The following is a 108,266-nucleotide window of genomic DNA, read 5'->3' on the forward strand; positions in this document are numbered from 1 at the left end:
GAACGATTATAAGTAAATCATCTACATGATGAAAGCTCTAAACGTGCAATGCAACAATCAAAAAGCGATAAATGAAAGCGGTAAAAGAAAGGATTTGGAAAGAAACCTTCGAAGCGGGCTTTTATATATTCAAAAAGGAGTTAGGAGGCTTTTTGGCGCTCCTTCCCACTACACGTTCGCTCGCTCCTTTCCCTAAAAATAAATATTAACTATGGAAATCAAAGAGATTTCCCTTCGACTTGTTCGAGTCTCAAGCTAAAGGCTCGTGAACTCAAGAACTTAGTCGGATCAGCTCTCGGAGAGATTTCTAGGGCAGAGAATAGCTCAAAAACCCAAGAATACTCAGCAAGAGGGTGGAGAAATGCTCCAAATGTGTGGAAGGACGAGCCAATGACGTCCTATTTATAGGATTGAGGCGCAGTACGGCCTAAGGAGTCAATACGGCCTGTACTGAGTTTTTGAACTACAATACGGTCGTACTGAATTCGGTACGGCCATACTGAAGTTCAAAAACTTCAGTACGGCCGTATTGATTTTATTATGGCCGTATTGTAGTTCAAATGGCTCAATACGGCCGTACTGAACCTCTAGGAGGGCGTATTGAGCTCCAATCCTCACATACCCTTATTCTAAGCTACTCTAAGACTTCTAGACCTACAAAGAATCATCCTAGGGTCTTCCAGGAGTCCTTCTGGCTGACTTTCCTTCGGTCTTCGAGAGTCTTTGAATCTTATTTCTGACCCGGACAATTTTAGAGGTCTACAGCTGCCCCCCCTTTACTTAGTCGAACGGCTTTTTTGGTGTACCGGTTGACAAGTAAAGGAGTTGACCCAATTGTCCGGGGAGTAAGTCATCCTTCCGACTTGTAGTGTCTTCAGGTGGGAAAATTGTTGAGTAGCCTCTCTAGGTTGAGTTTGCCCTCTCCAGGGTGAGTATTAGTCGTCGCCTCTCCAGGCTCGTGCATACCTTGGTGTTTCTGACGACCTCGGTAGCGTGAGTATTAGTCGTCGCCTCTCCAGGCTCGTGCATACCAGCGTGTTTCTGACAACGTTGGTAGCGTGAGTTTGCCCTCTCCAGGGTCTGCATGCCTCCGTGTTTCTGACGACGTTGGCAGCTGCATACCTCCGTGTTTCTGATGACGTCGGTAGCTGAGTATTAGTCGTCGCCTCTCCAGGCTCGTGCGTACCTCAGTGTTTCTGATCACCTTGGCAGCTTGAGTTTGCCCTCTCCAGGGTCTGCGGTTTGCCCTCCCCAGGGTTGCATACCTTCGTGCTTCTGGTCACTTTGGTAGCGTGAATTTGCCCTCTCTAGGGATTTGTGATGATTTTGTCTCCACAGTCCACGATGCTTCTTCGACGGTTGTTTTTGATTTTAGTGCCGCTGAGGGCTGGATAACGCAGGGATCCGTCTAGGGGATGTGCAGTTACTCAAAGGTTCTTGTGTCCCAACTTTCCATTACGTAGTTGGTGCCTACTGGGGAAATTCTGATTCCTTGGGGATGCGGACACAAAGATGCTCTTTCTGAGGTGAGCGATGCCTTATGATTGGCTGACGTCCTTTCGACGTTGGTGGAGTATCCCGATTATCCTTATTCGGGTGACTTTTTAATTTTCTGGTTTTGTTGCCTCTGCGTAGGCTGTTATCCGCTGGGGGATTCTGTCGTATTGATCTTGATTGGCCTCTTCTGTTAGGCGGATTATCTTGACGTTCGGTGTTTGGCTGAATACCGAATTCCGCTTGGGGAATGATTATTGATCTTTTCGGATTTTCTCTTTTTGAAGGAGTGCCTCTGAGTAGGCGAATGGGGATTGAGGATCTTATGTATCCCAGAGTATTATTTAGAAAGCCTCTTCAGGCTTAGCTTCACTCGTCGCTCGAGTTGGAAAGCTATCTTCCACTGAGGAAGTCTAAGTCCTTTGACTCGGATATTTAGTTTGGATGATCATGCTTCCATTGGGGAATCTTGCTGATCTTGCTCTGATAGCTTTTACTGGGAATTCGGCCCGAGAGTGCAAGCTGAGATGTCTCTGGGGAGTATTATTTCGGTAAGCCTCTCCAGGCTCAATTATTCTGTACGATTGTTGGATTTTCTGAATTTTTGCCTTTTTTGTCGATTTCGGCTTTTTTCGGCTTTTTCTGTACAAAAATTAAAGTGCTAAAGAATTTTGAACTCGAAAGTGGAAAATTTCATTAATCAAACGGAATGAAATTTGTACAATGATGATAAAAAGAGTGGGGCACAGCCCGATCAATCAAAATAAACAAAAAGCAGGAAAACACAGCAAATGGCCGGTCTTCATTCCTCTGCCGACGGATCCTGTGGAGGGTCTGGGAAGCGACGATGCAGCTAGACTGATAGGTTGTCAAAATCCTATCTCAGGGCGTCAATGCTGTGCTGCGCAGTGTCGAATCGGGCGTCGATGCTCTGCTGCAACGCGTCGAAACGAGCATCAAAGTAGGCCCTGTCTTGCTGCGAGGTGTCGGCCTCTGTCTGCGAGTCCCCTTCACCCGGGAGCTCGATGTTCTCGAAAAGCTCACTGAAGGTGTCGTGGGTGGTCGCACGTACATATTGCCTCCCTGCCTTAGCAATGATCTTCATATTGAGCAGGGTGGCAGCATTGATAGGCTTGGGCGCCAACTCCCCCGCATCTACACCATCAGGGCACCCCCAAGTCTCGGCGAGTCGTGAAAGAAGCGTAGAGACCAAAATGTATCCTCGCCGAGCGTCGCTGCCCTCTCTTGCCCCCAGATTCTTTATATGCTCGAGAAAAAAGAATCTGGGGTTGGCCTTATGCCCGGTGACCATGCAGTAAAGAGCTAGCAGATCCTGCCGCGTTACTGACTCTGGACTCTTCAGTCTGGCGTGGATAGAGCCGGTGATCAGCTTGTGGCAAATCCGGAGTGCAGTCGGGAGCCGGGTACCCTTTACTCCAGCGTGATAATCCATCTGACCCGTGACCTCTCTCCACATCTCGGTCGGGGTCAGATTATCAGGGCACTCACAGACGGCGTCCCGATATTCCAACTGATCGGCTCGCCGAAAGAAACCAGCCTGGACGTTGAATTCATCCAGTGTCAGGGAGCGGTATCCTTCCTTCATCCAGAAGTCTACAGAGTAGACCGTTGCGTCGTAACTGTTCATCGACTCTGTGACACCGACGGTAGCTAGAAATTCCTTTGTCGCGGTCGGATAGATCTTAGGGTGGAGATCAAGGAGGAACCCCCATCCTATGGCATCGATGTAGCCTCTGACCTCATATTCCCATTCCATTGCCCGAAGGATGTTGAAGTCGAGCACCCTCGACGGTTGGAAGACGAATGACTCGAGGAAATCCAACCTCTCTTGGTGCCGCGCGGTCATTTTAAGTTGCGCAGGGACCCTCTGCCTCTTCCTTGAAGACTCGGCCATTTTTCGGAATCGGAGAGATCTCAAACACACTCACAGATAAAGTATGCAGAGGAATGAAGATGTTGTGATGAATGAGAGGAGGAGGGACGTATTTATAGAAAAAATTAGGCCAGTACGGCCCGTACTGAATTCAGTACGGCCGTACTGACCTTACTGTTGATGTACAAAAGAATGGACCAATACGGGTAGTATTGAATTCAATACGCCCGTATTGGTGTGGACGTTATGGCCAATACGGCCGTATTCATTTCAGTACGCCCGTATTGAGCTGAAAATGTGTTCATGACCCTAATTTTAGTACGGGCGTACTGAACATGGTACGGGCGCATTGTTTTTTCTGAAGTTTATATATTTTTTTTCTCTCTCTTTTTTTTTTTTTTTTTGGAAATAAACAGAGAATAAGTGATCTTCCAGTACACCTATCATCTGTATGCATGTATGCAGTATGATGCACCTAATTCTATTTGATTTATTTTTCAAAAGAATTAACCGATGCGTTTCTTTGCTTGGATTTTGCCATTCATTTAGACGGGCTGTGCGCTGCCGATTTCTGTAACTGAGGAATGATGCGTGTTATATCGAGATTGGTGTCATCAACCCAGTGATCCTTCCCTTCCTTTAGAAGACGTATCAACCCTCCTATTGACCACTATATCTCCATGTTTCCACTAGATTATTCTAAAATCGTTTGGGACAAGAGAAAAGAAAGGAAAGATATTTTTGTTCAAAAGTTTGTGTTTTAGAGGGGATTATTATTGTTTTGAAAACGGTTTTTGTAAGAATGGCTGGCCAAGGTAGGCTCATGTGTTTAGGCTTGTTTGATTAAACACTTATGAAGTTAAGAAAGTCTTGTTATTGACGTTGTGATTCGACAACTTAGATAGTTTCCCTTGAACCTTTCTTTTTGAATTCAGCTCATGGTACCATCATGGATTTCTTTTGCTTTTTGATTGTCCTTATTTTTGCCTAAAACACCCCTTTGTGGCGTCTCAGCGGACCTTTGTTTTTGTTCATTTTTGCAACCCTAATTTTTGCCTAGGTCACCCTTTCGTGGGATTCCTAGCGGGTTCTTTGCTCTTATTTTTGCGCAGCCCCCTTTTTGGGTTTCCTGCCGAGCTTTTTTTTTGTTTTTAGGATTTTGTACTTAAATGATTTCTTTTTTATCCATGATGGCACTTGTCGAGGCCAAGGAAAGGTGCTTCAAGTTGTCGCACACACTTCCACATAAAAATGATGCGGGTTTATTGTTATTAAGACGATTTTAACCTCATTCATGCTTATTCAAACAGGGTTAAAAATAATGTGGTCTAGAAATTTATTGCAAGCAAGAAAAGAAGCAATAAGAACTAATAAAGAACGATTTTATTATAATTCTAGCGGAAACATGTGTCCTATCGAGGCTCGGGGGTCGGGCTATCCCCGAGGAGTGATCTCTAACAGTCATCAGGTCTATATATCCCTATCGGAAGAAGAAGAGCACTTGATGACAACGACCGGCCTTGACGCTTGTGAACCGACCTTCCTAAAGATCTGGCTTAAAGAACGTCGAGAAGGATCTTGGTTCCTCTTCGTCCTTTGATCTTTATTAGGGTTGTATCCTAACCCTTGTTTCCCCGGATTATCCTTAATAATGGGTAGCTCGGAAATTCCTTGGGAATCCTTGCCAAGTCCTTGTCCAGGCAAGTATTCGTTCTTGGTGAGCATGTAGGCTACCTTCTTCATTTCTCGGGGAAACGTTTCGACATTGGCAATCTCCAATGCTTGGAAGGCGGTCTCTAGAGCTTCCTCTGCTGCATCCACGTAAGGTATGGCAGATGGCTTGCTGATGAGTATGTCATCTTCGGCTTGTACGGTCACGAGCTTGTCACCCACTATGAATTTGAATTTCTGGTGGAGCGTAGAGGGAACAGCTTTCGCATCATGAATCCAGGGTCGGCCGAGGAGACAGCTGTACGCGGGAGTAATGTCCATCACTTGAAATTCGACATTAAAGATGGTGGGTCCAATTTGGATTGGGAGATTGATTTCTCCCACCACTTCTCTTTTAGAACCGTTGAAAGCTCGGACAATCATGTTGCTCGGGCGCATTTGGATTCCCTTGATTGCCACTTGATCAAACGTTCTTTTTGGCATCACATTCAAGGAAGATCCATTATCCACCAAGACTTTAGCGATGTCATATTCCTTGCACTTTACAGAGATGTGCAAGGGCTTGTTGTGATTCGGTCCCTCAGCGGGGATTTCTTCATCGGTGAAAGTGAGGTGATCATTAGCCTTGATATGACTAACAATCCCCTCAAACTTGTCTTGGGAGATAGTGTGCGACACGTACGCCTCATTCAAGACTTTCAACAGAGCTTGCCGATGCGGTTCGGAGCTTAGGATCAACGACAACAGAGTAATCTTTGTTGGCGTCCTATGAAGTTGATCCACGATGGAATACTCGCTCTGTCGGATATATTTTAACAGCTCGTCAGTCTCCTCCTCGGATTCTTTATTTTCCTCGGTTTTCTCTTTTTCTTTTTCCTTTCCTTTATTCTTGGGAGCTTTATCATGAAGATCTTCGGGAGTGTAGATCCTGCCACTCCTAGTCATGCCCCCAAGTCCAGCAATGTTAGAGATATCGCTGACGGCAGAAGAATAGATGTCGTATATCCATGGCACAGCCTTATTCGATTCGTAGGGAAAAGGTCTTGGAGCAGTGATCTTCAACGGTGTCGGACCTTCCCCTTTATTCGTCTTGATTACCAACAACGGAGTTGATGTGCGTTCGCTTGGCGCGGTTGTTGGCTTACACTTAATAACAAACGGCGTGCGATCCATTCTGAACATACGCATCGATTAATCCTTTCTTTTTATTAATGTTATTAATGAATTACTAGGAGAGATGTATGCAAATGAATGACTATGAAATGCAAAGGCAATTGAAAGATTTCATAGATCTCAAAAATTCGATTTATTAATCAAAGAAAGTGTACAACTCATTATACAATGCTTCGAAGCAAATTTTTACAAAATGAGAAAAGCCAATAGAAACCCACAGGCGGGTTCATGTTTCTTCTCCATTCAACTTCGGCTTCCTCTACATGACGGGCCATTGCTTCGGCTTGCGTATGGACCGCTTGGCTCATATTATTACTAATCTTTTGAGCGTCCTTCGCCTTTTGAATATAGTAGTTGATCATGACTTGCAGCTCATTAAGCTCGTTTTCGGCTCGATCCTTCTCCTCTTGGAGCTTAGCCATATGTGTTAATCCTTCCCTTTCCTTCTTGCGAAAATCGGAAAGGCTTGCGGTTTGTTGTTGAGCAACTTCCCGCCATTGCTGCGCATCGGATCGAGTCAAGAGTAGATCATCTTGCATATCCTTGATCAACTGTGCCTGCCTTGCGTACTCGGCTTCAAGGCGTGCTATCTTTGCGTCGACATCTCGGAGTTGACTACTCGGTTCGACCTTTGGCATTTTGGATGCCCGAATAGCCTTCTCATTAAGGTTAGCACACTCGTCCTTGAGCCGCTCTATCTCATGGTCTTTTTTCTTGCACTGCCTTTGTAGACCGTAAATGGCGAAACTGGATTCTTCGTTTTTCTCCTCAAGAACTCTCATCTGAGCTCCCATGATTTCCAGCTTCTTGGTCAAAGCATCGACTTGTTCTTGCAGCAACCTCCTTGTAACTGTGGTTGCGCAAGAGGTGGATGGTTGGGGCACTCCCCTCTCGCTCCTCCAAGTCTCATAGTCGGTGGAGACGGATACCCGAGGCTTTCCAAGCTCTCGATCTCCCTCGTAGATTGGTCTCTCCCACGCTCTAACGACAGCGTGCATGTCCCTTTGATGCTCAGAATCAAAGGAGAAACACAATCCTCCAAGCTCCTCTTTAGTAGGAACAATTTGAGTCCTCATAAGTTGCCTCATAACCAATCTAGGTGAATAAGCTATGCAACCTCTGAGGCCCATCAAAGGTACGCTTGGGTAACTGCCGCATCTCATCAATACGTTGCTCGGACGGAACCAAGGACAAACCCATGTGAAGTGCTCAATGCTCCACTGTTCCATCTCTTCCTTCCATTCGGAAGCATAACGGCGGCATACGGGGATCTTCGAAAAGCTCCTCAACGGATCGGGCAAAGTCCCCATGTGACTAGAGGCGTAGAAGTGTGTGATGCTCCACACATATAACAAGGAGGTGCAGCATCGGATAATCTTCCCTTGCTTCTGTTGAGATATGTTGACAGAAAGCAAGGTGTCGGCAAGAATGGCAGGCACGGGACTCTTCATGTGCACGTCCCATGCAAAGAAAGCATCCATAGCGGCATGGTCCACTGTGTTAGCGTGAAAGGGGAATAGGACTGTCCCAAACACGGCTAACGCTAGAGTCTTGTTGAAAGCTAACCAATCTCCCTCACCAGCTAAGGAAGAAAGGTGATCCTCAATCCTAGCGAGCTTCCAACCTTTGATACCGCCGTTCCCCACTAAGGCAGATGATCGTGATGGTAGTTTGACTTGAGTAGCGACCCTCTCCACGGCCACATAATTACCATGAAAAACATAGACCTCTGCTGATTTGGGCCATCGCAGCATGAGCTCGTACTCCTCGAGAGTAGGAACTAAGTCAAACTGAGGGAACTCGAAGCAATGCAGATCGAGACTCCAAAAGTGAACCAATGCTCTCAGAAAGGCCGGATCCACACATATCTTCATCAAATCGAGGACTCGTCCATATGATTTCTCGAACTCAACACGAGCCTCATGTGGCATCAAAGAACAGAGGTGGTCCAACCTCTCGGCACGATATAACAAGAAGTCCACTTTCTTCAACTGCCCTTGCACTCCCCTAGATCCCTCCATGATCTTCGATAAGAATGCATGATATGAGATGATGACGTTGAATATGCATGCATTGTGTTTATTCAACTAAGCATTATCATGTTTTCAGGATGCTCCTAAGATGATGCATGATATTGCTTGGTTTGGATAAATAACTTTTTTTTGGTATTTTATTTTTTGGGTGAAAAGGGAAACTACCTACATGAATGTGATGAGGGTAGATGTCAACACCATGTAATGGAAGATTCTTATTCCTATTTATTCTTATTCTAAAAGGGGAATGTTGTATGTTTAAAGAATGCAATGTGTGCTCAAACAATGTCACATAAACCTATACACAAACAATTCATTCATCCACGAACAGTCACGAGCGAATCACGAGGTAGGGGTATCCTGCAGACAAGTGCATATTCAAGGAGGTTCTAACTTTTCTCACCGGTCTAAGGCCCCCAAGGTGCCCCCATTATAGGGACCCAATCCCTCTCATCGTAAGTCGATGGAAAGCTCCAACGCACTGTCGGACTTGAGTTCATGGTTTTCACCTTGAGTGATGCTTTCCGACAACGGTCTACGGGCACCTATAGACCCATTCGACAACCGGCCGTACTAACATCCACTCCCTATGGCTTTCCACTCATGCCCCCGGGTATAGAGGGAACTGTTGTGTGCAAAGGTTCGTGTGCAGTTTATATTTCAAACAATTGCGAAAATTTAAAGAATCTTATTTATAAACTGATAATAAACTTAAACTATTCAAATATCTTATCAAACATACAATAAAAATAGATATATGATGTTTCCAATAATAACAAAATTTATATTTAAAAATAATAGTAATTGTTATAATTTAAATAAAATATAATTTAATTTATTCTATGGTAATTCTAATAGTTTCGTCTTGTTCGATAATGGTCCTCTACTAGCTAGGGGCAATGATATTTCCAATATTATTTTATTATTTTATTCTCATTTCATTTCTCACTCATCTGCATGAAATGAACCAGATAACTCCATTTATTAAAGAGATGCTGGAGAAATACATATTTTAATTAAATTTATTTTATTGTATGTTTGATAAGATATTTGAATAGTTTAAGTTTATTATCAGTTTATAAATAAATTTGATTAAAATAATAACAAAATAGATATATGATGTTTCCAATAGTTTCCAATAATAACAAAATAGATATATGATGTTTCCAATAATAACAAAATTTATATTTAAAAATAATAGTAATTGTTATAATTTAAATAAAATATAATTTAATTTATTCTATGGTAATTCTAATAGTTTCGTCTTGTTCGATAATGGTCCTCTACTAGCTAGGGGCAATGATATTTCCAATATTCATTGGTACACCAGTATGGACTACTTCTCTGCTATATTATTTTATTCTCATTTCATCTCTCACTCATCTGCATGAAATGAACCAGATAACTCCATTTATTAAAGAGATGCTGGAGAAATACATATTTTAATTAAATTTATTTTATTGTATGTTTGATAAGATATTTGAATAGTTTAAGTTTGTTATCAGTTTATAAATAAATTTGATTAAAATAATAACTTCTTTAGCATGAGAGCTTATTTTAAAATTAAGTTTGTAACTTAATTGATTGATGTAGTTTATATCTAAGAGTTCTTAGATTTTTTTTTTAATTCTCGTTAACTTACTTAAATTAATTTTAACCTTTTTTAATTTAAAAGCTATTATTTTCATATGTTATTCTTTCACTATTATTATTAAATAAGTAAGATATGTTATTTTACATTAATCAAATAGTTTATCAATTAATTTTATCAAATATTTTTAATTTAATCAATTAATTTATAAATTTGTAACTCTTTACCCCTAACTTATATAAATTTTTAATTTATAATATATGTTATCATTTTCGAATTAAGACTTATTTTATATTGTAAAGAAATTTATTTGATCAAAATGTTAGTTTGGACACATAAATTTACTTGCACGTGTTATGTCAGTTTAACTAATAGCTAAATAGTGTGGAGTTTTTAATATACAACCATATTAATTAATTATTATTTTTATTATTATAATAATTTTATAAACTTAAAAATAATTATCCTTTACAAATATACATGTTATTAAAAAAAAAAACAAGGATTTATGTTATAACTTTATACATCCCTTCTCATTTCTTGCACCCTATTGAAAGAAAAATAAACAAATAAAAAGGAGCATTGGTGTGAAGGGTTAGTATAGAACGATAATTGGATAGATACAGAATCATAGGAATTGGGAAACCGACTGTGCAAGCATGGATAACGTTGTGCCTGTTCCTTTTTGTGATGGCTACTCATTCATTGTATATATTCTAAGAAAAATCATACAGCTTCCGAATTCTTTGTTTCGAAAAACATTCCGATATATTAAAATATTAATTTAAATTATAAAATATTAAATTAAATAATTATTTTATAATAAATTTATTAAAAAATGTTAATATTTTAACTTTCAGATGATGATTCGGAAGAAGGATTCGGAAGATATATCTTCACTCATATTATAAATATAAATATAAATATTTAGGATTTAGTGTAAAAATTTCATACGGTCAAGTTGGTTTCGTCGGTGTAATTTACACAAGTCAAATATTTAGATTAAATTAGTCTCGATACTTATTTATACTTTTAACCGTCAACTTTTTTCTAACTTGATTTATTTTAGACTATTAGATTAAATTGGCTGGATTAAAAAATATATTTTTTAAAAATCAAATTTATTTTTTGAGTAAAAAATAAAAATCATAATAATAATTAATTAATATTATATATTATTGTAAAATATTTAGTTATTTTTGTGTAGTCATGAAACACCTATCACTATAAGTTATATCATAAAGAAAAGAAAATTTCTTATAAAATAAAGTGATATCTTATAATTTTGTGGTTTGAGTGGTGAATGTGAGTCATTATCATTATTTTGTAAACACAAGTACGAACGTGACTGTTTTGTTGTCTTCCTTAACAAACGAAACAAAGATGATGAGTCATAGAGTCAAACCATCAAGGGGGTAATGAGAGTGACAAAACTCTCACATCTGTTAATCATAACTCTAAGTTTGTAACCACAACTTTATAAACAAATATAAAAAAGTGAAAGACTATTATTATTGTAGTATTATTATATTTTATCCTATTATTTATATAACACAATACAAATTAATGTTAATTTAGATTATTTCAATTATTAGTTTAACGTGTCAGTCTGTAAGGTTGTAGGTCAGTCTGACTTGAACCAATTTCTCATGTCAGACTTAGCAGGCAAAGGCAAAATGACTTACCTTAAGAATAAGTTTGCTTAGACTTACTCTACTCAATAATTCATGTTTTACATCAAATTTCAACCGCTAAATTAAAATTTTTTAATATATAAATCAAGTCTGCAAAATTTTAAATTTTAAAAATTATTTGATATTTTGTTTCAATAATTCAAATTAACATATAAAATATTTTTATGATTATTTATCAATTTGAATTAACGAAATAGGATATCAAATGGTTTTCAAACTTTAAAAAATGGTTAATTTTATCTATACATTAACAATTTTTAATTTAACATTGTATAATTAAAATTTAATGTAAAATATGAATTATTGAATGAATAAATTTAAGTATACTTACTCTTGTTAAATTTCTCCTTAAATATATATTGACACATACACCAGAGATGATACCTCCAAGTCTACTAAACATGAAATTAATGACATATTGTAGATTCTCAAACTAAACATTATTATCCACTTAATATATGATCTAGCTTCTCAATTTTTTAAAAATATATTAGGTTCTTAAATTTTAAAAATTCATAATTTTTTTTGCTCAAATAAATTTCATAATTGAGTTATTTGTCTTTTATATTTTTTCTAAATGAGTCTATATGATTAATTATGATAAAATTAAATAGTTACGAAAGTTATAATTTGTGCAATTTTGTTGAGTTACAAAAAATTGTAAAAATTTTAAGGACTTAATTACAAGTTCTTTATTATTTTTTTAAAAAAAATTAAGAACCTAATAATGTATTAAGTTTATATTTATTTATAAATGTGTCAGTATCTAAAAAATTTAAATCATAAAATTATTTCAAAAAAATAATATTTTTACATATAGCAATTTATTTAATAATTTAACATTTTCATAAATTAGAAAAAAAAATCAAATAAAATATTAAATTTAATTATGTACATTTAGTAATCAATTCGTATTAATGACTATTATATGAATATTTTATATTTTTTATTATCATGTGCTTATTTGTCAAACAAATTCATTATGAAATAATGGAAAACATATATATCATCTCATAAAAACAAAAGATACATCATAAAGTAAAAAAAAAAAAAAAAAAAAAATAAATGCATAGGTTTATACTCATTCATGAGATACATTCTACGATTCGTGCTTTTGTACTAATTTACAATATAAATGTTCTTCCCTTACCTTATGTTGAAGTGATATTTGCATGTTTTTGCAAATGTTCGATTTCTTTTTCATTCTTTTATGATAGGATTTAGAACAGATATTTGATTTTAATTGGGTTAGGCGAATTCGGATCAAACACGGTGATGAATCCAAATTGATTCAACTAAAAAATGGAATCAATTCGACTGATTTTGAGTCAGTTCAGATTTAAATATGCAAAATTTGAAGGCATGTATATCGAGACTTATAAATTGAATATGAAAGTGAATTAAACACTTATCTATGATTATTTTCTTTTTTAATAATGTTTAGTTTTCAATCAATTTGTTTCGCATTCAAAATTTCAACTCCTAACTTTTTCTTCTTTTTTTTTCTCCTCATTTTTTCAGTTGATCCAATGTTTTTATTTAGTGTACCACAATATTATTCATTTCATTGTTGGCCATTTAATTTTAAAGTTTTCTCACTTATTTGTTCTTATTTTAAGGTGTTTTTTTTTTTTTGTTGGCAAAGAAGATTATATAAGAAAGAGGATAACATGTGCAAAGGATACCCAACCCTTACATAGTCATGTAAGAGTTAATGTAAAAATAAAAAAAATAATAAAAAAAGACCTCAACTAGAACCATAATATTCTCTTCCACCACACATAAATTCACCCCGCATAAAAAATCAAAGCATGCAAAAAAAGAACATAAGAAACCAGAGTCAACGAATAAAGCACTGCAACATCCTAATATACTCCGATACCACCTCGTAGAAACCAAAACTTGCATTATGCCAAATGTATTGTTTTACTTATCCAATTTGATCATATCATTTTTGTAGCTTGCAGGATGCGTCAAAATTCAAGTTGATGAGTGTGATTTAGGAGACACAACCCTAGATGTAGGAACCACTGGTTAAAGGAACACTACATAAGAGGTGATGATTTATTTTCAGCCAACTTCATGCCATGAAGAGAATGTCTTTTGCCATATTGTTGTTGTCAAAGTGAATTCCTCTAAAGAGACCTTTATTTCTACAGTTCCAAATGCACCATGATGTAGCACATCATACCACCTCCACTTCTCGGAATCTATTTTTGAACCCAAGACATTAGAAATCTGATTAAAGTGTTGTATCGAGCATTGAGGCAAGGCTGCATATTTTAATCCATACAAATAGTTTTTTCACACGTAGTGATCAATCACATTACATGTAAAAGGGATATGAGACAGAGATTCTATTTGAGAGTGAAAAAATGAGCATAACATTTCCTCTAAGCTAAACTCCACATTCGTCCTTGTTAAATTACTTGTTGTTGGTAACCCATTATGGAAAACCCTCCACAAGAAAACTGTAGCCTTGGGTGGAACTTTGAGTTGGCAAATCTATTCAAAATTCCCATTTACTTGACTTCCAACCTACAAACTAAACTATGTAAAATCCTATATGATGTGCTGATTGAAAAGTATCCAGTGGGATTTGTCAGCCAATGCCAATTGTCTCCTTTACCCTCTTGCAAATTCATAGTTGATAATACTTGTTGGGGAATTTCCTTTTGCTTGTTTTCCCACTTGAACCAAGGTCTACTTTACTTGAGGTCCCATACCCAATTGTCTCCTTCCCAAGATCTCATATTTGCTATACGTTCGTTTTTTCTATTTAGAGGTTAGACACAATCTTGGAACGGTCATTAAACAATCATCTCTTATCCAATTATTCGTCCAAAATCTAATTTGAGCCTCTTTTCGAGTCTCCATTCCAACTGATTATTAAACCATCTTAATCGGTTGTTTCCACCACAAACTTTTAGCAAATCTCTCCACCATATTGAGGAACTATTATTGGTACCCCTACACTAAATTTTTGTCACCCTCCATATTTGAAATCTAGGACTTTTTCTCTATAGACTTTTTGATAGATGGAACATTTTCCACCTCCATTTTGCCATAAGGGCATCATTGAAACAAGTAATGTCTTTAATCCCCGAAACTTCATGACTCTTGGGGAGACATATTTTGTCCCAACTCACTCATGAAATTTTATGTTTTCCTTTTTCACAACCCCACAAAAACCTATTTTGTATACTTAATTACAATCTGTTTAACCACCAATTTAGGCATTTTGTAAAAGGACATAAAGAATAAAAATAACGATGAAAGCACTAAATTAATAAGATAAATTCTTCCCGCCATTAACGACAACTTGTATTTCCACAAATACAATTTTTTTCTTGAACTTACAAATGATTGGTTGTCATGTTATTTCTCTTCTAGGATTAGCTCCAATGGGAATTCTCAAATATGTAAAAAAATAGCTTAAACAATTTGCAGTTCAATAAAAAGGCATAACTCACTAAAGTCTTCCTCTCCACTCCAACCCCGTCGAACCTACTTTTGGCGAAGTTAACCTTGAGTCCTGAAATCAATTCAAAACATATGAGAATACTCTTTATGATGACCACATTGCTAAGTTTCTCCTTTCCTAATAAAATTGTGTCATTCGCATATTGTAGTATGCTAACTTTAACTTGGTTCTTTCCTACTATGAGACCTTCAAACATGTTTTCGGAAATCGTTGTCCTCATCATAACAATAAGATCTTCAACAACAACAATGAATAACAGCGGTGCTATGGGATCATCCTATTTAAAGCCCTTTTGTAACTTAAATTCATATTTGATGGGTTCTCGTTCACTAAGACTTATACATGCCTGATCTCCAAACATGCTTTAATCCAATCTATCCATTTATTACAAAATCCTAGCTTTTCCATCATATAAAATAAGAAATTCCAACATACCAAGTCATAGGCTTTTTTGAAATAAACCTTAAAGATAAGAAAATTCTTCTTATTCCTTTTTGTATCATCTATAACCTCATTTGTTACTAGCACACTATCAAGTTCATTTTTGCCTCCCAATAACGCACTGTGATTAATAACTACTGGTAATACCCTTTTAACCTCTCTGCTTGGTTTTTTGCTGGAATCTTGTGCATGCAACTCATTATAAGTATAGGTCTATAATCACCCAATGGTTGTGTATCATCGACTTTTAGGATGAGAGTAAAAAATGTTGAGTTAGAGTCTCTTGGAAGCTTATCATTTAAATGGAATTCCTTTATGAATCTTATTATATCTCCTTCATAGTCCTAAAAGGCCATTAAAAATTTGAAGTTAAATCCATTTGGGCCTAGGCTCTTTGAGCTGCCACATTCCCAAATAGCTTCCTTAATCTTTGATTCCTCAAATTTTGCTATCAATTTAATATTATCCTTTGCTGGTATATGATTAAAGACTATCTCATCCAACTTAAGCATTTCCCAATCTTGTTCAAATAAATTTTGTTGAAAAATTGTTTTACCTCCTTCTTAACTTCTTTTGGAACTTCCACCCAAGATCCATCAATATATAGGCCTTTGATTGAACTTTTCTTTCTTTTCCAATTTACCATCAGGTGGAAGAATTTAATGTTCAAGTACCTCTTCAACAACTACTTTGATCACGATTTTTGAGATAAGAGGGATTCTTTCCTTATCACCACACTCCAAAAATTTTCCTGTAACTCCTTTCCTAGCTATATTTCTTCCTTCGTCGGCCCTGTTATTTTCTCCTTTTTGTTCAAATTGTTCATTTCTTCTGCAATTTTCTGATGTAGATTGTGCAAGTTTCTAAAGTGATCTTTGTTCCACACTTTTCATTTTTTCTTAAGTTCCTTAAATTTCTCCTTTAATACAAAGCCCCCCAACCATGAATGTCAATATCCCTTCATGTTTGTCCTACAAATCTCTGAAAATCTTTGTCTTGAAACCAAGAATCCAAGGTCCTAAAAGGCTTCAAACCCTAGTCTGCTATATATTGTGTTTTTAAGCAGGATAGGACAATGATTTATTAAGTTTCTATTGAGGATGAATTGAGTACTTTTAGGCCATGCATTTACAAGGTGTTCTTTCCTTGTCGTCCAATGTTCTTTGAGTATCATATTCTCTATCAAAATATTTTGGTCTACCCTCTTATTAGAAGAATATATTAATAATTAATTTTATCTTTTCATCTTAACATTTTAAGATTAAATATTAAGATTTTTTTTATTGTGATTTGTGACTAAATTTAAGAGCTAAGAACCTATTTATTATTAAAATCTTTTCTAAATCTTTTGAAAAAAATATTTATTTAGATTTTTTAATTTTTATGATACATATATATATATATATTTATATTTATATTATATATATATATATATATATATATATATATATATAAAGTAACTTAATATCAAATCTAATCTAATCCAATCTAAATTAATTGAGTTGGTTTTTTTTAAGTTATTTATCCAAAAAAAACTTAAATTCATCTTATACTAACACAATAAATTACACTAACATTCGATTAAAACTATATGATGAATAATATTGAGACATAAACTATCAATTTTTATTCCTATCGCACACACATATCTATATCTATATCTATATATATATCTATATCTATATCTATCTATATCTATCTATATCTCTCCCTCTCTCTTTATTTATATATATATATATATATATATATATATATATATATATATATATATTATTTTGGTTCCTACATTAAATGCTAATGTATTATAATGTCAATTATCTTAGTTTCTTGCGTCAATGATCATGTGATGAGTTAATAAAAGTGTTGAGTGGCACGTAGATTAACACATTGTAAAATTAATATGGACCAAAGAAAATGTTGGCTTTTAAGGAGTGTGTGCGGTGCATAAGAAGTTTTTTCATGCTTAGAAATAATGGAATTATGTTGTTTTAACACTAAGAAATTATGAATTTTAAAAATTATGATTTTCAATGTTTAGTTCATCATAAATATATTTTTTAAATATTTATATTTTTTACTTAATCAAAGGTTTTTATCATAAAAAATTAGCCAATAATAATAATAATGTGATATTGTTATTGTAGTAAATTTATGTTATATAGAAAATATTCGAATATTAATGTCCAAAGTGATAGGACTTTGTCTTAAACTAAAGTAGCTATATAGTCACGGGTAGTTCAAAGTAACAAAAGGATATTAAAGTCTTTAGATCCAAATCCACTCAAATTCCCCCATTTTTGAATGTAAGTATTATGCATGTGGAACCCACCATAAATTCCCTTAAATCCCCTCTCCTTTCACCTCTAGCAAGCACGGATTTTTTTTTATTTTTTATTTTTTGTAAATATACTCCAATCTGTTCGCCTTCTCCCTCCTCCTCTCAAATTCACTTTTACCATGTAGAGGGTAAGAGTACATTAAAAAGAGAGAAAATATATAAAAGTAAAAAATAAATATAATAGAGAAAAAGGTGAAAAGATACAAAAAAAAAAAAGTGATAAAAAATATTATCTCCAATCTTTTCTTATAAAAAATAAATTATAATATAAAATACACTATAAATTGTTTGTTATAAAAAAGAATTGGAGAAGCATAATTAAAAATATATTGTTTGAATGGATAAAAATATGAAAGAATAATTAAAGAAAACTTCCTCTACTTATTTGATCAAGTAAAAAAAAATATAAAATATTTTATTACCAACTATAAAATTAGTTTTTATTTAATAACTATAAAAATATTTTTTACCCTTACTTTTAATTTTTTATTTTATTTTTGTTATAAAAAATATTAAATTATTTAAGGATTACTCTGTATGCACTTTCTATCCGAAATCATGAGTAAAAAGATAAAATATGATAAGAGCGATCACCCGTGGTTTTGTTTTTTTTACAACTTTCTTCTCAATTCTCCATGTCAACGCAATAACGAGTCTATTTTGTGACATTCCCCCCACTACATTTTTTTAGCATAATGCGTATTATAATTACAAAATGCCACATAATTAGAAATACAATAACCAAAAAAAAAGTGAATTTATAATTTAAGCATTGCCTCCACAAAATTTATATATACAAATATTATTTTCACAATTTAAAATTTCTAGATATGTCACTAATTTTATTTTTATTTTTATAAATGTTTCCTCCCTAAATCACTCCTTTTCAAAATAAACCAAAACATGGTGTTAGAGTGAAAGTTTGATAAACTGATTTTAAATTATTAAACACAAATAAGATGTATATTTAAATTATTTTCATCAATGGGTTTTATATTAAAATGTGTCACGATAAAAGAATGATTTTTTTTTTCAAAGAGGCACGGTTGGAATATCAATTTGGGCGAAAAAATTATCTATGTTAAGAATGCACGCGGGAAAAAAATTGGTTACTGTTCGTTTGTTCACTGTGTCTAATGAGAGAAGTTTATTGCTACCACTCTGCCTAAGGAAGGCGTTATTACTTCATGTACATGCCTACTTCAATACCTTCTGAACACGCAGAATCTGAAAAACGTAGCTTTCAAACATCATCTCACCTGACAACCTAATTTTATCATTATTATGTTTCCCACTCGTCGTGTTCCTCCCTTCGGGCAGCCAAAATTTCTTTTCTGCAAAAGAAAACAGTGTAGCATAGCATGTACATCCACAGGATAAGGATACGTTAACTGAATTTCTTTTCAAAAGCAATCGAAGAACAATAACGGACGAGGGAAATTATATGGATAAATCGCATACCTTCATTTGCAATTTTACATTTAGGAGGAGCTTCAGCATCACAATTGCTCCTGGTGAAAATTTCAGTTTTCTTAGTGTATCTCTTGTAAAAAGTATTGAGAGTGTTGACCAGCCACCAAGCCAAGAGAAAAAGTATATTATATGTAGAAAATTAAGAATAGTCATACTTTATTTTATCTATTTGGCTTTCTTGTTTGTCAGGTTTCTTCAGTAATGATGATATATCCTCGACATGGCCAGAAGAGTCAGCTGTTACAAGACACTCTGTTGCCTTTGGATTTGTGTCCTCTGTGTCTTCACATTCTTGCGCGTGATTCTTGGAAGATGGACCATCTTGTGTTGGATTCTTTTCTGAGGACAATTCATTATCTCCCATGAAAATATCTTGGTCAAAATTTTTTAGTGTGTCTTTTTGCAGTTTCACTTGTCTCTCGCCTTTGCTAACACTTCCCTGCCCTGACATATCAGTAGATGAAGTATCACAATGAAAACCACCAGCTTCTTCAGACTTTCCTTCGAGTGTGTCTTTTTGCAGTTTCACTTGTCTTTCGCCTTTGCTAACACTTCCCTGCACTGACATATCAGTAGATGAAGTATGACAATGAAAACCACCAGCTTCTTCAGACTTTCCTTTGAAAGGCAAATCCGGAGATAAACTTGGGCTGGTTGGCCATGAAGGAACATTGGGGAATGCAGTTGAACAATCAAATGCAAACTTTTCGGAGGTGAAACCGCAAGGAGGAGAATCTGCAAGAGGTGCATCATTTTTTAGTCCACTAAAGGAAGGACTGGCATTGTTACGAAATTCAGGGGTAGTAAAGACCCCAAAAGGATCTTCAATTCTATTATTGGATCTGAAGACTGCAAAATCTGCCTCTAAATCTAGGCGGAATGGATCGGCAACAGAACTGTTATCAACCGAAGCATTTTTTTTTTCCTCAAACTGCCACCAGTCACGCGTACCCAATTCTTCCCGGAGAATAGAGTTTGGGTAATAAGATGGTATTCGCTTTGATGAATTTGGTAAACTTTTGCACTTTTCGTCCTTAGTACTGCACTTATTTCTAGGACTTGCAAAAGCATTTCTATGTTTTCTAGGGCTTACAAAAGCATTTCTATGTTTTCTTCTGTTCTCGCCTGTCAATATTCTTGATGGTGAGTGCGCAGTGGTCTCACTCCTCACTGACATAAAATGCAGACATTCCAATTAGAATAGCTCCTTATGACTATTCATTTGCGTAACCCTAATGAGTTCGCTTTTGTGAGTCTCGGAGAGAGAGAGAGAGAGAAGACGTTATGTTACCGGCAGCGGTTGAGCTTGACTCTTCGCTGACAGAAAGTAGACAAATAGTCAAACACAGGTGACAGTATAAATAAACAGACAAAATAACCATGAAACACAGGATTATTCTGATTTTACCTCAGCAAGCTCGAATTATCCCTTACATCTTCTGGAATTAAATTTTGAGTGTTGAACTTCCCATCTAATCTATAACATTATTGACACCACAAAAACATAAGTAAATGCTCATATGCCAATATAGAGCTTCTAAAAAAAATGCTCATACCTTGCTCTGCCAGCAACATAGAAGTCAAAATCACTCTCTAATTCGTCTTTGGAAAATGAAGACAGTGGCTCTGAACATAAAGAAAAAGAGCATAGAAGTAAACATCATAATGGAATGATATATGTACTATTGTTCCTCACGTCAATATGTGACGGACTCGCATATCAATCAATCAATGAATTCATACATGTCAGATTTTCATTACAAGACATCAGATCAATGAATAAGTGAATCGCATCGACAACTAATCCAGTAGACGAACTTTTGACCTATGACCAGTTACATAAATATGGTATGCTTGGATAGATAAGAAAATAAGATTCAAGTACAAAACAACCACAAGTAAGGCTTTTGTGTTGGAAAAAAACCCGTGACATATTACCCCAAAAGCTAGTCCAGTACTAGATGTAGCTTTTCCCCAAAGAAGATGCCTAATATTTACAACGTGTTGGGCAACAAATTAACGTGACTTGTCCGTGCCATTGGTATTCCAATAATACTTTTAAAACATTGAAGATTCTATTTGATAGTTTAAGGAAGCAAATTGTACCACTCCTGTCGATCTCTTTCATCGCTGTAGCTGAAGACCTGCACAGCCATACATACAAACCATCTTTAAGTAAAAAAATAATTTTACGGGAAACAGGGTATGGTACGCTATAGTCCAGCAATTACCATTTCTTTGGGTGTAGGTCTTCAAAAGCATAATTATCCATTTTGTAGGCCCCACTTTTCAATAATTCAGGAGATTTAGAACCCATTTGAAAACCCTTCTTACCCGAGGCATCGTATCCCATCTCGTTGCCAAATTTCTCATCAAGGAAGCCGGAACATGCTATATTTACACAAGAGGCAGAGAAACATATTTTCAAAATCAAAAAACTAGTCATGTCATTTACTAGAAACACTAACCATCGTGTGACCATGAACTGGGGCCAGCTCTGGTTTTTTATCAGAATCAGATCAAGTATGGACAATACCTAGACAAATGCGGATCGTCCAGACAGGTTTTAATTGAATCATTGACCCAGGAAACCATATTGATACATATTATTATATATGAATGACGCATTTCAGTGGAAAGGAATCTATAAAGCAAGTGATGCGATAGTTCAATCTCTCTAGTGCTGAAAAACCAATGATCCAATCTCTCAAATGTGGTCATTGCAGACAGCCAGGAACTAAGTGTAAAAATTATACAGCTCACGTTTCTTTCCTTCCTTTTCATATTTTACCTTCAATTTTATGTTTTCTTCATATGTCACTGCTACTTTTTTCAAATCTTTTCCGAGGGGGAGGGAGATGTCATTACATTTAATACGACCTTGATATAACAAATAGTTACCCTATTCACAAGAAGTCAGTTGAAGTTACAACAGATGGATGAAGATTTTAGCAACGTGTTAAAGAACAAGGTATTTAAACAAAGCAATAAGATATGACAGAAAAAAGAAAAAGAAAAAGAAAATAGCTATAGATTACCATTCCACAGGTCTTCATCACTATTTTCAGTCTTATAGAAGAATTCTTCACTAACGGAAAGGCCATTTTTGTTAGGAAAGTCATAAAAATGCTTGCCGTTTCCAACAATTGCTGAGCTTCGCCTTACTTTGTTAAACGGGAAGTCCGAAGAACTGATAGGCGAAACCTCGATATCTTGCATCATTGTATCCTATAAATAGTGTCACATTCTATGATCTCAACATCGTTATCAATACAAGACACCCATTATGAATTAAAATAGGCAGAATATATTGAAACTACTGCAAGTACACAAATCAGAGGAACAATAGATCCAAGTCCAACTGTGATCTAATCAAAGTACTAAAGGAGGCAAAAAAGATAAAAGAACGGGGAATGAGGTTCACGAAGTCAAACATGCACGTTGATATCATGGATAAATTGCATTTTACCAAAGGGTACTTTTTTTTCAAGTTCCACAGATTTTTTTATAAAAAAATTTGAAAACAAATTACCCTACTTTGATTAAAAAAATAAAAGCCAATACGGGATGTAAACAAGTTTGTGGGCCTTGCTTGAGCCAATGGTAAGGTACTAAGGTTGCTGTTTTTTATTTTTTTAATAATTAGATTATTAGTACAAAGTATTCACTAACTTTACTGTTAATCTTTATTAAGAAACTTAACTGATCACTCTTAATAGAGTTTCTCCTCCCAACCACATTTTCTTTATCCACAAAACTTGAACCCAAGACTTTATGTAAGGAAATCGAGTCCAATACCACTTGTGTCAATGACTTGTTGGTTAAAAGTTGGTGCTTTGCAACCAAAAGATCATGGATTCAAATGGTGAAAACAGACTCTTTACTCGCCAAGGTAAGGCTGTGTATATGTATACTTTAGGAACCTCATGGATTCAAGTAATAAAAACACGGCTGGCCAAGGTCATGGATTCAATTAGTAAACTAAAACTAGTCTCTTTTAAGGAGGGTAAGTGAAAAGGAATTTTTATTTTTTTTAAGATTATTTGAAAAGAGAGTAACTTGTAATTTTACCCTAATATCTTTTATCAGATCACCGTTACCGGTAATTACTAAATCAGCCATGTCTGCTTAAAAAAGATAGATCCGTTGCCTTAACAATCATGAATCATGATTGTTTAAAATACCATAGCCAAGTGATGACTCACTAAGTCAACTCCTACTGCTTATATATACAAATATGGCTTTTCCAAAGCATTTTTTCCATATATACTTAATTCGTGCATAAATTTCATAACTAAAGATTATGGACTAACTTATGGCTCCACCCATATCAGTGCTTAACAACTTTTCAAACATTTGACATTATGGTATCCTGTCAATCAATAACCATCAACCTCATACTGAAATTTTATACCATGAAAATGGAATAAAATACTGTCTATAATTCACATATAACAATTATGAATAAAAGAAAAGATGTCAATTCTTCAGGCAAAAACTAAATATGGAAGAATTATGTAAGTTTATGTATCACTAATGATTAGCAAATAATATATAGCTTCAGAAGATGCAGATAGCATTACACAAAATGTATGTGCGTGTAAGTGTAGAAAGATGATTTAGATATATGCTTCACCACTTCAAGTTCAATGTCATCCAGCACATGGTTAAGTTTCTTTAGTTTTGATTTCCTTCCATCCTTCTGCAATGGTGAGTATTTGTAAGGAATTCTGCAAACAACAAATTCCCAAACACATTCAAAATAATCACTCTGTCTATATGCCGACAGTCAGTGAAATGCTTGAATGCTTCCAACACTTTTTTAAGGACAACAGGTGAGCTTATATGCTCATTAAATATTGTCAACCCCAATCACACGTTGGGAATACTACGTATTCAAGGTTAGCAGAATACTCTTACAGAAAGAAGGAACGAACGAGTGAACTATCCAAAAAGTATCAATTTAATTACCTAGCCCGATGTTCTGGTGAATGAACTGGCGTCTCTATCCCAACTTTACCCAAACCTAGAAGGATTCAGTTTATGTTATATATGGAAAAAAATTTAAACATACAATTGGATAAACATTGTCATGTATAAAGGTTCACTTTTTCTGAATGTGAAAGTACATCATGCAATCATCTAAGAAACAGGACCATTAAGAACAGACATGTATTGAAACATATAAATTGTGAATACAACACATTAATTTGAGCAACAAAAAAACAAACAGAATGTTTTAAGATACCAAGTTCCTGAGGAAGGAACTAGTATTAAAAAAATTCTGGTTTTGTTGCTACATTTGAAGATCACAAATTTAACTATTATCATCAATTCTTCACTTCCATTATAATATATTATGTTCACGATTAAAGAAACGAAATTCAACCATCACCTTTGTTTCCCACCAAAATTAAAAGGAAAATATATAGGGGTGTTCATGAGTTTGGACAATTCGATAAAATTGATAATTTGAACTAAGCCAATTAAGTTGGTTCGTTTTTTTTCCTTAATCAAATCAAATCCAATCTAAATTAATTAAATCCAACTTTAATGGCTTCGGATCATGGATTTTCATTTTGCAAATCTGATGATCCAAAATTGTTATTATTATTTTATAGTATTACGATTTTATTAATAACACATAAATGCAACACTTTTATACTGCACCAACACTCTAACAATACAATTATAGTAATTTTTTATGATATTATTATTATTATTATTCAATATTAATATATTTTATAATATTATTACTTTATTAATTACTGTGCACTCACTTACCAGTTACATAAGATTCATAGCTAGACTCACGCTGCATGCTCTCTGGCCAATTGACTTTGTCACTTTCTGACTAGTTTTGGAGCCATTGTTCACTTCATGTTAGTCCAACCATTAGACTTAATATTAAAAAAAAATTAACATTTATTTTCACTTAATATATTATTTGCATATTGACATTCAAGTTGAGAAAAAAAAAAGCATCAAAGTTACTTAGATAATAATTGTAACTTAGACAATTTAGTTATATTTGAAAGACTATCTTAGTTTTAAACATCTATCATTTTTTTTCTTCTAGAAAGACAGATTAAATCAAACCAAATCAACCTACTGTTTATTAATTTGGTTTGGTTTGCAATTTTTTTTTTTGGTAAATTCAATTCAAACCAAACCAATCAAAATTCAAACCAATCAAAATTGATTGATTTGGACTTTAGTTTACCTCAAATCCAAACCAAACCAGTCCATGAACACCTCCAACAAATATCCATGCATTTTGTTGATCAGCATATAACAATAATCACAGTGATGCTCCGAATAACACAATATGAAGAAACGTGAAAAGCAATGAGTAAAAGGCAAAATATACCTTCAAGTGAAAAAGAAACATGATCTTCGCATGTTGGAAACTTTTCTGTAGTGGCATTAGACTCGTCATCACAAAGCAAATCAAGAACAGATAATTCCGAGTCTGCGAACAGCGACAAATCAATAGGTGAGAGTGAGAGGATGAAAGTAAGAAGGAAAATGGCCAGTCTGATGATATTTAAAATAATGTTAAATAAATGGGTTTAACTTCTGTGCACTATCAATGAGAAAATTTTTACACTATGGACCAATTAGAAGGTATAACTTTTAAAATATAATTATTGTAAAACTCAATACATTGACCTTATGACTAACAATATAAAATCCATTTACACCGTCGGTTTATACCTAATTTACTAAAAATTAACTCCAGTGTTATATGTCCTTGAAAGCAAAATCGCTGATATAATCTAAATTTTACTATAGCAAGAAACACAGTCCCGATATACGTTTGTTGTATATATATATAATATGTTGCTTACATTCATCAGTTACAGTCTTCCAGTGATTTTGGGGTCCACTGAAAGCAGTATTCTGGTGATCGGGAGCCCTCCTGTCAAGTAAGAAAAAGTATTAATCCTTTGAATGGTGAGAAATAAGCGCAAGTTTGGCGAAACAAATAAGTAGTGGTTGCAGGTTGAATAACCAAGCCAATCCGATTAGAAATAAGCCCCTTGTAATTTCATCACATTCGTCCGAGTCGAAAAAGAAGAAAAAGATCTAGAGAAGCGGGAAAAGTCTGGAAGTAAATAAGGGGTGAAACAACCAAAGCAAACCAATGAAACGTTTGGTTCGTTTGCAGTTCTGTCATTTGGTTTATCTTTAAATTTGTTTTGATTAGTTTGATCCAGAGTTCTAAAAATTTCTAAGCCACAAACTGAACCAACTCAACTAATAAAATTATAAGTTTTGAACCATGCTAATCCAACGCCCGCACGCCAATAGAAAGAATGAAAAAGGCATAATGGACTCAGAAGCAACCCGTGAATGCATGATATGTTTGGCATTTGCTTCTAGCTTTGTTGAGAACACCTTTTATATGTTTGCTGGCCATGGATGTGTTACTATGTGGAGCAATAAGTTAGAAGAAACAAGTGAAATCAAGCATGCAAGTAGGCAATGCAGTCCTTCTCCGACCTCATGAAGAGCCCCTTCGGTCCATTCAATTGCTTTAGGATTAACCAGTAACGTAACAAAGTAGAAGGCTCAATAACAAGAACGTGTAAAAGTAATTGTCACTCACTTATTTGGTGATGTTTCAGTCTGGCAGCACAAAGGTGCCTCTACTTCTGTACACATTCATTATATATTTCACATCTCAGTTCCAAATTGCATTTAAATGAAAACAGTCAAACTTGACAGTTTTTACTGTTGGCTACTGTACTAGAGCACATACTTGCCTCTTCAACTCTGCAACAATTTACAGTAGTAGTATCCAAATTGGTAAACATTGTTGGCTGATTTGTTGAGACACTGCCTGGCATGGTAGAAATACAGACTTCTCCATCATCCCTCCCTTTCATTATTGTACAAGTAACATGGTGGGAAGTAGATAATTTTAGTAAACAGGACATAAGCTAGAAAAGAAACAGACAAGGAACATGAAGCGATCAAGACAAATGAAACAAAAAGAAGTATTAACAACATAATTTGGCCAAGAATCATTAATCCTAATAAATCCTTTTCCCTGCCATATCACTTGGCTTTCCTTCAGGAAGTCTATCAGAACATGAATTTTTTGAGCCTAATGACTATTTGCCAGAAGTCCGGAATTGGCAGCCAGGTTTTAATATAGCAGAAAAATAACCATTTTGGCTAATTGGTGAAACAACAAACATGGGAAACAAAATGAAAATGAGTGGATAATGCAAAGCATCCACGTGCTATTTTCTCAATTGCTCCAAATCTCATGAAGAAACTTTTTCTCTCTATTGTAAATAAATGAAGATCCTTGGTAGGTTTGGAAACATTTAATGCAACAGTCAACAATAAATAATCCTCCATTAGCCAGAAATAGTCCAGGATTCATGAATGATTCAAGCATGACAAGATAGGAAAACTACTTAATTGATCAATGTACGCTCCAATAAAAACAGTGTTTTACAAATCTTGCTTGTCAAGACTGTAGATACTGCAGCAGCAAAATTCAGAAAGAAGATCCAATGCTTACCCTTCGCACAGAATGGATTGCATTGCTGAGCATTCTTTGACAAGTTTAGCAAATTAAGAATGTCCAGAGACCGATGTTCCTTGAGGTCTTGTCCACTTATTCCAAGACTATCAAAACAGTTATCTGACCCAACCATTTGCGGATTCTGTTGTTGACGCTTCCTTTGTTCAAAGTATTGCTTCTGCCTGATGGAAATAAGGAGTTCATTACAATTCCACCAAATTTCAGCATAACCACTCTTCCCAGACTCAACCAACCAAACTCCATAGAGATGATAAGTAACACTAACATCTGACTTTTACCTCTTCTGCATAGACTTCCTTGACTGAAAAATTCCCATCCCAGCGTGAGTGATTAACATGCATCAAATAGATACAATTTTGGACATCAGAAGAAAAAAACGAACATTTTTCAAATTTAAAATTTGCAGTGGCATGTCAAGCCAACTGTGTCTGCTTCAAACCACGAAAATCATATATCCAATTTGCACCAAAAGCAATGACTAGTATTTTCTACTTTCTTTTTTTGCTTACTCAGGAAACTACATGATTTCCATGAACGAGTAATCAATTTACAGAGTAAATCATCTTCTGAATCAATGCAAGTCATCATTTCAATGCAAAAACATTACGTTGTCCTATAAAATACTGTTAATCCTTCAAATAATATATAGGTTTTGTTTCTCCCTAATTATACAGAATGTCGCAATTTGATTGAAAGTATATTGCAGTGTGCATCTAAGAACATTCAAATTTCAGCAAAAAATCAAACTCACAGCAGTGACTTTCCTCCTGGATCCTCCCATCCATTGCAACATCGTGTGTGCAGGACGCGATCTACAACCTCACACGAGACAAAGCAGAACCGCAATGTTCAAATCCATTCCAAATTTCGATTTAAAAATAATATATATATATATATATATATAGATATAGATATAGTTTAAAAAACAAACGGTACTGTCATCGGGAGAAATTCAGAACGCGAAAATGTGATGTGAGAGAGAGATTTTGCAACTACCGAGAAGAAGAAGAAGAAGATGACGACCTGTAACGGCGAATCGAGATCTGAATCTCTGTTTTGGAGCGGAGTGAAGAGAAGATGATCAGTGAAAGGTGGAGCTGAAGAACCTTGTGTTTCTGTGAAACCGAAACTTTCAACTAGAATGGCACCGCGGGAAGAAACTGAACTAAGCAGCTATATAAAGGAATTTTAGTTTATATATTAAAAAACTTACATGCTACATAAAATTTACTCAGGTTATATATTTAATGAGTTCTCTAAATAATATTAATTTTGAATATATTTTTAGTTCTTTAAATTTAAAGTAAGTTTATTTTTATTCTTTTAATTTTAAATTATTATTTTTAGTTTTATAATTTTTAAAAATTTTGTTTTAATTTCTTAAATTACCAATAATACATTTAAAAGTGATAAATTGAAATTATTATGTAATATCATCTGATTTTTACTAACATAAATATTATAAGTAGATTTTACCTTTTATAAGAAATTTACTTACTTTTTCGGCATCCATTGCTTACTCTTTTCAGCTTCTGTCTTATATCAGGCAAACTTATCATAAGTTCTAAGAACCGGAAATACTGGATCAAATTTCCATAGCGTTCTGTTGTACAAGATCCTCTAAAAGAGGCGAGTACAGAGCATACTTGCTTCAATCATATGTTACTGAGACCATAATACTATCATAGTATCAAGAGCTTTCGAGAGAGAGAATGAGAAGTAATTTAGAAATCCATGAGTAAAGAAACATGAGAGTCTTTATTTCTCCAATTTGAACTTGGTTTACAATCTGAGAGAGTGCCTCCTTATATAGACTTGGAGGAGTTCTCTTTATGATAAGTGGCCGACATCTTTTACACTAGGGCCAATCCTATTGGCTAATTAAAGGATAAGCATGAAAGACCTCATGGGTCTAACTCATATAAACTAACAAACTAGTCCGACTAAGATGATAAAAACGAATAAAAGAGAGGGACCCACATGGGTCTGACTCACTCAAGACACCAAACTAAATTACACACTTTATCATACAAATGGTGGCAGATAGTACATAAAGCAGATTCTCATTATTAATCTCCTTTAATGATAGGCTCGTGACTAGGAGAGAGATTCGGATCTGATGCGTCTGAATCTGAACAACTGTTCATCCTTGATTCGTCATAGTAGAGGTCTTCATAGTTTTCTCCTAGGTCATTAGCTGTCTGGAACTGTTCATCAGGAACGTAGAATTCAGTCCTGCTCATAAAAGCTTTGATTCCCTGATGACTTGACTGAGAAGGAATTAGATGATTGTGTGATGAACTGGTTTCATCTCGGCTCTTTTAATGGATCCTTGTGTCTTTGAGATGGTTGATCAATTGTGTCTTATAACTCTGATCTGGAGGGTATGTCTCAAAAGTTCCCCAAAGATAAGCTTCATTTTTGGACCAGAGTTGTCCAGTAGGCTTCTGAAAATAAAAGTGACTGATGATGGCAATGGAAGTTAGGGACTCACATTGTTTCCTAGTCTTTCCCTTTTGGTTACATTGAAAATTGAGAATCTTTTTTAACTCACATCTCCACCATTTCAGAGGTGAAAACCATTCTAATAAAGTCCAGAATAGATAATCATTCTTATCTGGATTTATCAGAATATCATAAGTTGACTGTGTCCTTAAGGCAATTGAGATTGGATTTTGGACAGTTTTACACCATATGGCCCAAAGAGTTGGTTCAGACAGATCCTACCCAATTTCGCAGAATAATTCGAAGATCCCAGAGTGATCTTCTGTAGGGTCAAACATGGATGGAGGAATTATTTTAAATCTTAAAGTCTCATGAAAATAATAAAAATAATGGGCTTTGGCAAACTGGATAATTTCTTCAGGACTGTTTGGCTCAAGACCAGGAGGATATAGCTTTCTGGTTTTTGTTGTATCAAGTAAAAGTTTTACTATGAAAATCAATGGAAAGCTATGGGAGGATGATATTACAAAAATTGGTTTTCTGAGGTCTTGAAAGGAAGTCAGGGATGAGGTTGTGTTTTCCTTTAATGTGTTTAACAGTGAAATCATACCTGGAAAACCAATCTTTCATCCTCAAGATCTGAGGTTCAGGTGGTAGCTTATTCTTGAAATCTAGGATTTTTGGGAATGAGGAATTGTCCATCTGGACTTCAAAATGTTGTCCTCTCAAATAGAAATCAAACTTTTTGATTCCATTTTTTACTGCCAGTGCTTTTTTGTAGGTGGTGTGATAATGCTTCTCTGCCTCTTTGAATTGTCCACTAGCATGTCCACAATAGAATTTCTTTCCATGAATTTCTTCAATGAATACTGCTTCCCAGTAATGATCACTAGCATCAGTCTGGATAATCCTTTTTCCATTCCCTGGGATTTTTAATGCAGGAGGATTTGTACGATTTTCTTTATTTCTTGGACAACTTGAGTTTGTTCCGGTCCCCATGGAGGGGGATCTTTCTTTAGCATCTTTGAGAGAGGACTGGTGTATGCAACAACTTTGAGAATGAAATCCCGAATATAATTTAGGATTCCCATAAATTGTTGAATTTGCTTGACAGTTAGATTTTCCTCAGGAAAGTTGAGTAATTCTTTGGCAATATGGGGTTGAGGCTGATAAGTTCCTTGAGAGAACTTCATACCCAAAAAATTAATTTCTTGTTGGGCTAGCTGTATCTTCTTCTCTGAGAACATGATTCCATGCATATTTGCTCTTTCCAAGAATTTGTCCAAAAGCTTCTTGTGACTCTCCATATCTGTGGAGAACAAGAGAATATCATCGATGTAGATGATAACATTATCTAGGAGAGGTTCAAATATCCCTGTCATTGCCCTTTGGAATAGTGAAGGTGCTACCTTCAAGCCGAAAGGTAAGACAGTCCACTGGTACTGCGCATTGGGTATGCAAAAAGTTGTTTTGTGTCTTTAGCTGGGTTCAATCCCTAACTTCCAGAATCTGGATTTGAGATCAAATTTGGAGAAGATGTTGGATTTTTTTAGCAAAATAGGCAAAGAAGAAGTCTTTGGGAGAGGAAACTTATCATCCCTCAAGAAATGATTGAGGGGTTTGTAGTCAATGACTAATCTCTTTTTTTCTCTGAGTCTTTCTGATCTTTTTTCTACATAGAAAGCTTGACATGCCCAATTTGATTCAGTAGTTTCTATGAGACCTTGTCTGAGCAGTTCCTGACATTCTTGTCTAGCTAGCTTAAGATCAGATGGAGACATGCCTGGGTGAGTTACTTTTGTAGGATTTACATCCTCGTTCAACTTGAATGACAGTTGTATGAAGAAATCAGAATTTTTCCAGAGTGGATTTGGATGGGTGAAATCCTCATAGGTATTAGAACATAAAGATTTTAACTTTATCTTGAATTCAAGAAATTAAAAATATATTTAAATCTTTTATAAATTATATATTTTAAAATATTTTTATTTTATAACATTAAGTATAAAATAGTTCATAATAAAAATTAGTCAATACTTCTAATATTAAATATTTCATACTAATATCATAGTTAGTTAATAAAAAAAAGTTAGTTAATAAAAAAAGAGTATAATAAAATGTAATTTTATATAAGCCTTGTAATATATATATATATATATATATATATATATATATATATTTAAGGGCGATAATATGTCATGCATTATTGTTTATTGAGTAATTTTTAGGCATTTATATATTATAGGATTAAATACTCGGTTAGTTTTTCATAAATATTTGTTAATTTTATCTTTAATCTATCATAATTAAAAGGATTACATCGACTTAAATAAAATATTTTTAACTAAAAGAATTAAAAGATAAAATTTAAAGTATTTAAATTTATATTATACCAATTTCTTAAATATAAGATGATATCATAAATGAATTTATTATATATTAAAATGACAATCAGAATTCAGATTTAAGATTTTGTGTGTATCACCTCAATTCCTTACTCCTAAATCAATTCTAATAATAAAAAATATATACGTTCAATTTTAGAGATAAGGTAAAGTGACAATAAAACTCTTTGTCATTGTAACTGACTCTTGCACTTACATCAGAGTAGCAATTAAATTAAATGAGCAAGCCAGAGAGATTTGAATTTGTGTTTTAGTTAGGATACACATAATCAACTTTTGTCATTCTAGCTCACTCTTATACTCACATCACATCCCGTGTCAAATTTGATTTCTATTATAATACCATAAATATATCCGAATATGTTCCTTTCACATTTGCAGTGGTTCCACTAAGACACCCAAATCTACCATGTGTGCTCTAATTCTACAAAAAAAATGCTAAAATATTATAGAATTATTAGATAAGGATCGCCCTTCAATCGAAATCAAAAGTTGAACGAACAAGGAGTGTAACAAAGATAGATCTCATTTCCAACATGCATGAGCAATGACACCATCATTGGTAAACCTTCCACGTTTCATTTCTTGGCAAACAAGTAATGCACAAGTATAAATACCCCAAATCCACAAACATATGTAAACCATCTGAACAATCTTGGTCTCAAATTAAAATTAATCCAAGAAAGTTACATAGTATTATACCAAGGTAAAAATGGCAGAGGCTAATGTAGTTCTGCTGGATTTCTGGCCAAGCTCTTATGGAATGAGAGTGAAAATCGCTTTGGCTGAGAAGGGTATCACATATGAGTGCAAGCAAGAAGATTTTCAAGCTAAAAGTTCTCTGCTTTTGGAAACGAACCCGGTTCACAAAATGATACCAGTTTTGATTCATAATGGAAAACCCATATGTGAATCACTGAATATTGTCCAGTACATTGATGAGGCATGGAACCACAAACCTTCTCTCCTTCCTTCTGATCTTTACAAACGATCCCAAGCCAGGTTTTGGGGCGATTACATTGACAAAAATGTAAGTCATATGCATAGTTTTACATTTGTATAAGAATGGTCAAAATTAGTTTTTTCTTTGTCCTTTTCAATACTGATTAGATGGATGATTAGTTATAAGTTAAATTACATTTTTTTTTAATTTTGATCTTTTAATTTTTAATTTCATAATTTTAGTTCTTTAATTTTATTAAGTTTATAATTTTGATCCCTTTATAAATATTCAACCATTGATTGTTTAAATTGAAATGTTGGTATAATCATTTGAAATTAATCAAATTACATGATAATTAATATTTAACAATATTTTGGTTAAGTTACATTTTTAGTTTCCATTTTAATGTATTTAATCTCATGTTATCATTTTCACTAGATAAAAAAAATGAAATTAAAAGTAAAATATAACCTAAATATTATTAATATTAATTGTTCTATAATTTATTTAATGTCAAGTCATAAAAATCAATAAATAGACATTTAGTGAGTAGATTAAAATTTACAAATTTTATAAAATTACAAAATCAATAATTAGGAAACAAAAATTGTGAACCAGATATTATACAAAACTAAAAATACAATTTAACCAAAATGATATTTAGCAAAATTTTATAAACTGTCTGTGGCTGCAATTTTGATCACACTATAAGGCTTTTAAGTCATTGTAACTACAATTACGATTATATATAAATAATAATAAAAAAAATTATAAAAAAAATTTGGCAATTTCTCATGAAATCAAGAATGGCAACAAAACTGTAACAGTGATTTGGATTGGAACCACAATTCAAAACTTGTATTTTTACAATAATAATATTTGTTATTTGATATATTTCATGCACATTAACTACTAAAAATATAGGTGTAAAAAAAACCTACTAAAAGTATGTAGACATGACAAGGGCATAAATATTTACTACCTAGTTGGTTTTAGTTTTGCTATTTTTGTAAGTTGATTTTAAGAAGGGTAAAGATAGATTTGGGATTGTGTTTGGTGTAGGTATACAATAGTGTAAAGAGGGTATGGACAGGGAAGGGTAAAGAGCAAGAAGAGCACAATAAACAATTTATAGAATGCTTGAAGACCTTGGAAGATGAACTTGCAAACAAACCATATTTTGGTGGTGAAGACTTTGGGTATGTGGATGTGGCTCTTGTTCCCTTCACTAGCTGGTTTTACACAGTTGAGACATTTGGGAAACTAAGCATTGAGGAAGAATGTCCCAAACTTGTGGCTTGGGCCAAGAGGTGCATGCAAAAAGACAGTGTGGCCACGTCACTCCCTCACCCTCACAAGATCTATGCCTTTGCCCTGCAATATAAACAGAGACATGGACTTGAGTGAACAAACGTTGCTGCTGAATGCATGAGAATGAGATTGTGTCTTTGGTGAATAATAATAATGCATGAGAGTGAGACTAAAGTAATATATTTGTTATGTAAAATTATAATAGTGCGTCTGTGAATTTATGATTTTTAACGTGTTTTGAGCTTTTATTCCATTTGTGCTTCAACTGACTTTTAATGTTGAATTGAAATTTCATTTATGGTGTAACATCGTGAATAAATATGCATCCAAATCAAATGATGAAACTTTCTGGTTCTTCCATGCAACTTCAGTATGAAGAAGTTATTCCATGCTAGTTAACTCATATACATAAAGTCATGTCCAAACAAAATCTCATGAAAGATTTAACAATGTATCTATAGTAACTCGAGGTACTTGAATAAAAGTAACGGGAGTGGGGTTGAATTCTCGGACTACTAATTTTTGGCTTGGCCTAAATAGCTCAAATTATTTTATTTTATTTTATTTTTTATTTGTTACAAAAAAATATATTGAATTAAATAGATCCGGTAATTAGTTTGGTATGACCCATTTGGTTTACCTGATTAATCAAATTAACCCAAAAAAAATTTAAGTTAATTATTTTTTATGGGTCAAACCGGTCCATTGTTTAAGGGGGTGTATTTGAAAACTAAACGATTTTAAGTTGGTTATCATTTGATTCAAGAAGATTATTTTATTTTATTTTTATCTTTAATTTTAATTTTATTTTCTTAAAGCTCTTTAATTTTATTTTGTTTCCTAATTATTGGGAAAAAAATTCAAGTCTCACATCGACTAGAAATTAGGCGATTGAATAGTATATAAGTGGAAAACAACTCTCACTTTACAAGCCGATTTTGTAAAGTTGAGTTAGTCTTAAATCCACTATTTTATTATGGTATCAAATCTATCATAGATTCTTAAAAATTGGTCACCTACCATTGATATATGCGCCATAGGCATGAAGGAGTGTATTGAGAAAAATTCAAGTCCCGCCAATTCTATATCATTAAAAAGGGTTACCTAGGGGTGTATTAAGAAAAACTAAAGTTCCACCAATCCTAGATCATTAAAAAGGGTCACCTATCATTTATTTTATCCACGTACTAAGCCCAATAGTGTTGGACTGGACGTGAGGGAGTTATTGGGAAAAACTCAAGTCCTGGACGTGAGAGTATATTGAAAAAAACCCAAGTCCCACATCGACCAGAGATTAGGCAATTACTTAATATATAAGTGGAAAGCAGCTCTCACATTATAAGCTGGTTTTGTAGAGTTGATTTAGCCTTAAATCCATTATTCTAAGACTAATTTCTAAAAAAAATTAATTAAAAATATTTAAAACAAATTTATTGATTTCACTTTTTTTTTTCATATATGATTTTAAAAAAAAAAGGAAACGAAGTAAAGTCAAATATATTTTCTCGACCTAAACTATGTCTAATATTTACTACGCTGTGTACTAATATGAAACCAAATTATTTTCGAAGTACTAATCAAAATAATTATTTTCTAAATTACCGTTATTCACATTTCACACAGTAATCTACTAAATCGTAAAATCTTTCTAACAATTTCTAACTTCAAATAGGATAGGATAAAATGTATTTTTTTTTTATCTCTCTAAATATAACTTAATTTGGTTTTGGCTCTCAATAATTATATTTTTTTTGTTTACTCTTCATTTAAAAATTTTAAAAATATTGTTTATTATAATTTAATTATTCATAAAACCATTTCAAAAATAAAATTTATGAAGACTAATTTAATGATTTTTTTTTTACATAACTAAAATCAAATGAAATCGTAATGAAGATAAAAATGTACAACGTAACCCACAATTTAGTTTGGGCCAAGCCTCTGAAGAATAAGCCCAATAACCTAGCAAGTAAACCCTAATCGACTATCTCCTTCTATAAATAGCGACTCCACTCTCACATGTACATCATCGGCTGAGAGAGAGTATAGCAGCGGTACAAGGTTTGGTTTCGTTTCATTTAGGGTTTTGGCGTTCGTTACAGTTTCGTAGGCTTGGGAAATAATGTTTCTCTTTATTGTTCTGTTTATGGTGTTTGTGATACGATGTTGAATCTGAAACCGTGCACAATAAGCCGATGCTCTGGATTGAATTATGAAGGCAGCATGGTTGTGGGCACGGAAATTGATCGTATTGGGTCAACATGTCTGCTCTCACTGATGAAAACAATGATTTGAGGGCCTGGTTGTAACCCACATTTATTTCCTCCTTGAACCTTTTTACACTTATGTCTTTTGAAATGATTTTGAATACTTTTGTTTTGAATTTTGTTGCCATTGGTGAATCGTTGAAATGTGAAGATTGGAAATTGTTGATTTCTTAATAATGTCTGCATTAGAATCTGATGATTTCTAGGCATTCTTTTTGTGGTTGGTAATACATTTTTTTTTTTTATCTTTTATCTTTAGTTTTTGAAACGGAATATCTATTTGAAAAATTTTAAAATAAATTTAGTTTATTTTCTTTAAAAAAAAAATGAGGTTTTTAGTTTTAACATCTTAAATTAATTGAAAATTTTTCAGTGTACTGGGGACTTTTTTACTTTAATAAACTGTATATAAAATAAGATATTATATGTATTTGTTTATTTATATAATTTAATTTTATATAAAAACTTAATGGTATAGAAAATTTTATTATTCATATAATAATAATAATAATAATTTTAATAATTTCCCTCAATAATTTTAATAATTAATAGACTAAAAATTTATTTTAGTATCTTATAATAATTGTTTGTTTTAATTTAGTCTAATTTTTATTTTTTATCTCAATTTAGTTTTTAATAAATTAAATAGTTGCAATGTCAGATTTTTATATAAATTATTTAGACGAAGTTAATTGTTAGTCACGTGGATGTCAAATTTTTGTCATGATCAGAACAGCCCGTTCTAAAATTAGAATGGTCCATTTTGTTTTGGTTTTAGAATAGACCGTTCTAGTTCTAGAATGTCACACATGCTGTTAATGATTATATTCATAAATTTTAGATCGTGATGACAATACTTATTAATATATTTATAATATTAAAAATTTTATATATAATTTTTTAAAATATAAATGTATATTATAATTATTTTTTACCAGTTTTTATATTTATAATTATGATTAAAGATGAAAATAAATTAAGTCAGATTATGTTATATTATAATTTAATAAATTTAAATTTAATTTTTGTTAAAAATACATGTTATAAATATATATTTTTTATCATAGATATTTTTTAAAATGTTTAGTTACATAATAATTTTAAGGATTTACTTAATAATAATTTAATGCTAATAAAAATATATAAATAAATATGTTAAATTTTATAAAAATTAAGTTTAATTTATTTATCATATAAAGATGTTTTTAATATGTGATATAAATTTTTATAAGGCTTAAATACGTTTTTAATTCTTTAAATTTAGAGTAAATTTATATTTGATCTTTCAAATTTAAAATTCTTTTTAGTTCTTGTAATTTTAAAAAATTTTAATTTAATTCTTATATTCAAATTTTGTTAAAAAATTTATCAAATATTATTGTATAAAATTTATTTATTGATATTTCTATTAGGGAAAATATCACATTAAATTTTATTGATATTGCATAACTGTCTTAATTAGTCACTTTTAAATGTTATTGGTGACTTAAGAGACTAAAATAAGATAAAAAAATAATTTAAATATATATATATATATATATATTAGAATATAATTTTTATTTTTTAAAATATATTATTTTTTAGATTAAAAAAACTTTTGTATGTGTAAATGGTTTGCTTCGATTTTTGAACCATACTAGTGTATTATGTTGGTTGGCGTTCTAGAACGGCTCGTTTTGAATCTAGAATGGCTCGTTTTGATCTTAGAATGATCAATTTTGCTGCACGCGTTGGTGTTAAATAATGTATCTGGAACGAGTTGTTCTAGATGCAAATTTTACACACCATGAATGCAACTGGAACGAGCTGTTCTGGTTTCAGAATGTGTTGTTCCGGTTCCAGATACATGACAAAATTTGACGTTCACGTGGCATGAACATAGCTTCCACATGGCATCTACGTGGCCAACAATTAATTCCGTCTAAATAATCTAGACGGAAGTTTAACATTATAATCAATTAATTTATTAGGGATCAAATTGAGACTAAAAATAAAAGTAGGACTAAATTGAAACAAACAATTATTATGAAGGACTAAAATAGATTTTTAGCCTAATTAATAATATTACTAATTAATAATAATAATTATAATTTTAATAACTTAGAATTTTAATAAGTTATAATTTTAATAATGTTGTGAAAGTCATTTTAAATTATTAACATTATAAATTATTAAAAGTATAAAATATTAATATTATATTTTATTAAATTCATTACTTCATAAAAATATAATTTATTAATATTATAAATTATTAACATTATTAATTTTTATAATTATAAATTATTTTATATATAAATTTATATAATTAATGTAATTATTTTTCAATTTCGTTCCTGCTAAAATGGTAATGACGTGATATATTAGATTAAATTACCTACAACATTATGAAGAATGTGATTGATGCGCATTTAAGTTCTTGGTTGTCCTTTTTTTTAGTACTCTCAAGATTCTTATTATAAATTGACATGTACATTTTATAAGTTAACTTATTGTGAATTAGTTAGTGGATAATTTGAGATTAACACAAAAGATTTATATTATAAATTGACATGTAGATTTTATAAGTTCACTTATTGTGAATTAGTTAGTGGATAATTTGAGATTAACATATTGTGTTTCTAGTTCCTTGGCTTCCGTCAATAATAATGATGTTTCTTATGTTGTCTGGGTTTTAGAATAACTCATTTAATGCCATTAGAATCATGCCCTCTTGCCTCATCCCTCATGTTTCATAATAACTCATTTGTTCTTGTTGTTTAGATTTGTTGTTTGCCTTCGTTTGGGTTGGGTTGTTTGTTTGCAATTTCTTCTTGAATCTAAAATGTAACCTTATCCCGAAAAAAATTGCAATCTGTGTATTCTAATACTTGATTAGTACTCTATGCTATAGATTGTAATGTAATGAATTCTGAAGTAGATCCTAGGTTGTGTTTCTAGTCCCTTGGCTTCTGTCAATAATAATAGCATTATAAATTAGGCGTGTAGATGTTGGTATGATGTTTCTTATGCTATTTTAAATGTTTATCCGTGCGGGAATGGGTTTCAGAATAACCCATTTAGTGTTGTCAAAATCATGCATGTGTAAAGTTAGTAACTTTAGGGGAACAGTGGCAAAGTATTGTTACTATTGAATAGAAAATCAGTAACTTTAGTGAGAATTAGTGATGGGTGGCTTATTAATTAGGAGTGCAACTAGTAATTTTGATTAGTGATTTCTTAAGTTGCATTTGCTGCTTGTGATGACAATGTGTTGAACGAGAACCAACGCCATGGATCAAAGTTTTGATTCCTCAAGTTTTACTCTTACCTCAAGTTCCACTCTTACTCATTGTGCAAATTTGGGTTGGAAACTTGATTTAATTGCTCATTTTGATCTTTGACAATTGTTGCAAGTTGTCTAATTTTCAATTTTTCCTTTAGGTACGAGAGATAGTAACATTAGCAATTTTTTTGATTCTCACACGGTATATCAATTTTAATCTAGATTTCAAGTTTATGTAATTTTCTTCTTTGCAGTAGCATAATGTATTTGGATGAAAATTAGGTGTTTAAACAACTCTTTTTTGCTAGATCTAGTCAACGGCCACTTGATCAATACTCAAGTTGGATTCAAGTTGGAGTGACGTCAGCTTATGGCATAAAATCTCAAGAAAGATTTTTGAATCCAATTCATATGTCTATAAGATGTCATTGTCTAACTTACTTTCAATTGTACAGCGATATCAATACTATTTTATATTTTATACGGTAGATCTTTCATTGAGGAAAATGCAGAATAATTTTTTCAGGAACATGATTCAGAATGTCTTTGGGAGACCAAAAAGGTATTTTAACATTTCAAGACATTGAAAAAGTGCAAAATGTTACCTTTTTATCCTGATTGAAAAATATTGATGATCCGATCCAACTTTCCCCAAATTCAACATCATCAATATTTTTTGAACAAGATAAAACGGTAACATTTTGCATATTTTCAATGTCTCGAAATGTTAAAGTACCTTTTTGGTCGGATAATGGCTCAAAGACAAGTTGAATTATGTTCTTGAGAGGATTATTCTGCATCTTACTCAATGAAGGATCTATCGTATAAATAGTATGATATTGTTGTACGATTGAAAGTAAGTCAGATAATGACATTTTACAAACATATGAATTGGATTCAAAATTTTTTTTTGAGATTTCATGCCATAAGTTTATGTCGTTCCAGTGTTGACTAGATCTAACAAAAAAGAGCTGTTTAAACAAAGGAAGCATATTGGCGGAAACGTGTAAAAAGAGTTGTTACAGGCCACTTTGCATGCGGTAAGAACAAAACGGCGTCGTTTGGAAAATAAAAGTTGAACTTGTTTCTTTGCAGCGTGTGTGTGGACAAGAAACCCTTAGCGCATGCTCTCTTTGCATTTGCACTGGAATCCTTAGTATAGCTCTTCATCTTCTTGCTTTGCTTTGTCTGTGTTTCAGTCTTCTCAATGTAGTTGTTTCAAGATCAGTGTTACCTTTGATGAATTAGTGGGTAGTTGCACAATTTGTTGTCCATGTTGGATTTACCCTTATGACGGTATATCATGCCAACGCACAGCCCACCCAAGCATAGATGGTGTTAAATTGTGGGTTGGCGATTATTTTCAGTTTGTAATATATTTGAGTTTTCTTGTTGGCTCATTTTTCACTTTCCTTGTGGAGGGAAGGAGGCAGAACGGGTGTTTGTCCATTGGTTAGCACATATTTTTGTCTTCCATTTGAATCAAGCATCGTATATAAAAAAAATGAAATACATAATGTCTTTTTTGTTTTAAGGTATTAATTAGGTATGTTATGACTCTCTGATTGCCTTTTCTTCCATGGTTAGAGAATTAGGGCTTCAAAATGATTCATTTTTAATGCATCTGTGTGATATAGTATAATAATTTATTTATTTTAATATAATGTTATATAATAAAATTTAGATATTTGACATTATTACTTTTTTATTTTTTATTATTTATTTAAAAAAGATTGACTTCCTTAATTCACAAAAAGTGCATAAATAGATTAATGTTATTGATGTTATCACATCTATTCTGGTATGTAAGTCAATTATAAGTTTAAATTAATGAATTTAAATATTTATAATATAAATTAAATTTATTATTTATTACACTTAATTGTTTTTTGTTGACAGAGATTGTCAATTGGGTTTTGTGAAAATGCTATTTCCAAAATTGTAAAATATATTGATTTAGTTGATTCAAATGACAACATATTTGAATGTAAAATAACTTGAAAAATTGAATCAAGTCTGCACTGAAATTTGACTATTTGCATAATCAACAATATAAGGGAGGATTTACTATTATATTTGGAGTAATGCAAGATAAGGATAATTATATTTACTCAGATTTAGTTTAATTTTGCAATACTTATCTTTATGTAATGTTTATTTTTTTTTTCTTTTCAATATATATGTTAAATACATTTAATAAAGCAGACAAAATTGGCATAGCATCTTAGTAATTTGGCATAGCATAGAACTAACTTAATATATTCAACATTAATATAAATCTAAGCTTAATGTCACCGTCTGTTTATTAATCATTGAATTTACACAATATTAAAATTTACATTAACAACAAATTAAAAAGTCTTTTGTTTTAAATGTGACCTCCAATTTTGATGGAAGTTCTTGGAGAAGATTGTTGTTCTTCCAAGTTCCCATGTAAAGGATTAAAGAAACTCTTGAGGTAAACCTTCAAAAACACTTGAATCTCCACGAAGTGATCTTCAATGGAGTGGAAGCCTTGAAGAGATTCGGTTACTCCTTAGCTTGTTGTAGAAGCTTGAGGAACCAAGACAAAGTTTGAACAACTTTGATAGAAACCTTAGACAGAAAATTCTCTACGGTTTTTAGGGATTCTTGAGTGAGAGAAATCTGAAGTTTTATTTCTCAAAATGTTCAAAAGTGAATACAAGTGAAGAGAAAATAAATATATAGGGAGAGGTAGCATGTAGTGTAAGCTAGCCTTAACCATGGTTCATTAGGAACCATGGTAAGGTGTAGCTAACCATCCATGGTTTCTAAAACTTGTAGGAGAAGTTAACATTGACTATGGTTCACTTAAGAACCATGGTAAGGTCAGCCTAACCTACCAAGATTTAGAAACTTGGAAGGCAAGCTTCAAAGCTTGAAGGAAAAGCTAGCAAATTAAAGCTAGCAAATTTCGGCTAAGAACAAAGGTGAAGGCTAGGCGGCCAAGGCTCCAAAATGCTCTATGATTTATTTCAAAAATATTTGATTTGGTTTAGTTAGGTTCATCATATGATGATGAGACCTAGCTAAATCAAATCTATGAAAAATTAGGAGCAAAATGAGTCTAATATGCAAAATTTTGCCTAGACCCAGTTCTGGTCCAATTACTAGTCACACCCTCAAGCATTGCTAAATGTCACCTCTTTTTCTCTACTGAAAAAATAGAAAATGAATGTATCAACAAGGGAGGTTAAATGGAGTTAAACTCTCCAAGTAACCCACCCTAAAATCAATATACAATCACTAATTAAAAGTAAGTAAAGTGCCTCACAAATACAAAGGCAAAATTAGACCTATACAAAGGAACTATGTACAAACATATGAAAAGGTCTTTAAGATCATCTCATTCCTCTTGGTTCTTTTAAGATATCACCTTTTGGATTCATTGGCCTTGGCCATAGTATATCATTCCCTTCCTCTTGAAAAAGATTTGACCTCAAATCTCGAGGGTCTTCATGATTATTGGATACACCTACAAATATATAATACAATTTATTAGAGGTGATATTCTGAACAAATAAATGTGAAAGGTGTATCCTAAAAGGAATCCTTTCATGGAACCTAAAGAAATTAATGATACTGGAAGGTTACAGCCTTAAATGCGCCAAGCGCGTATCTGCCAAGTCTGGCGCATTGAATGCTTGCACGTTTGTAACCCTAATTACGCCCGGCGCGACATGACAGTGCCTGGCACCATACCAGATAAGGGCAACCCTTGGGATTCTACTGATACCGCACCTGGCTCGACTAATTGTGCGCCCGGCGCGACCCTTCAGATGCCCCTTTAACCTCTCACCCCCACTCTCCCACTCTTCACTCACTCAACCTTTCAACCTCTATTCTCTCAACTTCTCAATCTCCCAACCCTCTCAACTCCCTCCCCTCTTCTTTGCAATCTCCCATTCTCACGCTCACTCCCCCAACCTTCACTCTTTTCTCTTAAACGCCCATCTCTCTCAAACTCTCACACTCTCTCACGCTTGCCTCCTCTCATCTTCACCAACCTCTCAACTTCCCCTCTACAATCTACCTACTACGTATGGGATGACCCTCACCTATTCAAGATTGGTGCAGACGGCCTACTGAGGAGGTGTGTCTCAAGAGAGGAGGCCAAGAGTATTTTGTGGCACTGTCACAACTTTCCTTATGGAGGGCACTTCAACGGAGAAAGAACAGTTGCCAAGGTGCTTCAAGCTAGATTCTACTGGCCGACACTCTTCAAAGATGCCCACAGTCATGCCAAGCAGTGCGACAGTTGTCAATTACAGCATTAAAATGCCATTAACTTTTAATTAATTAAGAAAATCGTGAAATTACATCATGTGGGTGCATTTGTTAATTTTAAAGTCTTTGGTTTAAATTAGGTACATTTAAATTAATTTACAAAATAAATATTATGGATGTGTTTGATAAATATTTGTATAATAAAATTTTGTAAAAAAAGTATAATATTTATTGTTTAGAATAAATGGATCTACAATGTTTTGAGTAAATAATGTATCATCATAAAAAGTAAGGGTACGTGGCTACATAAAATATTCAAAACCCATGGTCCTACTAAATATACTGCAATGATGTTGATATTGTTATCTCTTGCAGGCTTTTAAGTGGTATGTGTCCATGTTGATAATAATGACAATTAAAGTAAATTGCTTGACCTAAATATAAACCCTAATCTTATAAAGTATACTAAGGTGGACACTAACTTCTATTTATACTCCATAAAGCCGAAACTAAACGAAGGTGGCATAAAATTATTCTTGAATAAATTGGAGATTTGCAAAAAAAAAATTGAAAACATTAAAGTTTATAAATGTAGGAGGTTGTTAGTTAAAAATATTTTAGATTATAATAGTCTATCATTAATTTAGGAGAATGTGGTGTTTTTTGGCCACCAATATTCAATATTTTTTGTCAAACATTGCACAAAAACTCATACATTCATCAAGTATAACCAAAGAAGAAAGTTCATCCCTTGAGAAATCAACATCATTGGGTAAAGGAAGATCCTCACATTGATCGTTACTGAATTTGTATGCTAAAATCACATGTGAGTAACTAATATACAAAAACACAACCCAATGCAAACCCTAATGAAAATACAAACCCAAAGACTTGTTCTTAACACTAAAATGAGTATCAGTATATAACCAATACATATTGTTATGAATGGTGGACCACTTATCATTTGTGAATGAGTAACTCTCAACTATGGCAATCCGATCAAATTTGTTTTCATATTGTAAGACCTATACCTTTCTTGTTATTCTTCTCACTCATCTCCTTCTCTATTTCCCTTTCAACTCACTTTTTTTCAGTTGAGGAACCTTAAATTCAAGGATTCACATAGATGCTGGATAGTAGAGAAAGTAGTAAGCCTTGAAGCTCGGAGTTGGCTCGCATCACCATTTCTCTTCTTCTTTTTTTTCTTCCCCGTGAGCTCGGAACCGGAATTCTTCTCCCTCCAAGGTAAGGGAAGCTAGGATCTTGGACGGTTGTTTGAATTGAAGTTTGATATTAGTTGGGTTTCTGAAAATTTGAGTGTTTGGAGGTGAGTTTAAGGTTAGTTGCATGTTGAAAGTTGAGATTTTGATTGTCTTGACAGAAGATGTAACATTGATGATTTTTCTTTGAATTTGGTTGCTTGCATGTGGAATTTCTGGTGTTTTATGAGTTCTATGAACAAAATGAGTAGAGATTATGAAGGTAGATCATGTTTTGGGATAAACATTGATGGATTATAGCTAGAAAATGAAAAGGGAAGCCGTGGAAGTGTAGAACCTCTGCACTTGGCGCTAAAGCGCTAAAGGGAGCGCTGAACTGGATGAGAAATTAAGGTGATCAAGATCTGGAGCTATAGCTCTGAGTTGGGCGCTACAGCCCTGGGAGAATGTGAAGTTGGTAGAGGGTTTGAGTTGCAGCCCCAAGTTGGGCGCTACAGCCCCAGGAAGCCCAGGAGAAAACGAAGCTGGCAGAGAGTTTAAGCTAGAGCGCTGAATTGAGAGCTGTAGCGTTGGGGCTATATGACCGAATTTGGTCTTAAGATCTTCATGAAAGTTGTATCCTTGGATGTTAGCTTTCCAATGGCACCAAAATCACCCAAAAATGAGGTCTAGAACTATAGATATGGTTATTTTAGTGAACAGGGGTCAAGTTGTCAGCATTAGTTATAGCTGTTGCGATTTTTATAATTTTTAACAAGGTAGATGATAGAATTAGGACTTGATGTCTTCATGAGAGTTGTAGTAAATCTTCTTATCTTTCATTTGAGATAAGGATGAGAATGATAAGATTAGTATAACTTAATTTATTCTATTTTATGTGAAGGTTGCCATTTAACACTAAGTAATTTGGTTAAGTTAAAAGTTATTTTGGGTGCTTAGGTTGATGTATGTTGTTTATATGTGTAAGTTGGCTTGATAAATGAGTTTTAAATATGTAGTATGAGTTGTATTATGTGATGAAAGTGTTGTGTATTGAGATAAATGATAAAATGTTGATAAGTGTGTTGTGAAGTTGTGTAGTTATATTGGGATATTATATGAACAATGTTGATATGTCATTGAGATGTATGTTTAGCATAGTTTAGTAAACTAGTTGTGTAGTTGAGTAAATGAGTAGAGATGATATGAGTTTAAAAGTTGTGTGTTGACTAAGTTGTTGTTGAGCTGAACTGAGTTGTGTGTTAATTGTGTTGTGATGATGAGTTGTTGATTACTAGGACTAGAGGAGATGTTTTTGAAGTTGTTCATCCCATTGTGTGGATTAAGATAGTTGTGATGCTCTAAGATCCCAATTTGTTGAAAATCCCTCATTAGAAAGTTGTCCCTTGGAGTGGATGATGTGTTGTTCTCCTCTAAGACTTAGTTGATCTCGTGTGTGGGCAAGGTTGAGACACACATGTATGAAGTGACCACGGTATAGGGGTCAGGTCAAGCTATACCGATTACAAGCGGCCAATTCGAGTAAAGTACGAAGTCGAGAACTTAGTTCCTAAATGAGTATCGGAAGGTTGTAATATTTGGAGGATAGTTAGTAGGCTAATCCCACATGTGAATTAGTTGAGCTAGCTAATGCCGTGGTAGGCCTAAACCCAACTGTCCTATCCTGACATGGTACTATACTTCCTTGTTTAAGTGGCAAAGTCTGAGAAACTATTATTGTGTTGTGGATTTTATCCAAATTTTTTGTTTACCAGCAAGCCCAAAAAGGTTCTATGTTGTCGGTTTGGTAGGACCTAGCCACTTAGACTACTCATCCTATGTTGTAGGAGATCTCCGAGTTGAAATACTTGACGACGCATATATGTTGATGAGTTATATGTGTTTATACGTTGTGAAGTTGTTATAAAGTTGTGTGTTGTCTATTTGTTGTGTGTTGCATAATGAGTAAGTTGTTATTGTTGATAGTGATGTTGTGTTGCATGTTGCTTTTATATTCATATGTTGTTTAAGTATTATGTGTTGTATATTATACATTATATCAATGCATTTTTATTATTTTAAAAAAATTTAAAATTATTTTAAAAGCACATTCATATTATAAATTGAGAAATAATAATCTATATATTTTATGTATTTATCAAATAATTGCTTAAAATTATCACTAATTATATTAATTATTTAAAATTAATAATGATTATATTATATTGTTATTTAATTCAAGTAACTTTTAAATAATAATTTTACTTATTGAATTCTAAGACTACTTATTTCGTAAATTCTACCTATAATTATACTATTATATAATGCCTAATTCTTTGTGATTAGCAACAACCAGGGTGCTGAAGAACTAGGCTCTGAAAAACCAGCTAGTATACAAATGCATATAAGCATTAGCAGAATCAAGGTAATCTCTCCAATAATAAATGTATACTATCCGGCTGACAAATGACTTTCATGACTTTTGTGTAGATAGGCTTGACATGTTAAAAAATGATTTAATTCTGTTAATGTTGAACTTCATGACATTTAATCTATAAATTGGTCTTTGCTTGATGACATCAACTGGAGCTCATTTATAAAGAAGCCTGTAAGTTGTTCAAAAAATCAAAACAAAAGCAAGTTTACTATCAAGCCTCACCTTCCATGCATTTTCAAGACTTTGGTCCACGTTCTCTGCATCAACTTTAAGAGCTAGTGAACTTAGTAACTCTGCTTGTTGCATCAATGCGTTTATCTTTGGGTCATCCTTTTTAAGGAATGTTCCTTGAATCTTATCATTTTGGACTGCAAAATCATGATAATCCAAGAGTTGCATTAGAATGATAGGTGACCAATGTTATTTCAGGCTTAATATATAAGAGGTGTTTTGGCTTATTTTCTATTTTCATTTTTAGGTGAAATGTTTTCACTTATAATTTAAAGCTGTCACCTCGTTTTCATTTAGTTTCCTATTTTCCTTATGTTGATTTCAGTTTCACCATTTCCTTCACAAAATCTTGAAAACAGGAAACAAAAAAATGTGATATTTATTATTTTTATAATTACTAGTGAAAAGATATTAACTGAAAATTTAAATTAACATAGTAAACAAATCAAATGGTGCGTTTGTTTCATGAAAATGTTTTACGTTCTCATTGTCAGTTTTCATTAATGATTACAAAAATGTCACAGGGTTTTCACTTGTTTTCTGTTTTCAAATATTTGAATAGGATATGGGCAACATAGGAAACAAGGTGAAAATAATGTGACATCATTGTAATTGTAATTAATAATAAAAACAGAAAACACTTCCACAAACCAAACACACTCTTAATATAGTCCTGCTCTCTTATTTTTTGTTTCACAAACTGCAAGTATTAAGTTCCATAACAATATTTCAATTTAAAGACATTACCATAATCACTAAACTTCAAATTGCAGGCAGGATGCTGGTCTGGCAAGTTGACATTGTGAGAGTTTTGAGCTAAAACTGAAAATGGTGTTCTTGGTTGTTGATTTATTGGAATCCCATTTTGTTTATGTGATCTGTCTCCAAGGTTGATCTTTTCTGCAGCATCAGGGATATGGGATCTCCTATATTGCAATAGGATGACATGTTAACATTCTTCTTAATAGAATTTGTATATTTTGATCCCTTAATTCACCATACCTCATTTTCTTAATAGCTACTACAGATTCTGTTGCTATATCTATATATTTTTTGTCTTCCAATCAGTAAAATTTATACTCAAGCATGGAAGGATATGATATAGAAGGAATAAGTCTGCACACACCCAAACAAACACAGAAAAGGAATGTTAGTTTCATATGATACAAGGAAGTTGTATTTTTAATTTGATATATAAGCTATGAAGCTAAAATAAATTCTCAAATAATTCATAGTGAGGCAATAATTCATTTTTATGATGAGACATTCATTAAGACAGTGAAGAAACAAACAATGGATACAATTATGCAAAGAATTGGGTTTTGAGTCAAGATTTGAACCTATAAATGTATATGTAATCAAATCAAATATTCACATGAGATAAATCTACAAAAACCTTTGTCAAAAATATCATATGACATTGTGAGCATTTTAGAATCTAAAAACAAAACCAGAGGCTGGAAAATGAGAATCCAACTAAGTTTACATCTAATAAGATTATTTATACCTCCCAACTTTTCCCACAATGCAGCCAAGAGATTTAGTAGAAAACGATGGGTATAATATGAACTGTTATATCCTTCAAACAGTCTTTTGGATTAAAATGCTAGTACATATGTTAACAGTCTAACAGCATAGCTGAAGCATCCTTCTTTAAGGGTATAATTATTGACATCAGACTCTAGTTCAATATGTTCTGCATTTTAATTTTTTACTTTAATTGCAACTTTTCTTCTGTTTTCATGTTTCTTCTTGGATTGCAACCACCTAGATAAACTTTGAAACATAAAACAAACTGGGAGAGATTAGAGAAAGTGCAGTTAATGAATTTAAAGATAGAAAAATGTATCCTTCAAACCAAGAAAATAACATGAAGAAAAACGCATTCTTAAATAATAAAATCATTTCAGTTTGAATTTAGGACAATGACAACACCCAAACAACATACCAAATTGAAGACCAGAGAATAAAACACAACATAGGAATTCAAATTGATAGTTTAATAAAGCAAAATAAGATCAACCTTGAAGACCCAAAATCAAACTAAACTAAAACAAATATATTAACCCAAAATCAAGCACTTAAAGTAAGCGCTACAATAACATCAGTGTTTTTAGTAGGTATCCTCTAGCATGCTACAAGATGGTAAACCAAAACAAGCACAAAATTTTGCATCCACTGCATGTCTATACCTCCTTTTCAGTAGTACTTCTTTTGTGTTGCTCTAAAAATCTGACTCCCATCCCCATTTCTTCAAAAGGATCCATAAAAAGCTGAAAGTGGAGAGCAATAAACATAGCTATACCAAAACAATTGATTCACAAATTAAGACAGCAATAAGACCAATTTACCAATTTTAGAAGATAATACTAAATAGTAATAATTCTGAACATGTATTAGAGATGTTCAAATCCAAATCATTACCATTGTAAAAATAGAAATTTCTGAAATTCAAGAAATAACACATCCTACATTACTCTTTTGGAACTCTTTGAAAAATAATGTGCAACAGGATGAAAGAAAACAACACACAAGCATTTTAGAGTTAGAGCTCTACAGCTAGTGAATCAATTAAACCAGATACGATTTTCAAGCGATATTGGGCAATATCACTTTCCAAATTAAGAAAAAAATATTAAATTTCAACTGGTACAATGAAATCTTCCTGTACCAATCAAGTAGACTCAAATATTAAATATTAAATTGAATCAAGTAGAGGGACTTTGACCCAGTATCATGTTCTCCTGAAACCTGTAGACAACATATATGATTTCTCAAATAAACTCATTGCACAAAAGATGATGATCCAAAATTCACACCTTGGTTCCAAGTAAGAATCTGTTGGAAAGACGAGGACTGAACAATGGCTGAACCAATCAATAATGTACAGTGGTAAACTTCAATCAAATTGTGTCGGCATCACTACACCAAGCAACGATGACTTAACACATATTTTTCAACCAAAACTTCATTATAACAATGACTTAACACATTTTATAGCATTTAATACAATCCTTCATTACGCAAATAACCGAGACAAAACTTTAAATCTAATTAAAACAAACACCACCAAAAGTAACGAAATAACTGTATTCAAATTTTGTCCTTACAAAACTAAATTTTGAAATTTAATTTCGGTTTCAGCTATTGAAACTGCGACCACGCAAGGCAACACAAAACAAACTAAAAAATGTGACATACATACCCAGCGACAACTCTTGTTCAGCTCTCCTCCTCCTCTCTCCAGTTGCGGGCTTCATTCACAGTATTGAAAATCAGAAAACAAAGGTAGTTAGGGATTTCACAAATCGGAAACGCGAAGAGAAAGAGAGAGACGGTTACCGATTGAGATTGCAGTGATTCTGGCGCGGAGGTGGATGCGTGCGACGCTTTGTTCTTCCTACCTGGGAGGGGTTTGCGGAAATGAGGGTTTTGCGAAAATCGAAAGCAAAAAGTTGAAATTGAAACGTACCATGCTTGCGAGAAGCTAGCGTGTGCTTCACTCTCGCCATGGGATTCAGTGGAAGAAGAAAACTAAACGAAACGAAACTTCACTCTTCCGAATTGGTTTTCTTCAGTTTCGCCTCTTGCTCTTGCATTCTGTTTTCTCTTCTTTTTTAAATTTTCATTTTCCCCAAATTTTTCCCCAAAGTACCCCTGCCTCGCACAAATTGCCGGACTTCGTTTTAAATTTCTTTTTTTAAGTTTAATGTTAATAAAAAAATTATTAAACTTTCTGGCGGTTTAAAATCGCCAGAAATTGCCAACACTCAGAAATTGTCAATAATTTGTAGCATTACCATCCTTGCGACAAAAGTAACACTTTTTGGCGGTTTATGGAAACCGCAAAAAAAAAACCGTCAGTAATTACCTATTTTTTTGTAGTGATAAATAATTGTTGATTCTTTTATTTTAAAACTATTCATAAGTAGCTGTTTGTAAAAATAATATATCTTTTTTTTAATAAAATGCACAGGTCTAAATTATATATATATAAATGAGATATGACAATAAAATTTTGTTATCTTTATTATTATTTTTTTATGTATTACATTTATCAAAAGGTAAAATAAAATTTTAGTCTCTATAAAAAAAAATTGATTTTACTCATTAAAAAAATTATCTTATTTTCATCCTTTTAATTTGAAAATGCATTAGATTCGGTGTTTGAAGTTTTTTATACAATACCTTATAATCAACAATAATATATAAGTAAAATGAATGAAAAACATAATGCATCTTCTTTAAGTTTATTAATTATTTAATAAAATAAAATATATCATTTTTAATTAAAAATTTAATACATTATTTAGATTATGAACTTTTTTTTTGTAATTTTTAATTAAGTTTCTAAACTAAAAATATTTATAATTGAATCTTTCATCTTTTTATATTTATTAATTTAGTTCTCAAGGTTAAAAATTTGCTTACAAATTATGAAATATGATCTAGTTTTTTTTATCCTCATACATACACATAACCACATCATATTACTAACTATTTTACATATCCTTGTCCATGTATAGAAAATTTTAATTAAAGAGTAAAAATTATCAAAATCTTTAAATCGTAAAAATTATAGAATAGTATAAAATTTTAATAAATAAAGATGAAAACATAATACACATGAATGATTACATAACATATTAATCTAATATGGTTGTTTAGGTATAAATTATAAAAAAATATTTTGTTAGATTTCATGGATAATAAAGAAATCTCTAACAACAAGAACTAAATTACAAAAAAAAAAAAAAAAAACTAAATTTACTACTTTTTTTTACCCTAGAGATTTAATTAAATTTTTTTGAAGTAAATGATATATTAAACTTTAATTAAATTATTATTTAAATTTTTTTCATAAGTTTTTATATTTAAAAATATTTATACATAAAAAATCTTATTTATGATTTTTGTTGTATTGCATGATTTGAATGCAGCAAAGGCTTCAAAATTCGCCATGGATAGATACTATGGAGCATGTGGATCGGTAGGAACAAAAAACTATGGGAACATGTTGATTGGAACCATGTAGAGATCATCACTAGAGTTAGAGCAGTGCTAAAGGACAGGACCAAAACCTGTCTCAAAGTGAAAGTTCCTTGTCGGTTTGATAAATCTCATAGGCAACATTATTGACAACGACAACCTCCTATTTCTAATGGTCTCAAGTGTAATGTTGATGTTGCACTGTTCAGTGTTCACGATGCATGGTGCATGGTTCCTTCAGTGTTGGCATATGCTTACGCGACCATATGGGCTCCTTCATTAAACTCAGAACTGATCGTTTCTATATATACTTTCTGAGGCTCATGAGTGTGAAGCTTTAGAGCTTCTGGAAGCGTTAAAATGGCTGGAAGAATAACACCTTAATAATATGTTACATTTGAGTTAGATTGTATTTGTGTTTTTCATAATATAACTAGTCACTATTATGATTTATCTGAATTAATCTGGTGCTATTATCATTTGGTGTTATTATCAAAATAAATGTAAAACCCTTTTAGCTAGATTAGAAAATTGTATGGTTTATTTTGCTGATAGACAATCAAATTTAATAGTTCATAAGGTTGCAAGGACGACCGAATTTCAAGTTCGTCTTGTAAACTATATACATATTCCTTCTTGTATTGTTCAACAAATTATCAATGAATTTTAGTAACTCTATTAATATAAAAAAACTTTTATATATATATATATATATATATATATATATATATATATTATTAAGGACAATTTTAATCAAATTGAATTAGATTATTATGAGACACAAAGTTGATTATTTAAATATTTAAGACAATTACATATTCAATATTCAAAATTAATATAATTCATATATATTATAATCCATTTTTATTATTAACCTAGATGTTAACTCTTCCAAAAACCAAGTTGTTATTCAACAAGATGTGTTGATGTGGATGACGACGCAATTTTTTTTATGGAACAAGGTTTGACATGTTTTGGCAAGGATCATTTGTGAATACTCTTTGTTTTGAATGAAGTAAATATAAGTTTTTTTTTTTATGATTACTTTTCTTTTTATTTATAGTATCTTTTATAAAAAAATAATTATATTTAAGTTGGATAAGATTATTATAAAAAAAATTTCGGATTCGTCCATAGCCAATTCATATCCACCTAACTTTTGTATAAGAATCCAACCTTATTTAGTCCGAAGCATAACAATCAATAAATAATTATGTTAAACTATCTCATTAAAGATGTTTCAAGCTCATAAATATTTATTGTCTTTAAATAGTGTAATTTTATTAATAAAATAATAAATTTAATAATTTTTTATAATAGTAAATTTAATTGGTTATATTTGATGATACTACTAATTAGTAATTAATTAAAGTATATTAAAATTATAGATGGGAATTGTAATTGGGCCTGGACATAGGTTGTAAGCCCAGAACAAAGAGAGAGAGAGGCATTAACCAATTCTTCCACACTCATAAATCATAATCATCATCGTGGTGGTTTCGTTATCATATTATCGTCACCAACTTCACCCTTCACCCTTCACCTCACTCCCCTCACCCTTCACCCATTAACCCTTTTTCCCTCCCAGGAAGACCCAAAACGATGTCGTATGTGCCTCCGCACCTCAGAAACGCCAGCTCCACCGCCATCGCCACCGCCAGAACCCCCTCCGTAGCCCTAGACAACAACAACACCACCAACAACCACCACCACCACAGCCACAACACCAAGCTCGCATTCCCCTCCAACAATTGCTCCTCCCTCCACAATGCCTCTCGCCGGACCGCCGCCGCCCCGCCGTCGCCGCGCATTCTCGCCGCCCCCGACACCGTCTTCCCGCAATGGCAACCCTCCGAACGCGTTTCCCGCATGACTCCGCAACAGGTCCCAATCCAATCCTCATTTCCCCCCTCTTTTCTTCACTCTCTCTCTCTCTGCGTTTTCGTGTCTCGCGTGCTTTTTCCTCTCTCTCTTAACCGTTGACCTGAATGGATGTTTCGATTTCGAGGTTTTAAAGAGGAATGTGAGTCTTTTATTGGATTGCCGTGGTTAGGGTTTTTCATGAATGTCGCTGGAGGAGAATTGTGGTTTAATTCAAGTGGCGTGCACGCTTGGGGGATTACTAATTTGGTGTTTGCTTCAGGAAGTTTGATTATCGGGGATTGTCTTGATCGGAATGAGGTTTATAGTAAAATGTAATGCATTGTTTGCAACAATGAGAATCTGAGTTTTTGTTTTTTTCAGCTATTTTAAGTTGAAGGCTTTGACACTCGAGGACAGTGTTATGTTGTGTTGTCGTTGAGTGAGTTACTTCCAGTGGCTTTGGCCAATGAAGAGGTTGTAAAAGTTGCCTTTTTTTTAAAAAATAAAATATAGTTGAACCAATGGGGGTTTGGGTCTTACAAAATTGTGTTGAAGTTGGCTTCAACATTGTGGTTGATCGACTGGTATAAATTTTTATTCAATGCACTGAATGCTGATAATGTTTTCCTCTTGCTCGTCCTTTCCTTTTTATACTCGTTTCCAATAATCTCTCCTTCTTTCATGTGTTTTAATTTTACAGTTTCTGTTTGTACTCTTTCAGGGCACCTTTAGCAGAGTTGTTGCTATTGATTGACCCGTTTTTAGAAGTTCAGCAGCTGCCTAGCTTTTTTATTTTATTTTATTTTTAAATCTTTATGTTTTAATGCTATCCTGATGTTTTGGTATCTTACTTTTCTGTCTTGTTTTGTAACTACACGGGTAAATATTGGTTGCTGAGTTCTATTGCTTGCTGTGTGCAGATTGAAGAGGTCCGCTCCCGGCTTAATCTTGATGTTGCTGTTGCGACCGACTCTCCTCCTGCACCTGCACCAATAGAATCGTTTACTGATATGGTATTTAATTTTGTTAATATTTCATTGTATTCATATTTCTTCTAGGTAATTATGAGCTATCTGTACTGATTTTTTTATACTGCAAATGTGCATACAATTGTGAACTTCTTTGTCTCAGTGTTTGCATCCGAGTATCATGAAGGATATTGCTTACCACGAATACACCAGGCCAACTTCGATCCAGGCACAGGCCATGCCAATTGCTCTCAGTGGAAGGGATCTATTAGGTTGTGCTGAAACTGGTAGTGGAAAGACTGCAGCTTTCACAATTCCTATGATACAGGTCTGAACTTATTAAACATGACATGTTTGGCTGAACTTATCTTTAGATACTGTATGGTGAAAACAAACTAATTGTAAGGGATCATCCTCTTCTTTGTGGTTTAATTTTTTTCCTTCCTATTTTTAGCATTGCTTGGCCCAATCTCCAATTCGGCGCAGTGGTCCCCTAGCATTAGTCTTGGCTCCTACAAGAGAACTCGCCCAACAAATAGAGAAAGAGGTGACACGTAATTTTTTGTGAATGAATTGGGTTTTATTTGGGGGAACAATTTATTGTTTATTTCTCCAATTATATTAATAATTTAGAACTATCTCCTAACGCTTTTCACATACCTTGGTTCTCAGCTTGTCTATTCTCTTAGTTTATTACCTTTTGAAATTTGGATCTATATAAAAGGAATTTGTCCTTACAAGATTCGTGCTATCTTCTGTTGATTTATATGTTGTTTCATTTTGTGCTGGCCTTCTCTTATTAAGCATGAAACTAGGATTTACGCCAAGTCATTTTATTCATACTATTATTTTCCTTTCTACAAATATCTGCTTTTGTTCCATTCTGTGACTGTTAAGCATCTTTATGGTATTTTGGTTTTCTATAGGTTAAAGCTTTTAGCAGATCTCTTGAGTCATTAAAAACTGCTATAGTTGTGGGCGGAACTAACATTGAAAAGCAGGTAATTAAATGTTACATAATCTTAATCTCTTGGTTATTTTGCCTGATCTTCTTGTGAAAGTTTGGTCAAAGACAAATGATGATGGTTATTATTTGTCTTGTTGCTTTTGCAAAATTCTGTTAAAATTTAAAATATATATTTGGCATAGTTGATGGTGTCTAACACGGGATACTTCAAAGATACAAATTAGTGAAGTATCCAAGAGTATCGGTAGTAGAAATATATTCAATATTGATACTTGTAGGCAAATGCATGTATCAATGTTTCATAAATTAAGGCTAGTTTGTTAGCAGGTCCCGAGTACTTTGTAAATAGTGTTTCAGCAAAGCAATAGTTACAAACACAAGGAGTGTGGAACAGTTTTTATTTTATATTTATTTCAGCTCCACTCAAAGTTAACATGGTTTTGTGTGTTCTCTTTCTGATGTATATGACAGAGGTCTGAACTTAGAGCTGGAGTTGAAATAGCAGTTGCCACCCCCGGAAGATTCATTGATCACTTACAACAAGGCAACACTTCCCTCTCTAGAATTTCTTTTGTTGTTCTAGACGAGGCAGATAGAATGCTTGATATGGGTTTTGAACCACAGATAAGAGAGGTTAGTATTTTGTGACTTTTTCTCCTACATTTGAGGTTTTCCTTTATTTTCATGACAGTTTCATTCCTAATTGAAGATAAATAGTGTGACTTCTTCATTGTGGTGTTTGTGCTTTCCTTTTTACAATGCTTCCAAATTCAGTTGTTTCCTTGTAACTCCTTTCTTCTATATTTGAACTTGTTGCCATTGTTAAATTTTGAACTCAAGCCAATGACTCAAAAACAAGATGTATCGAGTTCAACTTCTTAAGAATTTAACAGGAAAAGGTTTCCTTTGATAAGAAAGCAAAATGAGTTTACAATTTCTTAAGCAAAAATAGCAATGAAAATGATGCCTCTGTTTGGATAGAAACTTTATTTTCATGTTCCAATTTAAGCTTCTAGCACTTTTATATTGTCTGTATTTTGAATAAGTTGGATTTTCATGACCTAACTGTTATGGCCATGCTTGAAATTTGTATTCATTATTATTGCTTATATGATCATTTTTGAATGAGGCATTATCAGCAATTTATAGTTTCCTGTCTAGATTACTCAAGAAAATATGAATATTTTAATATTATCCTCAGGTAATGAGAAATCTTCCAGAGAAACATCAAACACTGCTGTTTAGTGCGACTATGCCTGTGGAGATTGAAGCATTAGCAAAGGTCAGGTTTCTTTCATTCTAAACAGATTTTTTTCAACATTATTATTTCCACTTTTGAACATTAAAATAATGAATGAGTGATATATGATATTTTGACACGACTTATTGTTTGCTAGTGCATAGACAAATAATAATAATTCTATCACATTATTTTCTTTTTACAAATTTTTTTATGCAGCCTTGCTGCTCGAACATAACAAAGACTAGCTCATTGAGTTGTAGATGTATAGTAATTGAAATAGTATCATTATTCCTTTTTGGCCCCTTTTTTTTTATCTCTTTTTCCCATGATGTTCTTCTTTACAATTAAAGATAGCCCCATAATGCATCCTTTGGAATAACATTATTTTTCACCAATATATTTCTTTGCAAGTTCAGTGGAAGGGATTTTTTTGAAGCTCACCAATCATTTGTTAATATTCAGGAGTACTTAGCCAGCCCAGTGCAAGTGAAGGTTGGGAAAGTGAGTAGCCCAACAACTAATGTTTCACAAACTCTTGTGAAAATTTCTGAAAATGAGAAGGTACATTTACAAAGCTAACAAAATGAGATATAATTTTTTTTAGAGACTTGACTAAAAGTTATAAATTTAGTTTCGTGTTTTCTAGAGTATTGATGACCATGAATTTTCAAAGGTTGTTTTTATGTTGATAGTTTTTTTGTTTAGTTGTTTTCATTCCCCATCTGTTTGGAGGGGACTGTATACTACTGAATTGTTGCATGCAAGTTCTTAAATACTTGTCACGTGGCACAAATTGCCTATAAGGAAAAAAAATGGCAGGAGAATGAGACAAGAGTGACAAAAATTATAGAGATAAGAGGGGAAAAAATTGAGGATATTGGAGATTGTGAATAAATTATCTTTACTTGCATTTTTTGTCATATGCTTTGTTGTATATTTATGTTTCCTATATTTTATCTATAATTTGTCTTTCTTTTGGCTTCTGCTCTGAAATCTTATCATGTTCTTGTAGATTGATCGGCTCCTAGATTTACTTGTAGAGGAAGCATCACAGGCTGAAAAATGTGGTCATCCATTTCCATTAACAATTGTATTTGTTGAGAGGAAGGTATGCTTTGTTCTGTGGCCCTCGTTCTATCAATATCATATCTACATTTGTATTGTCATGTACATGCTAGATACAAAAAAATTAAAGTTAAAAGCTTTAATGTTTTTGTATAGGTATGCACAATTATCTCTGAAGCATGCTGATGAACACATACCTATTATCATTTTTAATTTTCAGTTTGTACTGCAACTTAACTAACCAAATTGTTTGTTCTCTTTTCTTGCATATTGTAATAAAATGCACCATGGAATTGAATGAATCTCTAGTTAGGATTGTTGAATTTAGTTTCAAAATCTTTTTAATAGGGAAATGTTATATGTTAATTTGATCTGTGTGCCAAATTTGTTATGTGCATTCCTTGAACTATATTTTTTGTAACTATGTATTGTTTTATGGGCGAGATGGCTAATAAATTGCTTCAATTTAACCTGGTGAATTCACCTGAAATTTTGGCAAATTGACATTGCCCCTTCTGTCCAACAATATGCCTTATTATCCCACTTATTGGGAGCAAAAGGCAATAAATATATAAAATCACATTTGATCAACAAAATTTAAAGAAAATTCATTTATGGTGTGTTTGGATGAGGAATTTTACAAATTCAAGGAATTTTAAATTCTTGGTATTTAAATTACTTTGATTTCAATTTTTATCATTCTTAAAATATTTTGTTTGGATGAGTTAATTTAAATTTCTTAAAATTTAAATTGTTAGATTGAATATGATAATTTGATTCCACTATAGTAAAATTGATTTTAAAAATATATTTATATGTTGAGATTTTTAAATTAAATTTTATAAAAATAAATATTAATCCATTTTTAAATATTTAATAATTTTAAAAATTAATATTATATAATATTTAATAATTTTAAAAATATTTTTGAATATCCAATAATTAAAAGAATGAAGAGATAAGATAAAATATATAGGTGAAATAAGAAAAATAAATATGAAGAATTTCAAATTCCCCAATTTTTGGGAGAATTTGAAATTCTACTATTTTAAAGAATTTCACAAATGCTTGGATTTCAAATTCTTTATAAATTCTCCATCCAAACAAAGCATTTCACCTCAAGAAATTTGAAATTTTTCAAATAAATGAATTATCCTATGTAAATTTCCCATCCAAACACACCGTTAGGGGGCGTTTGGTAGAAGAGATTTTTTTTTCGTGTTCAAGAATCATGATTTATGGTAATCATAAATATTGGGAATCAAGATTGTTAGAAATGATTAAAATCTGATTAGTTGGTCATAAATGTTTTTGGGAATATTTATGTATGTTATTTGTGAATCAAATATTTTTCTTGCATTAATAAGCAAACAAAGATAACATTAAATTTTTACCATAATAAAACTTAACTTTTAATTTGGGAATGTTGGATTTGCACCTCCCCCTATGGGAACAATCTGTGGAAAACCTGTATAAAAAACATTTTTGGGAAGCAATGTTTTTTAAGAATGTTGTTGTTTTATATAATGAGCCAAACACATGAAATTAACACTCTTAACTTTAGACTGTTGGAAAAGTACAAATTTTCTATCTACCAAACCCTTAGGGTCAAGCTTGTATGATGTTTTGCCAAACTACACATAATTTTCTTTCTTTTTTAGCTTATTGAGTGAAATAGGTGAAGTTGATTTATGGAGTGAAATGGATTAGTTCCAATATTGGAAATCATGGGTAGTTTTGAGAGGTTCAAAGTTGAAGTTGGAAAATTTATCTCCATGTTTCTTATTATTTGTTTTTTCTAATGTGTATACAGACAAGGTGTGATGAAGTTGCTGAAGCATTGGTAGCTCAAGGATTATCTGCAGTTTCTCTTCATGGTGGTCGCAGTCAGAGTGAAAGAGAGGCTGCCTTGCATGATTTCCGGAATAGCTCCACCAACATTTTGGTAATCTCCTACATTACTGGAGCACGTTACTCAATTTATCAGTACATTATTTTTTTTCTCTTATTTTAGCCTCCCCTTGCAAAATCTGTTACTCTACAGTATTTTGTCATGATTCATCTCAACAAATGGTTGTGGATGGATATTTAACAGTTATGAAAATATTGTTGAGAAAAGCCAGCAGTGGCTTGTCTAAATACTGTGAAGCCATCTTTGGTTTGTTTTATTCCCTTTGTTTGCTAAATGAAATTTCTTTTTGTATCAACCGGAGAAATAAAGAAAATGTTAAGAATCAAATGGTTACTTTTATAGTTTTATGTTCCAAAATATCAATTGCACTTCAATTTAGTAAACTCATTAAGGTACTGTGCATTTCATTTTCTGTATGCTTAATAGATGGACCTTTGATAACCATATGTATTCCTTTTTTCTTCAGGTAAATTATGGTTAAAATATTCAATTGCTAGCAATTGTTTCATAATTACATTAAATGAAGTTTGGCATTTTTATCCACTAACAATATTAAATCATTGATACTATATCATTCAGGTTGCCACTGATGTCGCATCTCGTGGCTTGGATGTCACAGGAGTTTCGCATGTCATCAATCTAGATCTTCCAAAGGTACATCTGCTTCAAGCAAAAACTACTTGATGACTGAGTTTTATCTGTAATCCACTAGGAAAGGATTATCAGAAAAACGTACAGTGATTTTCCACTGTTAGTGGATTGCCATTCTGCTACTGCAATGATGGCATTTCATTTGCCTGGTATTTTTCAGTCAAATTTAATTTCCTTGACAAATGCATACCTGAAGCTTCAGTTATGGCTGCCTCAATTATAGACCATGGAAGATTATGTACACCGGATTGGAAGGACAGGGCGTGCAGGATCAACTGGCTTAGCTACTTCATTTTACACTGATCGTGACATGGTGCTTGCTATGCTTCTTTTCTCTTTTTTTGAAAAAAAAGTGAACTGTGCTTTTATTCTGATTTTAATATTGGTATGATTCTGCTCTATAGTTCCTTGTGGCGAATATAAGGAAAGCAATAGCTGATGCTGAATCTGGGAACACACTGACATTTGCAACCGGAAAGGTACTGTTTTATACTGCCAGAATATTAAGACTCTTTTAGTCCATTTGGCATAATCTTAAAAATGAGGGTAAAATTCAAGAAACAATTTTTTACCCATATTCTTAAAAATGGTCCATTTGCAACTAGTGTTTTTACCCATGTTTTAAAAGCCCACTAAGGTTGGCCTAATGGTGTGGTGTTTGGATAGTTTATAGGAGGTCTTGGCTATAAACCTCATCCGATATTACACACACAAAAAAAACGATAACTAGGTTGGCATAATGGTGGGGTGTTTTGGATAGTTTATTGAATCGGGCTTGTGCTAGTTGTATTGCTAAATTGATAATTGACCTTGATTAGTGGTATACATAAGTGTTGGAGGTTTGTGTCTAACAGTCCAAGATGCTCAATTTCTCCCAAACACTTTCATTTTCGGTATATTATATTTAACCAATGTGTCATAGTTGACTTTGTGCTCTTGGCTTCTAGGTTGCTAGAAGGAAGGAGAAAGAAGCAGCAGCTGCACAGAAGGAGGCAAATATTGCTTTATCCAAACAGTTAGGATTGGGAGCTTCTTCAATTAACATTGAAGATAAGTATAAATTCATGATTACTGCCGCAAATGTTAAAAGGGAGGGTGCAGCAGATAGTGCCTGGGATGATTAACGAAGTGTCTGGTGCTTCCCTTATTTGAGTGATGACAACTGCTAAAGCCTTCAAGGTTGGTAATATATATGACATTTAGTTATTTATTTTGGGGTGGGGTTGTTTCCATATTCTCAGTGGTCTGTCTGGTTTAGTCAAAAACCTACTTATCATGGCTCCAATTTCTACAATTTTTTTTCCTCTCCAGCCTATGTAATGGTTTCCCTGTGCATATTGTTTTGTAGTGTTGGTGCATAATTGAGTGCATTTACTTCTAAGAAGCTGGAGATAGAGAAGTTTCCAAGTCTACGTATTGTTTCACACCGTTTTTGTGGCCAGCACGCTTGTAACAAGTAGCTTGCTAGACGCCTAGGTGCTTTGTAGAGTTGTCATATAGGTAGTTTATCTTATGTAATCCTAGGAATTTAAGTTTTTCTTTTAAATCTGTGTTGCGTCAAAAATACCTTTATTCGCAGATATTTCATCATCATTAAATGTATATATCCAGCTTGCTCCATTTCACACCTATGGTTTTGTTTGTGTTGGCACTTCTGAGCGCGTGATTGTGCTCATCTTTTTTGGTTGTATTTGGTCTCTCTCTGTTCTTAAACTCACGTTGCACGTGACATTCAATTTTGATGTTACTAATTGAACAGTCATTTTTGTTGATAATTTTTTTTAGCGTGTTGAATAATTCAGAAGTACTATACTTGGTAAGGTAAATATCATGAACTTAAGAGGACTGAGACGTTCCTTAGGCCAAGATATTAGATACTCTTCGAGTGAGAAAATTAAAAAGCGAATTAAATGTAAGAGAAACGTTTGTTTAAGAGTTTGATATTATGCATTTTGTATTATACACTGGTCTTTAATCTCCGAAAGAAATCATTTCTATATAAACTCTTTATGCAGTGACACACATGACATCGTTTTCCCTTCATCTTCCTCGCGTTAAAAGAGGTTAAAAGGTAAGGGAGTAAGGCGAAGTTGGGCGATAAGAGAAATGATTTTAAGATGAGTAACAAAATATTGGAATAAAGATGAGTAACTAAACACTATTATAAAAAGTAATATAATAAAATATTATATGAATCACATAAATCAAATGATAATAATGAACATATCTTTATTATAAAACCGAATTTGCCACAGAATATATCACATTCAATGCGACATAAAGCCAACTTCCAACTCAACAGAAAGATGCCCCAATTTGCTGGTCAACAGACATAAACAGTTTTTAGTCTCTTCTATTTATGGGCCTTCTCCTCAACAAGAGGTGGCCCTTGAGAGCTTCCTAACTGAACCAGATGACACTTCAAAAAATCAACATATGTAAACAAGACAAATAATCACAAACAATAAAAAATTACTACCACTTCTAAGTTCTACCTTCATAACCTTGGGTGATATATATTACACACCCCAAAGTAGAAGAAAGACATGTAGATATAGAAATAGTAAGGATAAAAAGAAAAAAATTGTACAAGTTGACATGCAAGCCATGCTGATATATTTATTAGTTGGCCAAAAGAAGAACACTCTTCTGCCATATGAATGCCTGCCGAAGTTGTTTATACCCGTTTCTGTAATGCTCAAGTGAGAAGCATAGCTGCCTTATGGCCTCACGTTTCTCTTCAGCACTTTCTAAGATCACAACCCTTTGCTTTTCAATCTCATTATCTCTCAAATTTATCACTTCCTTAAGTGAATCAATTTCTGCATTGAGATTATCTCTCTCTAATTTCAAAACACCAAGTCTTACATTCACATTTTCTATATTTCTCTTCTTTTCCTCAATGTCTTCCTTTAACTTGTCAATTTTACCTTTGAGTCTCCCTTCCATCTCTACTTTTTCAGAGTGGATATTTCTGATCTCCTCTTGAGATGATTGGCATTGACATTCCAACTCTTTCTTCTTCTCCCAAAGAGTCTGTCCCCCCATCAACTTGGTCATTTCAGACTTCATATTTGCCCTCTCAAAGAAGATTTTCTGTTCAACATCAGATAAAGAAGTCTTCAAGTTCCTAATCTCTTGATCCCTTTCTGCTATACTATTCCTCATCTTCGCAAGCCTTTCTTGGAGTTTAGAGTTCTCTCTTTTCTGAGTGTTGAGTTTGTTTTTCCAACTAGCAATGTCCTTCTGAGCCAAGTCAAGCTGTTCCTGCAATTGCTGAATTGTCTCAAACGATTTAGTAGCCCCAAATTTCAATGAAACAATTTGCACTTCTGAAGACTCAAGCTTTTCTTTTGTCAACCTCAGCTCCTCCTCAAGTTTCTTCAACTCCAAGGCATCTCCTCCCATCCTCATCCCTTCTCCAATTGAAGATAACCCATCACCACCCTTCAAATTTTCTGATTCCATTGACCTATATTTTTCAAGCTCAATCCTCAGCCTAGAAATCTCCCCTTCTGAAAGCCTCAACTTCTCATTCACATTCCTCAACTCTTGCTCATACGCAATAATCTTGCCACGTAAATCTTCACCATTATTCTCTTTCCCCTCAGCTAGCTCAGTCTCCAAATCCATCACCCTTCTGTGAATATTATTTTGATCATTTCCACTCCCAAAGAAACCTGGCAAACTATTAATAGACGAAGCATCATCATAATCCTCATCAGATTCCGTCAAAGTGGTGGAAGATCCATCTCCATCTTTCTGACATGCATCAAAGCCTTGCACGTTCCCGCCAGATCCAAGAAAAACATCAAACCCCGCAGCACGGTTGGTGCATATGCGACGCCCCATCTTTCTAGGAGAAGGCATGTGAGAGGGTGGCTCAGAACCATTGTCAGAAACACACGAAGCTAGCGATAGAACATCACACGGTGTGTTGTTGTTGTGATCAATGCGTTCAACCAAAGATTTGTAGCCACGGTAGAACTCTTCAACGAGGGAAATCAACTCTGGCCTCTTCTGGTAATACATCTCAGCCTTTTGCGCAAACGAGTCACCACCCTCTTCAATCAGCTTCAGCATTTGCTTCACGTTGCGTTCCATCTCTGAGGTTAAAGATCTTTTTGTCATTTTCTTCAAAGTCATATATAGGATGCTTTGAGAATTCAGGTTCTCAGGAGAATAATAAAAAAGATAAGAAATGAGATTGAATCTTGAATTAACCACCGTTCCACCCTTCCCAACTGTTGCAAAGTTGGGAACGGTGAAATCGTTTTTCGAAGTATGGTTTTGTTTTGTGGGAGAGTAATGAGACAAGATATAATGACATGATGATACCAACGTTGTTTTTTGTTTACTTGTTTTAACTTTTCCTTTTTTAGAATGTGCAAGTGCCTACACATGTCGGTTTGGAAGAACAGAAGATATGACACCGTTAACAGTATACAGGTGAATTTATGGATAATGACTGCTACTTAATTTGTTAAAAAGAAGCTATTCTAATATATGCTGTGTTGTGAGGTTCAATATTTATAATAAATGGACCAAAATATTCCATTTTTGTTTTTGATAAAGATAATTTTCCTGTTTATCTTAAAGCTACAGGTACATCAGTTAGAAGTTGACTGATATTCCTAAGAAAACAAAAATATATAATTTTTATTAAAAATATTTATTATATTTAATGTTTACTTTTTAAGTAATTAAAAGTATTCAAACAAATACATATATTTCTTAGTCCATTTCCATATGGTAATTAAGCGTGATCCTATTTTCTACATTAGTGTAGTAAAAAGTCAATCTTATCAACAATTAATAGGGGTGAGGTAAAGTTGAATGGGGTTTGACAAAAATTAAATTTTGAATCGATTAAATTTAGAATTTAATTAATTAATATTTAAGATTTTATAAATGTATTTCTAAAAATAAGATTTAGAAAAGATAAAATTTTAAATTATATATTCATGTATTTTATTTTTATTTAATTGCACTTTTTGTTATCTTGCTATCTACATTTTGTGATATTAGTGCCTCCTTTTTTTTTTTTTCTTTTCAAATTTTATCTCCCACTAAAAGCTAAATTTGCGAAATGGACGTTACCAGAGAAACCAAAAGTATAATCAAAATATTTGTTTCTTTTGAAAAAAATCAATATCAAAAAATTAAGAAGAAAATTTAAGGTTGCTGGATCATGAAAAATATATCTAATTATAATAATAACCAAATTACACTATTTTAAAGCTAATTTAACCCCAAATTAATCTAAATTTAAGAGATTATTAGCTTTAGACTCCGATAATATTGTTTTGTTTTATTTTGGCCTTCTAATGTGTATATGCTAGTTCCACAACTGAATTAATGAAATGCAAGATCATTGAAATCATGAAAGTAACAAACAAGGCACACTATTAAACTATGGTGCATTGGTGCGGGTACCCTAAGAGTTTATACATAGGTTGATAATATATATAACAATATTAGTCATAAGTTGAATAACATATCAGAGAGCAAAAATTACATTCTTTTTTGACACTCAATTTATTTGCTTTGCTTTGTTTTGCTTTTGTCACTGATGAAGGAAATGCAGAATCAGAAGATTAATTATTCCAATTATAGTTGCATTAGCGTTACATACCTTGAAGTTTTTCTGAATGACACACAGAAGTCTTGGACCTGAAGAGTTTTCCCAACCTCAAGCAATGCAACTTTTTTTCCATCCTTGTTTCTTAGAAAGAATCTGAAAAATAGAAGGAGATTGCTGTTGTTGTTGTTGTTGTGTCTAAATCCACTTGAAAAGGGTTAGCAGAAAAATCAAAAGGATTTCACTCTTCAAGACTTAATTATGTATTAAGGGAGTGATGAAATTATTTAAAAACGTGAGAGCCCATCAATACTTATACAATAAAATAAAGAGTATGTTTGGATAAGCTTAAAAGAAACTTTTGGGAGCTTCAAACAAAAGAACTTTTTAAAAGAATGAGATATAATTAGAAAACAATGAATATCATTTTTCCTTTAGATATATGAGCTTTATTGTTGCCTTTGTTTTAATAACAAAATTTTCATACGAGGTTGACTAATGGGTATTTGAGATTCTATATGCAATAGTTGCATTAGAAAAATTTAATAATATGGAGAATTTTTTTTTTTTTTTTTTTTTACTTTTGTAATACAAAATTAGCCATTATTAAATCTTGTAAAATATAATTTTGATACTTCACATTTTGGGGGTAAAATAAAATTTGGAAACTAAATCTTTTAAAATTGACAAATCAGTTGAATCATTTAGTTCTTCCTTATTTTGTTTGAACACAAATAAGATTTCATTAAATTTAGTTTTGAATATTTTCTTTCTGTTAAAATTACAGTCAAATGAATAGTTAATTGTTGCAATCACAATCGTGACGAGACAGGGGGAAATTAAAATGAATAAAAATTGCAGCCGTCGCTAAAATTTATTTTTATTTGGAAAAGCATTTGAAAGAAATACATAAAAGAATAATTTTAAACTCAATATTAAATTCAAGAATCAGTAACTCATAAAGAAACATGTATTAACACCTTTGACGTCTATTATAAAAATAGTTACCTGAACCCAATGCGTAAAAGTAACTATTGTCATGCTCTCTTGTTTGAAAAATTATTAATTTGGAGAACTTTAGGAAGGGAGTATATTTAAGAAAAATATTTGTAATAAGCTCGACAAGGTATGGCATTTGCTTTTATGTATCTTTATATGTAATAAAGAAATCAAAACTATGTAACTCTTTTAATATAAAATAATTTATGGGTTGATGAATTTTGTATCATATTCTTATAAGATATTTATAGGATTTTTGTTTAGACAAGGTAAGGGTAAGGAATGCCAAGCTATAACATCTTAGGCATTTCTTGATATCTAAAGTCTCAAGTATATAAAATGTCAATAGCAATAAGTGACCGAATAGATGTGGGACATTCATTAAGGAACACATTTTAAAAAAAGATTTTTATAATAACTAAATAAAAGTTAGATCTAAAATAGTAATCATTTTATTTGTTTGAAATATAGATGTATTAAAAATTGTCAAAATGCCTCGAAGAATATTAACCATAACAATAAATGTCCTGATAGTTATTATATATATTTTTAGAAAACTACATATTGCATATGAAGTTTTTATATATATTATTATTATTATATATATTTTAATATAGAGTTTACATTTCACACTCAATCTAATTTCAACAATAATAAAGGGAGACATGTCATGAAGGGTGGTTAGTATACTTAGACCTAAAGATAGTTCTCCTATTTTAAAACAATAATGATCAATATTTAGAACTAAAAACATTAAGTGATAAATCATTAGAGCCGATCTAATGTTGGGAGATGGAATTATACATACTAGGTCTTAAGTTCAAACGTTGTTGTTGTTATTGTAATTTTTATAATTAAATAAAAGAATAAGAAATCAAAATTAAAATATTGGTAAGGATGTGTTGGTAAAAGTTGAATCATTCAATCCAAACTACATTTTATTGAATTTGATTTATATTTTTTTAAGAAAACAATCTAAACCGAATTGAAGCACAAGTTATTTTTAATGTTTAGATCATGTATCTTTGTCTCAAAACTAATCTAAATCAATCTACGAACACCTCAATATGACACAAATCCTACTTTTGAATTACGAAGGAAAGCCTTTGGGATAAAGTCGGTCCAAAAATGGGGCAATAAATACAGGCAACCAAATTAGGTTATAATGGGGTGAGTTTAGCAATAAGAATGATTAAGTTTTCAAAAAAATTAATAATATAAGAAAATGAATACAAATGAATTGAAATAATGGTGGATCAAGCATATGAATCTTACATATGGAGAAGAGTTAGGCCATAAATCCTATTTTTGAAAAGAGAAATAAAACTCTTTAGATTTAAAGTTAGCCCAAGCATGTGGACTAATAAAATGAAGACAATCAAATTATGGGATGAATTCAATAGGAAGAATGATTAGGTTTTCTCCAAACAAAATGAAATAAGAAACTGAAAACAAATCAATTAAAATAAGACAATTGCTTCTTGCACCCATTTTTTTTAGTTGCATATATGTCTTTTTAATACACTTTCCAAATTATTCTTACTTTGGTGAGTTCTTTCCCAAATACTTATTTTTGAGGTTACATTCTAGAACATCAAATCCATAACTATGTAATTTCAGAACACTTGTTCTTGATTTTTGTCTTTCTAGAATGCACAATTCATAACACCTAATTCTATAAAATTATTTATCTCTTTCCAAATCAACATTGTCTATAACATCCCATTTTTTAAAAAATAAATTAGAATAAGAGAAATATTTTTTATCTAATAAAATAAAATGGGGAGAGGTTAAACAAAAGATTGGACTAAACTCTAGGTCTAATCGGAGATTAATTGAAAGAAGAAAAATGGAAGAGATTAGGTTATTGCGTGCATCTTCTGAAACCTAGAGCACTCACAAAAGGAAATCTAAAGGAGGCCATCGAGAAAGACACGGATTAGCAATTGGAGTTATAGGAAGTGCGTTGTTTCACATTCTAGGTTGGAGGAGTGAGATTGTCAAATCTATTGGGCATATACGAGAGATAAAGGTAGAGGGGCGATCCTTAAGTCCTGTAGATTGTTGAATTTGATCTATGTGACTGCTTATGAATGAATTAATGTTTTATCCTCTTATATTATATGAATTTAGTTGTTGATTAACATTGGATTGGATTGTTAGTGTAAATTAATGTATTTGTAAATTAAGATATATTGTGTATGAACTCGAGAAGTTTGATGGATTGAATGAGTTGCATAATTTGATGGTATTTTATTATTATTATTTAAGGGTGGATAATCTAATTGATCGATCGAATGATGAATTGAAATAATTGATATGTTTGTATGAAAATTTTGAGGAAATGATAATTATTTAAATAATTATTTTGTATATTTAAATAATTTCTTTATACATTTTAAAGTATAATTGAGGACCTGAGACGAGATACTAAGACTAAGAATTAAGAGAAGTAATTGATGAATAATGTTGTGAAAATTGTATATGTATTACTGATGTTGTTTGAATAATCTATCTTGAAAAATAATGAATATTGTAATGATATATATATATATATATATATATATAGTAATTGGTAATGATGTGTAAAATTATGAAATCTATTGTATTGATATCTATGATGATGTACGAAGAGTTATGTTGAAATACTATTGAATGATTATGATGGATTGTGTGATGAAGTTTGATATGCTAATATGATGATATTGTATACGGAGTTATTTTGGAATACTATTATATTAATTTGTTGAATGAGTGAGATGTGATGATGTGTGTTGTGATGGATATGACAAAGATGAATTATTAAGATATGATGATGCATTTTATGATGAGTACTTTAATTAGATGAGATGAATAAATTAAGTGTTGCAAACCGACACTTGATAAGATAAATTATGCATATTGTATGGTTGTGATGAGTGTATTGAATTCATGCATCCATGTTTTGCTTCAAGAGATAGTATGAGTCTATATAGGTGAGATATCATAAATCATCTACCTATGTCCGAGGATGTTATGGTTGGGAGACCTCTAATGAGAATGAGAGGTTACCATGACCAGCTATAACACTTCGACAACACTCTGATAGACATCCTCTAGTTGAGGTGATTTGGGAGGATCACTATTAACGGGTGGTCCCTACACTATTTGATGGGGTGGCCCTATTCCATCATTCCTATGTTATTTTGTATTCTCGATGAAGATAAAGAGATTGGTATCATATGCATATAGAGTTAGGAGCATGCATTGCACATGTCTTAATTATGATTGAGATGTATTGTATGACTTGTTGGGTGTGAATGATGAATGAATGCATAAAGATGATTATAGTAGTTGTATGGAAGGATGTTTATATGTGTGTGATACGTGATTGATGTTATAGTTATGTGTGTATCTACCTTTGTATCTTATATATGTTATGTGCAGATGAAATATATTCTCACTCCCTATGTTTATATGTGTGTGTTTGGGTTAAATGTCACTTGTAGGACTAGTACAAGTGCAAATGTGTTTGATGAAGGAGAGACACAAATAGGGTCTTGCTCTCATTAGTGTGACATCGATGCAAAGATTAGTTTTAGTATTTTAATGAATTTCATTTAGATTATAACTCTTTGTTTAAGTTGTTGGAATTTTGTTAAAAAAGGGAGGTTTATGCCTTATTTGAATTTTATATGTTGTTTACTACATTGTTTAATAAAGTTGTTGGAATAGATTGTGAACCATTTTATTGAATATCGATACTTAGAAAATTTACTTTTCATATGAAAGGTTTTTAATTTATTTTCATAATTATTTAAATTCTCTGGTTTAATTATTCGAGATAAAAGGGTGTCACATCATTCCATATTAGCTGTTTTGGATAAGAAACGATCTTGATTGGTTATTTAAAAAAAACAATGATTTGAATTGAGTGCATATCTAATAGTCTAGAATACTTAATCTAGAGAGATCAAAAAAACATTTAGAATATGTATTCTTGAGAAGAATAAGTTAAGGGTGAGGGAATAAGGAAGGTTAATTTAGGAGTTTTTAAAATATGATGTTTATATGAGACAAAGCGATTGCCTTGAAATAATGTTAGGTTGAAGTGTAAAACGAGTCAACAATCCAACACATTCCAGCCTATTTAAAAATGGGTTAGGTTGAGTTAGACTCATTTTTTTATTAGATTAGAAATCTTAATCAAATCCATTAAAAAATATATAAAAATAATAATTTTATTTTTTATTTATCTTAATTTTTCGGTAGATTTTATGATAAAATATAGTTTAAAAAAGAGAGAAAATATTATAAAATTAACAATGAATAAGATGATTCAAATATTCAATAGGACATATACTTAATACTGCTAAGTCATAAGCTTGTTAATAACATTAAAATAAATTCACAATAGAACCATATACAAATCTATCAATGAATATAATCATAAATAAGTTTTAATAAACAAATAAATCATAAAAATAAAATACCACAAGTTAATAAATAAAAGTGAAAGAAAAATGGCATAACCCAAAACCAAATTCGCCATACTAACCGTTAAGTTAAAAAAAAAGTTTAAAAAGTTAAAAGATTAAAAAATACAACCTAACCAAATTTATTTAAACAATTTACGCAAATTAGCCTATTAAACTGATCCCATTTTGACACCCATTATGCTAGGTCAAGCCGAAGAATCCATCACATTCAAAGAAAATAAAAGAACAATGGTTGAAATGAAAGAAAAGTGATGAGCAGAGAATAAATATTTTAAAACGAGAAGCAAAAAAGAAAAACAAATTGTGAAGTAGAGATGGGTGGGTGAGAATGAATTACCTGTTGGTGATGAGTATATGTTTGTCTTGCAAGGTGTCACCTTTGATCAGAGTGTGTTGTGATAGACTTGTTTTTTCTGAAATCAAGTCACAAAATATCTCAAGAAATAAATGAATAAACAAGTTATTTACTAACCAATGTTTTAGTTTCTGTAATGTTTAAATATGTTTATTATATATAATTTATTTTAAATATTAATATTTAATTAATAAATAATTATGATAAATAAGAGTTGAATTAAGTAAGAGGTTGTAAAAATTCTTACAACCCTTTTCATTGAAGAAACTACTTAAAAATACTTTTTACAAGATAGAGATTTGTGTTTAATATATAAGAGTTAATATTAAATTAGTCAAAAAAAATGTTAAAAAAAGTTATTAAAAATTTACAAACTACTGTAGAGTATGAAGAAGAAAAAAAATAACATATAAGGAGTCATTTTAAATAAATGAGAGATTATTTTATAGAAAATATGTAATCTAGTAAACAATATTAAGGAAATGGGAAAATTTTAATAAATTAAAAATACAAGTTGCAAAGTTGAAGAAGATGGGAAAACGAGGAAATAGGTTGCTAAGAAATGATTTCACGTCATTTAAAGATATTATTTTATAAAATTTTATTAATAAGATATTTTTTTATTGAGTAGCTAAGAAAATTAGGATTTAACTACTAAAGTCAACTTAGCCTTGTGGATTAGAATAATATATATATATTAATAAAATTGAAGTAATATATATAAGATCTTATTTTGAATTTTATTATTATTATTGTATTCTTTTTTATTGATAAAAGAAATAAAAAAAAATCCGCATTAATGTTATTATATAAATTATTAATGCATTTAGAAAAAGAGATTTTATTTTTTTGTAGAATTTAATATTCCAAATAAATTAAATTTTCAATTTGAATTTTTGATATGTAATTAAAAGTTTTCTTGACCCAGCTTTCTAATTAATTACGTTCAAACTTCAAAGTGACCGTTTTACATTTATTTATTTTTCTTTTATTTTTAGAGGATTTATTTATTTTTCTTATTCAAATATGGGACAACTATTTATTATTTATACTTTGAGGTTCATTATCTTAATTAATTGGGTGGTTTTGCAGATTGTATGAGGTCTATTCTCATTGTCTCCGCTTTTACCAGAAAACAATTCATTATTTTCTAAATCAAATTTTATATATTGAATTCAAATATATCATTTTTAAAACATGTGATCGATTTAAGATGTATTTAATAAAATTAGTTTATAAGATGATCGAAAGCTTATAAATTATTAAAATTTTATAAATTATAAGTTAAGAATCAAAAGTTTAAAAACTTATAATGTTAACGGGTCGAATTAAAAGTATTTGATGAATTTAACTTATAAGTTAATTAATGAATATAAAATGATATGAAAGAGCATATTTAATAATATGAGATAAAGAAAGATTTTAAATAAATTAATAAGGATAAATTAAAATTAAAATAAAAAATGATAACTTATTATTTTCATAAGCTATTATTATAAGTACCTTATAAAAATGATATTTGACTTCTCTAAAATGAAAGATATATTTTAGAAGATAAAATACAATAATAATTATTGATTAAAAAATTAAAGTTGAAGAATTGTAATAAAATTAAATACGTAATAAAATTTAAAATTAATTATAATATCTATAATTGATTTTTTAATTAATATTTATTTTAAACTTTATTTAAAGTGAAATTTCTTTAATTTTATTTTTTAAAGATAGGAAAGATTACAAAGATGGTCGCAATGAGGATTGAATCTAAGTCCTCATGTTTCTAACTACCTTAATCCCTCCTCACCCAACTATTAGGCTAATCCTAGTGGTTAAAATTTCTTCAATTTAATGAAGACAAATCCATAAAAATAAGCTAAAAATTAACTATTAAAATAAATTTAAATATCAAACAAACTTATTTTTTTAAATTAGTTTAATTATAAACAAATTCAATAACTTACTAGTTGTTTTAAGTCTTAAGAAATACACTCTTTGTGTATTTTATACTGCATAATGACAATACTGTTATTAGTTTTTTTTTTTTATAATTGAATTCTTTTATTTTATCTCTAGTCATTTTTATAAAAAGTAAATGATAGTGTAAATTATATTATATTATCGTTTGCTTCTTATAAAAAAATGGATGGGGTATAAATAATGTTTATTATTTTTACAATTTTGAATATTTTTCTCATTTGATGTATATTTTAAGATTCTATATAAATTAAATTAATTAATTATGCATACGTTTTTTTGGTAATTATTATTAAATATTTTATTCATTTAAACTGTTTAAATTTGACTTTGAATTTGAAAAAAAAAACATATATAAAATATATGAGACACTTTATTAATTACACCTATCATTAAATGAACTTTTTATATTTTATTAATAGAATTTTTATGAAAATAATTAATAATATCATTGATTTATTTTAGTGATATGAAAATTGAACAAGATATAAGACGATTTACCATACTCACACACTTATTCAACCAATTGAATTAGACTACCTTAATATAATACTATTAAATTTAAACGCAAATTATAAGTGTTAAAAAAATAATTATTAAAGAAAAAAGAGAGAACATTTTACAAAGTGAAGATTAATTTTTTACATATTCAATGGGTATGACTTGGTTCACAGCACACATTGAGCTTATGAGAATAGGTTTACAAGAATCCAATTCCAAAGGCTCTAAAGACTATATTTTGAATCTTTAGAAAATAAATGTGTTGAAGTGTAGAATGGATCCAATGAGTGAAGAGACAAACAAATGCAACCAATGAGTGACACTCTCTGACTGCAACATTCAAATTGACTGCAAAATAGTGTCAGCATTTCAGCACTGCCCAAAATATCATCCCTTAAATTATCTCAATTTGTACTAATCTTAAAAATTGAGAAATAAATGAAAACTGTTGGATTTCTGAAACGGGATGAGCTGGTAATTCCCAAACCTATACTTTAGTTCCCACAAATAAGATTTAATTACTTAATTTATATATTAAGATTAAAAAAAATTAATTTAATTAATAATAATAAATTATATATATATATATATATATATATTCTCAAACTATCTTTATACTATTTTTTTCTTCTAATTAATACTCATCTTTTAATCAATTAGAATTCATATCCTATACTATTTATTTTTTTTAATTAATATTCATTTTTTTTAATCAATTAGAATACATACTTGTTAAAGAGTTTATAATTAATATATTTTTCTAAATTAATACAATACATTTTAATCAAGGATGTTTTAATTTAAAAATAATTAATATGTAAAATAATATAAATTGTATATTGTATAAAAGAACAAACAATTATTTTAAGTTGAATCTTATAAATAAAAATAAAAGTAATAAAAGATATGAGTTTCATAATTAATATGTGAATCAATATGAATTGTGTGTATTTTTTTTATATAATTTTTCATTCTTTTATATCCATCACATTAATAATCTTATAATTTCTTTCTCTCATTTATCTCATTATTATATAAAAATTTTACAAAAGTGACGGGTAAATATATTTTTGTTTTCAAATTATAATATAATGTTATAATATAGTAGTATTATAACTTTCCTTATTCTTTCAACAAAAAATAACTTCTCTTAATTTTCATGGTAGGATTATGGGAATAATATTAATTTTCTTTTAGATATAATCTCAACTCGTCTTTGTCTGGAATGGAGCTGGGTGTGGGACTTTGTCACGTCAGACATGAGGATTTAAGGGTCACTACCTCATCCACGCTAGGCACGAATTGAATGGCATCGAGCATGAGCAAGACAAAGGACTCCCCATCTCAATAGCGTTGGGTGCAACATGGATAACATAAGGCACGAGTTTCCTTATAATAACATGTTATTTATATGATTAATTAGTGACCATGGATAAGTTAGATAAATCTATTACATATTGCTTATTGCTTCGTGTGGTTGGGGTCTATGTATATTGATATGGGATAATTACTGTTGATGATTATATGGTTGAACTGTTGAGGTGCATTTGTGTTGTAAATTGATTAATGATGTTATACCTATATCCATCAACCTGGGGTAATCCATATAGATGAATATTGTTGAGGTGTGATGTTGGGAATGCTTTAGGCATCCATGATATGTTGACTAGTTATGGTGTTGATGCTAAGACCAAAGGAGAAATTATTTTCGAAAGTTAGATATCCCATGTGAGAATATTGGTGTGGTGTTCTACGAGTCCAACTGTTGAAAACCCTTCTTGAGTTATTGATTCGGTTTGTGGGTCAGGTTGAGGCATATTAATAATTATAAGTAACCAATGTTGATCCGTTTATGGGCAAGGTTTAGATATATATGTATAAAATAACCAATTGAGTAAGGTACAAGGTCGGTGCCTTAGTCTCTAACTAGGTACTAGAAGAGCATAGTATTTGGAAGGTAGTTAATAGGTTAATTCTATAAGGGGCTTTGTGTTGCAAGCTAATGTCGTGATAAACATATACCTAAACTTTTCTACTCTTACATAAATACTAAACTTCCTAGTTTATGTTGTGACATCTAAAAAATCATATTGGTAGAAATTGGTATCCCAATTTGGCTATTGACTTAACAGGTGTAAAAAGGTCGTGTTAATTTGGTAAGGTCAAACTACCTAAATTTTTCGCTCTGTTATGAGAGATCTTTATAGGTGAATGCTTGACGACGCATTAGTTGTGGTGTTAGGCATATGTTTACATAGGAGCATGACACTATTAACTACTAGAGGCAAGTTGTGGGTTGTGAAACCATGCTAGAAAATGACTTGTTATTGATATTATTGGGTTACTTCAATGTAACCAATTATATAGATGTTACTTAATGTTATCTCCCTTGGTAAGTGTACCAAATCGTATAAGTAGTTTAATGAAAGTATGAGTATCGTCTCCCAAGGGACTTGCGCAACACTTTGCAATTTCACTTGTTATACTAACTAAGCTACCGAAAAGCAATAAGAGTTTGATTTGCTCAATAAATAATGTAAACAAGCAATAACAATTCTTTTTGGTATTTTGGTAAACACTTAGAGTGCAAAACTTGATTCTAATGCAATATTAATAAATTGTTGGGGTTTGACTTCACTAAACCTTCCTCTCATGTTTATCACTAAGCTCACAATAGTTATTATTCGGAATTTATCAATCACTCTCAAAAGTAACTAACCCTAATCTCTTACAAGTTGACATCTAAGTTGCTAACTTAAACTATCAATAGTTTAACCAAGAAACCAATTTTAAAAACTAGGGTTTAAGAAAAACCAATGACATTTACTCTATCTCTAGCAATAAGCACCATTAGCTGCTCCATTTCATTTCAAAGGTTTAAAATCATTTCTCAATCTCTTAAAATTCTCAAGTTCAAGTTAAGGGTGATCAAGCCATAACAAGCATTATGCACAGAAATAGAGCAATAAAATTGAATAACAACTACATTGATCACTTAGAGTTTACATATGAGAATGAGTTTAGTTACATCAAACCCCAACAAGGGTGAAGTTAGCTACACATAGACATGTAGAACTTTACAAATGATGACGAAAGGAAGAAGCTTGATCTTGAAGGTTCCAGAGCTATCCAGCTGCCACACAAACTCCAAGAATGATTCTTCTTGCTTCTCTCCTCGAAAAATTTCACTTTTAGGTCATAAAAGCTTTTGTCTTATGTGAATAATGACATGTTAATACAATCCACGCTAAGTGTGAGATGCCACACTAAGCTTGAGGATGAGTATGGAGTGAAATGAGGTTCTAGGACTCCCATGCTCAGCATCAATTCCACGCTCAGCTTGAGGGTTAAAATTTTGTTCCAGTGATTCTCTGCCAAGCTGAGGTTAAGTGTGGATCTGAGGCTTAGCCTGAGGACTTAACCAAAAATTTCTTCAACTTCGAATTCACCACTTTGTGCTTGACTTCCTTTCTTCTTTCCTAGCTTTCTCCTAAACTACAAAACAACAACCAAATACTTGTAAGTTACCTAAAAACATGATTCAAAGACAAAATGTGATCACCTAACAATTTAGATATATTTTGAGTTAAAAACAAGGTCTAAAGCAAGAAAAATTGATAGAAGTGCTTCAAACTAGGCTATAAACTTAATGAAATCGTAGCACTTATCACTTAACTAACAATATTGTAGGATTACTCTTTATAATTTTTGGATCACTGTATACACACATATGTTAAATGATGATACAACCTTTATACATATATATAAATTCTCTACTGCTACTAGCTATTGACTCAGTTACATATAGTGATTATGGTAGGTTATTACACGAAAAGATACAACAATGAAAAAAAAATATTAGTTAATAAGTAATATTAAATAGTAATATAATAATATACAACTTTGATGATTATTTTATATAATTTATAAATATTTAACATGTATATTCAAAACTGAACTTGTGAGGACCCCTTTTTCTTTTCCTTCCCGACTCATTCCAGCTCTCATTTTTTTTCTCATTTTCCCTTTTACTCACTCTCACTCTCTCCTTCATCTTGCTACTGACTTTCTCTCCCTGTGGTGACCTCAAATTGAAGGTGCTAATCAAGCTTAGGCAAGAGTTAGTTGCGGATTTCCTCATTTCTCCGTTCGCTTTCAAGTTCTCTTTTTCTTCAATCTCCGTGGACCCGAAGCTCGGATTTTCTTCAGTCCGAGGTAAGGGAAGCTAGTTTTTCTTAGTAGATTTTGTGGGAAATGAGTTCTTAAACTCATGATGTGGTTGATCCCTTGAAGATTGATGGCTGTATGTGATGAAAATGGTTTTTTTTTGGGTTTTGATGAAAAATTTGGGGTTTTTGGTGATTCTTGGTTGCATGTTGGAAACAATTTGGTTTTCATGTTGTTGGATGAAAATAGGGTGGTTTGGGTGGAATGCATGTGCTTGGATTTCTTGTTTTTGCAAGATGGTTATTCAACAATGGTGGGAGGGATTGGGTTTACTGTCATAGGCGCTGAGCGCTTTGGGGGCAGAGAGCCCCTGGAACCAATCCGCTGAGCGGTTTTAAACCGCTGAGCGCTTTGGGGGCAGAGGGCTAGAGGAGCACTTCTGGAGGCAAAGCGCTGAGCGCCTTGTAGGCGCTGAGAGCCTTGGTGCTTTCAGAATTGGACGTTTCAGTCTTCATGAAAGTTGTAGCCTTGGATGTTAGCTTTCCAATGGCGCTGGAATCACTCAAAAAGGAGTTTTAGAACTCTAGATATGGCTGTTTTAGTGAAGAGAGGTTGAGCTGTCAACTTTGTTTATAGCTGCTGCGGTTTTTTATCATTTTTAACAAGGTAGATGAAGGAATTTGGACTTGGTGTCTTAATGAGAGTGGTAGGAAATTTGACTATATTTCATATGAGATAAGGATGAGCATGGTAGGAGTAGTATAACTCCCGATGCGCTATTTGTTGTGATGGTTGCCATTTCACATTTAGTGATTTGGTTAAGTTGAAAGTTGTTTTAGGTGCTTAGGTGTACTCTTGTTGTTTGAGTGAGTAATTGGACAAGATAGATGAGTTGTAAATAAGATGGTTGGGTCGTGTTAGGTGTATGTTGCTATAAGATGCTTAGATGTGCTGTAAGACGATAGGTTGTGCTGATTAATGTTGCCAATGTTGTGTGATGAAAAGTTGTGTTGTGCGGTATGTTGTTAATGATGTAACGCTGAGTTGTGCTATGTGATGCTAATGCTAAACTTTATTATTTGAGTCGAGCTGAATTATAGGCTGATCATTGTTGAATTTTGCTGTGATTGCTGAGCTGAGATGTAATTGATAAATAAGTTGTGCTGACTAGTTGTAAATGTTGAAAGATGATGTTAAGCTGTAATAGATGTGTCTTGCTATGCTGAGCTGGGCTGTTATTGATAATTTTAAATGCTGATTTATAATATGGCTATGCTCAAGAATGATGAGCTGAGTTATGAGTAGTAAGCTGTGTTGAGTACTACTTGGCTGTGCTGTATGCTGATTTTGCTGTGCTGTTTATTGCTGAGCTATATGTTGTGTTTAGCCACTATTGTGGTGCTGTTATAGCCGCTATGTCGGTGCTGTTAGCCACTATTGTGGTGCTGTAATAACCGCTAGCTGGTGCTGATGTGTGCCTATTTGAGAGGCCATTATAACCACTTGAGGTGGTGCTGTTGCTGCTGCTGAGCAGTGCTGATGTTGCCGCTAGGCGGTGCTGTTATAACCACTTGAGGTGGTGCTGTTGTTGCTGTTTTACAGCGTTGATGTAGCCACATCGTGGTGCTGGTATTGATGCGTGATATAAGCTGTGCAGATAAGCTGATACTCATAATGATGAAATCTAATTACATTGCTATGTATCTATTTGTATGCTGATTTTTAATTACACTAGCTTACTCTTTTGCTGTTTTCCATGGTGTTTGGACTGCGATGATCATATTGTGTATGGGAGCAGAACAGGAATAGGTGGGCGTCTAGTGGTGAGTCTCCGGCGGACCGTGGAGCTGTTTTGCTTGTGTGGATATTTTGCTGGTAGCTACCTGGGATAGTAGCATTTGGTTGTAATTTTCTTTGGTACACTTTAACCCTAGTCAGACTACAACTTTGTATATTTATATATTCTAAATCCTATATTTATATACTTGTTCTATCTGTCTGGAGTTTCTAGTGTGCGATGCCGTGTGTAGTGGTCGTTACATAACTTAGAATAATCGTTAAGTTGAAACAATAAATAATGTGCGTAAATGAACCTAGGTGATGTAATATTTGAAAAAGAGAGCAAAATTATTTTATTGATGGATTGAAAATAAGACAGTGGATGGCGGCTATAAGCTTATAAGGCAGTGGTTCGTCGCATTTGAGCTTGTTCTCTGCTTCGTATCTCTTTCGGTCACCAACCAGTGGGACCCACCAAATCAACCATTTCCACATCGTTATGCCAAATTGCCAATAATTTCATCTCCTCATAATCATACCTTTTATTTAAATAATTACTAAAGCAAGTTAAAATAATATTTAGTTTGTAAAAGTCATTTCTTGGAAAAATAGATTAATTTTTATTATTAATTTTAAGATATCATATAAAATATGTTTATTAATAATAAAAAATATTAAGATTAGTTTCATCAATTTATTTAATTAATTTTTTTTTTATCATTAAGATTGCAATAACAATAAAATTTAAATTTAAGATCTTATTCATATTATTTATATTATTTCTTCAACTTCTTAATATTAGGTTCATTTTATTAGTTTCTAATCAACTAATTTAAAATTATATTTGTTTAACAAATAATTTTAAATAACAAATTTTATTAAATATTAAAACGATTTTTTTTTATTATTTATAATAGTTCCATTTAAATGGAATATATTACATATGTAGGATTTAAAAAAATAATAATTTGGTATATATATGGGTATTTATTGTCAGTTAAATTAGGTTTTTTACACTAATTAAATTAGTTTTTTACAATTCTTAATAGAACTGATATAAGGATGAGGTCAATAATATTCTTATTTTAAAATTTCTTGAAAAATATTTATATCAATATTTACATAATTTAAAAAAAAAAAACTTATAACTTAAAATTTATTTTTTATATTCATAATAATTTACTTTAAGATATTTATCTCTAAAAGATATATAAATATAATTATTTTTTCAAGATCTATCTTTAAAATATATTTTTATCAAAAAATATTATTATTAACTTTAAAAAATTATATTAAAATTTACTTTAAATTTAATAATATATTAGGTCGACATTGATTCTTAATCTAAAGATTAATAAGATTGAAGAAAAGTAAATAAGTAACTTTAAATATAATTTTCATGATTTAAGGGATAAATTATTGATATCATATTTTTAACGAATAATTTAATTATTTATTTTAATTCAATAAGTTAGTTGATTTTTCTTCTTTTTGATGAAAAAAAAAAAAACTTCAAACTCACTACAGTATTTTTTGTGTGCGTGTTTGTACGCCATATACTTATATCTACAATATGGTACTTTCGAACTTAAATTATTGAAGATGTGACCTTATATCGTAACATGTATCTCTTAATGTGTACCAAAAAAGTACTTAAATTGGTATTTTTAATTGATTAAGTATATGAAAAATTATTTTTTAAAAATATAATTATTTATTAAAAATTTAATCTATTGATGTATGAATTTTAACTCACGTAAAAAAATCTAGTTGAAAAGAAATTCCCCTAAAAAAAATCAGTTATAATAATAAAAGAAAAACATTTTCCTCATTTTATAGGAGTAATTAATCTGACCTAACAAAGAAAGTATATGAATATTAGATATAAGATAAGATCATAAGAAAGCGAAAGGTGACCTCTAAGGAAGCAAAACCTCACTTAAGATATTTGTTCCATATCTCTGATGTTAAGATAATTGGCGCCAGATTTTGTAAAAGGAACACAATTCCTACTAACATGTTTTTTAACACTCTTTTTCTTTTCGACAAACTTTTATTAAATATAATATCTATGTCTGTTCATAAAATATGTGAGTTTAATTTATATTTTTTTTAATTATCATTGATCACATAGATAAGTCAATATAAGATTAATTCGATTTAATAAGTCATCTCAAGTTTTAATGTTGAATATACTATTGTATTAAATATTTAAAAATATAATTTATTGTGTATAATAATTATATCTTATTTTTGTATAACAATCCGTATATAAGATATTTGATGCATAAAATAAATTATAAAATTCATATTTTTCCAGCTAATTAGGCTAATAACATAACTTTTAGTTAATAAAAAAGTCAATATTAATGAACTTTTTATTAGTATACTTCAAATTCAATGAACATTAATAAGTTATTAATTCGAGTAATATTGTATTTAATTTTTTTAAGTAATACATTGAATTCAAGCTTTGTAAATAAAAAAAAAATTAGTCAAAAATAAAAATTAATAATGATCAGTAATTTTTTTAATAAATATTAACTATTATAAATTTGATACATACTTCATATTAATATTATAATTATAAAAAATAAAATTAGGTTAAACAAAAAAAAAATCGTTTCAATTTAATTTCTTGAGCCACTTTAACTTTTTAAAATACATGCCTTAGAGGAAATTGATATTTTCATGAATTTGTAACTTTAACTACCAATTTTAACATCTCTCATAATTTCAAGTGTTACGAAAGTAACTAAAATAATATATTAACTAACGAAAAGATAAAGTTAATTAATCCAAAATAGTAAAGTAAAATTTAAAAAATTAGAGTATTGAAATAATGGAAGTGAGGTGAAGGAGCATAGGTGAGGTGAAAGAAAGCCACTTAAAGTTGTTGGAAATTTGAGAGTGGCATATGTTGAGTAGGGGAGAGAAGCATACACCATTTTTATTTGTTGCTTTCTTATTAACCTCTTTCTGCCCACTATGGCCCCACTTCCTTCTTTTCATTCATGTCTTTTAACTAAACTATATATGCTCAATCAAACAACATTTCTTTAACCTACCTTATAATTCCTTTGCTGCCTAAGGAGTTTCATTCTAAGTGTATTCTAACTTATTTTTAGTGGGTCATATTTTACTTTTCACTCACTAAAAATCCCTTATTTTGAGTCAAAAAATTATATTTTAATACATAATTATGTAATCTTAAGCAACTTCTATAAGAAGCTTATAAAAATTTGTTTGTTTATCAGTATTATCAAGTTGTTTAAGAATCAAATTAAATAACTACATTAAAGTTGCTCTAAGTGAAATATTGTGTATAGGTGTAAAAAAGTGTTTGATTTTGAGATAGAACATGTTGTGTTTACATAGTATACACTTAATTGACACTCTTTATTTTTATTTTTTTTTATATTATATATCATTTATAATATTTATTTATTTTTTCTCTTCTACATCTAATAACATTTGAGTGTTGATGTATTATTTTTCATAAACGAATTATTGCCGTATTACCTTTCAATCAAAGAAAATTCATTGAAAAAGTTTATCTTTCTCCCACACAGTCATTAGCTTTCACAACTTTAACTACATTTATAGATAAGTTGCTCTACTTATACTCCATCATAATGTCGTTTCAAACCTATTTTGATCATATCCTTATTCAACCATCAACTTGCTACTAAAATTAAATTAAAATGAAATCACTATTTTGAACAATATTTTGGCAACCTGAATTTGCAGGAGATGTTCCTTATCATGATTTCATCCCTTCCAAACAGCCCCTTCTCATGTTTTTCTTCCTATTTATACACAAAATATGTGAAGCATGAACATTGACAATTCCTTATTAAAATAATGATATTAGTCAAATCATTATGGTACCCCTCCACCTACCTACAGAATCCCAAACGACCAAATCTTAAAAACTAAAATCTTGCAATCATTAATTTGGCCTTTACCAAACAAGGCTTTAATAAACAAAAAATAAATCATGCATGGTGACAATATAATCATCCAACTTTAGACACCAAATTTTCAATTAACAAGACTTTACTTAATAGAATTATATATAAGAAACTACAATATAGAGTCCTGCTAAATTCTAATACCTTGCATCATAGTTTTTCTCTTCCTTCCATGACATGAACATTTAAAATTACTTACACAAATTAACATATAGGGAAAAATTCTCTACTTGGATTAGGAAAATGTAAATGATCACTCTACTACTATTTTTCTCTACACTCTTTCTAAGCTGCACAAAAACCTTGAGTCACGAGGGTAGTTTCGGAATTCCACGTAGTGAAAACAGAATACGACAAAAAGAAACTTTAGTAGAATTACTGAACAGTCCCCGATATTTTGCGAAATGACGAAAACGCCCCTCAACTCGGCCACATCAGGAACTCGTCCGGGTCAAACTCGCCGAACTCTTCCTTCGACCGCTGACTCAGCACGCCGGAGTTAACGTCCGTCAAACTAAACGGCGCGTCGATGTCGAACCCGAACGCGTCGACAACACCGTAACGGAAGCCGTCAAACGGCGGCGTGGACTCGTCGTCGCAGTAGGCGAGGACGGACGTCGGCGACGCAAAACCCTCACCGGAGAACGGCGGCACCGCCTCGGAAAATTTTTTCTCGGCGACGGAGAGGGGGAAGTTGGTGACGGCGTTGGGGCCCTTGAGCTTCACGGCGGCGGCGTCGTAAACCGCGGCGGCTTCCTCCGCCGTGTCGAACGTGCCAAGCCAGACCCGTTTCCGGCGGGTCGGGTCGCGGATTTCGGCCGTCCACCGTCCCCACGGACGCTGCCGGACGCCGCGAAACTTGTTCCGGCGGCGAGGACCACCGGGTCGTTTCTCGGGTCTAGCTAAACGGGTCGGGTCAAGAGAAGAAAAAGAAGAAAGTTTTGTTTTTGAAGTTGGTGTTGGGGTTTGTGATAAAAAGGGAAGGTTTATAGTGATGTGGGTGATTCTTCTCTTCACTTTTCGCTGTTCTTTTGGGTCCTCGTCGTCGGCGGAGGAGTCTGAGTCGGTGGCGTCGTGGTCGGTGAGGATGACCCGGATGAGCTTAAGGGGTTTTCCGGCGGTTTTGCATGGTGGGTCGCCGTCAAAATTGGTGCTTGGGGTTGGTGGGTAAAAGGGGTGGTGGAGCTTCAAAGGTTGGTGTTTGTCACTCATTTTAGTGAAGAAGAGAGTGCGGAAATGGAAAAAGGTGGTAGTTTTAGTTGCATGAAGACGAAGGAGTGTGAAATAAAGAGAGAGAGATGGTAGTAGATGAGGGGTTTAGGGTTTGTTACTCCAAAGGGTAAGGAAGAGAGAGAGAGAAATATTGTTAGCAAGTGTTGGCGGGAAAGAGGAGAGAGAGAGAGAGAAAGAAGCAAGGTTGAGAGAGGGTAGAACTAAAGGGTATTTATGGTGCACCACGGGGTTTGTCCCCATTGGAGGATCATGAAAATATTTTTCTCGTGAAGGTGGGGATTGGGGTAACGAATTGAAGAGTGATGAAAGAAGTGAGTGGGGAGGGTCATGACTCACTATATTGTGTGTGTGTGTGGGTGTTGTGTTGTTTTGTGTGTAGCTGTCGGCAGCACAAAAATCTTAACGTCTTCTCCTAATTTATGTGTCCGTTTCTCTCGACCATAATCTCACTTTATTAAATTTTTTACACCCTTTTCATCTTTTGTTTGATCCTTCAATTTCGGTAGCAAGCAAGCAAATTATTGTCACTAAAAACGTGCTTAATAATAATATAGATATACTTGATCATGTCCTAAAACAAACGAACCTTCTTATTAGCAAATGAATTTTGATTTACGATAAGGAGTGGGGTGCATTAAAGGGGGTTAGAAAGTGAGAAGAATGATGTCCAAAGAGAGAACGATGGCATCTTTTTTCCACGTTGGTGAATCTGAGACCACGCAATTGACGGGTTCCATGTTGGTAGAATTTTCTAATTAGGTGATTAGAAGAACAATGGCTACTACGAGGACGTGAAGCAAAAGCCTTGAAACTTGAAACTGGAAAATTGACGTGACTTTTTTATAACATTAAAAAATTAAATTAAATAAAACAAGATAAAAAGAAAAAGGTACAAGTGAGTGAGTAGTGGAAATGCAAAGGATACCGTTGAGCGTTGGTCTTATCCAACCCATCATGACCTTCCATATGACAGTAATATCTTTTCAGTACAATTTTTTTGCAGAGTTTTGTCTATTTCCTACCATACCGGTAATACCAACTATTCACTATCATAACTGAATCTTGTTCAACATTATCGAAATTTTTACGTAAATAATATTTTTTTTAAAAAAAATTATAAAAATGACACCTGTACAAGTTTATTTACAGGAATAGAACTGTTTATTATTCATGCTCAGAAATCGGTTTTCTGAGAATCGAATTCTGAGCTTCAAATTTTTTTTTCTCAGAATTCGATTTTCAGGGAACCAAATTCCGAGTTATTTAAATTTTTTTTTCGTGTTTGTACCCCATTTTGGGCAAATGTTGGAAGTGGAACGGCCCGTTCCGGAAGTAGAACGGGCCGTTCTACTTAAAGACACAGAGTTTTTTTTTATAAATTAAAACGGGCTAAGAACGGGCCGTTCTAGAAAATGAAACGACCCGTTCTTAGCCCGTTTTAATTTTAAAAAAAAAACTATGTTTCTTTAAGCAGAACGACCTGTTTTAATTCTGGAACGGGCCGTTTCACTTCCAACATTTGCCCAAAATGGGCCACAAACACGAAGAAAGAAAAATTAAACTAACTCAGAATTCGGTTCCCCGGGAACCGAATTCCGAGCATGAACAGTAAATCGTTCTATTCCTGTAAATAAACTTACACATGTGTCATTTTTGTAATTTTTTAAAAAAAAATATTATTTACGTAAAAATTTCCAACATTATCACCATATATATTCGCATCTTAATATAATTTATTTTATATTTAACCCTGAAATTTAAATCTTGTATAATTTAATTGAGAAATATAAATTAATATTTATTATTTATCTCAACCTATATTAGTGTCAGAGTATCATGTTATTGTTTATGTCAACGGAATATCTTAATTAATTGTATATAAGTTGAAATATCAACCACAAGATGTAAAGTTTTTGAAAATTTATTTTTTCTAAAGTGGAATGTTACTTTTGAGTGACAAGTGTCAAGAGGGCAAATAATGTCTCATAATTTAGAGGGCCAAAATGTAGGACTATAGAGGCAACTTGGTCCTGTGTGTTGCAAGTATAATAGGACTTGACCTAGCTAGAGCATTTGTTCAGATTTGCTTCAATTGCTAGCGCTCAAATCATAGCAAATTATGAACCAATTCATGTGGGTGGATGCTGTAAAGAGACAGCTATAAGAATGAGTTAAAGAATTGAAAGGAAACGTTAACATCATAAGAAGGGCCTAAGTATTTTAAGGAGGAAATTGCTTAAAATTTTTAGTTAGGTTAGGTTTTAGCTTGAGGAAGAAGCAAAGACAAGCAAGCATTATAGAGGGTCAAACATGAAAAATTATTAAATAATTCAGTAGTACTGAATGTTCATAATTAATTCTAACCAATCTTTCATAATATATAGTTAAAAATTATAATTTAAAAAGATTAATAATATTTAATTACATGTGATATAAAAATTTATTAAAAATTATGTAATTTAATTTATGATCTCTCATGAAACACGTGTAATATTATCTAGGTTTCAAAGGGAGACAAGAAGTTGCAATTTGAGGATGAATGACCCCTCTCTTTGCTTGTTAACTAAGTGACGACTCTAGTTATTAGCCTTTTTGCTAACTTTTCTGAGCCACTGCTCTTATTATAGTATTATTGTTAACTATTATTGACTTGAATTGGGTCTATTTCATGGTGCATAGCTAGTGTTTTCCAGCAGGCATGTTTATGTACTGAACATATTAAATTCTGAAGTCAAAGCCAATAGTACAACAGTGTTTCAGGATCTTTTCATTTCATTTGCATCATTTTGGGAAAAAACACTATGAGTGTCTTCCTTTCTAAGGGTTTGTTTCAATTTGCTTCTCCATTTCTTCCATTTTCAGTGTCCAACACTTTTGGAGACGCTTAGTATTTCACAAATTTTTTCATGTATACAAATTATAATTTTAGAGAATCATAAAGGTCTATTTAATTAATTTTAAATATTTAAATATTATTTGAGAATTAAATATTTGTATTGTATTAAATAAACAAATTAGATAATATGACGACATCTTTATCACATTAAAATTTTATTTTTATTTAAAATTTTAATTTTTACCTGTTCTATGAAAATAATTTTGTGAGAAATCTATGCAAAAATTATTCATAGAAAACAATATTTTTTTAGAAATGCTAATTTCTAAATAATAAATAAAATTTAAAAAACTAATATTCTTGATGTTAGAATTTTAGGAAAGTAAAAACTTTTTGTATATTAAATGTTCTTTCGCTGTCTAGAATTGCAAGTGTGAACTTTCACTAAAGTTCCTCAAAATTACGACTAACATTTACATTCTATTTGGTTCAACATAAATGGTGTTGAAATAACGAAGAGAGCTGAGAAATAGAGAAAGAGAAACAAATTTATTTGTTTTTTTTCTAAAAAATTGTCAAGAGAAATATTTTTTTAGTCTTTATTATTAAATTTTTTTGTCTTTATCATTAATTTTTTTGTGACACTTATTTTATGTTGATATAGTAATGGTCTTTAATTTTATGAGGATAAAAAAATGTGTGTCAACAATGAATATTGTTAGTAAATATACAAAAAAGACACGAAACTTTCAAATTTTTTTATCACTTTGCTAATTAATTGCTGACGAAGCACATTAACTTCTAACGTAACATATTAATCACTAATATATATGTTAATTGTTGACATAGATTCACAATATGACATAAATTATCTTGTCAAGAGTTAGCATGTTACTTCATTGTCAAAATGTTATATCAATAATATCATATTAGTAATCAATATATTAGATCAATAATGGATTAACAATATCATACAATCAACTAATGAAAATACCAATATAAAATTTTGAAATTTAAACAACAAAATGTATAATTTAAAAAATTGGATGATAAAATTTATAGAACTGTAAAATAAGTTACAAATGATACAATTAAGCCCAAAATAAAAGTCTATTATGGCATTTGATGGTTTTACAACCCCACTTGAGTTTTTTTTTCTTGTCCCGAGCCAAAAAGAATAAGATCAAGTTCTGCGTCAATGGCAGCAACTAGTCTACTACCTGTTCATAACTATTATTTCATTACCACTCATTTGGAATAGCAAGTCAACAAGCAAAAAAGATTGGATGACATTATCAGTTGATTTTAATTTAATTGGGATTGGAAAAAAAAAAGTACATTTACAATTTTTTTATATCAAAATGTCTATTTTCCTTAATGTAATTTTAAAATGATAGCCAAACATAACATTATAATAGAATTTCTTCCATTACCAATGTCTTACAAAAAGCAAATAGATAAAAAGGACCTCAAATAGTACAAGTTTGTTTTTCAAGTTTAAGAACAGCACCATCACACATAAGGTTGACATCATCATTACATATTCAGCTCCATTAAAGTTAAATTTCTATGAATCATATGATCATCTCATCAAGGGACATGAAAATTATTCCTCAACTTAAAAGAAAAAATAAATACCTATTTTAATTTTTTTTGGATTACCAACATTGGTTGATTTAACTAATATTTTGATTAATCATTAAACTTTAAAGTCTCAAATTCTAATTTTAAATTTGATAAAAAAAATTACATTAAAAAATAATTTTAACATAGTCAAAGTTTTAAAAAAGATTAATTTTTGACAAAATCACTAAGCTTAGTAGTTCCATCAATTAAATTTATTTAATATTATTTTTACATTAATATTATCACATTTTTCAATCTACTCCCATTACGTCACATAACTTATTCCATGCTTTTCTCTTCTCTTCCTATTTTTCTCCTTATTGAAGAAACAAAAAAGTAATGTGAGTGTTAAGTAGGAGTGACATTACTCTTTCTAAGCAGGTTTATAGTTTTCTCGATATGCTTCTAAAACATTAAGAGTAATCAAATCTTTAGTTATTTTTAGGTACTAGATTCTCATAGACATTAAAAACATCAACAAGCCTATACTTCCATTATTATTGATCTTTGGGAGGAATACCTTAGTCCTAAATGCAACCTACAATACTTTAAAATGCTAAATTCAGCATTTCTAAATTATTGGACTTGATAAATGTTCAGGATATTAACAAATTTGGCTACTAGGCAGTATCTCCTGAGCAAATTAACTAGTTAATTCTACCATACTTGAGTGCATAAATTTATCAAATAACCAAATCAAGAAGAATGAGAAGAATGCATAAGAAAAATATAGGAGTGTCACAAACAGAACAAAACAACAAAATCGCAACATTAAAGCAAGCAAGTGGATGGCTGCATCAATAACATCCAACAATTTAATTTTGCTATCAGCAATATTTTCCAACACCAATCCTCATTGTATGTGCAAAAAGAAAAGGGGAAGGAAAAAAAATGAAAGAGCTATACAACATTTCAGAAAAGGACTACAATCCTTGCACCACAGTATCTCTTGCAAAAATAATCCCTATTGATAATCATCAATTTTCTTATTGATGCAAATTGGGCTAGGAAGTACTAATGTTCACGGAAGGACCAATTATTTATGATCAACTACCACAATATAAAAATTTTACCAACTCGAAAAGAATAATGAAAACCCCTCAAGTGTAGCATCCAATTAAGAGAAATCAAATCAATCAAATAATTAGAGGACAATTTTAATGAATGCATTGCATTCATGGAATTAAATTAATTAATTGTCTTATGCTTTATTTGATAGAGTGGGAGGAATAGGAGGAAATAAGAAAAAACATGTGAAAATTAATTTAATAAAAAATAGAATAAAATTTGTAATTATTTAATAAAATAGAATTGGCTAAGAAATAGATAGAAATTAGTCATTTTAAATTATTTTGTAATATATTCAATCATTATTTAGTATAATGAGACAAAAAAATAACTAATGCATAAAATTTTTTTTCCTTACATTTTTAACAAATCCCCTCTCTTTAAAAGATATATATATATATATTTTTTCATGGGACTTACCTTTATTTACTCTCAAATCAATCACTCTCCTTAAACAACCTAACTTTTCTCAAATCTTTGAGAATCATCTCTTTTTTCTTCTAACTCACTCTAAATCATGTCCCCTAAATACACTAAATCTCTTAATGTCGTTTCCATATAATTCTCATAAAGTCTCTTAATGTTATTTTCATATGTTTTATTATCATTTCCTTTTATTTGTATATATACAAACTCTCCTTTAGATAAGGAGACTAACAAGATTTGTTTCCATGAATAAAGACAATACATTTATTCAGATTGTCCTCTAATGATTTGATTGATTTCTCTTAATTGTATGTTAGATTCGAGAGATTCTCATTATTTTTTGCTGTCATCACCTTGACCACTTGTGCATTGAGCCATTAAGGTAGGGTGGATAGCCTCAGGCACCATCTAAGACAGGTTTCCTTATATTCTCTCCCCAACCCAAAAAAATAATAAGAATAAATAATATATACCTTGAAAGTGAATACATTTTTTTACACCGTTATCCAATTACAAAATTTAAAGTATAGAAAATTTGTTAACTTTTAAAATAATTATCTTACAAACAAAATAAGAGTGGTTTTTTATTAGCCGACAATGTAAAATGAGAATTCATGTTTATTAAACTCAAATAATATTTAAACAAGCAGAGGAAACAAAAATAATATCCTAAAATTTCAACAAGAGATTTCACTTCTCTCTTAGTTTTTGACACTTGTAGGAACCATGATAACCAATGACTTCCTTTCACAACAATCAAAACCATAATCCCTATTATGTTTTCTACAAGCTGCCACAGCCAGAGAAACCAAGCCACAAGGCAAACCAAGTTCCTTCATGTAAAAAATCTTTTACAATGATCAATTGATCATAATCTTTTTCAACTTTCATCATCTCGAGATTGTTGAAATTAGACAACACTAAAATATTTTTTAAAAAATCATTTAACTTCATAGATTACAGATATACATACATCATAGAAAACTGCATTCCACTGCCACAGTGAAGGATAACATCATTTTACTGAAACAAATGATGGGAAGACCACCAAACTATCATTTGTACTCAACACAATCTCATCACACAAAATACATTTTCAATAATAGACAATGATACATAAAGACACAACATCAAAATAGTACAAGACTACAAGCTCAATGCATGACAATGGAAACTTATTTCCAACTCGAAGCAATGTGAATGTGAATATAATGTAACGCCCTATAACAATAATTATATATTTTCTTATATAATATTTTCGCAATTATATTATTAATAATATTTTTTTTGAAGATAAAGATAAAGATAAAGAAAAAGAATATTTTGTGAATTTAATACATGATATATCGTTCTAAAATATTTATAATAATATATTATTTTATACAATATTTCTTTCTTTCACTTCTATTACAATATTTACATTGATAGTGGGAATAAATTTACAATAACAAATAAAATTATAATAGATTCATCAAATAGCCTCCACATTCTAATTCCTTCCAAAGAAGACAACAGCTATAACAACTGCAAAATGATCTGGAATTTTAAGTAGATCTATCTATTTTATAATATATTTAATTTTAAAAACAAAGAAAAGAAAGGAGTAAGAACAATATCCAATAAATATAATAACTCAAAAGAATATACAGAATTATTTATAATCAATATTAAACATATATATATATATAATATATATACAGATCATATATTAGATTTTCATGATACAATAAAATTTGAATTATACTTGTAGTGACTAGTTAGGATAAATGAACATCATCATAATACCAACCAACAAAAGGATATTTCACCTTAACCAACAAGAGGATATTTCACCTTCATTTCTTACTCATTTAAATCCCCAAGGTCAAACCTCCAGCTACAAATAATTCAAACTTTATCTTCTATGGCCATAGAACAATATTTATTTTCATAAGTCCATGAAAAATAATAACAAGACGAGTCCAAGATATCACAATTATATCATAGTTGATTATAAATATATTTATAATAAATATATTTACGTAACAAGAATATATTAAGAATATCAATGATATAAATAAATATAACAATTATTATAAAATAATTAAACAATATAAAATATGAACACATTAAAAATTATTATAGATAAAAATAAACATAGGTTAAGTAAATAAATGAGGTTAGGGGCACCTCACTAGATAAATGTATCAAGAAAATAACATAAATAAATAACATAGTAGTAAATAAAATTTTAAAGAAACAAAGTTCTCCTCCCCCTTATCTTAAAATGTAGATTTATCAAGGAGTGGTTGTGTAAAAGAAATCTCTTACTTCACTCTCTGTCTCTCTTTCTTTCTTCTCCTTTTATTTTTTTCTCTCTTCACTTACGTCTCTCTGTTGCTCTATTACCGTGAGTTTTGATGTCTCCAATTTTTTTACCACAAGTGAACCTATTTATAGCACTCCAAGTAATGATTACTTGGTTAATATGTAATGGTAAGTTCATTCAATTATACTTCTGTTGGTACCTATAGTTAGAATTAGGTAATATTGGAATTGCTTTGAATTCCACGGGATAAGGTGCTGAGGCTTAAGGGGATAAGGTGCTGAGACTTATCTATGCACTTCTTATCCGTGCATTTATTGCACATTTTTTTTTTTTGAAAATTAAGAATAAATATTTTTCCAAGAAAAGAAAAAATGGTGATCCGCATATATTTATACGTATCTTCATATCATAATTCAAATATTTAAAAATAAAAATTAAATTCACCAATATATAAAATATATATATATATATATATATATATATATTAATAGTTTATAATTAAAATATCATTCTAAAATAATACATCATAAGCAAGATTTTTGAATCTTAACTAAATATTATCTATTTTCATTTTAATTTCTGAAAATTTTGACAATAAAATTAAAATTATAAAATATCATGCTTAAAAAAATTGATTACTATTTTAATAATAATATAATAATATTATATTTAAATTTTAATAGGTTCACTTGTGGTAAAAAATTGGAGACATCAAAACTCACGGTAATAGAGCACCAGAGAGACGTAAGTGAAGAGAGAAAAAAATAAAAGGAGAAGAAAGAAAGAGAGACAGAGAGTGAAGTAAGAGATTTCTTTTACACAACCACTCCTTGATAAATCTACATTTTAAGGTAAGGGGGAGGAAAACTTTATCTCTTTAATTTTATATACTCCTATGTTTATTTATTTATGTTGTTTTTACCTAGGTGCCCCTAACCTCATTTATTTGCTTATTCTATGTTTATTTTTATCATAATAACTATTAATATGTTCATATTTTATATTGTTTAATTATTTTATAATAATTAATTGTCATTTTATTAATTGGTGCTCTTAATATATTTTATTTATGTATATGTTATTAAAGTTTAAATAGTGATAAATTCTCAAATTTATTTAGCGTGATTGTTTTATGATTGATTATAATATAATTTTGTTAAAATGTCTTTGACTTGTTTTAAAGATAAATATTGCTCTATGGCCATAGAAGATAAAGTTTGAATTATTTGTAGCTGGAGGTTTGACCTTGGGGATTTAAATGAGTAAGAAATGAAGGTGAAATATCCTATTGTTGATTAAGGTGAAATATTCTTTTATTGGTTGATGTTATGATGATGCTCATTTATCCTAACTAGTCACTACAAGTATAATTCAAATTTTATTGTATCATGAAGAACACTAGAGTCTTTTAATATTTTTACTGTCTATAGATGTCCTAATTTGGAAATAAGATTCTGTATCTATGAACTTAGTTGTAGTTATATGCTTAAGAAATTTGATCTTATTTGGATTATAAAGGATAGGTTCGTTAAGTTGCTCACCTTGTACTTATTAACATTAGACATTCGTTGGTGAGATGATCAATAAAGTAACATAAGAATTAGAAAGCAAGATACGAGGAGCATACCCATTTTTATTTTCAAAAAATTTCGAGGACGAAATTTCTGTAAGTAGGGGAGAATTGTAACATCCTAAAATTTAAATATAATATTATTATATTATTATTAAAATAGTAATCAATTTTTTTAAGCATGATATTTTATAATTTTAATTTTATTGTCAAAATTTTTAGAAATTAAAATGAAAATAGATAATATTTAGTTAAGATTCAAAAATCTTGCTTATGATGTATTATTTTAGAATGATATTTTAATTATAAACTATTAATATATATATATATATATATATATATTGGTGAATTTAATTTTTATTTTTAAATATTTGAATTATGATATGAAGATACGTATAAATATATGCGGATCACCATTTTTTCTTTTCTTGGAAAAATATTTATTCTTAATTTTCAAAAAAAAAATGTGCAATAAATGCACGGATAAGAAGTGCATAGATAAGCCTCAGCACCTTATCCCTTTAAGCCTCAGCACCTTATCCCGTGGAATTCAAAGCAATTCCAATATTACCTAATTCTAACTATAGGTACCAACAGAAGTATAATTGAATGAACTTACCATTACATATTAACCAAGTAATCATTACTTGGAGTGCTATAAATAGGTTCACTTGTGGTAAAAAATTGGAGACATCAAAACTCACGGTAATAGAGCAACAGAGAGACGTAAGTGAAGAGAGAAAAAATAAAAGGAGAAGAAAGAAAGAGAGACAGAGAGTGAAGTAAGAGATTTCTTTTACACAACCACTCCTTGATAAATCTACATTTTAAGGTAAGGGGGAGGAGAACTTTGTTTCTTTAAAATTTTATTTACTACTATGTTATTTATTTATGTTATTTTCTTGATACATTTATCTAGTGAGGTGCCCCTAACCTCATTTATTTACTTAACCTATGTTTATTTTATCTATAATAATTGTTAATGTGTTCATATTTTATATTGTTTAATTATTTTATAATAATTGTTATATTTATTTATATCATTGATATTCTTAATATATTCTTGTTACGTAAATATATTTATTATAAATATATTTATAATCAACTATGATATAATTGTGATATCTTGGACTCGTCTTGTTATTATTTTTCATGGACTTATGAAAATAAATATTGTTCTATGACCATAGAAGAAAAAGTTTAAATTATTTGTAGCTGGAGGTTTGACCTTGGGGATTTAAATGAGTAAGAAATGAATGTGAAATATCCTCTTGTTGGTTAAGGTGAAATATCCTTTTGTTGGTTGGTATTATGATGATGCTCATTTATCCTAACTAGTCACTACAAGTATAATTCAAATTTTATGATATCATGAAAATCTAATATATGATCTGTATATATATATATATATATTATATATATATGTTTAATATTGATTATAAATAATTCTGTATATTCTTTTGAGTTATTATATTTATTGGATATTGTTCTTACTCCTTTCTTTTCTTTGTTTTTAAAATTAAATATATTATAAAATAGATGGATCTACTTAGAATTCCATATCATTTTGCAGTTGTTATAGCTGTTGTCTTCTTTGGAAGGAATTGGAATGCGGAAGTTATTTGATGAATCTATTATAATTTTATTTGTTATTGTAAATTTATTCCCACTATCAATGTAAATATTGTAATAGAAGTGAAAGAAAGAAATATTGTATAACAATAATATTAATGTAACGCCCTAAAACAATAATTATATATTTTCTTATATAATATTTTCGCAATTATATCATTAACAATATTTTTTTTTGAAGATAAAGATAAAGATAAAGAAAAAGAATATTTTGTGAATTTAATACATGATATATCGTTCTAAAATATTTACAATAATGTATTATTTTATACAATATTTCTTTCTTTCTTTTCTTTCTTGCATAAGAACACATCCTAAAACTGGTGCAGTAGTTAATCTTTTCTTAAGCTCTTGAAAACTATTCTCACATTTTTTTGTCCACTCAAAGGGTTGTCCTTTCTTGGTGAGTTGAGTTAAAGGCATAGCTATTTTAGAAAATCCCTCAATGAATCTCCTATAATATCCTGCTAAACCCAAAAAACTACGGATTTCTGTTACCGTCTTTGGAGGTTCCCATAATAGAACTGCTTCAACTTTAGACGGATCCACAGACACTCCGTTTTTGGAGATCACATGACCTAAAAACTTAACCTCCTCTAACCAAAATTCACATTTAGAAAGTTTGGCATACAATTGTTTATCTTTCAGGATTTGGAGAACAGTTTGAAGGTGTTCTTCATGCTCTTCATGAGTTCGAGAATATATGAGGATATCATCTATAAAGACCACCACAAAATGATCTAAATACGGATGAAAAATCCTATTCATATAATCCATGAACACTGCAGGTGCATTGGTTACTCCAAAAGGCATTACTTGATATTCATAATGACCATACCTTGTTCTAAATGCAGTTTTCTGTATGCCTCATGCTTTCACTTTGATTTGATGGTATCCTGATCTTAAATCTATCTTAGAAAACACAGTGGCTCCTCTCAATTGATCCATCAAATCATCTATCCTAGGAAAAGGGTATTTATTCTTTATGGTAAACTTATTTAATTGCCGATAGTCCACACACAGTCTAAAACTTCCATCTTTCTTTTTAACTAACAAAACAGGAGCCCCCCAAGGTGATACACTAGGGCGTATGAATTATTTTTCAAGTAACTCTTCTAATTGTTTCTTCAACTCCGCCAATTCAGAAGGTGACATTCTATAAGGTGCCATTGAAATTGGTCCAGTTCCATGTATTAAATCAATCGAAAATTCAATCTCTCTATCAGGTGGCAACCCAGGAATATCATTGGGAAAAACTTCAGGAAAATTTTGAACAACAGCTATGTCTTTCAAGTTGACTTCCTCTTTAGCTTCCATAGAAGATAAGATTAAATATCCTTGAACTTTACCCCAAGAAAACTTGCTTATTGGTTTGGATATATATATATATTTTTCCATTGTACATTGAATCATGCATATGGGGCAGTAAAGAATCTTCCGTAAATACCCACGTCCACCTCAGCATGTACCTACATCTGGGCAGCCAAGAATCTTCCATAAATTCTTCACTCTCACAGGATCATAATTGCATTCTACATGATAAGGAATAACTTATCTACAAAATAATTAACCTTGCAGGAACTGCATAAGATAAAATCACCATTAATGTAAAGAATCTACATGTAGACAATTACGCAATCACTTACGTAGATGGAAATCAAAATCACGCCTATAAATAGCGCGCACTCAACAGCTCAACACAAATTAGCTCCAGCCAGAGAGAAATTAGCTCCAGCCAGAGAGAAAGAGAGATAAAGAGAAAGGTGTAAGAAAGAAAAGAAAGAAAGATAAAAACAACTTAAAGGTAAGGGGGGGAGAACTTTGTTTCTTTAAATTTTATTTACTACTATGTTATTTATTTATGTTATTTTCTTGATTCATTTATCTAGTGAGGTGTCCCTAACCTCATTTATTTGCTTAACCTATGTTTATTTTTATCTACAATAATTGTTAAGGTGTTCATATGTTATATTGTTTAATTATTTTATAATGATTGTTATATTTATTTAATTATTTGATACTCTTAATATATTTTATTTACGTATACGTTATTTAATTAAAGCTTAAATGATGATAAATTATCAAATTTATTTAGCGTGGTTATTGTTATGATTTATTATAATATAATTTTGTTAAATTGTCTTTGACTCGTTTTAAAGATAAATATTATTCTATGGCCATATAAGATAAAATTTGAATTATTTGTAGCTGGAGGTTTGACCTTGGAGATTTAAATGAGTAAGAAATTATGATTCAAAATTCTTGCGCTGGTTGATATTATAATGCTCATTTATCCTAACTAGTCACTACAATTGTAGTTCAAATTTTATATATATTGTTTAATATTAACTATTGTTACGCATGCTTCATGATTATAAATATTTTTTTTGAAAATGTTCTCACTCCTTATGTTTCTTATGTAATAAAATAATTAAATAAATATAGATGGATGTTCCTGCGATACCCGCCCCTTTCCCTGCAGACATTTCTGTTGTTTTCTCTGGAACCACCTAGAGCGTCGATGCTCTCGCCAACTCTGTAACTTTCAATGGGGTGGCAGTGTCGTCGTTCACTTTTTCTCCATACCAAGAAATTCCCACGGTGATAGATGGACCCATTGTTGTTACTTTTTACTTACCCCCAGCTAATCACGTGAACCCTATCGTAAATTTATTCCAACCACCCATGTAATTATTATAGAAGTAGAAAAATAAAAATATGATTTGTAGATAGGCATGTAATAATCTGTACTATATATATATATGTAAGAAAAGCAACTACGCGTGTTTTGTAAAATATGTAACACTTAATGTAACGCCCTATAACAATAATTATATATTTTTATATAATATTTTCGCAATTATATCATTAACAATTTTTTTTTTTGAAGATAAAGATAAAGATAAAGAAAAAGAATATTTTGTGAATTTAATACATGATATATCGTTCTAAAATATTTACAATAATGTATTTTTTTATACAATATTTCTTTCTTTCTTTTCTTTCTTACACCTTTCTCTTTATCTCTCTTTCTCTCTGGCTGGAGCGAATTTCTCTCTGGCTGGAGCTAATTTGTGTTGAGTTGTTGAGTGCGCGCTATTTATAGGCGTGATTTTGGTTTCCATCTACGTAAGTGATTGCGTGTTGAGCTGTTGAGTGCGCGCTATTTATAGGCGTGATTTTGGTTTCCATCTACGTAAGTGATTGCGTGTTGAGCTGTTGAGTGCGCGCTATTTATAGGCGTGATTTTGGTTTCCATATACGTAAGTGATTGCGTAATTGTCTACGTGTAGATTCTTTACATTAATGGTGATTTTATTCTTTACATTAATGATGATTTTATCTTATGCAGTTCCTGCAAGGTTAATTATTTTGTAGATAAGTTATTCCTTATCATGTAGATTGCAATTATGATCTTGTGAGAGTGAAGAATTTATGGAAGATTCTTGGCTGCCCAGATGTAGGTACATGCTGAGGTGGACGTGGGTATTTACAGAAGATTCTTTACTGCCCCATATGCATGATTCAATGTACAATGGAAAAAAAATAATATATATATATCAAAAAAATATATGAGGCCCTAATAGGAGTTGAACCCAGGACATAATACACGAAATCCTTAAACACAACTAGTTAAACTACTGGACCATTTTATTTTATATGTCTATAACATCATGCAAATTTATAATAAGTTATTGTTCGTAGGTAATATTTATAATATAATTAGTTAGTACACACACACACACACATATATATATATATATATATATATTTATCTTTCTGAACATAAAATTTTTATAAAATAAAACACTATTTATTTATAATAATTACTTATTAAAGTATATAAGTTGTAATAGATAATTATATATATAATCATAATATGATAAATATTTATAATATTGTTGGATGTCATCTATATATATATATATATATATATATATATATATTTATATATAGATTTATTTATATATACATGATAAAAAAAATGTGAAATATAACTATATAAAAAAATAATAATACAACCAATTTTATCTATGTTAAATAAGGTAACTAAAATTTAAAAAGAAATATATATTATATATATATATATATATATAAGATAATATTGTATCATAAATTTAGAATATTACAATTCTCCCCTACTTATAGAAATTTCGTCGTCGAAATTTTTATTGCTTAGAAATAAATAAGGATAGTTTTCCTTGATTTTCTCTTCCAATTCCCACGTAGCATTTCCAATAACATCATTCCAGATGACCTTTACCAGTGAAATTTGTTTGCCTCTTAAATGAATATGTAATAATTTGATATGCATGTATGTTGGTATGTGGATAGATGACCTTAGGGATCAATTAATAAATATTTGTGTGTTTAGTGAGATTGACCTTAGGATGTGATATCATTATATTGGAATTGAGGGTGAAAATATATTCAGGACAGTTTCACGCCAAGCTATTTAAGTATGAATTTTTATTGTATGAAGTAAATTTTCTAGGTCCTATGACTTCTAATGGAAATATAATGTAGATATATATTTATGGTAGAAGTTGTGTTTAAGTGGGAGATACCTAAGTTAGTTAGTGTGGATATGAGTTTTCTTGAATTAACTTATTATTATAGGAGATTTATTGAGGGAATTTCTATTATAACCTTACCTTTGACTGGATTGATCAGGAAGAAATAGTTGCCTTTAAGGAATAATAAGTGTAAGAGTATTTTTCAAACTCTTAAGAAAAATTGATTAGTGTTACCGGACTCTAGTAAGTTTTATGTGGTATATAGTGATGCTTTGAAGACAAGTTGAGTGGATTATTGATGAAAAAAAAAAGTAGTAACTTATGTTTTTTAAGCATCTAGGTAATGGAAAATTCATGAGAAAGAAAAAATTACCTTACCAATAACCTTGAATTAGAGATTGTAATATTTACACTTAAGATTTTGGAGACATTACTGGTATGATTCTAAGTTTGAGATATTTAGTGATCATAAGAATCTTACCTATTTGTTTGATCCAAAAGAGTTAAATATGAGACGAAAGAGATAGTTGGAAACTGTTAAGGATTAAGATTTTAATCTTAGTTGTTATTTAGAAAAAGCCAAAGTAGTGGTTGAAGCTTTGAGTAGGAAATATCTATATTTATCTTTCTTTATGGTTAAAGAGATGTATATTTTGGCTCAAATTAGGAATTTAAGTTGGACTTGTGTAATTACTCCTAGTAGTGGGAAACTAGGTATGACTCGAGTAACGAGTAGATTGTTGAAGGGTATTGAATAAGCATAATTAGTCGATTCATTTTGGTGGCAAGGCATGAAGCTATAAGACAAGGTAGTAGATATAAGGTTGCCTTGGGTATAGATATGGTGGTAAGACTTAGAGATTGATTATACATACATAGTAAACTTACGCTTAAGTACTTGATCCTTGGAGAGGGTCATGAAAATTAAAGTAATATGGTGACAAATGCCTTCAGTACGATGATCATTCATCTATCATTTTTGATAATGTAAGGGTTGAATTTGATTGAGGAGATTAGAAACTTAAGTGTGATGTGTGAGCTCACCCTTATGAGCATTGAATTGAGTATGTTGAAAGGACTAATAGATTAATATATGTGATTAGAGGACCCAGGAGTTAAATTCTTTCTTAGTGAACCAAGTGGAAAAGATTGGTAGAGGTATAGATAGCCTTTACGCTTGGAAGTTGATGGTGTTTTGAGATTCAAAGATAGAATATGTGTGCCTAGTAATCTCGAATTAAGGAAGATGATCTTAGAGGAATGACATAAAAGTACTTTTAGTATTCATTTAGGAGATATTAAAATGTATCAGAGTGGCGCAACGGAAGCATGGCTTAAGGAGAAAAGAGAAGTAGAGGAATTTGTATACTAGTATATAGTATGCCAAAAGTTTAAGGTGGAACATTAGAGTCTTTTAATATTTTTACTGTCTATAGATGTCCTAATTTGGAAATAAGATTATGTATCTATGAACTTAGTTGTAGTTATATGCTTAAGAAATTTGATCTTATTTGGATTATAAAGGATAGGTTCGTTAAGTTGCTCACCTTGTACTTATTAACATTAGACATTCGTTGGTGAGATGATCAATAAAGTAACATAAGAATTAGAAAGCAAGATGCGAGGAGCATACCCATTTTTATTTTCAAAAAATTTCGAGGACGAAATTTTTGTAAGTAGGGGAGAATTGTAACATCTTAAAATTTAAATATAATATTATTATATTATTATTAAAATAGTAATCAATTTTTTTAAGCATGATATTTTATAATTTTAATTTTATTGTCAAAATTTTCAGAAATTAAAATGAAAATAGATAATATTTAGTTAAGATTCAAAAATCTTGCTTATGATGTATTATTTTAGAATGATATTTTAATTATAAACTATTAATATATATATATATATATTGGTGAATTTAATTTTTATTTTTAAATATTTGAATTATGATATGAAGATACGTATAAATATATGCGGATCACCATTTTTTCTTTTCTTGGAAAAATATTTATTCTTAATTTAAAAAAAAAAGTGCAATAAATGCACGGATAAGAAGTGCATAGATAAGCCTCAACACCTTATCCCCTTAAGCCTCAGCACCTTATCCCGTGGAATTCAAAGCAATTCCAATATTACCTAATTCTAACTATAGGTACCAACAGAAGTATAATTGAATGAACTTACCATTACATATTAACCAAGTAATCATTACTTGGAGTGCTATAAATAGGTTCACTTGTGGTAAAAAATTGGAGACATCAAAACTCACGGTAATAGAGCAATAGAGAGACGTAAGTGAAGAGAGAAAAAATAAAAGGAGAAGAAAGAAAGAGAGACAGAGAGTGAAGTAAAAGATTTCTTTTACACAACCACTCCTTGATAAATCTACATTTTAAGGTAAGGGGGAGGAGAACTTTGTTTCTTTAAAATTTTATTTACTATTATGTTATTTATTTATGTTATTTTCTTGATACATTTATCTAGTGAAGTGCCCCTAACCTCATTTATTTACTTAACTTATGTTTATTTTTATCTATAATAATTGTTAATGTGTTCATATTTTATATTGTTTAATTATTTTATAATAATTGTTATATTTATTTATATCATTTATATTCTTAATATATTCTTGTTACGTAAATATATTTATTATAAATATATTTATAATCAACTATGATATAATTGTGATATCTTGGACTCGTCTTGTTATTATTTTTCATGGACTTATGAAAATAAATATTGTTCTATGACCATAGAAGAAAAAGTTTGAATTATTTGTAGCTGGAGGTTTGACCTTGGGGATTTAAATGAGTAAGAAATGAAGGTGAAATATCCTCTTGTTGGTTAAGGTGAAATATCCTTTTGTTGGTTGGTATTATGATGATGCTCATTTATCCTAACTAGTCACTACAAGTATAATTCAAATTTTATTGTATCATGAAAATCTAATATATGATCTGTATATATATATATATATATATATTATATATGTTTAATATTGATTATAAATAATTCTGTATATTCTTTTGAGTTATTATATTTATTGGATATTGTTCTTACTCCTTTCTTTTCTTTGTTTTTAAAATTAAATATATTATAAAATAGATGGATCTACTTAGAATTCTAGATCATTTTGCAGTTGTTATAGCTGTTGTCTTCTTTGGAAGGAATTGGAATGTGGAGGCTATTTGATGAATCTATTATAATTTTATTTGTTATTGTAAATTTATTCCCACTATCAATGTAAATATTGTAATAGAAGTGAAAGAAAGAAATATTGTATAACAATAATATTAATGTAACGCCCTAAAACAATAATTATATATTTTCTTATATAATATTTTCGCAATTATATCATTAACAATATTTTTTTTTGAAGATAAAGATAAAGATAAAGAAAAAGAATATTTTTTAAATTTAATACATGATATATCGTTCTAAAATATTTACAATAATGTATTATTTTATACAATATTTCTTTCTTTCACTTCTATTACAATATTTACATTGATAGTGAGAATAAATTTACAATAACAAATAAAATTATAATAGATTCATCAAATAGCCTCCACATTCCAATTCCTTCCAAAGAAGACAACAACTATAACAACTGCAAAATGATATGGAATTCCAAGTAGATTCATCTATTTTATAATATATTTAATTTTAAAAACAAAGAAAAGAAAGGAGTAAGAACAATATCCAATAAATATAATAACTCAAAAGAATATACAGAATTATTTATAATCAATATTAAACATATATATATATATATATAATATATATATATACAAATCATATATTAGATTTTCATGATACAATAAAATTTGAATTATACTTGTAGTGACTAGTCAGGATAAATGAACATCTTCATAACATCAACCAATAAAAGAATATTTCACCTTAATCAACAATAGGATATTTCACCTTCATTTCTTACTCATTTAAATCCCTAAGGTCAAACCTCCAGCTACAAATAATTCAAACTTTATCTTCTATGGCCATAGAGCAATATTTATCTTTGAAACAAGTCAAAGACATTTTAACAAAATTATATTATAATCAATCATAAAACAATCACGCTAAATAAATTTGAGAATTTATCACTATTTAAACTTTAATAACATATACGTAAATAAAATATATTAAGAGCACCAATTAATAAAATGACAATGATAATTATTATAAAATTATTAAACAATATAAAATATGAACATATTAATAGTTATTATGGATAAAAATAAACATAGAATAAGCAAATAAATGAGGTTAGGGACACCTCACTAGATAAAAACAACATAAATAAATAAACATAGGAGTATATAAAATGAAAGAGATAAAGTTCTCCTCCCCCTTACCTTAAAATGTAGATTTATCAAGGAGTGGTTGTGTAAAAGAAATCTCTTACTTCACTCTCTGTCTCTCTTTCTTTCTTCTCCTTTTATTTTTTTCTCTCTTCACTTACGTCTCTCTGTTGCTCTATTACCGTGAGTTTTGATGTCTCCAATTTTTTACCACAAGTGAACCTATTTATAGCACTCCAAGTAATGATTACTTGGTTAATATGTAATGGTAAGTTCATTCAATTATACTTCTGTTGGTACCTATAGTTAGAATTAGGTAATATTGAAATTGCTTTGAATTCCACGGGATAAGGTGTTGAGGCTTAAGGGGATAAGGTGCTGAGGCTTATCTATGCACTTCTTATCCGTGCATTTATTGCACATTTTTTTTTTGAAAATTAAGAATAAATATTTTTCCAAGAAAAGAAAAAATGGTGATCCGCATATATTTATACGTATCTTCGTATCATAATTCAAATATTTAAAAATAAAAATTAAATTCACCAATATATATATATATTAATAGTTTATAATTAAAATATCATTCTAAAATAATACATCATAAGCAAGATTTTGAATCTTAACTAAATATTATCTATTTTCATTTTAATTTCTGAAAATTTTAACAATAAAATTAAAATTAT

The 108,266-nt window shown here is 31.2% G+C and overlaps 5 protein-coding genes and 1 non-coding gene across 14 annotated transcripts; 3 read left to right on the forward strand and 3 right to left on the reverse strand.

The window, feature by feature from the left end:
* Positions 1–18,452: 18,452 nt before the first annotated feature.
* Positions 18,453–31,676, reverse strand: LOC109793902 (uncharacterized). Its single transcript, XM_083072063.1, has 22 exons — positions 31,407–31,676; positions 30,905–31,329; positions 29,370–29,469; positions 28,846–29,022; positions 28,601–28,661; positions 28,128–28,150; positions 27,826–28,006; positions 27,052–27,171; positions 26,899–26,944; positions 26,138–26,208; positions 25,657–25,758; positions 24,258–24,312; positions 23,923–24,016; positions 22,325–22,514; positions 21,518–21,677; positions 21,393–21,430; positions 20,843–20,912; positions 20,695–20,763; positions 20,578–20,603; positions 19,442–20,456; positions 19,275–19,324; positions 18,453–19,147 (listed from the first exon to the last, which is right to left on the reverse strand). Exons 1-22 carry the CDS (start codon positions 31,674–31,676, stop codon positions 19,011–19,013), a joined length of 3,480 nt encoding a protein of 1,159 aa, XP_082928189.1. The 3' UTR covers positions 18,453–19,010.
* Positions 31,677–33,326: 1,650 nt separating this feature from the next.
* On the forward strand, positions 33,327–49,681 carry LOC109803935 (putative glutathione S-transferase parA). 9 transcript variants are annotated; one of them, XM_083071284.1, is made up of 5 exons: positions 33,327–33,729; positions 34,705–37,014; positions 40,737–41,522; positions 45,825–48,354; positions 49,371–49,681. In XM_083071284.1, exons 1-2 carry the CDS (start codon positions 33,412–33,414, stop codon positions 35,047–35,049), a joined length of 663 nt encoding a protein of 220 aa, XP_082927410.1. In that variant the 5' UTR covers positions 33,327–33,411; the 3' UTR covers positions 35,050–37,014; positions 40,737–41,522; positions 45,825–48,354; positions 49,371–49,681. The 9 variants fall into 9 exon arrangements, with proteins under 9 accessions (XP_082927410.1, XP_082927415.1, XP_082927416.1 ...); XM_083071289.1 differs by having other exon boundaries at positions 48,276–48,354; XM_083071290.1 differs by having other exon boundaries at positions 48,286–48,354.
* Positions 37,164–37,271, forward strand: LOC114916224 (small nucleolar RNA snoR100). The gene has a single exon (XR_003804610.1). It is a non-coding gene; the product is annotated as a small nucleolar RNA snoR100 (small nucleolar RNA).
* A 5,393-nt stretch (positions 49,682–55,074) lies between the features above and the next one.
* LOC109799645 (DEAD-box ATP-dependent RNA helicase 20) lies at positions 55,075–63,886 on the forward strand. The gene is made up of 15 exons (XM_020360250.3): positions 55,075–55,470; positions 56,370–56,462; positions 56,581–56,745; positions 56,872–56,964; positions 57,344–57,418; positions 57,856–58,017; positions 58,586–58,666; positions 59,090–59,188; positions 59,640–59,735; positions 61,506–61,637; positions 62,184–62,258; positions 62,479–62,568; positions 62,660–62,734; positions 63,203–63,434; positions 63,604–63,886. The coding sequence occupies exons 1-14, from the start codon at positions 55,189–55,191 to the stop codon at positions 63,377–63,379; spliced, it is 1,695 nt and encodes a 564-aa protein (XP_020215839.1). The 5' UTR covers positions 55,075–55,188; the 3' UTR covers positions 63,380–63,434; positions 63,604–63,886.
* A 578-nt stretch (positions 63,887–64,464) lies between these two features.
* Positions 64,465–66,542, reverse strand: LOC109800593 (protein NETWORKED 4A). Its single transcript, XM_029270879.2, has one exon. It carries the CDS (start codon positions 66,399–66,401, stop codon positions 64,878–64,880), a length of 1,524 nt encoding a protein of 507 aa, XP_029126712.1. The 5' UTR covers positions 66,402–66,542; the 3' UTR covers positions 64,465–64,877.
* Positions 66,543–86,130: 19,588 nt separating this feature from the next.
* LOC109799365 (pathogenesis-related genes transcriptional activator PTI6) lies at positions 86,131–87,652 on the reverse strand. Its single transcript, XM_083071292.1, has one exon. It carries the CDS (start codon positions 87,273–87,275, stop codon positions 86,484–86,486), a length of 792 nt encoding a protein of 263 aa, XP_082927418.1. The 5' UTR covers positions 87,276–87,652; the 3' UTR covers positions 86,131–86,483.
* Positions 87,653–108,266: the final 20,614 nt, after the last annotated feature.

The sequence above is a fragment of the Cajanus cajan genome, chromosome 3, assembly GCF_000230855.2.
Source record: "Cajanus cajan strain Asha chromosome 3, NIPB_CcT2T_4, whole genome shotgun sequence".
Taxonomy (NCBI): Eukaryota; Viridiplantae; Streptophyta; class Magnoliopsida; order Fabales; family Fabaceae; genus Cajanus; species Cajanus cajan.

Bases quoted from the DNA above. Each gene is read 5' to 3' on its own strand.
- LOC109793902 (XM_083072063.1), bottom strand. From the start codon at position 31,676: ATGACAGGGATATTTGAACCTCTCCTAGATAATGTTATCATCTACATC. The intron at 21,678-22,324 runs GTAATCTATAGC...GTGTAAATATAG, and splicing joins TGATGAAGACCTGTGGAATG to CATGTTCCGGCTTCCTTGAT. The intron at 20,764-20,842 runs GTATGAGCATTT...ATAATGTTATAG, and splicing joins TATGTTGCTGGCAGAGCAAG to ATTAGATGGGAAGTTCAACA.
- LOC109803935 (XM_083071284.1), top strand. From the start codon at position 33,412: ATGGCAGAGGCTAATGTAGTTCTGCTGGATTTCTGGCCAAGCTCTTAT. The intron at 33,730-34,704 runs GTAAGTCATATG...TGTTTGGTGTAG, and splicing joins GCGATTACATTGACAAAAAT to GTATACAATAGTGTAAAGAG.
- LOC109799645 (XM_020360250.3), top strand. From the start codon at position 55,189: ATGTCGTATGTGCCTCCGCACCTCAGAAACGCCAGCTCCACCGCCATC. The intron at 62,569-62,659 runs GTGCTTGCTATG...TCTGCTCTATAG, and splicing joins TTTACACTGATCGTGACATG to TTCCTTGTGGCGAATATAAG. The intron at 62,735-63,202 runs GTACTGTTTTAT...CTTGGCTTCTAG, and splicing joins TGACATTTGCAACCGGAAAG to GTTGCTAGAAGGAAGGAGAA.
- LOC109800593 (XM_029270879.2), bottom strand. From the start codon at position 66,401: ATGACTTTGAAGAAAATGACAAAAAGATCTTTAACCTCAGAGATGGAA.
- LOC109799365 (XM_083071292.1), bottom strand. From the start codon at position 87,275: ATGAGTGACAAACACCAACCTTTGAAGCTCCACCACCCCTTTTACCCA.